Genomic DNA, 123,925 nt, shown 5'->3' with positions numbered 1-123,925 from the left:
AGTTCAATCGTTAATCGTAAGATTACGAATTAAAGATTGACTCAAATATTAGCGAAATATTTTAAAAATCAGTTGATATATCCACTTGATTTGATTGGCATAATATCTTTAGAATAAATATCCTCTTGCATGATATTTAAAATTCTAAAAGATATTGCATTGAATCAATTGTCATATTTAGATAAAATTGCATCCTTAAATTAAAATCATGTAGATATTTGCACATTTAATTTTTAGAATAAGCTAATTTAGATTTGCATTTTAGGATAGAATCTACGTATTTGAATTGATTTTCATATCTAAAATAATTTATCTTTAATATGTTAGGGATTAGGCAAACTTAAACCCTAAAATATGCAAGATAATTATCTTTAGGCATAGTTTTATTTACGGTCATTCATTAATCCGAAAATACAAAAAATAAAATAAAATGAACTTGCTATGGCATTTGCATGCTAGGTCTAGATCATATAAAATTTGCATGTTTAGGTCTTCAATTAATTCGTAAGCCATGTAGTCAATTTAATTAGACCGTAACATCGCTCGTACATTAATTCAATTTAATTTGCATGTCATCTAGCTTAGTTTTGCATTTGTATCACAACGTTGCATTGTTTAGTGTAGAATTCATATATCATATGCATTAGTAAAAAATAAAAAATAAATAAAAAGAAAGAAACACTAGATTCTGTGGCTCATTCTCCCCGAGTTTATTTGATTTCTGGATGTTCTTTGATTGATTGTGCACCCGCATGATAACCTTTGTTAGTGAATTAGGTTAAAATCAATTAACGTTGTTTGACAAAATTCATTTTCATAAAATAAAATGGTACCGAAAGGGCGTTAAAGTAATCTAGTGTAATCAAGTACCCGGACTTAGAATCTCTGGTTCGTAGAAGTAATTTAGTTCTCCCACTAATTTACTTAGGTTTCTAATCGACCTACCAAAAACGATTAGTGGCAACTCCAATTCAAATATATTTGCATGTTAAGTTGCGATTTCGTATGGACTGGGAAGAGTCCGAGTTAGGTTAGTTGAATAATTGACTTGATAATCCATTAGCCTAGACTTTTCAAATTTTAGGTCGCGACACTCTTGATGCATAACATATCAAAATTTCATAAAATTACATGCACATTTAATGTGCATGAAACATGCTTGAGATTCATGAAATGTGCTGAAATTTTGAGTTAAAAAAGCCCTTATGTTTTTCACTACTTTAAGTTGCAATTTTGATTTGATTCGAATCATTGACCTACATAATAGCTGGTAATTACACAAACATTTCTTTCTATAGTAAAGAGGATATTTACCTATAGACGCCGAGACTCGAAAGTACCTCCACTGAATGAGCCACTATTGTTGACTTATCACATGCGATCTCTTCAACAGTTTTTTCGTGGAAAAATATTTTAGCTGTCGACTTCCGACCTATTAGAAAAGCTTCAATGCCCTCACTTCCTAATATTTTATGCCTTGGGCCAGTCTTAACAAAACGTTTAAGAGCATAACCGTAGATGTCCATATTCACTAAATTGAATAAGAGCAAGAGACTAGAGTCATTAACAGAGAAAGAAAAAACCTACAGAGGAGAAGTCGCAAGGGAGAGAGCGAGTGAGGAGCGGTTGCCAAGGAGCGAGATTAGTTGAGCGGAGCGATCGCGAGAGAAAGCAGCTGAACGGAAGTGGAGCGGAGCGCAAGCAGGGCAACGAGAGATGCTTTCAGCTGAATGTAATCGAAAAAGAGGACTGATCTCTGTCAACGAAAGGAAGAAAGGAGAAAGTGTCCAAAAACCTTCTACGTTGGTGAAGGCAAAAGGGATTTTTGAAAGGAAAATACCTAGGCAACGGCACCGTTACTCAGTTACTCTAGGTAGAGTAACGGTGCTTTCTACACCCCACAATTTCCCAAGGAAATGGAGTGACTTTTTTGTCCAGTTTTCCTAGGAAATCAATTTCAATGAATAAATTTTTTTTGCTTAAAGTAAGTTTAAGGAGAAAAAGATCTAGAATTATTAATAACCAAAAAGTCGGATAATCAAAATATAAGAACATGCTAGCAGTGCATGAGGTTTTTTTCTTGTATTTAGATGATTCTACTCTTGTATTATATTTTAAGATGATTTTTCTTGTATTTTGTTACATCAATCTTTAATTACTTTTTTGTAACTTGCTACTCAATCTGCAATTGATATTTTATTGCGGACTTAAATAGAACATGCCAGTAGTGCATGAGGTTTGTTCTAACCCCATCCAAACACTTTTTCCGCAACAAAATTTAGTAATGGATCGGAGAAGTTGGTTTGAAATGGCTTTTGTTAATTTCGATTTGAGAGACTCAACTAGAAGAATTCGCACCCTTGTTGGATAAAAAAATTCACTTAACCGACTGTTGTTTGATGTTATGCCTTTAGCGAACGTGAACCACCCCAAGCTTTTCCTCTCTACTTTTCCTTTTCTATGTTTATGAAACTCTAATGCAAATCTATTTAGCGATTGGGGTAAATATTTATAGTGATATTTTCATCCTTCTATTTGTTTGGAAATTCAAAAACTAGTTTTTCTTTTTAGAAATTTGTGACACAATGGGAAAACCCACTAAACTCTGCAATTGTCTTTTTTTTTTTTTTGGTAAGGTGCAATTGTCTTATTTTGATCTTTCTTTTAATTCATTTTTTTTTTATCCATGATCGATATTACTTGTCTTGATTTTAGGTCACTACTGTAGAGTCATCCTAGAGCAATTTGATTTTAGCTAAAGGAATGATGAGACATTTCATTTCACAATAATTTTGTTATTGACTGCAAAGGCAACATTTCAAGAGTTTTTTCCTCTTTAGATCTTCACAATGACATTAACGATTTTCATAATGGTAGCTGCAAACCTGCTCTTACGCACATATCCGTGCTGCGTTACATCGAAGTCTTACGCACATATCTGTGCGGCGTTACATCGAAGTCAAACCCCGCCCCCACGCACTTTGTCGCTCATGCCATCCACGTTTCTCGCCTCATCCAGAATCGAATACCCACTTGCCTATTCTCAAAGAACCGATCACTAAATTACAAGTTGATGAGCGCTACAAAAGAGTTCGTCAAATATTCCGGCATACATATTTTGCGTAAAGTTCATGTATACAAGGTTTCCCACTCAAATTCTGGTTCGTTAAATGATTTCACATTGACGGGAAATTATTTATACGATGGAAAATTGTACGATCTGAAAGTTGATCAATTTATTATTTCTAAGGGCACTTTCGATGGTTCTCTAGTCATAACTCGTTGTAGCCATGTATATTTTATTTTTAAGGCCATACATAAACAGGTGATTATCGAGTGCACACACTCCATAGCACTCTTTTAGGTTTGGTATCGACTTAAATGCAGTTGTGTTAACTAGATTTTGTTTTGCTTCACGCAGAAGTCATTCGGAGGATTAATCATAAGAGGCATTCTAGTTCTTTTCTTTGGCTAGGAAATGAATATCATTCAATTCAATATTTGTTACAAACCTGTTTCTAGATAGCTCAAGTTTTGGGAAGAAATTATGCCTTAACATGGGAGCTCACCACCAAGATTCAAATCATAAAGCTTCTTTTCTTGTTATTCTACTTATTATTTCGTAATCGGTTCGATTTGGCGGGTGTTTGATGGGATTCTAGTCTTCTCTTATTGCATCCGATCGGGATACATTTGACAATCTTTGTTCAATCTAAAAGGCGTAGAACTTTGTGATTTAGTAGGCTAATAGTTGGCTCATTATGATGCTTTTAATTGTCGCTTCACTGTACACTCAAGTGAATTCAATAGAGTGGAATATAAAGTACAGACAAACAGGTTTCATAATTTATCGATAGCTGTTAATTTCTAAATGGGTGTATGACAAAAAAGAGCAAATTCTAGAAAACTAGTCACTTCAATTCGCATGATCGATTGAATAATCGAAGCAATTAGGATTCTCTTTTCACATCTCGAGTTTGATTCCGGACGGATGTAATTTCATGAAATCAATTCATGAGGAATGTAATGGTCTCCAACGAAGGGTCATCTTGGAGTCCATCTATCTTAGTGCGGTCTACCCATAAATCATGATTGAAAGGCCCTTGGTGCAAATAAATAAATAAATCAGCACTAAGGTTAAGGACTACAATCAATCATTCGGTTATATTCGCAGCGATATGTCGAATTACCATAGGTTATTGTTGGAATAACAATGTTATGCATCTTTTAGAATTTCAAATTTATAGCCTTAATGCTACTCAAGAATGGTGACGTTGTTAGACAGCAGTGGAGAAATTTAGTGATGATGACGAGGCGGAGATGTCGTTTGCGGCGTTCACGGAATTTGAGGAGCCCCGTAAGGAGACCAAGAGGGGTGAGGTGCACATATAACTCGATAAGAAAAAGATGCTCGTTGATGATTCTCTTCCAAGTTAGCCCCTCACTGTTCCAACCATCGGTGGTAAGAATGATCTTTTTCAGCTCACCGGGGATCCGAATAGTTACGTCATCATTCTTGACTTTATTTTTGCAATTCGATCATATTGTGCTTGCGTTCATATTTTTGTTCAAGCCGTAGTGTGGCTTAAAGGGGATTTTTCCTAAAAATCTAATAGATTCTCCAAGACCAGTGATGATCTTCTCAATTTTCAAGGGCTACAACGACTTCTTCAGCAAGTCCCGCTACCAATTTCAAGAAGATTTAGTTCACCTTCCTCCGTGATTTCTTCAAAAAGAATACTCGACCCTTTTTATTAATTGAAAAAAAAAACATGACGTGGCTACTGAGCATAATAATATATTTCGTCGAGAGCCATGCAACGGTAGCGATGTCTAGTTGAATAACAAATTGCCTGGCGAATGAAATAGGAATGAGGGAATTTTCATGAACACTTTTGCACATCTCGAAGCTATTGAACGGTTTCGTAACACACACCCCCCCTCCCGAGAAAATATTAGGTAGTCCGGCCACAACACGTCACCGTGCACCCCGGCCAATCACCAATGGACATCCGGATCCATATCAGCCGAGTGGAGCCCACCGACTTTCCGAGCATAATTTTTTTTTGTTTTTTTCATTTAAAGAGTTTCCATTCTTTAATAGACCTGCCCTCATTAATTACCTACTGATTTAGACCTACTTTTTCTGTCTCCTCGTTTTCTTGCTTCCGAAGAAAGAAAAAAGGCACTTCTCCTCCCCCTCCCTCTCTCTCGAGCGAGTTCAAAATTTTAGATCCCTCCTCTCTGCTCCGGCGCTCGCTCGGTTGCTCTGCTCTTACGCTCGGCTCTCTCTCTGCTCCGGCTTTCGCTTCCGCGCTCTGCTCCGTCGCTCTAGGGCTCTTTGCTTCGGCTCTCGGCTCGCTCTCTGCGCCGACCTTCGCTCCATTGCTCGAGGGCTCTCTACTCCGGCACTCATCTGCCCTCTGCTCCGTCGCTCGAGCACCTCCAAGAGCAGTCCGGTTCAAGCCCTCGAGCAACTTGTTCGTAGAAAAGAAAGGTCCGTGGACCCCCTGTGCATGGCTTCCTTTTTCTTGTTTATCTTTGGTGTGGTTATTCGCTCCGTCCCAATGAGTGTATTGGTTCGACTAAATTCTTTTCCTTTTAGCCACGAATTGGTTCGACTGAATTTATTTTGAGAAAATGACTGCATTTTAACGCATCCATGTCTAGATGCGTATATTATCTCCAATCCCTTGCCAACCGAACTGTTAATGGCTACGTAGTTAAGATTATTCTCTCGTTGGAGGTCTTCTAGAGAAAATATTCGTTTATTTGGTGTTATCTCTGTTAGCGAGTGCTTGGTTTTTGGTTTCTGCTTTTCAATGGTTTCTGATACCCGATTGTGCTGAATGAACTTCATTCTTTGCGGGAATTGTGTGCTCGGTTGAGTATTACTCGGATGGATTTCTCAAAGTCATGAGCTAGGTGGAGGGATATCGGGAAGGTAGAAGAGGAGAAAGTTTAACATGATAATTCACATGAGAATTCCCACAAGAAGCACTAGATATGATTCCGTAGTACCGAGTCTCGTAAAGATGTTGCTTCTGCCCTTCCTTTGCGGGTATGCTATTATGAAGTACTTAGCATTGCGATCGTGCTCGTAAACTGTTAATGTTGGATGTTGATCAAGATACCTAAGAGCTCTGTTTTTTTGGCACACTTCCCCTATTTTATTCAAACGCAACAGAAAGCCCTAATTCCCTCCTAATCACCTTTTCAAGCTTTAAACAGCTTTTGGGATGGCTTCTTGTGTTCGGTTTCTGAATTGGCTGGTTCGTTTTACGGGACTACTTATAGAGCCTTTGCATGTTAATCTCTTGTGTGAAAGGACAAGAAGAAGTACATGGAATTTTGCACCCTGAAGTGCTTAAGATGAAAGAATAACGGTTTCCCTTTACTTCTACTAGGATTAGAAACGATCAACACTCTCTCCACATTGATGATACAGTCACAGGATTTCAATCGCTTGATATTGACAAATTAAATCCCGAATTACCACTACTATCTAGTAACAGAGTATGTCACTCCGGGTGCTCCACTTTAATGATATCACTTCTAGTATTGTATCCTTCCGGAACAAGTCATTTCTGCGTGAAATGATGTGTGTACTATGTTGTGTAATGATGAACTTGACCTACTAGAATAGTTAATCTTCCATTTTTAACTTCTTTGGTGATATGTGATCTTGTTAGTCTTTTGTTGCCGGGATATCACTTATAATATGACTCATGAGCTCTTTAAATTTGAGTGAAGGTCGGGTTCCATGTATGATTTGATACTCTAATCCTATGGCTTATGTGTGAAAGATGTGGTTGTTGAGATAATGGCTGTAAATCCTTCCCTCGAATTATTCTCAAAAGGCAATATTTAGCAACATGTGTATTTTGATGTTGCTCATTCTCTGTTATTTAGCGTAAATCAAAGTACCACTTGCGATTCATGTGATTGCTGATTGTTTCGCAAAATTTCTCGTTCTTTCGTTCTCTAACTTTCAATGTTATTATATCATTGTAGTCGGAGGAGTACCCATACTCGGACCACAAATCGAAATGCAAGGAATATTGCCACCACCTGTATCGAGGTTTGGAATACTTAAAGGGAGAAGATGGGGAGCTCTCATGGTTCAATACAAGCGTGAGGGTGGTCATTGGAATCGGTTTAGCTTGTCTAATCACATAATTTTGTAGAAATAAGTCAATTAGTGTTGTAGAGATCCTCTCAATGTCTCGACCATTAAATTGGCACTGTGAAAATTGAATGTTATTCTATCGCGTATCGACAATAATCATTCCAGAATAATGTCTCTATGACTTTGTCCTATATACTGTCCTTGGTCCCGAGTATTTTTCCTTTTTTGGCCATATATTACCCTTCCAATCACAATCAGAATGTCCGCCACAAGCGATTATGGAGTCGAGCCTAATGATCAAGGCTATAAGCACCTAGAGAAAACTTGAAACTATAGTGGCCCAATAATGATCATGCGCAATCCGAACACCGCCTCATCAAAGTAAACTTGGGTGTGGCACTTTGCTCGGGTTCATCAACATAAAAAGAGATGAACAAATGAAGCATGAGAAACTGCATTTTATTCTAACTTCAGTCTTTTTTTTCCTGAACTTGTTTTATATTAATGAAAAAATAGAATACACTTGTTCAACAAAAGCAGATTTGAACACCAAATGGTGGCCAAGTCTAACGCGTCTCAACTAAGCAAATTTGAACACCGAATGTTGTTCGGTCGCTCACTTTGCAAGAAAAGAGAAACATACACAAACCCATAAGAGGTATAAAAAAACAAGAATAAAAAACAATCGTGCTATTGCGATTTACACTCCTTCAAATCTGATTTCTTTCATTACAGTGAACAAAGCAATGGTGCTAAAAAAAATAGACAATTTTCTTGAGAGCTACCCTTTCTCCCAATTGCTGATGCAACAATGCCATAGCTCCCCTGGTCAATTACTTCCCGAAGTTCATTTTGACTTGCCTCGCTGTATTCCGTGAAGAAGTCCTTTTCCCGCATTATGACTTTTTCGAATTCATTACCACTTCTTGAATTCTAAAACAATAAAATAAAACCCATCGGATGTGCCTTTAGCTAGAAACTCTATTCAACATTTAACATGCTTCCATGTTCCTTGTTGATAGAACAAGGTATGTTTTTATACAAGGACCAGAATCTAGCATGCTATTAGTTTTACAAACACTCGAAGAAGATGATCCCTTAATGTCCATAAACTATAATACATGAGCGTGGAGATAGAAGATGTCCATGTCATGTCCGTAAATAGCAATACACGAGTGAAAACATAAGACGCAGAAGCACTCCAAGGTCATTAGCTCGGGAAGCGCCCTTACGCGAAAGACAGCTTCTGATGTTTAATGGATTCGGGACAGCAAGGGAGCTCTTCGGCTATGTCAAGAGCAGCTTTGCCGATCGACTACAGAAGCATGCCGTCTTGTAGCCGCGGCCATAAGAGGGCTGCTATTTGAGGGGCCGGCAATCTTAATCAACTCGGGTTCATAATCTAAGAGCATTTGAACAATGTCCGCAATGAAAAGGTCCATATAAGCACAAAAGGATTATCGGACCATCATGAACTTCAGGAAATCCACTTCTCATCCGTGCAGTCCCAAATGATTCAATTCTAGGCAGCCAGGATGTATGCATTTCACCGTGAGTACGGATTCTACTAAGGTGCGCCTTTGGTTAATGCCGAGTGTATCTACCATTTTTAACTTCCGCATTACTAAAAGATCTGCAAAATGGGAATTGCTTTCTAGAACATTTTCATGGACTGTTCGAAGCTTGCCTCGGGCAGAGTAGTCCAAGGTCACTTCCATGCTTAGTGAGCACATTTTCTGTCTCAAAAGCTACACACCAGTAGTCGAGAAGGCTAATCAAGAATCGGCTTAAATGAGGCAACTTCACATTCAATGACTAAGTATGCAACATATAATCTAGACGCCAGTGCCAAATTGAAGAAATTAAGAAATGCAAACATTAGCAACTAATCACCAGCATGTCCATGACCAGAAGCAGTGTGCGGGGTGGTCAAACCATCGATGTTCTTCCTCATAACCTCTTCTCTAGTTGAATGTTTGAGCAGTTCCTTCACGATGCTCCCATTCCCTCTCTTTGCTGCCGCGAACAACGCATTCTCTCCCGATTTGTTCACTTCATCCACCTACTCCCGAGGAGTAACACTTCCTTCCACGCTCGCCCCATGGATCGGCGGTTGGCCGTCAATTTTGCGGTCTGTTGTTTGTCATCCCGCATTGCTGCTGAGTGCATCTACATGCTCTTGCGCGACGCAGCCCGTTGTTCGTCCAAGACCGATCAAACTATCCTGTGGTGGCCGGGCTCGGTGGCGGCAAAAGGCCACTCTTCATGTCCCGGTGAAATCCTGGACATAAATAAATCCCTTTTCATTTTGCTTTTGGAGGGGAGAGTTGAAGTTATTTCACCGGCCAACCCAATGTCATCTCTACCAGTTTTATACGTATGCCACCGCTAATAGGAAAATTGAAAATTAGCGCGAGAGAGTGTACCCGTGAAGGAATGGCGTGGCATTGCGCGAAGCAAGAACCGCGCGAGGCAATCGAGCGAGACCCAACAAGCGACAGAGTGAGCACCCGAGCAAAGACTAAACGAGCATCGGAGGAGTCCGGAGCACCGAACGAGAGCAAGCGTGCGCCGGAGCAGAGGGAGAGCGAGCGACGGAGAAAAGACCAAACGAGTACTGGAGCAGAGAGCATGGAGAAGCCGGAGTAGGGTGCGAAGACGAAGACCCAAAATTTCAAAAGCCAGAGAGGGAGAGATATCGAAGGGTCATGTCTTCTTTCTTGAGAAGGAGCGAGAAGAGAGAGGAAAAGAGGCTAGGGTAATTAATGTACACAGGTCTATTAAAGTAATATTTTTTTAAAAAATAAGAAAGAAAAAAGAAATTTTATGTGCAGGTAAGTCGATGGAGCCCACCCGACTGATATGGCCCCTCCTAATTGGCCGGGGCGCACGGTGACGTGTTGTGGCCGGCCTACCCAATATTTTCTCCCCCCCAAAAAAAAAAAAAAAAAAAAAAAAGCCTCTCGAGCGGTATGAAAAGAAATGTAAAATGTAAAGCACTCATCCGAGTCCATGTATCGAACAATCCCTTCGGAAACCCTCTGTATTCTCGACAATGCAATACGTGTTTCTGTACAATTACAATCTGCTGTAGCCAGCCAGAACAAAAATCTCTCGCGACATATTAAAAAATAAAAACAAAAATCCCTAACATCTCTCGTGCACAGACTACGGATCACCTGTGGAATGTACATGTATCTACTTCTCTGAATTTTTCATCTCTCTCTCCTTTCCTTCTTTCGCCGCTTCTATCGGCTTTTCCCAAAACTGCATCGAGACCCACGGGAGCAAAACCCCAGAGGCTTAAAGATCCAGTATAACAGCTACTCTCGGAAAATGAGTGAATATGGGAAGTAACGGAGCAGAAATGTGCGAGGACTGATGAGGATGGTGCAGATGTCTGAAATGTGGGTGAGGGAAATAATAAAAAATGAAATGAGCTTCTCATGGCATCCCTTAGTCCACTCAAGGCATAGGTCTGAGATGCTCGTGGCCGGCGAAGGATGCCGTAATCATGTCATAATCATACCTCGGCATTGGGAGAATGTAACGATACGCCAACTCAAGTAGTGAGCTAGAACAAGATCTTTCCGCTCTTACTGGAGCTCGAGATTATACCTTATTCTTTTGCTTTGGACCCTAAATCCACGAAGCCAGATGCATCAGGCAAGGGTCGGTTTATTAACTGTGAGCACGGCATTTTTATAGGTGAGAACACCACCGTAAGTCGAGCGTGATCGGAGAGAGAATAATCTTCAGGCCACCTTCCTTTCTCCACTTCAGGCGGGAACAGAACGGCATTTTTAACACTGAAACCAATTGTCTGCTCCCGACACCCTTTTCCATCCCGACGCTCATTTTTCTCTTCAGTCTTTGGCTCTGACCAGGAGGGGTTCCAGATTCGTTGCTGCATCACCAAATTTATCATAAACAATGCATTTGAAAAACAAGGCAGTAAAACATTCATTTAGATAGGATATAGCTTTTGATACATAATATTCACTGAGCTTAGTCATTAATAGACCTGCTAATTGGGTGGGCTCAGGCCCGAATCTCCTTAGCTCCTGCCCAGGCCCAAACTTTTGGGCTTGGGCAAGGCCCACCCAAGCGAAAAACATGGGCAGGCCAGGCCAGCCCATTGGGCCACAATTCTCGTTCTTATTTTAAATGTTGCAGTTAACAAAAATCATTAGAAATGGAAAAAAAAAAGTGAAAAATCATTTTAGGGCTTAAGTTTATCTGAGTTTTGAAATTTGTACTATTTATCTTTACAATATTAGTATTTTGTGTTTTTAAATATCAAAGTAAGTTATTAGTAAAACATAAACTTCTTTTAACCGATATAGGTGCGCCTCAAGGTACTTGTGCAAGCATAGTCCTCTGTCTATCTGTAAGTGACCTAAAAAGTCAGCCCAGCCAGCCCATGTTATGGGCAGTCCCACTGGACATCTGTTGATCAGGTCTCGTCATCAAGTAAACACTGTAAACTGGAAAGCATAAGCTGCAAATGCTCTTTCAATTATTCTCACAAGTGGGCAACAATTGTGTAAACTAGGGGGCTAAAAGCAAGTTCCATTAATTCTGTTTTGAGAGGGGAAAAATGAAGAACTAAGCACGGAAGAGAATATGACAGCACAAACAGTGGTTCATGCTTACACCAAATTGAAGAAGCAAGGTATATGTGGATGTTGGAGATGAGAACAAATCCAGAGGCTTGTTTCCCCAAGAAGGAATGCATGGATATTACTCATTCCGTCAAGTTGATAGGAATCTAAATTACCTGAAATTCTTCAAAATCGACAACACCATTGCCATCGATATCTACTTCGTCCCATAAGTCCTTTGTCTCTTCAGCACTAAGCCCATGGCTGTCGCCAGTCAAATTGAACTACCAGAAAGTAGACGGCTATTAGACTACTATTCTCAATACTATGGGTCTTATTGACATGCCTGTGTATCAGTCTAAAAGTACTAAACATCAGTTCTATTGGAAATAACATGCCCTACCTGTCTAAGTGCGTCACAGAAACCCGAGTAGGTTATATAATCACCATGATTATCGGCCTTGAGAAATGCAAAAGCATCCTTTTCTGTCGGTGAAGCTCTCCTCAGTAAACACTGAGACAAAAGGAAGATAGTGGTCAGTAACATAAAATTAAAGCGATTAGATTTAATGCATGATGTTTGATATCTAAAAAGGAAGAATCAATCTACATTAAAAACTAACAGCTACTCTGATAGTGAGGATTCTAATCTCGAGAAAACTTACTTTTACTCGATCAGTTGATAAATTAGAGTTGCCAAAAATAAACGCATGGGGTTCAGTTAGCTAAGAACTGTATACATAACAAGGCGCAACATGAAATAGTATTGAATATGAAAAATGCTTCAACCTCTAAATTTAAATCCCTCCGCAATCACAGGGCACTGCTTTAGTTTTTAGACCAATCAAAGGTGCACTAAGTTAACAAAAGAATATTCACGATAGCCAACGTGGTTAAACACTTCTGTCATAATTTCAGAAAAGCATCTGCAGGACCACAATTGGTTAAAAAAAAACCAGAAAAAGAAGTTAGGTCAAGTCAACAAAACACAAAATCAGAGTCATAAACCATTCTAAGATTGGAATCAGACAAGGACACGTACAGCATTAGTAACAAAGAAGATGCACAGATCCTCACTAAAACATAAATCTCCATAAGTGTATGAGGATCCGTCTCTTATGGTGGAAGTGACAGTAAAACATAATTGTCAATGCCAGACAATGAATATTAGCATGTTGAGGAAAGAACAGATGCTTAAACCCAAAATAATGGACGAGACACCTGGCTGTAAGGATAGTGGCAGTTCATTTGAGTTCAGTAAGCGATACCGCAGGATATGGATAAAATCAAAGATCTTTAGCTATTTATGATAACGTGCAATTGATGGAATATATGCAAGTAACTGTGAATGATTCATAGGAGTATATAGGGCAAAACTGGAAAACTTACCTTGAACATGCCAAACACCGTCTCAATCCAACTTGTCTTTAGTAATTTTCTGTAGCTGTTAGGATTGAGGAGCCATATAAAATCTACGCCACAGATATTTCCTCGATGATTCCTGTGGCTAATCCACTGAACAACAAAAAGGAAAAAATGGAATCAATAAGCAGAGAGAATGTGCTAACTGAATAAACAAAAGTTAAGAGCTGAATTTAGGTCAAAAGAACCTTTTGAGCATCTGCATCAGTGTACTGATGAGCAGTATCATACGAGGAAACAAACCCCTGAGACCTAAGGAACTTATAAACATGACCACGTTTACTTCCATTCCAGTCGCTGTGAGAATTGAGGCACAAGATAAAGGATACAAAGATCAACACAATTATAAAATATGTTTAACTCTCTGGAAATGAAGCCAAGAACTAGTTTACCCGCAGAGTATTATGGGCAAGGAATTCAGGTTGTTTTCTTTCTGATATGATTCCACGGATTGCAAGATTTTGTACACCTGTTACCCAAGATAGTAAAGGAATCTTGAGCTGAGGCATGACTGCTAATGGGACTGGTAAATAATCAATAAAGTTATAGCAGGTGACTAGATTAGCAGAAGAGAAAAACATTTACCTGATGAAGTCGTACTATACAGAGACTAGAGTCATGGGGAAATAATAAGTGGGTATTGACAATGAGGATTTCTTGCCCAACATCATTACTACGGCACTCTGGGAAGGGTGCAACTAGTTCAACGTGTAATAACTGAGCAACCCGATCTCCGCAATCAGGGAAAAGTAGCTCCCTATATTTGATGACTCTAAAATAGTCTCTCCGAACAGCAATCAGCAATCCTGGAGACTCCAGTAATTGCATCACAAGTCAATAGCAAATAAGAAAATGTTAGATGAACGAATAGCCACGACTGTATTTCCCAGCATTGTTCACCGAAAACAAACTACTGCAGAACAACTACTTTGCAGAATGTAACTATCCCATCTTTATAGCAAGTGAGAATAAACGAACTTTTTGGCCAACAAACTGCGCAAACAAATGAAAATCTCCCAGTTACTGTGCATGCAATCTTATGCAGATTTAGCCAACACAATGACTCCAAATTACATCCAAATCCTTTTCTTCCAGCAATTACCTTGAGAAATGTATCTGATTAGGTCTATAAAGCTAGTGATTCCTTAACAAAATCCTAATCTGTCCTTTCCTTCATATTCCACAAAAACCAGACGCAGACTACCCTTTTTTTCTCTTGATATTTAAGACTCAATCAATGATTTGGTTGATATAAGCTCGAAAAAGGCTGCTTTTCCAGCAACAAAGAATCTGAAGCTCGTTATTAACATCAGTAAAAGTAGGAAAGCAGTAATGTTCTCTATATGCTACCTTGAGATTCAAGTCCCCTTTATGAAACTACATAGTTTACGGACCCTTAAGAACTTCAATCAATGCATCGTAAAACCGCATCGAAAAAGTGCTTAAAGTTCCATCAATTGACGGGGTGACATACGAGAATCAAACAAAAGAACTCACATCAAAAGGAATGGATAAACTTCAACTTGTAAATTAGGCAACATACCATCTCCACGGTTGTTGGTCCGTGCAAGCTTGAAACTGATATAACCAGCATCACCCAGCCTCTTCTCGTACATGTTGACGAGCTCTTCATTACCGACCCAGAACTCCTGTAAACATTCCAAGTAAAGAACCAAACATAAAGTCATTTTAACTCGTTGTTGCCCGTATAAAATCTGCATGACCTTCCAATCCGGATTCAATCCAACAAACAACGGACTAATGGACGAGACATACAACCTGAAGGCAAATAATCGATGACCTTTCGTCTAACAACCAATCCAATATCCGATGATTCCTCTCAAGCCAATAAGCTCTGTAGTCACTTTCACGACAACTGCGATCCTGAGTCCACCGCATCGGAAAAAGGACAAAAACAAATCGTCACTCCAAAATTCAGCCAAAAGCAAGCAAGGAAAAATCAAATCCTATGCGTATTGACCCCGACTAACGTGACCACGCGTCGAGGAAAAGCGTGTACCAAATCGAACAGAGAAAGAAACAACGCGAGCGACATTTCTTTTTCCGGATTCTAACATCGAGCGCAAGAGATTCGGGCAAATAAGACAACCTTAAGGTTCAAGCGCTTGTAGATAGGGGCGAGAATGTTGAAGGTAGTGCAGGTAATGCAAGGATGCTGACGATCGCCGACCGACGACGCGATCGCGTAGCTCCCGATCCGCGACACCCTCCCCTTCATCGCGCGCCTCTTCTCCTTCCTCATGTTCCGAATCGGGCACAAATCCTCCAAATATATACCGCAAAAATCAAATCGCAAAAGGACAAACCAAGAGGTATCCCGCTTCCCTCCTTCCGATGCTAACGATTCGTCCGGAAGAAACGACGCGCAATGCAAAATACCGACGAGCCCCAAGTCCCGCTTCGAAGACGCTAAAGAGCGCTCGCCGTTGGTGCTTGCGAAGAAAGGAGCAGCGAGGTTCGATTTCGCTCCTATTTATAGAGACGACGACGGAGAGGGAGGAGGAGGTGGCGGAGGCGGTGGTGAGGTGGCGGCAATGGGGAACGGGGAACAGCCGGTAAAAGGTGGGTTTAAATTTCAATTTCGATCGGGGAATAAGGCGACGGGGGCTGAAAGGAGAATAACGGAATTAACCGGTACCGGCGGTCTCCCTCCTCCACCTCCTGGTGACCCGTGAAACGGCCAGGTTTTTTCTGTGGTTCCTCGCCCTTTTTTACGCTCTCTTTTCCTCAAGAATGATTTCTTCCTTTTTTTCTTTTTTTTAATTTCCTTTCGTTTTCGTTTTCTCGTGCGGAGTCCTCTATTAATAAAACAGCGCGGAGGGAGAGCGCGCATGCCGTGTGATGACGTCACTGTCGAACTGCACGGTGAATCTTCGGCCGTCGAACGGACGCGGAGTGCATGTGGATGATGTAGAGGAGCGAAGCCAGAAAATATTTGGGATTTTTTTAGGGAACAGATAATTGGAAATATCCAATTTATAGATGGGATAATTACGCGCGATTGGTCCATAAATTTTAATCTAAAGTGCAATGTCATCTCACTACTTTTAATTTGTTCAGCGCGATCCACAAATATCTTGTAAATGCTTAATTCTATCTCTGCATTATTATACACCCGGATTCAATCTTGTCCCCGTATTAACTAGTCCGAGGACTAAATTAAATATGTACCACAAGTTTATGGAACGCATTAAACAAATTTAAAGAAAAATTATGAATCGTATTACACATTAGGTTAAAGTTTAAGACCATATTGAACATATTAAAAGTTCAAGAAAATCAAAATTTATAAATCATTTATATCATTTTCCATTTATAGATTTATCAAATCTTTCTTTGGTCCATCTTCGGCTCGATAATCTGCCTTCATTAAGCGTCTTCTTTTATATTGTGGTGTTCAATTTTTTTCAAAAAAAAAAGGTATGACATGTTCGATTTGCCATTTTAAGAGATCGTATTAAGTAATTTATTTATTTTTCTCAAAGCGATCGTCCTATCATCTGCTCATTATTTGTTGAGTGATCTTTTTATAGCAAGGAGGCAGTTGAGTGGGATTAATCTCAGCCCAATGCATCGCTCGTGGTTTATGACAATTGTTAACCTGTATTTTCATATCCTAGGGGTCATCAACTAGTAATCACATCGAAATCAAATGTGTCAATTTTAAGAACATAAAAGTTCCGAAATGTTCTAAGTGTTATTTCGAATGAGCTGATCCTACTGGCTCCGGATTATGAATGAAGATTAGATATCGGGGGATTACCACATAAGAAACAAGATACTTGAATAGAAACACAGTAATTCATAGAAGGAAAGTTGATCTAGGATCAATTAATGACTAATGACGTATAAGAACATATACATTTCGTTTACTCGATCTTAATAGAACATGTCTAAGCAATTATCCAAGTGATATTTTTCAAAATGAAAATTCTTAATTTTTTAAAAGTGAAAAAACACAATTGATTCCAAGAAAAAAATCAAACAAGAGCTCAATATATTCTCACTTTTTAAAATAAGATATCGAAGAGAACCTTATTTTAAATAAGTATCTAAAGTACCATAATTTGTTTAAAAAAAGGGCCTAAAGTGGCCATGTAGTCTCAACACCATGTTTGTCATTTACTCTTTTTTTTTTTTTCCTTCTTGTTTTTTCCTTTTTCTATTTTTTGAAAATTAGAAATGATAAAGTTAAAAAAAATTAATAATACAAGTGGGAGGGCTGCCCGCCTGTAGTCGTCACCCCACCGTCGATGAGTGTCGATTCAAGGGCTAATAACCCTCACTCGGGTGCGGGAGAGTGTCACGGGCCTCTGGTCAGCATGGTCCTCGGCCCTCAACGAGGTGTTGGCCATCGTTGACTCCCCACTAGTGGTGGGGGTAGCGGCTATAGACGAGATGGCTGCCCCTCCCGCCCGTATAATTGGGTTAATACAATGAAAAACCCCAAACCGGTATATTTATGACAAATTTATCCAAAACTATTTTTTTGACCATAAAAAATCTAAAACTAGTACACTTGTAACAAATTTACCCTAAACCGGTACACATATAACAAATTTATCATCCGTTAGTTTTCGTTAAATCTAACCGTCAAATTACCGAGTTACGGCACGTAGCATTTCTGAGATGTACTGGTTTGGAGTTTTCATCCTCTGTTTGTCACATGTGTATCGGTTTGAGGTTTTTCGTGATATTAACCTAATTTAACGAAGGGTAAATTTGTCACAAGTATGCCATTTTTGAGTTTTTGATGGTAAAAAAATTAGTTTAGGGTAAATTTGTTATAGATGTACCAGTTGAGGGTTTTTCGTTGTCAAAAAAATTAATTTAGGATAAATTTATCACAAGTGCATCAGCTTGAGGCTTTTCATGATCAAACAAATAATTTGGGATACATTTATCATAAATGTATCAATTTGGACTTTTTCGTGGTATTAACCTTTGAAATTTTGCCTGGATTGTTTTAGCTCTATTATTAAAGGGGGGGAAAAAGAAGAGTTGCAAAAACAACACATCGGACGGTCAGGTGGCATCCAAAGAACGCACGGTCCTGGCTCGCCTATTCCGCAGCGATGTGACATGGTTCACATCCCACCCTCCTTACCCCATGCCATGGTTCACTATTGAGGACAGCATCGTTTGTCACTCGGATTACGCAGCCTGTTGTCGTGTCGCTTTGGCCAAATGGTCCCCCGTTTGTTGGGCCAAATAGGTTCCTAATCTAATCGGCCGTGCACACAGAGCTTAAGTCACGTCATGTCGAGATAAAAGAAAAAGTCTGCAGCCCTACCTAAAGAGGGCAAAAGATATCGTGCGTTACGGTAGTTCAACACGTCAAACGACAACGCCATATATTAAGCTACCCACGATCGAATCGGAAGGTTTTTCTCGAAACCTAGTTGAGGAATCGGTTTGAGTGTCTCTAGCGTCGTTTAAGCAGGAAATCTAGTATTCTTCAAGATTAACTAAGAGTCAAGAGGGTTCCCTTAATAAGGACGTGAAGAATTGACGGTGGTGCACGCACGAACGTGAATGAGCATAAAAACTCAAAAAGCAAGAGAGAAAATTGGGTAGTCCCCACAATCCACGTCAATAGTGATCGCTCCATTCTTTGTGCGCCACGTGTCCGATCCGTTCTTTGTGCGCCACGTGTCTGATGGGCTCTCTATTTGGGGATATGCCGCTTCGGCTTGTGGACGTGATTAGCAGGACGAAGCTTGGTTCCTTCGGCTTGGGACCAACGCCAACAGCGTTTCGACTTTCATGCAAAAAACTTGTGGGCCCGTCTTTTTTAATCTTTTTTTTTTTTTTGTTAATTTCTGTATAATATGAAGGATTCTGATTCTCGAGATATGACTTGGAAAAAGAGGGGAATAAAAGCCAAAGGTTCGCTTTCCAAACTCCCAAAGGAGAGCACCTCTCTTTCTAAGAGGATTCGTAGCAAGTCAAATTCCGATGCTTTGCGAACGAATTAAGCCACACCCTCCACTGCTCGTGCGGGCCCCCGTCAATTCCTTCGAATCTCCACTCTTGCTAACGCGAGAGGGTTCGAGTAAAGGAGAGAACCGGAGGCCATCCATTTGACAAAAGAATGAGAGGCGGTGGTAGGTTCTGGATTCGACCCTTTGCTTTTTTGACGGAACAAGTGCGAGAGCGAAAAAAGCATCGTGGCCAGATTTCTGGCCCACTGATTTCGATCGGGAAATAAAAAAGGCAAAGTAGTGCAAAAAATAAAAAAAAACAGAGAGAATGTTAAAATGCGAAACGTGGATTAAAGAGAAATGCGAGGGAGGAAAAAAGAGAGACGATTTGAGGCGGATATTTCGTCAGTCGACCCTTGAATTTTCGCAATGCCCGGCATGGCAATGTGCAATATATTTAAGTCAAAAATGAGGTTTGCCTCACTTTTTAAATTCTCGAATTTTACATTTACATCGCTCTCTATCTTTGAAAGGAGTTCGCTTGTTTTAATTCTTTCTAATCATATTTATCCTTCTCATTGAATAACCTTTTTTCAAAGTTTAATAAAAATTGTGAAAGCGTCGAAAATAGAAAACTGCCCACTAGCTAAAAAAGGACGAATTACTCAAATTTATACACAAAACTCTTGCAGCGCACATCAGTTCTAATATATAAACAAATCCACATTCAAAACGGTGAAACTTGAAACTATTTGGGAGGTGTTCGATCATAATAAATGTTTTAAATAACGGAAAAATTATCAAAAAAATCATAAACTTATTACAATTATGTCAATTCAGTCCTAATTTTTTTTTTTGCCGATTCAATCCTAAATCTTTTACAATTGTGTCCATTCAGTCCATCCGATAAGTTTTGGCCCATTGACCAGCGACCTAATATTTTAATAATTTTTTAGATAAACGGGTCGGAACCGCCCTCGCCCGACCATGGTGAGGCCGGCGAGAGCCTCCTCGAGGTCCAGCGAGCCGTGCGTGATGTGAATTGGTGCAGCGGCCCTCGACACGTAAAACCATGACGGGGGCTTCGTGGGGGCTGCGGCAAGGAGGTGCCGGGGTGGGGCGAAGGTAGAGATGATAGGTTGTGATTGTAGACGGTGGCATGGCGAGTGGCTTGTTGGTTCGATTCGTCTTCTTCGATGAACTGGTGTAGAAGCAGAAGAACAGGGAAGTTGAAGCCGAAGAACAGGGGAGGGGAAGGGAAGAAAAAAGAATAAAATAAGAAAAGAAAAGAACAAAGGAAAAAAAAAATATAAAAATATAATTAAAATATTAGTTCGCTAGCCGGCCGGCGTCTACATCGATGCTCGCGTCAAAATTCATCGGAATGACCGAATTAGCACAATTACAAAATGTTTAAGATTGAATCGGTAAAAAAAAAAATTAAGATCGAATTGACACAATTATAATAGATTTAGGATTTTTTTTGGTAACTTTTCCTTTAAATAACTAGAGCACGTTGTAGTGATAGGAATAAGCAGTCGTGAGATGCTATGGTTAAGAAATGCTCATCAAGACCTTAATTGAAAAAGTTTTTTCTTTTTTCCTCAATTTGCAAAAGTTGGAACACCTCGTTTTCACGGCATGCATTAATTGCGAGAAAGCGAGTGCATATTTTCTCATCACGTCGTCCATACTCCGATCGAGCCATCAGTCGTACCTCGCTTCTTCCATTGACTCGGCATGAGGACCAAGCAAGTTAAAAGGATTGGCGGATGAGGTCAAGGCGTGTTTTTTGACCATAAAAAGAAGAAAGGTCAAAGGCGTTCTAGCAACGCGTGCCTTCGACATTTATCTCAGAGATTTCCTATTGTATTTTTCTGAAAAACGGATCGGATATTCTTCTTCCTCTTGTTACAATTAAACCCTGGATTTCTACTCTCTTTTTTTCCCCGATAATACTGAGTCGAAGCGGTATTTAATTCACGCGCTTGAGAGATAGAGGCGACTTGGCATTTTCCATGATACATTGACATTGGAGGTGCGCGAGTTCTAGATCGCTTAAACGAGTGGATTGGATCGAATTTGGGTCGGATCAGAAATGACCCGACCCCAAATTGGCCCATTTATTGCAATACAATTTTTTTTATCCATATCCTACTCGACTTATATTACTAAAATGCTTTAACAAAAACTATAAATTATTAAAAAAAATTATATTGCTAAAATATTATGGACAATTTTTATTCTCCTTTAAAAAAAATAAAAAAATAGAATTTCTTTTATTTTTTCATTTTTTTTATTTTATTTTTATTTTCTTCATACCCGACCCGACCCAGATTTGGCGAGGGTTCATGGCTCCCAGCCACGGGCCCAAACCCGGTAAGGGTTGGCCGGCCCACGCTTGGGATCGACGAGGGTTTGCCGACGACTCTCGCCAAACTCGTCAGGAAAGAAAAAAAAATAGGGTAAAAAGTTGGAAAATAGTCTTATGACTCACTCAAGACAGTAAGATAACTCATTTAGGAACCATTTAAAATCTATTCAAGACCCATTTGTGACCCACTTAAGTTTGTTAAACAACTTATTTATAATCCACACTCCTAAATATGAATTCAGATATGGGTTCTTGACCCATTTTGTCACATCTACCAGGTTTCTCCTTTTCTTTGTGGCAGATCTGCATTTCAAGCCCACAATTCTGGAAATCTTTATCTGACCATGACCAAAAAAAAAAAAAAAAGTCCACAATTCAATCTAACAAAAAAAAAAAAATTAAAAAAAACCCACAATTCAAAGCACTTCAAAATCGGTGGACGTTCAACCCTGATGGTAACCATCTTCGTTTTTCGGATTTGGTTTTGTCCGTAGCATCCTGGGCTTTGTTCTGCTTCGATTTGCTTTGCTATGAAACATATGTAAGCCTCATACAAATTGTTTTTGAGCAATGAATACAATTCTCTTTCGAGAATTTAAAAAAAAAAAAAAAGAGAACCTCAATGCGAGCTCATCGGAAGATTCAATCCAAAACCCAAAGACAACCGCCGTGGATGTCGTTTCGCCAAAAACGCCATAACCGCACTCCGGAAACGCGTGTACTATTTTTGTGTCTCCATTCTACGGAGGCGTGTAAGCAAAAGTAAGTGATAAGAGCAGTTCCTCGGACCAAAAGGGTAACAGAAGAACAAATTCTCAGAAAGATCTCGCCAACAACGAAGTGAATAAGACAGAGAAACACTCGAGATTGCTCGGAAGCATCTTCCACTAGCGATAGAGCCGAGTATAAACTGGGGCCCGACCACGAATATGACAACGTAATTTCCCCTTAATTTCCTCGAAATGGAAAAAGGGGGGGTAATAGAATAATTAAATCATGAGAATTTGAAAAAATTGAAGTGAATGAGAAACCTACAAAGCAAAAAATTGGGAACCTTCGCCGTAGTTGCTCAGAAATATCTTCGCGTAGATTGGTGTACAAATAAAAAGTTACATACACGCACTTAAGCATAAAGAGGACTTTAAATTAACAGACGTATAATAGAAGTCTGACATCAATACAATACTCATCATTCTGAGCAACTTTCAAAATGGTATAGTTAACGCGATGTTTTGACATGTTGTGGTTCGTTTGTTCTTTGCTGTGCCTCGAGTCTACGGAACTTATGTATTTGTATTCACATAAATCTGCCCTTATGCTAATGTATAGTTATATTCCAATACAAAGAACGCATGTTTAATACAAAGGGGTTACAATGGGAATAAAGAAATAATGAACAGGGAGAAGAGGGAGAGGGACAAGGCTAACAAATAAGAAGTAAAACAGAAGGATGACCAATTTCTTGTAAATTAGAGTACCGAGTTCGAACTTCACAGGCAACTTTTAGAGAAGACATTGCTTGCTGCTGCATATTTGGAATTCTTTTAGGAAACAAATTAATGGAAATGTCGGATTTATAGACCGGATAATTATGCACAATTGGTTCATAAACTAGGGATGTCAAAAACCGAACTGTAAAATCAAATCACAAATTGAAACCGAACTGAATTGAAAATTTCTGCGTTTCAATTTGGTTTGATTTTGGGTTTGGATAATTGAAAAGTAACCATTCTTATTTTCCAGTTCGGTTCCGTTCGGCTAACCAAAACGCATTAAAAATTTTCAAAATAACTATTCTTTTTTATTTTTTATTGTTTTCTTTTCTTTTTAAGGGAAAAGGGCCGCGACACTCTTGCAGGCCATCAGCCAATGGCCGGTGGCTCCGCCAAATTTGAACAAAAAAAGAAAAAAGAAAGAAAAAGGAAAATTAAACATAAACATAAAAATCAAAAAAGACAAATCGAAAGCCTAACTAAATGAAACAGAACCGAACCGAACCGAATTGGATTTTTGATTTAGTTCATATTCGGTTCAGGTGAGATTCGGTTCAGTTCAAGTTTGCACCATAGTGGTTCAATTAGGTTTGATTTTCTTAAAAAATCAAACCGAATCGAATCATTGACACCTCCATCATAAAATTTAATTCAATGTACAATGTAATCCTTGAACTTTTGGTAAATATTTAATTTTGTCACTGCATTATTATATTACTAGGTTCGATCTCATCCTCGGATCATCTAGTCCGGTGATTGAATTAAATATATACCAAAAATTTAAGAAACACATTGAACAAATTAAAAATTCAAGAACCATATTGCTTATCGGCTCAAACTTTACCAGTTAAGGGATCATTTATATCATTTTCACTTTATAGATTTATCATATCTTTATTTCTTCTATCTTTCTAGATAATCTACCTTCTTCTTCTTCGTTTTTTGTCAAAAGATAATTAACCTACCCTCATTAAGCGTCTTCTTTTACATTGCGGTATTCAATTTGAAAGAAAAAAGGTACGATATGTTCGATTTCCCATTTTAAGAGATCGTGTTAGGCAATTTATTTTATCTAAAAGTGATCGTCCTGTTGTTTATTCATTATTTGTTGAGTGATCTTTTTATAGCAAGGAGGCGCCTGAGTGGATTAATCTCAACCGATTATATTGCTTGCGATTCATTACATTTGTTGACATGTATTTTCATATATGAGGTGTCATCAACTAGTAATCACACATAATAAAAGTTTCGGAACATTTTAAGTATCATATAGAACGAACTGGTCCTTTTGGCAGGCGGGAAAAAAAAATTCAGGTTACGAATGAGGATTAGATATTGACGAATTATTTCATAAGACTACCTTAATTTATTAAAAGCGAAAGAACATAATTGATTGTTTTAGCTCTATTATTAAAGGGAGAAAAAAAAATAAAGAGGAGTTGCAAAAACAACACATTTTGACCAAAAAAAGAAAAACACATCGGACGGTCAGGTGGCGTACAAAGAACGCACGGTCCTGGCTCGCCTGTTTCCCGGTGATGTGATACACTCGAGCACAACCATATCTATTTATCTTCAAGGGTCAGCAAAAGTTCAAGAAATATATAATTATATTAATTATAAAAATGAATAAATGAATTTCTTTTATTGTTTACACAAATATTTAAAAATAAATTATTATCGACAATGATTTTTTATTGATTATTTCAAGCGTTATGAGCAGTCGTATATAAAAAAATAAATTTTAAATCATTTTTTTTTTACCGTTGCGAGGCATATACCTTTAAAAAGTAGAAAATACGTGTGAAAGAGTGCATTCCCTGGAGTGGAGCCAAAGGGTGGGAATTATCTTGGGCATATACGGATCCACATCCCACCCTCGTTACCCCATCCAATGGTTCATCAGCATCGAGGACAACACCGTTTGTCACCGGACATACGCAGCCTGTTGTCGTGTCGCTTTCGCGAGATGGTCGCCCATTCTTCAGGCCGGACAGGTTCCTGATCTAATTGGTGGTGGGCACAGAGCTTAAGTCACGTCGTGTCGAGATAAAAGAAAAAGTTTGCGGCCCTATTTGGAGGGGGCGAAAGATATCATGCGTTACAGTAGTTCAACACGTCAAATTACAGCGCAATCTATTAAGCTACCCACGTTCGAATAGGAGGGTTTCTCTCGAAACCTAGTTGAGGAATCGATTTGAGTATCTCTAGCGTCGTTTAAGCAGGAAATCTAGTGTTCTTCAGGATTAACTAAGAGTCAAGGGGGTTCCCTTAATAAGGACGTGAAGAGGCGATGCATGCATGAACGTGAATGAGCACAAAAACTTTAAAAGCGGGAGAAAAAATTGGGTAGTCCTCACGATCCACGGGGAAAAGTATAAAAAAAGTCATAAACCTATTACATTAGTGCTAATTCAATCCTAAACCTTTTTTTGATGCCGATTCAGTCCTAAACCTTTTCATTTGTACCAATTTAATCCTAAACCTTTTATCGATGCCAATTAAGTCCTAAATCTTTTGCAGTGGTACCGATTCGGTTCTAAATCAGCCGATTGAATTAACACAAATATAAAAGATTTAGGATTGAATTGGTACCAATAAAAAGGTTTATGACTGAATTGGTACCAATACAAAAGATTCAAGACTAAATGGGTACTAAAAAATGATTTAGTACTGAATTAGCACTAATGCAATAGGTTTAAGATTTTTTTGATACTTTTCTCAAAGAAAATGGGTTGCTGAATGTCTTTTCTGATAGTACCTGTCGTTCTTGCATTTCAATGAAAATCAGAAAAGCTGTTGACATCTTCCCTGCTCCTTTCGTTCTGGGATGCTATATAGCTGCTCATTATGATCATTAGTCTCGACTAGCCACGCCAGAAGGAAGCATTCTGCCGCTTGCGTATTTTCTTTTGTTCCAACTATTTCTACCTAGTTTAGTTATCATGACTATGTAACTTTTGAAGTTTTTAACTTTAGATAGTCTAATGATCCCCAGTTTCCAATTGTTGTTTGCTTTCTTTTGGGGAAATAAGGGTTGGATTTCCTTATATGGCCAAAAGGGTCAAATAAAGATTTCAATTCAGATTTCTTCCAAGGGAAATCATGTAATTAATTGGAAACATCCAAGTGATTGAATAAAATGCCACTATCAATTCCAATGACATGTAGAAAGACTCATGAAGAGTTAAGTGGGATACAACTCAGATAGATCCCTATACAATCATGTCTAAAGGATAGGATAGAAAGGATCTCGAGAATGGAAGTCCTATACATGAAAACTAAATAAGAGAAAAGCAAATCAAATGAAGGTGATCACAAACACTTATAGAGATACCTTAAGTCTGATATTCAAGGAATGACTTCAGGACCGTCAAGTCATCTATTCCATATCGTTGTCTTCATCGGATGAAATCTCAATGACCTCCATAGGTGATGGAATAGCTCCGGAATCTTCCTTATCGGATGGTATGTCAATCACACTCGGAAGTGCCACAATGACATAGATGGGCGGTGTGACTGTATAAACTAAAGAAGACAAAATGGACCCATCAATCTCTGCTTTAGTCTTCTTCGAAGGAGGGTGATCTGGCACTGTCTTCATGTCAAGATACAAACTCTCCCGTATTCGAGCAACTAGCAATCCTGACAATGCTTTATATCAATCTTGTTTACACAATCAACGACATGGCCATCTTCTGCACGCACTACATTGCGTCCGATAAGTCCCTGACCATGCATGAAACGAGAGAACTGAAATCCATCAAAACCCTTGGATCGACTTGGCCTAGTAGCCTTGCGCTCGTGCCGAAATGATGCCAGCTTCGCCTTCGACGGATTTGGGGAAACCGTCTTAATCTATTCTAAGAATGGCATTCAACCCAGTCACTTCAATGATACGCAAATGATGAATGCCATATTCGAATCACAAGAATGATGAATGGCATGCTCAATATGAGAACATTAATGTTACAAGCAATTCAAATTTTAAGAGACATGTAGAAATGAATTACATTGAGTTTAGAGATAGAAGAATCTTGCCAACCGAACCCGTTCGTTTTTTATTGTTTGGATTTTATATGCCAATCACAAGGACATGCGCATGCACTGTGAGGTTACACTCTAAAAATAAGAGAATCGGTATGGAAGTTAGGGCAAAAGGCTCCCATGACTCGAATGATGATATATTCACACCAAGTGTAATCAGCAACAAGAGGGTTGAACTACCATCCTAAGAAGTGAGCGGGATTGGATATGATTGTCCCCAACGCAATCAACACCAGATCTTTTCATACCCAATTCCCTATCTATGGCTACCTAAATGGTGATTCGCGGCCTACATTTGGGCGCTTATGTGTGATAGGTGTAGTGAATGCCGCATATGCAAGATCATGCAGATCAATTGATATGCAAACCACCGCTTCAAATTCATACATACAAACTTACATTCCCAACTCCCCAACTTGCATAAAACAATATCAACACGGACTACTCCCCTTATTACTTCAACCTGCAAAAACATCTAATACGAATGTCAGCGAACTCACCTCACCTTCAAGAGCGCCTGTAGAAAGCATGTTATAATAACGCACGACATTTTAATCGCGGCCTAAGTTCAGTAGAGGTTTAGAATAAAGTCCCTAGTGAAGTTGCCGGTCTATCGCGACAAGACCTTTCGGAAGCGAGAACTTCCGAAAAGTGGCTAACAGATTGTTAAAAATTAAAATCGGGTCTAGAGTGGGTCCTCCCGCACTCTTATCGAATCGCTAGGGGTATTAAAATTTGAGCTTAGTGTGGTCCGGTAACATGTGCAAATGTGTACATGCAATGGAGTCGCATTCAATCTTTCATGGAGGGTCGATTAGGAGCCCTATCGAGTGGTTGGGAGAGTCCGTTCCATTATACCGAATCAGAATTTTGAGTTCGGGGACTTGGTTACGCTAGTTTTTCTACCGCGCCCTTTTTGGTACTTATGTTAAGTGTTTATCGTAACTTTTTTTCATGCAGGCTCAATTTTAGGTGAGGTAAGTCTAATCCTAAGTTTCATATAGGTGGGTGACTAATCCTTTCAAGCACAACCATCTAAGAATAGTGCGCAATCAAAGAACCAAAAGATGTGAATAAAACGTATCAAATCAATCATGGCATCCCTAATAAAGCCTTATAGGCTTAGAGAATGAATGATTAAAGTTTGGGATCAATTTGGGGACGATTCGCCTAAAGAGGCAAAATCGTCATTTTTTTCGTGGGTTTCTAAAAGTCAAAACTAGGAAAATTGGGTCAATCTTTGGAATTATTTACAATTTCGCCAATTTTTAAAATTTTGAATCATTTTTCCATTTTTTAATATTTTTTGATTTTTTTTTATTTTTATCTAAGAAGATGTTATTGGGATAGGGCTGACCCGACTTGCCCCTCATAGGCGCTCGACCTGGACCTTACGAGTCTAGGTCGGTCCTAAATGACACCGTATCGGACTCTTCCGATTTGAATTTTCAAAATCTTGGATTCTTAATTAATTTTCTGATTTTTACGTATTTTTTATTTTCTATGATCGAGATCGAGATGTGGCTACTCCACAATCGTCTGATTGAATTTATATTTTTTAATCAAGTTTCTATTTTCTGATTTTTTGTTCTGAATTTTTCTATTCTGGTTCATCCATATGGTGACACATGTCGGGGTTAGGGTCAATAGACCCGACCCCGACTCGGTCAACAAACCCGCTCGACTGACTTATTTTCCCTAGAGCATGACTCGAATTTGTGATCTTATGGAGACGATGTAGCGCATTTATTTTAGCAATAACTATACTTTGAGGTCGTGGGTCTCTTGCATCTCGATTAAAAAAAATGTGGATTGGTTTGGAAGAAAGGGGCCTTAATACGTACACTAGACCGACTCTCCGGAAAATTACGTGGATTCAACCTTTCATTTTACATAAGCCCGTTTTGATTCTGTGGCAGATTGTTAAGCCGTCTCCTATTCTTACCTCTTCACGCTTGTTTATCCTCAAAACAGATTTTTTCTTTTTTTTTCTCCTTTCTCTCTTCGTCTTTTCTTATTTTTAACATTTTTGGGCTTTGCTATATCTTTCTCTATAGAGTTGAAAGGAAAGTGGCAACGATTTTGGGCCGACTTGGTATTGGGCCATGAAGTGCAATTGATTGTTGAGACGGGCCCAAGCCCAACCATTGGTGAGTCAAAGTGACAGCTGTCAATGATTTGGGAAGTAGGCAGGCCCCACACTTACCCGAAGTTGCTTCGAGGATACTAATATCTAGAGTCACTCGACAGACTGGACTCTCTTCTTCTTTTTATTTTTTTTATTTTTTATTTTTTCTGTTTTGTTTTAATTGATTGGCCACAGATTGCACTCTTTCGTCGGTGGATTCATTTTTTCAATTTTGTCTTGCATTGGAAGAATTTCCACTCGTATGGTTTGACTGTTCAATAAATCAATTATCACCTCGAGAATGTTGACTAAAGTTTTAGAGATGATTAGTTTCCGGTTCGTTCCGATCTCACTCGAGAACCGGACTAGATGGTCTTGGGATTAGATCTATTGATCCGGTCCTGTTTCTATCAATTCAATGGAACCGATAAATTATTAATAGGGACGATCAACACAGATTTTAATTTTAATACGTTATTAAAATTAAGTTTGCATTCAGGATATAAACAAAACTAACTGGTAGATTATTACGTTTACATCTAAGAAATAAAAAAAAAAATAAGTAAAGAATAATCAGTCCAATCCGGACGATTCTCGGTTCAATTGTTCCGTCCTATTCATTCCTACTAAAGTTAGTTGACTGAACATTGCTAGAACGTTTACATAATGATTATTGGATGATAGAGCATTCAGTCTTTCTACTCATCTGATTGTAATTGCTGTTGTGTTGCTAACAAGGGGTGTTGGAGGCCATTCATCATATGATCTTCAATGGACATGATATGTCCCTTTTTCATGTGTAGACCCGTCAAACGAACGAGTCAAATGAAAAAAATGGTCTAACTCAAGTTGATCTATTTTTAATTAATTATCCACAATTTATAATGAGCCAACATTTTGCTAAGTACTGCTATTTTTCTTTTAACAGTAACGTGAATCCGGTTTGTTGCATACCCATTGTTGAACATCTCTCTGCCTATTCTTTATGTTAACTATAAGCCAAAAAGCCGAAAAAACTACTAAGTTTAGTTTGAACTGTTGTGTGGTCATGCCGAATTTTTCCTACATTCCTTTTTTTTTTAAATAAAAAATGTTTTAGTTAAATGTTTTTTCACGGGTTATTTCTCTTCAATATATATATTTTTTGGGTTTATTATGTTTTCTATATTTTTTTATATAGTTTTGCTTTATATTTTAATTTTTTTTTGCTTGAATGTTTTTTTTTTTTAATCTAAGCCAAGAGATTAGAATGTGTTGGGGCCATCCATCAAGCGGCGGTTAAACTCAGAATATTTTATTAAAAAATATGTCTATTATATTATCGCTTTGACTTCTTATAATTTAGATTTTTTTGGCTTAATTTTTGTTTTGTATTTTCCGTGAAATTAATGATCCTGGAGCACTAGCCACCTTAGTTAGGCTAAAACTAAGGTGGTTAAGAGTTAAATCCGGACTTCTAATTTCTCTAAACAAATTCCTCGAGTTTCTTTTGTGAAAAGAAATATTTTGGTCTTGAATTTTGGTTTAATTGGAGCCAGAGATCAGAAAGAGCCGCGACACTAGCCACAAGTGGTTAATGTGAATTGCGTACTTGGAATTAGTCCTAAATTTTCCGAAACTTGTTTTGAGTTAAATGTTGTTACTTGGGGTATTAATATTGGTCATTATAATTCAGCTGAATATTTTAAATTTTTTGTGGTCTTTCTTTGGTGTTCTGTTTCTTCTTCTTCTTCTTCTTCATGTTAATGGAATGTGGATGGAACAGAGCTTCCAAGTTTCTACTTCGATGCCGAGAAGAACTGGTACTTCCCCATCAAAGGCCACATTCCTGGCTCCATATCAAAACCCTCCAGCTCCAGCGCCACTCAGGTACTTCCATGCTTGCTTTCTTTACCTGAAATTTTCTCAAATCAGATAAAAAGTTTTGATTTTGAGGCCTGGTCTTCGGAGTATTGGAGTAATTAGTTTCTCTTGCATAATGTTTACGTGATTAGTTTTTTTTTTTTCCTCCTAATGGTCTCAGCATCGGCCCGTCACGAGCCGAACATCCATTCTCCTCGAGACCAGAGAATTGAATGGCAATGGTAATCCTTTATGGTTGAATCATACCAAGTGTAAATTCCAGGACGAGTTCCTCAATATTCACGCTTCCCGTCCTCAGGTACTATTATGTGCTTCTGTTCTCTCACCAATTGGCCTTCAGGTATGAATCGCACCTGTCATCAATGTCGCACACAGTCTCTTAAGTCGATGAGAGGGTATGCTCGATCAAAACAGTCTTTTTCGAACTGTGAAAAGTGCTTGATTATGAACCTGGGATGTGAAATTTGTTGTGTGAAGATGATATGACTTGCTCCAGTTGCTTCTTCGGCTATCTACACCCGACAGGATACCTGTGATCGACCGACCTGAGCGCATGTTTATCTTTATGCTTTCTATGCTTTGTTGGGTAGGTGCTGGCATGTCACGGAACAGATGTGTCTCCGTACAATGACACCAGTGGGCCTAAACATAAATGGGGGATCACTTGGTATTTTCTTCACCTTATTTGTTTCTTTTGGCGATCACCGATTAACTAAAAAGTAATTACATGCGATGCGAGATTTGTGGGATTACTGTCAATTATTCTAAAAGCTTAAATTATTAGATGAAAGTATGCCTTAATATGTAATTACTCTAGTACTCATTTTCACTCTTAGTCCGGTCTTTTTGACATATTTAAATGAAGAGGCAAATATGAGCTCTTTGAACTTAAGACAACCTACTTTGATATCATATTAGATTTTGTGGGACTACTATCAACTGTTCTAAAAGTTTAAGCTATTAAATGAATGCGTGATTTAATATTTAATTATTGTTCTAAAAAAATATATTATGGTATTATTAAAAAGTATTCATATTAGCGTTCACCGTGTCACATAGAATTGCTAGTATCCAAGCCAGGGATTTCTATGGCCGGATGGACTCAATTGTCATCATGTGAAAACAAATTTCGATTAACAAAATTAAAAATTTTAGGACTGGATTAGCAAAAATGTAATAGATTTAAGACTTTTTATTCAATTTTCCCGGTCCTTATGGTATGCTTTTTGTAACACCGATGCCTATCTTGAATATTTGGGTTATGGACCCTTTTTAGTTAGGGACAATACTACGAAAAATTTCAAATTAGTACAATTATGACAAATTTATCCCAAAGTGGTATATTTGTGACAAATTTCTCTTTTGTTAGTTTTCGTTAAATTAGGTTAACAAAATAAAAAACCTCAAACTAATACACATGTGACAAAAAGAGGGTAAACACCCAAACTGGTATATCCATTGACTGTCACGTGTCATCCAACTTATCAATTTGATGGTAAAATTTAACGAAAACTAACGGATGGTAAATTTGTCACATGTGTATTAATCCGGGGTAAACTTTTCATAAGTGTATCGGTTTGAGATTTTTAGTAGTCAAAAAAATAGTTTGGGGTAATGTTATTACATGTGTATCATCACCAGTTTGGAATTTTTCGTGATATTAACCATTTTTATTTATTTATCTATTTTAAAGATGAAAAGCTCCTCACCTCATTTTTCATCTTGAGGTTTGTTTCTATCTCACACGGGCTTCTCGATGTCAAATTTCGGGCCGGGAAGCCCAAGCCCAAAAAGAACAAGCCGCTGGAAATGTGCTCCCCAATCGGGCGGTGCGATTGCGGAGAAGATGAACCCTAGCAATGGCCTCTTCCTCTATAAAACACAAAATCGAGAATTTTGACTCTCCCCCTGCACCGGTTGCTCTTTGCCATCGCTTCCTTTGCTAAGCGCGGCGATGGGGGAAGCTCCCTCAATCCAGGCGGTACACGGTAAATTTCAGATGCTGTTTCAATTGCAGAATATTGCTTCATGGGTCGATTGAAGCCTTTGGATAAGTGTGGGGAGGTACTATAATCGAACCCTAAGGTCAGCCAGAACAAAAAATCCGAATTCGATTGTTCTCTCAGTGCACGGATCCTTCCACGATTGTGCGTCTAGTGGACGTTGAGGCTTCGTCCACGCCTGTAAAAGCTGCAGATGTGTCGATAAGATGGCGACTTAGTGTCGTTGATGTTTAGGGCATCGTTCAGGGCAAGAGAAGCCACACTTGATCGGTTCTTAACGTGTGAAGATGTGCTAGGAGCAGCTAAGTTGAACGAGGCATTTTGCTTCCATCTTATTGTAACTTGTATATTCGAAAGGAGGAGGGTGAAGACCAATACGAAACTGACTTTGGGACTACTGTTCTGGAGTTGAGCCGCTATCATGTTGCTATGGTGGAACAGGTTTCACGGCATGGAGCGTATGGTGCTACTGTGGATGTGAAAGCACAATGGCATTATCATGTTGTGGTGTTTCAGTATTCCCCTTCATTTTGCAAATTCACATTACTCGATGAGTTGAATTTTTGGTGGGTCTTGGCAAAGTCATGCATTTCTTTCGTGTCAAGCGGAGGCCAGTGATGATCTTCTTATAGTCTTGCCTACATTGCCTGACTATATGTGTGATTATGTCATTGACTTTTCTGAGGCCTCTTGGCTAAGGTATATATTTTGGTTTGATGGCTTAAGAAACAATGAGCCACAGCTTGGTTTAAATCCATTTCTTTTTTCTTTATAAAGTTGCTAAAATCTTTTTCTTTTGTAGCATGGAATTCTCTTTCTAGGTCGGCTTGGTTCGTGTTCTTTGGTGTCCTATCTTGATATGGAAAATCCAGTTTTGTTTGATTTCTTTTTCGTGTTACTGGAGGCCCGTGATGATCTTCTTGTGGTCTTGCCTACATTGCCTGACTATATGTATGATTATGTTATTGACTTTTCTGAGGCTCTCTATATTTTGTTTGATTGCTTGACAAATTAGGAGCAACAGCTTGGTTTAAATTATATTATTCCTAGACAACGACTTTGTTGCTTGTATTTTCAACCCCTTTTGTGACCATAGAGCAACAATGTCCTCCTTAAGTCCTTAAGTTAACCCCACTTTTCTCTTTTCTGTTTATTTGACTCTTCTGTCGTTCTTGCCCTTCGTAAAGCTTGATTTGGGATGGCTTAAGTATAGTTTTTGAAGTATAGTTACTCTAGAGATGGCCAGGCTGACTTCACAAATATAAATTTCATTAAATTGATATCAAAGTTCTTTCTTGGACTGTCACTCTGCTGTAGAATCTTGCATGACTCCTTAGTTGCTTTGAGCTTTCTCTGATTGTGGTTATATATTATCAAAATGGTTTTCGTCTCCAGTCTATTTATTTACTCTTTTGGAGCTTGTGGATTGCTTTGTGATGATGGCTTGGGCACTGCCTGTGATGCATTTGGATACAGTACGTGAATCCAGCAAAGATTGCATGGGTTCCGGAATTGTGAGTGCAGAATGCAGAAAAAGATACAAGAATGATGCAACTGGATGAGCCCTACAGAGATTGAATTCTGGGGTTGTGAGAAGCTTGGGAATCAAATGCATTGTTGGCTTCAACTGATACTTTTCCAATGGAATGCCTTATGGGCATGTGAGGTCTGGCCAGGGGGATGGACTTTGCATATTCTTGATTTCAGACATCTATAAGTTTGGGGGTTCAGCATACTTCTCTAAATTTGGTGTCACTCTTAACCATCTTTGCGTAGATTTCTTTGCAGACATCATGTGGTCCATCCACTGTTTTAACTTCTCAGATGTCCTCTCGGGGAAGTCTCTTGCTGTTGCAGAAATGGGTAGAAACTTTTACACATTATCACTTTGATTTTGTTCCATGTTAATAAGAACTAAGTGATGGGAATAAGCAATCAGCTGGTCACAGTTTTTGATCCTCAGTTATGACATTTTTTCTTTAAACTGGTATCCAGAAATTATGATGCTTGACTTGATTGGAACTCGCGCAAAAAATGAATGCCCTCAAGGAAACAAATTTTATCTTGAAACACGAGATGAGATAGACGTTAACGTTCGAACTCATTAGTTGTTGGCCCGGAGCAAATTAAGAAAAACGAGAAACCGAGGTCCTCAAAATCATTAGGCAAAGACGCTAACCGCCTTTATCCGCTTTATATGAACTCACTCCTATCCAAGACAAGCACAAACCTGGAATTGCATTTGCCCCCTCAACTATGTCCCAATGGCGCTCTTAGTATTAGCAATAGCCTTCTCATCGTCTGTGAGTTCTGCGAGGACGTTAGCCTCGCCTGATATGTCTGCGGGCCAGAGCGGCGGAACTGGGAGCCCAACAGGTGCCACTGGCTTAGGCCACGGCCGTGACTGTGACTACAAGCCTGGGGACTAGCCACTCGCCTACTGGATTAGGCAAGGGTTTCGGGTATGGTTTTGGCTTGTGCACGGGATCATGATCTGGGTTTGGGTATGGTTTGGAGGGGGGCGGTGGTGCTCGCTCGCAGCGGAGGCTATGGGTTTGGAAGCGGCTCTGGCAAATCTGGTTGTGCTGGAGCAGGCGGCGGCCTTCTACGGAAGATACCGAGTCGCTTGTGTTCGGGATCATGTTTTCAGCATGAGATACAGGCCACCGAGAGAAAAGAGGGAGGGAGCTGGGCCTGCATGCGCTGGCCGGCTCTCGCAGGAGAAGAAGGTGCTTGGAAGCAAAGTTGACCAAGTTGAGCAGTCAAGTATCAGAGAGTACTGCGAAGAAAGATTTACTCTTAGCAAATAATCAGGTATGGTGATAGCTTACTCTGGTTATTAATTGGGATCCTGCCGCTAGTTATTATTTATGAATTGTTGCTTTGAAAATGGTGGATATCACAACTAGGTATCACAAAAACTTCAAGAAGAGCTAAAAGCATATGCTGAGCTTGAAGTGGAAGAAAGCATGAAGGGAGCGGTAAATGAAAAGGCATTGTTGGAGCAGAGAACATCTAAACTACAGAGAGATTTTGCTGATGAGGTGACATCTGCTACGATCAATCTTAGCTCAACCACTCTGATTCTTTCTCCTTGGAAGATGTCTTGAATCGTTCTTGCAAATGTAGAGGGAAATTCTCCAGAGAAGCTTTGAACAAGAAAAGGGGATCCTTGAAGTCCGAACTCGAGGTAGCTCTTTCAGATAGAAACAGAGAGCTGGCTGCCTCACAGAATAATCTAAAGGAAGCCGAGGAATTGAGGGAGATGACAGAGGTAAGTAATATTCACCTGAGATTGCGTTTGGTCGTCGGGATTTCCGGTCAGAATATGATTGGATATAATAAGATAAGAAATTTAGGGATTTGGTTATATCCTATCCACTGTTTGGTGAGCTGAGGATTTAAAGTCGGATATTCTCTTATCCTATCCTATCCCGCATTTGGTAGAAACCGTATATCAATATAAATGACATATATACCCCTACGTGATGCTCATGAAATATTCCGATCTTATTACTATAAAAATAACGTTCTCATACACAAAAAAAACCTTGAAAATATACACATTTTATTAGATTTTCAATCCTCTTTGCAAAAAATAAAAAAAATAAAAAAATAAAATGAAAATAGAAACAAATGAGACAAGAAAATTGTTATCATTCTAAAAGTTAGCTTTTATATGACGGATAAGAGAAATCCTATCCGACCTTATCCTACCCTCTCCCCTCGAATTTTTTTATCCGGGTTATATCCCCTCTATATCCGACATTATACTATCCGGGACATCTACCAAACACGGGATATGATAAAACATATTTTATCTAGAATTTTATACGGACGACCAAACGCAGCCTGTTTACATTAAGTACTATTTTTGCCCAAGCCTTTTTCATGTCGTCTCTTTCTGGTGTAGCTTTATTAAAAATGATGCCATATCTTCCAGGGTATTAATATAAAGAATGAGCTGAAAAAAGAGATTTATCATTAACAACGATACCCTATCTTCTAGGATATTAATAAAAAGAATGAGTAGGCAGCTGCACACTTGAAAAATGATCTCATTCTTTGAAAAATGAATATCTGAATTTTTTTTTCGGAAATGTCATATTTTGGTGTGAAAATAAAAAACATATTATGCTGTTTCTTAAAAGTAAAGACAATGGAAAAGGGAATGAATGGGGTGAGAGAGGCTCGAACTCTCGACCTCAGGATAACTCTTGAGCTATGAGACCTACGCGCTAGCCAACTGCGCCACCACCCCGGACGTTGGTTTAGGACAGCGTTTTTATTTCTCCATTCTTATAGCTTGTGTCCCAGTCACACTCTCTCTCTCTCTCTCTCTCTGTCTTGCCTTCAAAGCAATGAGCTCGCGTCTGACTGTTCACTCTTTTCCCTCATCGAGTTGGCAATGACACGCAAACTGAGGAACGACGTTCTCCTCTCGCTTCTCTTCCTCACCACTTCCCTCCACGCCACCCGCTGCGCCACCACCCGCCACCGTTACGATCAAGCTTACGCCGACGAACTCCTCGGCTCCGCTAAGCGAGACCAGCCGTGGCTCACGTCCATCCGGCGGCGAATCCATGAGTACCCGGAGCTCCGGTTCGAGGAGCACAACACCAGCTCGCTCGTCCGAGCCGAGCTCGATCGGCTCGGCATCCCCTACTCTTACCCCTTCGCCGGCACCGGCGTCGTCGCCGTCGTGGGGTCCGGGTCATCACCTGTCGTCGCTCTCCGGGCCGACATGGACGCCTTGCCTTTGCAGGTAAAAAAAATGCAATGCCTCGCTGTTGACCTGACCAAATCGATCCATCGATCGTGGCTTTCGAAAATTGGATAGGTGGAAGGGCTGTACTTGGTTCTTCTGACCATCGAGAAATATGCTTTGATATACTACTGTCTTATTCACTACGGTATCAGAGCTCTGGTCAATTGCCTAAAAGCTAAAATCTCGATAGCTTGGTTTGTGCTCTGTCCCTTATTCTTGTTCTTGTGGTGGTCCCATGCTTGGTTGTCTATTTGAGGTACCTTTGTCTGTGGTCTGTGTATCCCGTGAATGAGACATTTGAAAGGATGTTAAGGAATACGTATGGTGAGAAACTATATGGGTGCCCGCATATTGAATATAGGCAAGTGTTGGTGAGTTCATGAGATTATGTTTGTGTTGGTTCTTTCTAATTTTTACGTTTTCGTTGTGCTGCTTTTGTGTATCTATGGATTTGCTTAAAGGGTTGGTCGATTGGGCGGGTGTAGGAACTTGTCGAGTGGGAGCATAAGAGCAGAATTGATGGCAAAATGCATGCTTGCGGACATGACGCCCATACGACCATGCTTCTTGGTGCTGCAAAATTACTGAATGAACGGAAAGATAAACTTAAGGTCAGTGTTTTCTTGCCATTAATCAAATGACAGTTTTTCACGACGTCTCGGTAGAGTTGGAGAGAGTCTGTGACGGTTGTGTGCTACTGAATTATGTGGCATATACTGGCATTACTTGTTGTCGTTTTTCCTACTTTGCCATTTAGATAATAGAAGTAAGAGAACTCATTTACTTCTTATTACTTTCTATGTGTCCCTTCCACTGTGTAACCAAACCTTAATTTTTATAATTTGAGGCCTAAATATTGGGTAAGATTTCTGTTCGGCGAGCCAGCAACAGGGTACTTGGCTATATGCTCAGAGCACTAGACTTCTTTAAATTGACAACTTACTTAAAGGCTGGAGGACCATCTTGAGATTGCCATCCTTCAAATTACTGTCAGCTAGTTTGCAGTTGAAATTATTGAAATTGTCGATTGGACCTACGAGACTCTCACGAGTTACAAGTGTTAGGCTAAGAGCTGGTATAGCACTGGCTTAGATCTGGTGAACCAATTGCCTCATACTCGAACAACTAGGCTAGCTAGGACTCCTTTTTCCAGATTCAGCTCATCTCCATCTGCTGTCTTGGTGGGTTTAGTCTTATGGACAGGAAGTAAAATTCTTAATTATGCAAAATTTTCATCACAATTACTTGATCTATAACTATAAGGATGTTCCCAGCAGCCAGATTTTGCTATGGACAGTGATTGCATTACAATTACTCTCTTTTTGATGATGATGCAAAGAAATTTGAATTCTCTACCTTGGTCAGGGGACCGTAAGACTTATTTTCCAGCCTGCTGAAGAGGCAGGAGCTGGTGCTTCCCACATGATCAAAGAAGGCGCACTGGGTGATGCCGAAGCAATATTTGCAATGCATAATGATTATACAACGCCTACAGGAAGCATAACTTCACTTGCTGGCCCGAACTTAGCTGCTGTTTGCACGTTCAAAGCTAAAATAGAAGGAAAAGGTGGCCATGCTGCAGCGCCTCATAATAGTGTGGATCCGGTACTCGCTGCTTCATTCGCCATCTTGGCACTTCAACAGCTTGTCTCAAGAGAAGCTGATCCGCTCCTCAGTGAAGTATGTATCTTTGGGACTCTGCGTAAGATTTTGGCTTACTCCATTGCACACTGCATCATGATACCGTAGAGACATGATGCAATGTGTACTAGCTAGTCCACTCATCATTCCACATCTATTTGGCCCCACAGGAAGCTTTACAGACATGAACTTTGTGTACTAGCTACATTTTCAATACATTTTCGTCCGTAAAAACACTCTGCAAATATGACTAGTAAGTTATAGCTCATGCATTAACTTCATTCGTAGAGCACCTTTCAGTCGGCAACTTTATTTTACATAGTCACCCATCCTGTAACTCTGGGTTCATGGACACATGGCATTTCATCTGAGGCAGCCATCGAGCTACTATTTCTGTGGCTCGGTATGCCATTCTTGGTCAAAGTATGTATCAGGGGACTTGATGCAATTATTCTTTTTTCTGAAGGTGCTCTCTGTAACCTATGTTAGAGGTGGGAGTGGATTGAATATAATTCCTCCAATTGTCGAATTCGGTGGCACACTCAGGAGTTTAACCACAGAAGGCCTGCAACGACTCCAGACAAGATTGATTGAGGTATTCCTCATAAATTTTTACCATCTCAACTTTCATTATTTCTAGATGCAAGGGCAGTTCTTTGTCCGAACACTCTTTACCCAAATTGCATCGCTCAGGAGATGCAACCAGAAACCTCTCAATTTCTCATCTCCTTCATTCTTTTTTTAAGTGCTTATGGTGAACGCATAACCTCACAACAAAACCTCCAACTCCAAGAATAGCATTGCTATGTAAATAAGTGCACAAAGCTAGCTGATTCATGCCGAAATTATTAGGCAGTCCCTCCTTTAAGAAAGAACTTTTGCAGGTCATTGAAGGTCAGGCGGCTGTACACAGATGTAAAGCCTATATTGACCTGAAAGAGGATGAATATCCCGCTTATCCAGCTGTTGTGAACGACGAAGCTCTAACACTGCACGTCGAGAGAGTTGGGAGGCTTCTGTTGGGTCCCGAAAATGTCAGGGTGGGCAAGAAGGTCATGGCAGGCGAAGATTTCGCCTTCTATCAAGAACAGATTCCTGGCTTCATGCTTGGCATCGGGATTGGAAACGAGGATGTGGGATCGGTTCATTCCCCGCATTCCCCTTATTTTTTCCTTGATGAGGATGTGCTCCCGATAGGAGCAGCAGTACATGCCGCTTTGGCAGAAGTATATTTGTCTGAGCACCAGCATTCATCTGTACAGTAAACAAATTTAGTGAATGACGTGAGTAGGCAAAGATGGGAGTTTCCCTTACTGTACTTGTAGCCCCCTAATCCTGTAATGTACTTAAAAATAATGTGTCAGACAGAATATCATGTGGTAATTTTTGTTCTGTTATCGATTCGGAAACTTGCCATTGATGTCGTCTTTCGATGGTATCGCCTGCATTCAATGAAAGGATCGATACGCTGTCGATCCTCTCGTAAGGTGCCTTGCCCACGATTGACAAGTTAGTCCTGCTGTAGACTATTACTCGGAAAGAAACATTCAACGCAGGAAATCCTCATTCCTCATGGGCTAGGCTGATGTCCTGAATTTGCGTGGTCCTGCATTTGGCACCTGAGCGTGTGTGCTCCCTTCCTAGTTGTAGTTTTTGGAACCTTAATTTTAGCAAACCGATCCTCAAACAAACTAACTACACCTACCAGCCACTTGCATATTTGCCCAATAACTTCAATGGCGATTTGGTACTTGGAGGAGGGTTGTCTAAAAGTAGTTCGACTCTAATTGCCTCCTGCTTCCACTTTTATGTCTTAAGTGGCTAAGCAACCATCTAGATTCCACTAACCGCCCATGCCAAGTCAAAGAGGTGAATATGCACCCTCCTTAATTAGAATGTCTTGAATTTAATTAAGAAAAAAGAGAGGTTGGAAAAGTTATAATTAAGTAAAAGGGAGGATTCATCAATGGAGGGTCGATCAACCTTTTTTCTGTGGTTGTTCTTTGAAGACTTTTGCATCAGATCAGCTGGAAGATTTCCAAAGGTTGCAGTGACTCAAGATCTGAAGATTGAGCAAAGCTAGGTTGGAGTGTTTGATTGGCGTCCCATGCTGAGTGATTTACACGTGCTTTTGTCTTTTGACATTGGTAAGTTGGCCTTCTCTTTCCTGAACTGGTTTCACATGTCCATTTCTTTGCTCCTGCAATTTTTTCTTTGTTTTTTTTCCTTATCTTCATGTGAGGGAAAGTATAAGAAAAATAAGATTGGATTACGTCACAGATTAGCAAAGTAAGTATGGCGAATTGTTATTGAATGCATAAATACGTCCACTTAATCAAACGCCCATTTTGAATCTACCATGTTATCTTATCAGTTGAATTTGTCGAATCGAGTTCGGTTCGATTTAACCGAAGGAGATGTGCACCCAAATCAAGATCAATCTATTTCGTGGGTTAATGCAGGTGGGTAAGGTGGTGAAAAAATCGATTCAGATAGAGAAAGTAGGTGAGACTAACAAAGCTATGGCTTTCGGATGACCTAAAAGCGCAGGCGAAGAAAGAACTGAAAAGGGAAAAGAAGGGGAAGAAAAATGTGTACTTAATGGACATAAGTTTGATTTGTTAAGGAACCACGTGGTATCAACTTTCAATGCCCAGTCATTTACACGCCAGACTTTCTTGGATTTTCCCAACCTCCACGTTTCAACGTACAATCCCAACTCAAGTAACCAAACGACAAAGCTTTATGCATTTGATGATGACATTTTAATTTCTTAATAATAATAATAATAATAATAATAATAACCACAAAATCATAGGCTAAGAAGTTGTAATTTCTCATTTTCCTCAAATCCACGTCTAATCAAATCCTGGGCCCTTTTAAAAACTCAAGGGGCAGACATCCACAAACGGTACGACATCTTTTGGCCATAAGACAAACCATACCATACATTGAAGTCACCCAAAGAGCAATCAAATTATTCATTTCTAATATTAGCTGGCTAATCACTTGGTCGACACTTGTTGTATAGAAAAAGAAAAAGAAGAGAGAAGAAAAGGGCTGATTTACTATATCATATAAACGATATGACCCGTCTAGTAACATCCTGTGAAACGAGAGTATTGTACCTAACCACTAGACCCTTTTGTATAGCTAGAATTCTAGTTTTGAAAGATGTAGTAGTGCTGAAAATTGGAATCATGCAGCATCCACCAAGCATGGATTAGACCCTTGCACCTTCCATATCCCATGTTATGTAACCCAAAACGTAAGCTCTTTTTGGCTAAAGGACAAACCACTTGTATTGCTCGGGACTTAAGAGTTAAGAGTAGTCTATATTCTTTTTGGCTTAAGGGAGATCGATTAGGTTTTAGCTTTTCTTGGTATGGTCCATACATGATCCCACACATGTGCGTGACCCTTCACCACCTTTTCATGAAAGATCTACCCGTCGGTGAAGATGAACTGAGAACTCTCTCTCTCTCTCTCTCTCTCTCTCTCTGCCTATAAATATGCAAACCCTACCTTCACTATCTCCTCCCTCCATTTCTACCTCCTTCAACCTTTGAGGAGATGAAGAGAATCCCAAAAGAATTCTTAAACTAAGGAGGAATTGATATACTTTTGCACATTCTTGCTAGTGGCACTGCATGTGCTTTGGAATCCAGATAAGCCTGTCTTTTTGCAAATTGCCCTTGCATCAACCGAAAGTCCAAACGATAGCTAGGTTACTCCCTCAAGATACTTGTACCTTCTGCATATATCTATCACTCACTTCAAGCAAGAAGGGGGTTCATCATTCAGAGAGAAGATATGGATGAAGAGGCCAAACAGGTGATGATGATGATGAGAATATTGGGTTTTGATTTTCTTCGCATGCTTTTGGTTTTGATGAAGCATAGTGTCATTATTTGTCTATATGATTCTTTTCAAGAACATTGCTTTATGTTGATCAACAAATCCAAATAACCAAAATGGTCAAAAGGTTAAGTTTTTTTCGCAGCATTAATGTGAATATAGCTGCGGTTCATTGCTTAGTCGTCTTAATTTTACCTCTCTTCAACTCACGTACGTCGAATTTTGGGCACGTCACTTGTTTACGGAGCTTAATTAATATTTTGTTCACGTCTGTGTTTTTCCCGCATGTAGTAGTCTCGAATTTTTAAGTCGGAAAAATCGTTGCGACAAGTTCATGTTGCAATGTGTTGAATTATTGGTGAAATACCTGAGCAGGAAGAGGCTAACGTCGAGGCTAAGCCAGAGGAGAAGGCAGAAGAAAAGAAGGAAGAGAAAGTGGAAGAGAAAAAGGAGGAGGAGCCAAAGCCACCTTCTCCCCTCATTTTGTACGTGGACTTGCACTGTGCTGGATGTGCCAAAAAGATCAAAAGGTCCATCATGAAAATTCGAGGTAAAAACAATATCCCGAAATTAGATTACCGTTGTCTCCAAAGTTTAAATTTCGAAATTCCCGAATTGGTGATTCGGCAATAAAACGAGTCTATTCGCGATATAACATTTCTTTTATGTTCTGCAGGTACATTTTTAATAATCTCATTGCATTCTTGATTGCATTTACTTTTGTAATTTCAGGAGTAGAGGGAGTTGAAATTGACATGGACAAAAACCAGGTGACTATAAAAGGAGTGGTGGAGCCTCAAGCGGTGTGCAATAGAATCACCAGAAAGACCAAGCGAAGAGTCGAAGTGATCTCTCCACAGCCTCCGGCTGAGGGCGAACCACTTCCCCAAGTCGTCACTTCACAGGTCTCGTGGATTAGATGGTTAATCACCAAAATCACCCCATGATTAATGCACACAGACAGTGAAAAGATAAAGTTAATTACCCTAATTAGATTATGCTAACCAAAGGGTAAAAAGGGTAGTGATTTCTCTTTGTAATTAACGTTTTTATCCTTTCATTTTGGGTTTTTCAGGTTAGTGAGTTAATGACCGTGGAGCTAAACGTCAACATGCACTGTGAAGCCTGTGCTGAGCAACTTAAGAAGAGGATACTCAAAATGAGAGGTATGATCTGGCAAATGCATGTGGATATGATTGCCATATGATCAGGCAGATAAAAAAAAAATTGAGACTTTGGTAGATCTTATGAACTTGTTCAAATTGTATTTTGACTTTTATTAATCAACAGGAGTTCAAACGGCGGCGACAGAGTTTAGCTCTGGAAAAGTCGTGGTCACAGGGACCATGGACCCGAACAAGCTAGTCGACTATGTCTACAGACGAACCAAAAAGCAAGCCAAAATAGTCCCGCAGCCGGAGCCGGAAAAGCAGGAGGAGAAAAAGGAAGGAAGCGAACCGCCGGGAGACGTGAAGCCGGAGGGGGAGAAGGAGGAGGAGAAGCCGCAAGAGGAAAAGAAAGAGGGAGATGACAAGCCCGATGGAGGGAAAGAAGAGAAAGCGGAAGAGGCCAAAATGGAAGGACAGGAAGTGGAAAACTTGGTCGTTTACAGCGAGGACAGTATGAATAGGATGGTGTACCATTATCAGCCGCTTTACATTGTCGAGAGACTCTCGCCAGACTCGCCTCCTCCTCAGCTCTTCAGCGACGAGAACCCGAATGCATGCTGCGTCTCTTGATGATGACATGGCCATGGTTACTATAAATAAGTCGCGATATATGTCGAGGTTGAGTTGAAAATACGTTTCATTTTCTTTACGGTTGGGTGTTTAGGAAGAGGAATAAGCAAGTCCGGAATTACGACTACGGCACACAATCCTTTTTTTGTATTTGTGTGCGCTTGATAGTTGCAAAGATGGTGGTGTTCAAACATGGTCCAAGTATTTTGCGCATAATTTTCTTATTATTTTCCTACGTGCCATCCAATTTCATGCAATACTTCCTTCATCCATATGGAGATAGGCTAAAATTAACAAACAAGTGCCAAAATTTCTGAGTAACATCTTGCTCAATCGTCATGTCAATGGGACATTTCATGGATTTCGAGTTCATTAATTTGTAGTGCGAATCCTAAAACAAGCCGACCACATGCATATCCCTCGAACAAAATTATCCGCTCATGATGAGAAGGATACCCATATCTTATGTAGCAATATTAAGTATGGAGACTGTTCTTTCATTAGGCAAATATTGCTCCTTTAGGTCAATTGTTAAAAACTCATGATAACAATATTTTTGAGAAAAGTACCAAAGACGTCCTAAATCTACTACATTGATTCCGAGTCAGTCATAGACCTTTCAAATTGGATCAATTTAGTTCTAAACATTTTCACATTGGTACCAATTTAGTCCATTCGACCAATTTTAACCGAAACTCGGCGACGTGAACTCCAACTGCTCTATATGACACGGTCGAAGGCGATATGGATATTTTCAATATATATTTTTAATTTACCTTTTCTATTTGCTGGTGGTTGGCAAGGGACGACCTCACCTGGTTGTGCCTAGGCAAGGGCAAGCGTCGGTGAGGCTCCCCTCAACCAAGCCAAGGGTGTTGCTTGCATGAGGGTTGGCCTTGCTGAGCTTAGCCTAGTCGAGGGCAAGGCCCGACGAGCCTCACATTGGCCTAGGCGAATTTCGCTAGACCTCGCCCTCACCTAGGCGGGGCTCACGGGACCTCGCGCTCGCCGAGATCCGGCGAGGAGACCTCATTGGCGCTTGCCCTTGTCCAAGCAAGGCTCGACAAGGTCGAATCTCGTCTACGCAATAGATTTAGGACTAAATTGATATAAATGCAATAGATTTAGGATTGTTTCGGTACATTTCTTCACTATTTTTAGACTTGACTGTGGTAATGACAATTGTCCTTAATGTGATTCGTGCATTCTAATATTAATATCTAATTTTTCCATTTTTCAGTAAGTAGGCAAACTTTCTTTATTGTCCGGGGCCTAATCGAGGACGTCACGTGGCGGGCACCCACTCTCTCTCTCTTTATATATAAAGGTCCGAGAGTCAGTTTCTTGATGGGGCCAAAAAGGACATAATTCCACGTCACGCCACCGGAAGAAAGCAGAGTGGGGCCCCTGATCCGACGTGGATGACGGTGGGCATGTTTTCGATTGGATTATGAAATGGAAGGGACACGCCACCGCTCGATCCCTCCGCCCATTTGTCTCCATTTGTCTCTTGCTCAAAAGAGGGAACAAGCCGTCGTGCCTCTAAAGGGCCCAAAAACTCTTTCGGTGGCCTCCTCGAATGAGTGGAAGACAACGTTTTCACGAGGTACTTAACCTTGAGTTATTCGAAGAATTCTTGGGGTAAAGATGGTTGTCTGAGTAGGCATTGATAGAATCACCCGAGATCGCATTAGAAAAAATTACCAAAACAGTCCTAAATCTATTTCGATTATGCCAATTCTGATCTAATTTTTTTTTTTTTTTGCCCAATTGAGTTTTAAACCTTTTGTATTCACGCCAATTCAAGCCACTATGCTTATTTTGACCGGAAATCGTCGACATGGAAGCCATTCGTCCAACGTGACGCTGGCAGCACTAACTTGAATAGTTTTTAATAATTTTTTAATAGTTATTTATTTATCTGTTTCTTTTCTTTTCTTGGTTCTTATCGTGGCCAGAGAGGGCTGCCATGCCCTTGCCCATCATTGGCGAGGACGCGAGGCCCTCGCTAGCGGTTGGCCAGGGCATGATGACCCTCGGCGGCCACTTTAAAGAAAAAATAAAAAATAAAATAAATAAATTTTTTAAGAATAATAAAATACTATTAAAAATTGGCCATGTCAAGGACGATTATACCACATAGGATCAACATCATTAATGCGAGCGATTTACGGGAAAACTAAAATAGCACAAATGTAAAATACTAAGGACTCAATTGGTTAAAAAAAAACACGTTAAGACCGAATTGACACAATTATAATAGGTTTAAGACCGAACCGACATGATTACAATAAGTTTAAGATTATTTTGGTAGTTTTCCCGATTAGCATGCCATTTGATATGACCCTACCTTAAAGGAAAATTACACGTATAAGGGACCATGAATCCAAATCAAGTTTTATGCCCACCACTTGTTAATTATGTTTTGCACCCACCTGATGTCGATGATACGAATTCAGGTCGACATCGCTTTGCGGAATAACGTGTATTTAGCTTTCTATGGATTGGTTCCGAACATCTAGTGCTCTCTTAATCTGGGTGACAACATCATCGCTAACCTCGAACTTCATCTCACCGACCGTAACTTTACTAAAGATTTGAAGCAAAGTGTTTAGGACAAGATAACGTGCAATCAGCCTCCTATTATTTGTCTCCACTGTCTATGCTTTTTCACGAATGAACACGAATCCTTCCACACTGGAGACAAATTCCTCAGACGGTTCTCCTTTTGTGGAATCTTTAGACAAAACCAACCGTTTGTTTTGCCGAAAATCTTGTGATCACTTAGAAAAATGAACTACGGACAATATCTCCATTATCAACGAAAAATTTATACCCAAATTCAGAAAAAAAAAATTAATTTTATCTTCTAAGAATCAGAATTTATTTTCCATATGTGCGACTAGACAACGGCGCTTGGACTAGCGCCCGGGCTCGCGTCCACCGAAGCCGTACATGAGACCCCGATGGACATACCCCGGTACCCGGCTCTCATGTCCAATTCAGCGGTGCTTGGGCTCAAGACCCTAATCCGACGCTCGGGGTCGAGTCCATAGGGGCCATGCTCGGGACCCCAATGCCCCCGCCTAGGTTCCCGACTGTCTTTCCCGGGTCACCGGCTCCTATGCCTAATTGACTAGGCGTCAGGCACAATTCCTTGGCGGCTAGGTTCGGCACAATCCTGACTCACCGGCACTCGAGCCCGAGTCCATCAAGGCTGGGCCCGACGCCCTTGCTTGGGTTCTCAATGGCGGGGCTCAAGAAACCCCAAGCCTTGCAATTGGAATCCCAGGCGACTGAGTGTCCCTTATACACACGAATAGTATATGTCCCTTTTAAGAAAAATGAAATTAAGTATTACTCTCGAAACAGCGGAATTATAGTTCATTTTCAGATTTTAGCGAATCATCGAAATTTTTTGCTGTTATTCTGGAAATGACTTCTTGAAAAATATTTTATGAAAATGTGAAATTTTTCATGTAACAAATAGAGCCTAGATAGATAGGCTTTGGATTTCCACAATAGCGCCTTAGTTTCGAGAATCACGTTCCACACATTTTCACCCGAAGATAATTAACCCAAGAGAGACAAATGATGTTTCCCGAACATTTGCTATTGAGTTGACGTCACGATTACACTTCCCAGACCGAGACAAATCTCCGCGCTTGTGATTGGGCCCATGATATTGGGCCGGGCCTACAGTTGTACGGCTTTGGTTGCAGCCTCGACTTGATCATTCATTGCTTGGGCTCATTGGGCCCGCAGAAGATCAAAGCTTTGGACGGACGATGACGTCACGTGTCCGTCCCTAGAACATCCAAGGGCGTCCACCACTCCTTTACTGCTTAGAGACATGATTGTACATCGTGTGGACTTGATCGCTCAAATGATCGAGCATTGATTCTAGCATCGACTCTCCCAAGAACATCTAAGTAAATCTCAGTTACTTTTATCTTATGGCTCCTCCTTTCCAAAATCGACGTTTCGGGCGAGTGGCAGTAAATGGATAAATTAGAATCGGCCGTGTATCAATTGACTGAAGCACTTTCCTAAGTTTCAAGATACGGAGATAAGCAAAGATTCCAAGTCAAATGAAAGAATAAGTTCAATTGACAGTTATTAATTCATCAATTATAATAGACGGGATTAGCAAAAAGATAAGAGTAAGAAAGGTAGAAAAAGAGATCAATTAGTGGAATGACATTCTATAGATATAAGGCTTTAGTCAAATTTATCCATTTTACATAGGACCCCATCATGGCCATTTAGGAAAATTGTCCAAAAAATCCTAAACCTATTGCATATATGCCAATTCAGTCCTAAATCTTTTAATTTTGCTAAAAGTTCTAAACTATTTCAAGTAGTTTCAATTGAGCCCATCTAACAAATTTTGACTGAGAATCGTCAACATGGACATCAATCTTCTTACGTGACATGGCCGCGCGTTGACGTGAAATTTTTTAATTAAATTTATTATTTTTTAATTTTTTTTTTTACATCTCTCGTCGGTGAGGTTGCTGGGCGACCATTAGCCCACGCCTGGATCTGAAGGAGGGGCTGGGGATGGTTGGCTAGCTACTTCACCGCCTAGAGATGTAAAAAAAAAAAAAAAAAAAAGAAAAAGAAAAAGAAAAAGAAAAAGAAAAAAAATATTATTAAAAATTATCCACATCGGCGTCACATAGGATGATCGGCGTCTACGTCGGCGTTTTCTAATCATAATTGGCCGGATGATATCGGTTGGCAAAACTTGAAAATGTTTAGGATTCTATTGGCGAAATTAAAGGATTTATGACTAAATTGACCAAAAAATATAATAGGTTTAGGACTTTTCGGACAATTGCATGCGATGATTTCCAGAACAAGAATAAGCATTGGATCCAATACATATCTAGATAAACTCACTGTGCTTGGTGTCCCGCATCAATCATAGATGTATGGCTTGCTCAATCAATTTGGCCCCAGCAGGTACTTCTAATTTTTTTCTTTTTATTTCTATTTTGTTGGAATAATATGGTCCTCATGCTGCCCAATTTTTTCCCAATTTATACAAATTTTTTCTTGGTTTGGCAAGATGGGCAAAAAGAAGTTCCTCTCCCCCATCACATTTGACCTCTCAAATGTGCGAGCAATGCCAAGGGCTAAACAAACAAATTGTAGCCATAGACTCATAGAAAAAAAAAAAAAAACAATGCCATGTTCAGATAATAATGGCTATAATGGGCCTACATTCATGCATAAATGTCTCTAGTAAACGTACGTTATAAAGCAAGATGCGTGATGGACGTTAGGTAGGCTCGAAGGCATGTGACCTGTGGCCCAATCCATAGTTCTCGTGCCTCTTAATAAATGAAGCTAGGTGAATAAAACCGCGCTCATATACATTTTTCCTTTTTCGGGGAAAATTAGAACGTTCGATAGTCGCGGTAAGTTCCGCATCACTATTTTACTATGCTCAACCTCGTTCGATGCATCTAATGTTCCTATTTGTTATGCGATGTACGTCATTAAGGACACACGATGCGGATACCGACTTTTATTTATTATTTGCATTAGTTTCGGAAAGAACGGTAAAAAAGACGGGATACAAAACTTGACTTTAAGTATGCTTTAACGTAGATAAATTACGAGACCAAGTAACTTAAATGAACTTGTGAAAATATGTAGGTGCCTTGCAATTGAAATTTCTTACTGTTTATTTAGTTTTCATAAGAGAGCGAAAGTATTTCGAAATAGATGAGTTTGAAGTGATATTATAAGCAATTTTTTCTTTTGGTTTTTGGTCAGAGATATTATAAGTATTTTACACAACGTGAAGATTGATATCTTAAGTGATGACTGAATAATTGACAGGAGAAATGATTACCAATCAAAGGTCTTTTCACTGAGCATGATAAGGTGGGAGAGTGTCTCAATAATAATTGATCCTTATTTCACAACCTAGCAAAAATTAAGGTAATGATTTTCTCTTGGAAAGACAATTTACGTTCATGTGATAACTCATAATTAGGGCCAACAGTTTATATCAGCGTGTCATAATGGTGTTTGTCAAGGGAGGTGTCAATGGGCGAATTCGGTTCATTTTCCACAAATTCTTGAACATAAATTAAGTTATTTGCTATATCGTGTCATATTCTGATTTTTCCCTCTATGATTTGGATTTTATAGGCCTCTCATTCATTTTATCGAGCATAACGATGCGAATCGAGCTTCAATGAGTTTGAATGTGCAACGCCAAGTAGTTCCACTCTCTCGGTTCGAGAACCGCTTTGTTGGAACTGGATTGGAATGCCAAGTGGCTCCAGATTCAGGAGTTACCGCTGTCCTTTATCTGATGTCCTTCCTTCTTCTGGCTATGGGGTTTCAAATATTTTGATTCTTGATATAGTGAAATTAGGGATCCGGCTTTTTCTCGATTCCAAATCGAATGTAGCCTTCGCACAAAAGCGAGGCATGATTAGATTACGATAGCAAGTGTTGATTTCGTTTGGACCGACAAAATTAATTAACGTTTCGTGTCATGCCGTATTATGATTTTCTCCCTATAACTCGTGTTTTACCTCGAGTCTTTTTCGTATCGTGTCAACGGGTCGTGTCGAGCATCGCAAGTCCCACTTGCAGCTGATAAGGGCCAACCTCGAACCTTGTCACTCCGAAATTAGATATAGACGGAAACACTTTCGAAAGTTCAACTAGCAGATCACATGCCTTTTCCTTCGACTTTATCTCTTCCCTTCTTCTTCGGGTCAATTGATGTATGGATTTCATATTTGACTCCCTGGTTTTTTTAATTTTATTACGTCACAGTATTATTCCGACAAAGCCAGAACATCCGCCAAAGAAAAATGCGCGTGCTACCTGAGCAGCTCCGGGACGTCGCTCCTTCCTCCCCCCCCCCACACACCCCGAACCAGCCAATCAGCAGATGCCACGTCACCAGGAGCGGCATCCTTCCTAGTCGGACCGAAGAGAAACTCGAACGTGAATCTATGGAGCTTTAATGATTATAGTTAGCGCGTAAGCTAAATATGAACGAACACTCCTTATAACAAAAGTTACACATCACATAATTCATAACCACATAACATGTAATCCGAACCGAAGTACCCCACACCTAAAGTCACAGAGCGAAGGAGATTTCTTCGTTTTCTTATAAAAATGGCTTCATCTATGTCATCCACATTGTATTCACGTTCGAACTCTTCCGACATAGGGCTGCCTCAGAGAGAGAGAGAGAGAGAGAGAGAGAGAGAGAGAGAGAGAGGATGATGACGGTGGTGATTGCGGCGGAGCTACTGGAGGAGTATGCCTTGGCGGTGGCGAGGCTAGCAGAGCAGCTGTTGCCGCGGGGGAGGGCCGGTCGTCTTGGAGGCGGCGGCGGTGCGGCCAGGAGATTCCTTTGGGACGCTTCAGAATCTTCTTTCCTTGTTTATTTTTGAGTGATGCTGTGCTCCTTTTAAGAAGATTTTCTGGGTGAGAGCATTCATTTGTTCTTTTGTTGCCATCACGGCGTGCGAGGAAGAAGTGGTGGGTAATAGGGTGAGCAGGTGAAAATCCAAATGCACAGTGAATCGATCAGTTCGCGACTTTTTTGATGCAGTTCGACAGATTCATTCGTTGGGGTTCATGTTTTATGTTCTGCACTTTCCATAACAAAATACAAGTCGTATTCATCTGTTCACTTCTGGGTTCGCCCTGATGTTTCTGCTGTTTCTGCTGCACAATCTGTGTATGTATACACAGGAATGATCTTGGAAGAAGATATCTCAGAAATGGTCAGTTCACGATGCTGCTGTCGTACTCTTAAGTGAGGCAGCAAAAGCCGTGGAAAGATTCATTTTTACTTTTTGTTGTTGGATCATGCCATACTTCTAGTTCAGACTAGCTTTCGCTTGCCTTATGTGTTTGACTTGCTGTCATGCTCTACGAGTCAATTCTTCTGGTGAAATTAGATGCTGACTCCGGACATTGGCATTGAGAGATTATTCCAGAAAAGCTGGTTTAGCGTGACCTAAACCTAGTTGCTGCAATAATCTTAGCACATTAAGATCAGTAGGTCGACTACCAAGCGATACTGCAAATGGAGCGAACGCGATTGCTGGGCTGGCCGAGCTGGTCCCGACTCTCGATTTGGCCTAACTTGTTGCTTAAATCTGCCATCATTTGAAAAACGGCCTGCGTCGGGCGAATCAAGCAGGACCAGACTTCATCATTAAATGCCACTGTCTAGGACCACCCGAACTTGACTTCAATCCCATTTGATGGGGACAAGTCTAAGGGCGTGCGGACCGTCAAGTACCGTCAGTTCGCCAAAACGATTGATCGTTCATGTGATATTGAGTACAACTCATATAACTTGAGATAAACTCAGTCTAATTCGCGTCATTACAGATTTTTCTGTACAATTCTATTACAACACGATGGATTGTGCGTTCATATGAATTTGCTTATATTTCCATGTTTATAAGGCATAGGATATTCCCGTAAATAGCTCATTATTAATTATTAACGATTTTTTTTTTCACGCTTTGTGTGATACTATTATCCCTTTTAAGAAAATGATGTCCAAATTTTTTACGGGAACAAGGTGTGTCGATATTTGAAAAATATTTTTGTATCGAGAAACAAATAATATGATTAATTATGGAAAAAAGAAAAAAAGACCTCGATGATTTGATTTTGCCAAATGCATCACAAAAGCATCTTACCGATAGATAGGTCAGAAGCATTACTACATCAATTCATGAGTGGTAAACAAGCTGTCCTTGTTGAAGGTAGGAGCTTATGTGATAATGCTAATCTCATCCTTGAGTTGGTAAGACCTTGTCTATGGCCAGTGGATCCAAAAGGGAAATTTATCAAAGCTGATCTCATGAAGGAAATTTGAGTCTGTCAGCTGGAAATTTTGTCTTTTGCAGTAATGGAAGTCTTTGCAGGTCCCAAATCCATTTGGGCAACTCAATGAAAGCTTGTATTCATAGGCCTTTTTTCTCCATCTCACTAAATGGAGATCTTGAAGGCTTCTTTGAAGGTGAGTACTGAGTAGGGTTTGTGATAGGGGGATCATTTATCACTGTACCACTTTGTTATTGTTGTGGAGGTACTTTCTCGATTGGTAGATGCTGCAGTTGAATAAAGCAAAAGGGGAAAATGACATAAATAGTCTTTGCACTATGACTCACCATGCAATGTGGTACTTGAACTTTTAATTTGTTCACGGTGGTACATGAACTTGAACTCAATGTACAATGTTGCCCCTGAGATTGTAATCTGTTCGATATGGTCCCCGAACTTATGGTACATGATCAAACTAACCTCCGAACTATATGAAGATGTTCAATGTTGTCCTTAAACTTAAATTAATGGAACAATAACATTGATTATTTTCACAAAGTTTAGGGATTAGTTTGGACAGTTATCAAAAGTTCGGGAACCATAATGAACAAATTAAAAGTTTAAGGACGATATTGCACATTAGGCTAAAGTGCGGGAGCCGCATTGAACAAATTCAAATTTTGGAGAACACATTGCATATCGAGTTAAATTTGAGAGACCATATGCTTCATTTTCTTCAAAGCAAAGTTAAGTTTCACCCTCTTTAGTCTTTACTCACGGGTCAAGCTCACTCTCATGGATTTTGGGGATGATTTGATGATCTCTTTAAAGGGTGGCAAGGATTCACTGAATGAGAAGCATTTGTTCTAGAGATTCAAGCAAACGTCTGGCCTTAGGATTGATCCATAAAACAGTGAGTGGTATTCGGCAGGCCATGAAGGTCAACATGTACAATATATGTCGGCCTTGAGTGGATTCCAAAAGGGCCATTTACCAGTGATTATCCTGGTCTTACCCTCATCTCTGAAAGAATTGATTATACAAACAATAAATCAATTTTTAAATGCTGGCGTATTTAAAACATCCAAGATCGCCTTGAATTGAGTGCTCCATGGTCCGATAAATCTTTCGAAGAACTGATTAATCGGACAATCACAAATCCTCTTAAAAAAGAGGCGTGTCTTTGGGAACGCGCTTTTCATTGTATGTCCATTCCCTTAAACATTAAGTATTAAATAAATAAAGATTGAAGAAAGATCCAATCTCTATCTATTGCAAACCGCCCGTGGGTAAGGTCACCTCTCGATTGAACTCGTTGACCGTCTTGCACATGATGTTGGATCGGAGTAGTGACTTATGGTAGGGATTGTTCACGAGATTAGTCCACCCATGATCTTGTTTTTTTGCGAAATAAATCAACTTAATTTGCCCAATTTTTTTATTTTATCAGTATGGATACAAGCAAGGAGTTTTGGTTCATTGTTATCTTTTTTTTTTTTCAGATGATCATTAAGAAAAGATTAGTTCATGCTAATGTAGACCGGAAGTGATAACAAGTTTGCGTTTATTAAGGCAGGAAGCATGCCATTTTCACGGCGTGACATGGCGCCAAGTGTTCGATCATCCGGAGGGTCATTTCCGTAATTTCGTCGCGGGACGAATAAAGAGTGCCAAAAAGAGGAGAAGAAATACAGAGAGCGACTTCAGTGACGGTGATCATACAGGGCGAGGGAGGAGGGGGGGGCGTTTCTTTTGCAGTGGAGAAGACGCAACTCTTGCTTCTCTTTCGCAGCTTCCGCTCGCGATCGGAGCTCTCATCTCTCTCGGTACGGGTCTTGGATCTTCCCGTTTGTCTTGCTTTGTTCTTTTCTTCGGTCCGTTCCATGGTTTTTAGCGAGTAATTTAGCTGGAGAATCGGAACCACTTCGCCCTCGCCCTCTACGATGTCGATGCAACATCGTGCTGTGTTCGTCTCTTGATCGTTGTCTTTCGCTTCGACCATCGTAAAAATCGTTCCTTTGATGCAGATTTCTTGTGGGTTTTGATCGGTTGGCCCCTGATCATCTGTCCAGTTTGGAAAAATCCGAAGGATAACAAAAAGAATGAGTAATTGGCCTACAAATGGAGGCTCGTGCTCGTCGTCGAACTTATCGGCGTTTGCGCCTCCTTTTACGATCCCCCAGTTGGACCCATATCCCAATTCGATACCATTTTATGTGGATTCTGTACAGCCGCCGTTTGATCAAGGACCCGTGAATTCTTCGCACAACACTTGGGTGAATCCATGCCCTCCTAATGCAAGAACTGATTGGTTTCCCGCATCGAACCTGGAGCTTGATATAGGGACTTATTTAAATGCCTACGGTTACTCGGGTGTGGAGACTGTTAACGGAGAAAATGTGCCTTTACCTTCATGGAACTCTGTTGATGTTGGATTGAATGATAAGTTTGGTCGTCGTTGCGATGCCTTGAGGAGGACCGTCATGGAAAGCGATACGTGTTACCCCTTCTATGGGTCGTCTGGGGGGGTTCAGGGTGCTCCCTCTGGGCTGGCTAGTCAGTGTGATTATGGCAGAATATCTTCTCCCTTTGATGCAAATTTTGATAAGTTGCCTCATGATGATCAAAGCAAAAGTGTGAGTTCGGGAGATGCAGCTGAATCAAGTGGCCTTTGGAATGAGCATCCACTGAGACATCATGGTAAAAGTGAGGAAATAGGTGGGAGTTACTGCTTGAAGGAGCCAATTGCAGCTCCATTAATAACTGAAACTTGTCCGAACGGAGGTATGCTCATCCTGATTCTTTTCTTCTTTTTCTGATAATAATGTAATAATGTTGCTGTACACGGTTCTTCACGCACAAATGGTCAATAGTGTTTTTCCTGTGTTCTGGTTTGAATCGAATTAGTTATGTAAACAAACTAGCACAAATGAAGTTAAGAAAGCAGAGAGATCAGGTTATATGTTCTTTCCTCCTTGTGTTCTTGAGGACTTCATCATACGTCTAATGGTTTGAGTACATGTGCAGGAGGTTCTCATAGTGATGGTCTTTTGAGTTGGGAAAAGCATGGAGGATTTTTAAGCGGAAAACATGTGGATGGTAAGTGATTTCTTGCTTGCAAAAGATTATGCTTACTCAGTCTCTGACATCATCCTTATATGTTTTGGTCATCCAGCATCAAATTCAAGCTTGGATTTGCCTAGGGTGTTTCATGAAACTCATCCTCGGGCAGCAATACCAGAGTTATCTTCGAATCTTGGGAAGAAACAGTGGCCATACGCTCATATAGATGAAAATGTTGCGGTAAATCATGTTTCAAGTGCATATGGTGGGAATATGATTTTGGAATCTTTTGCTGCACCCCAGATGGGACCTCCAGCTGATGGATTTGTCTCGGGAACTGGTGAAGTTTTATTAGGAGGTCAAACGAAGGGTAGACACAGTGCTAATGAGTATTATGCTGGTGTTATTCTATCCAGCGTCAATGAGCCTCAGTCCCTGCAAGGTAGTGAATTACCACTTGATGGCACCAATCTTGGGAAAGGTGGGCTAAAGCGTGGTTCATTCATGAATGATGGTAACTCTGTAGTGAAATCTATGCCTGCACCCACAATGGGATTTCCAATTGATGGTTTTAGGCCTCGAACTGGTGAAGTTTCTATTGGAGATCACGAGAATGGTAGAGATCGTGCTAATGAGCTCTATGCTGGCGTTATGCTGTCTAATGTGAATGAGCCTTGGTCTGTGCAAGCTTTTGGAAGCAAGTCACAGCTTGATAGTACCAGTCTTGGGAAAGGTGTGCTACAGCATGGTTCTAGTGTGAATGATGGGGACTCTGTTGCCAAATTATTGCCTGCAACCACAATAGGATTCCCAATTGATGGTTTTAGCCCTCAAACTGGTGAAGTTACTGTCGGAGATCGCAAGAATAGTGCTAATGAGCTCTATGCTCACCTTATTTTGTCTAATGCAAATGAGCCTCTGTCCGTGCAAGCTTTTGGAAGCAGGTCACGGTTTGATGGTACAAGTCTTGGGAAAAGTGTGTCACAGCATGATTCTAGCGTGAATGATGGGAACTGTGATGTGAAACCTTTGCTTGCGCACACCGTTGGATCCTCATTTGATGGCTTTAGCTCTCGAGCTGGTGAATTTTCTACAGGAGATCATAAAGATGGTAGAGACTTCGCTAATGAGTGCTATGCTAGCATTCTGCTATCTAGTGTAAACAAGCCTCCACTCGTGCGAGCTTGTGGAAGTGAATCACTCTTTGATACTGCAGATCTTGGGATCCACCTAGGAAGCAGTGATTTTACCTTTGAGGAACCACGCCATCCCGAAGATGATGACTGGTCAAATGGAAAACGTGATTCTAAAGATGCATTTCGTCATTTAGCTGGGGCAAATTTTGGATTTGAAGATTCCTTGACATTGGATCAATTTAAGTTAGCACTTGAGCATAATCGCACTATGCAATTTGCTGAAAAGCACATTGTTGCTAAATCTGGATCTGGAAATCCTTATGTAACATTAGACAGATTTAGTTTGCCATCGAAGGTTAATAATGCCTTGAATTCTGCTGGGAGTCCCTCTGTGGGTTTATGTCAGTTTGAACATGCTGTGGACTCTCCTTGCTGGAAAGAAGCAATTGCACACCCAAAGCACGGGGAGGAACCAGAACTAAGCGGTATTGATCTGCTACAGGACCTTCGAATTGTTGGCAATACCTTATATCCTACTAAGGTCTCCTCTGATAAACCAAGGGCAGGAAAAGTACTATATAAAGGTGGGTGTAGTAACAGAACTTCAATGTCACCCTCAGTGCTTCATGCCTTTGTTAATCCGTCGGGCAGAGAGGGAAGATCCAATGATACTGAGGATATTTGCTTGAGTGATTTAGAACATGTACCATTTTCTAATGATGATGGGGAATCTACTGGACATTGCATTATGTGCCAAGAATCAATCGGTGATTCTAGTGCTAAACCTTCTCATCCCACACAGCAGAGTTCAGGAGAAGGTGATGTGACTTCTGACAAAGGGCACATGCCCACCCATCATGTCTCTGATGTGAGTACAAATGAGAATGATTCTTTGAAAATGGATCCACCTGCAGGGTTGCTCCTTTCTATGAAGCATGTGTTGGAATCAACCACTGCAGTAGACAATTCTCCTGGGCTTGCCAATTGGGATAGGGGATCAGTAATCCCAAAGATGGATGGGCAGATGCTTGTTTCAACTTTGCATAATCTGTCGGAGTTACTTCTCTATTCATGTTTAAGTGGTGCCTACGACTTGAAGGAAAGAGAAACTGATGTGATTCAAAAGGTGATTGATAATCTTTGTGCATGTTCATCAAAGAATGTTGAGCAGATGACTACACAGCCCAAAATACATAATTCTGAGGAACACACGTACAGGTGTTTTGGAGCATCACCTGATCTTGACATGGTAATCTTGTTTATCCCACTACTGCTTTTTCAATTTCCTACGTAACACTAGTTGATGCTAAAATTGCTAGAGCATGAAAAGCCACTCTTTAACATCAAAATGTGGATGGTGATAATCTCAAGTTGTTGTGATTCTAGAAATAATATCTTGAAGCAATAGATATCCCTTTGCTAGTTCCTTTTCATGTTTTGAAGGTGATGATCTTTTGGCTTTCAATTTCCTACCTAACACTAGTTGATGCTAAAATTGCTAGGGCATGAAAAGCCACTCTTTAACAGCAAAATGTGGATGGTGATAATCTCAAATTGTAATATAGTAACGTTAGATGATAATCTTCTTGTGATTCTAGAAATTATATCTTGAAGCAATTGATATCCCTTTGCTAGTTCCTTTTCATGTTTTCGTGAAATGGAGTTTATGATCTTTTGGCTTTCAGACACCGAAGTAATAGTTGTTGAGACAATTGAAAGCACTATGAAGAGATTTTTGGCACAGTCCTATTTACTACCTTTGCAGCCTTTTCTGAATAATTAAGCATATTGTCAAGGTAGATCTATCATGACAAAGACACTCCAAGTTTTACAAGAATCAGATAATGGAACAGGAAGATGATGACCCGGTAAAGAGATGGCTTTACCTGTAATGTACGAGTACCATCTCCTTTTTGCACCTGCTAGATAAGACAACACTTTAATAACTAAAACGTTGTGGGGGTTAAATATGCATGTTGTGATGTTAAAAGTGAACTACACCTACATGTTGATTCTTAATACGAATTGAAGATACCTTTGACAGAATATCATCTGCAATTGCTAGTCCATTTTGAACACGTTTCTTTGATCTGGTTTATTGATTTTTTTTGCTTCTGCCTCTTAAGTATCTAGTTTTGAGTTATAGCATTCTAGGTTAATTGTTTTCTGCAGAAAAAAGGATAACTGTTTTCTTTTTCCCCCAGAGTGCTAGTACAAATATTCCTCCTGTTGCCAGTGCATTTTCTGTTAATATTCCAAGTCAGATTGACAATCACTGTGCCATTGACAAGAAGAGGCAACATACTGGGTTTGATAATGAGGATGGAAGTTCGTCTGAACTTTCTTCCTCTAGGGATAATGCCCTGATATACAAAGACGATGCCATGACTCAGGTGCTTTTAATACTCTGTCTCTAACCCCTGCCATGGACAGGTTGGAACTATAAGCTAATGGATCAATATAAACTGAGTTAATTTGTTGTGGATAACTTTGCAGGCTATCAAGAAGATTCTCAGTGAGAATTTTGAGGTTAAGGATGATTCACAGCCACAAATAGGCTTATTTAAGAATTTGTGGCTTGAGGCAGAGGCTACTCTATGTTCCATGAATTACAAGGCTCGCTTCAACCGCATGAAGATCGAGATGGATAAGTCCAGGTCCAAAGAACTGAAAGGTTGGGAATTAAATCGGATTCTTTTATCTGAGAAGAAGCTCCAACATTCTCATAATCAACGGTCTTTTATTGCAGATTCACTTGGAAATACTTTGGATGTGGAGAACTCATCAGATATTGGAGTCTCTATTCAATCAAATGAAGATGATAAATTGTTGGTTGGGACAAGGAGCTGTGAAAAGCCTGAGAAGCTGAATGCCTTAGTTCAGAGTCCGACTGTGGTCAGCACAATTGGCAGCACAATTGATCCTACCAACAACCTTTTAGCTCTAAGTTGCCGGCCTCATAACTCAAGCACTGAAAGTACTCCAGATGTGGAGGAACAAGGGCCTCTGAAAGTTTCTCCTGGTCTCAGCAGGACTGCAGAATTGACAGCTGGAACATCCAAAGAGAATGGTAGCCTCGCACCAGAAATCTCTCTGAGTTCTCCTGTAACAGGTGCGATCTTCTGCACTGACGATGTAGAGGCTTCTGTTATGGCCAGATTGAAAATCCTGAAACGATGGGACGAGAGCTTAAGTTCTGAAAATCAGACACAGATTCCTCCAGATTCAGTTGATCTCGGGCTCGCACTTAAAGAAGATCGCTTTCCAGTTGCAAGAGAAAACTTGACCGAGGAAAGCACGAACCTTTCTGGTGGCAAGCTGAAAATGGAGTCTCGAGGTGGTGTTGGAGATAGTCAAATACTCCATTCTCGAACAAAAGATGAGCTCAAAAACCCACTCTCTGCAGGTTGGCACGACTGCTCATCGGACTGGGAGCATGTGCTGAAAGAGGAGATTCTCGGCAGAGATATTGAACCTTGACTTCAGGAAATGAGTTCCTCAGAAGTGACTGATGACCTCTTGATTTACTGGATCTATATCTCTTCTATCTATGTTATGTAGAACACTCTGTGTTGACCCCGTGAATTGCTCTTATGGAGCTGTTTGGTCTCCGAACTTGTAGATAGCTTTCAAACGCTGGGTCTGTCTTAAAGCTAAATAAGTCAAGTTGCGCTTGCATGTGTTTTGCTTCTTCTAAGGCTAAGTAAGACAAGTGGCATTTGCATGCATAATCCATATCAAAATAAGCTCAGCTTTCAGCTGAGATTCATTAGCCATGCTCAAGCGTCATGTCCATTCAACAGCGTGAACGGCCAAAGACGTTTTAAGGCTATTATTTGTTATTTTTCCACATTTTTTTTGCTAGTTTGACAAGCACGTTTTTCATCCATTAATTGATTGAATAGGCAGGAGAAAACCATTAATTGTTCTTTATTATCGCCTTATGTGAACTTGGAGAATGACAAGAAAGAGCTCTGTAACAGCCTAGCGACGCGAGGAGTTATTCCACGATCAGTAACTCATGGCCATTCTTCAGTGAGTTCAGTCCATAGTGAAGAAGCAAACCATAGTGCAAACAAAACACCAAGCCGTTCATCGTGATCGTTAGACCAATTAAAATATGATAGCTTTCATCCTTAGAAGTTAGAACCACAAGATTTATTCAGTTTCTCTATCGGTTTCAGTTTTGAGTTCGGTTTGAATAGCCGAAAGCGATAAGTATTCACCCGTAAGGCTACTTGTGACTGGGAAGTGAGACGCATGTGATCAATGGTCACTCGAATATCGTAAACTGGTGGCAGTCACCTTATAACTTTCAGAGAACTTAAGGTACGGCCATCTTCACAATATACGAGGGCATTGTTGACAAAACGCCCTTGCTTTAATTTCTCTTCTACAAGTTCAACAATAAAGGGGCCGATATAGAAACCGAATAAATGCTGCCGATAGTCCAACTCAAGTAACCCCCAAACACTTCTCAAAGCTCATCACCAGGAAAAAGCCAGACAACAAACCCTGCTGGAGCATGTTTAGGTAGTAAGCTCCATGATAGCACCAACAATGTCCCCATTGTGTGTCTTGAGAGCCTTCACGGCCTTGTTCTTCGAAACTCCAGCCTGGGTCATCACCAAGTCAATGTCGCGAGGCTCAACACCAGTCTCATCGATCTCTTCCTCTTCTTCATCAGCCTGTGCTGCTGAGGCTGCAGCTGAAGTGTCTGTCCTGCCCATGACAGATCCCATGTCGGGCATCCTGAACTGCTGGGCAGCTTGTGTCTGCAGTTGTGAGCTCAAGTCTTCAATCTTCGCCTCCCCGAATATGACATAAGTCTCAGAGTGAGGGCTCTTGAAGACATCGGGCTTTGAGATGAAGAAAAGGATCTGAAACACCAGCAGTTTCTTAACGACATGCCGTTGGTTATGTATGCAAATCAATTTCAACTATAACGAACTTAGAAACTCCACCTTTTCAGGTCAGCTAAAAAAATCTTCCAAAGCCAATAGACACCATTTAGTGCCAAATCCTCAATGTGAACCACAAAATAAAGATTCGCTAAATTACATAAATGATGAAGTATCGAATGCATGACAGAGAATCTAAAGGAAAAGTACTCACATTCTTAGTTCTTTTGATGGTGACCCTGCTTACACCGGTTACAGGTTTCATGCCTAGCTTCAACATTGCCTTACGGCTCTTCTTCTCGCTTCTGCTCTGCTTTGAACTCCCATTTGCACCTGCACATTCATGTTGTTTGAATTCTTAATTCCAGAAGCAGCAGCTGACACAATCAAATAGAAATTTGCATTTGTGGGAAATTTTCAAGAAGCTTCAGTAAAAAAGCCTGCAAGGCTCAAGCAGACTGCGAGTATATGCATCGCAGAGACCAAAAACTGCACCAATAAGATTGACCGAAAACATAAAAACCAACGATACTCCACACAAACAACTTCCTCATTCACATATTATATCACCCAAAGGAACCATCCTGCAGCCAACCAAGAAGGAATTTAATACTTGTCTTTGTATGTTTGCATCCAGTCAACTAACCAAACCGATCTAAAAGCGAAAGTTTCAAACCATGAATTGTCTATGTATGTGATTTATTGAGTTTATTTCAAACTAAAACAGAAACTAAAGGAACTGTCTTTCCAGGTTTCTCTATCAACATGATCACACACTAAACGTACAAATTATCAAATCTAAAAGACCTTCGCCACACCCACACTCTTCCTCACAAATTAAAGTAGCACACATCTGCATCTTCAGTTAAACAGACAAACATAGCATTACAATCATTGCAATCTGTTCAAAATTCAAAAACTGAAACAATATATTCCACAGCGACACCCCTTTTAGAAATGAAAAAGAATGAATGGGATTATCCTACACCTAAAATGATTTACGTGGACAGAGTACTTGCCTTACCCCCGCCTAAACTTGAGTAGGCCATTAGGATTCAAGAACTTCATCTCAAGATTTAACTTCCGCGATATGACTTCAACAAACACTGAACACACTCCAAAAATTACACCTCAGAATTCTCTTAAACCATCCCATTCGCCCAAAAACAATCCCTCCGGTTTCAAAACAATCCACCCCAAACCTATGGACAAACTCAATTCCCTCCGAAAAATACCGAACGCCCATATACGAATCAGTAAATCTTCTAACAACTACAAGACCAAAACCGAGCAAAATCACACAATCAGCTTCAAAAAGCAAAGTGAAATGAATAACAAAAGACCACCTTGAGCCCCATCTTCCCTATCATCATCGTCGTCGTCGTCATCGTCGTCGTCGTCTTCCTCGTCCTTATCGTCGTCCTTCACGTCCTCGACAATGGGTTCATCGTTCTGCAACAAAAAGAACGAACTTGAACGACAGGAACCACCCCCCGGCCCCCCGAACTTTTACATACCCCGTAGACGGATAAAGCTTATAAATTGGAAGTACCTGAGGCTGCTTCTCGGGCTCGGAGACCTGCTCGGTCTCGGGTTCGGCGGGTTCGACGATCGGAGCGGGCGACATTTTCTCTGTGCGGGAGGACCGTGAGTGGTTGAGAGAGAGACCAGAGAGCTGAAAGTGAAGCGATAGGGTTACTGTTACGAGATTACTTGTTTGAGAGTCCTGTTCCTGTTCGAGTGTTCGCGGTCCCGGATAAGGGTTTTCTTTAACCGGGTCGGGTTGGCCCTTCTCCAGACATTTCGGCCCACTCAATTTTGCAAATTCCGATCTACATACGTCCACTAAAATTACGTGATTCTAACTTTCATTTGTTCCCTCCTTCCGTGACGACGTAGAATTTTATCATAGATATATAAACTGCGATTTTACGAGCTATCCCATTGATCTTATATAACATTTCGCCCATGATCGATGGGCCGTCCAAAAATAAGATTGCCCAATTAGAAGTCTGCGAAATGAAACATGTATCGATTGATTTTACGACGTTTGATTTGATCCCATAAACACGTGTTAATTGATATTTTATATGACGCCAGGTGAACAAATGTGTTCATCGCACACACAACATGATTCTTTTAGGTTAAATCTTAGTCTCGAATTGTACCATACTTGTTAAGTACCCAATGTGGAGGGTTATAGGTTTGATTTGGTTTTACTTTTTTACTTTTTCAAACCGTATTTACACGGTTTGATTTGGGTCAGTTCGAGTACTAAGCCACACCGAACCAAACCGAACCAAACCATAACGTGTTGATCCGAATTCGAGAGTACTATTGAGCATACAATTTAACAGGCTAAAAAAGGAACAAGGAAGCAAAAAATACCCTAAAGACGCGGCAGGATTTGCCAGGCTGAGAGCACAAAATCCCCATACGCCATCCTGACAGCATCATGACATGAAATTTTCTAAGCATTCAACGTCTCAGCTCTCCGCATGGATCTTTGCACTCTAGTTAACATTTTACCTAAGCATCGCAAATAGACTGGGCCAGCGGCCAGGCAAAGCATAGGCCCGTGGGCTGGGCACCAGACCTCTGCATTGACTTCTACGGTGGCCCAAACATAACAGCATATGCCTCCCTGATCTCCATTTAGCTTAACCTGAAGCGACTCGCAAACTCATGAGTCAAGCTCATTGATGTTCTCTTTCAAATGTGCAGTCTGACTAATTTCATTACGAAAAAGGGCAGACACATTTTCGAATATCAAGCAATAATCCACAAGCAAACAATAAGTTTCGCTAATATCACGATTTTGATCCCACAAAATTACGAAATTGGATCTTCCGCCTCGTAACGGATCGAATGACTGTACAATCCAGTTCTCTAGTTCCAAAAACTGTCCTATACAATCTATCCTATCATGAACTCGAGTCAATTGCTGAAACAAAGCGCAAAAGTAGGGACGTGATCAGCTGATCAACGACAAGTGCAAGAGCATGAATTGAGCATAAGAAAAGGAAAGAGCACAATGCTGCTCACTGTATGCCTGCGAGATGCTATAAACTAGTTTCACCACGTACTAGCAAGAAAACAGATGATGTGAAGAGTCCTTCAATTGCCATTCATTGTTGTCTCAGTTTCCTTCGATCTCTTCCCCCTCATTGACTTCCACTTTTTGTCGTGCTCCGTGGCATCACAGTGGCCTTTACTGGACCAGTTCTTACAGGGGGCAGCTGAATCGCATACATAGCAGTAGCACTGCATGAAAGAGAGGAAAAAACGAACTCAGTTAGGGTTGGCTCCATAGTTCAATTTGAGGTACAAATTTTGAGAGTTAATCTTGAGAACAATCATCTGGTAGGGACATTCATGTGTTATCAGTACCAGCTCACAGTGTCTTTCGTGAGGTGTAGTCGCAAAGGGAAATTTCTGACAAAGATGCCTCGCGTGCGGGAAGTCTCGACAGGCCACCTGTTCATACTCATCAGTAGCAACTAGCAATCAAGAGCATTTAATCATCATGACTTGAGAAAAGAATTGGTAATAAGAAACCTGCTTCGAAAGATACTTGCAAGAATCCTGGAAAACAGATAATAAGACATGCAATGTACAACTAAGCTAGTTGATGTGAGGCACTGGGGATGATCTTAATACCTATAAAGCCCCCGGCACCGCAAACTTTAAGTTCAGTCAACATGACCGATTAAATATGTTCTCCACTTCCGTTAATAGGGTCGAGGATATCACTGCATTTCTTTAGTGTAAGAAAGATGAGCATCACAACACTCACCACCGATGAGTTGAACTTTTGAAATTGTCAATTATGAACTCAACTCAACATGGTATCGGTTTCAACGAGTCATCCACTAATCCCCAATTCCGACGGGCTCTTACAATACCAAGTACACCAGACAAAGCTAATAATCACCTCCGGTTAAACTATACACTGAATTAATGAACCATATCCATTACTAGATTGGTATTCCCAACGATTCTTCAACATAAATTATTGTTCTCAGTTCTCACCCACAAGCGAAACAGAACAAACATGGAGACCATCTCCGTCAAAACGTCAAACCCACAGCAAGAAGACAAGTCTTATAACGAAGGCATAAGCAACCCACTGATTTAATAGGCAACCCAACAGAGCACGTAGAGAAAAAAAAAAAAATCACAATGTGGTTTGAAAACGACGGGGACAATCAAAATAGGAGAGCTTCGCGACAAAAGAACGAACTTGCCTGCCCTTTCTCAGCAACGACGACGAGGTCCTCGGCATCAGTCCCACCAGCCTCCGTCGTCGACACGTAGAGCCTGCAGAAACGCTGGAACGGGTCGAAACCCAGGATGAAGCAATCCTCGGTCTCTTCGAACCGCTTGATGTCTTCGTCCCGCGTCACGCAGAGGACGTGCCTGATCGGGCTCGGGTCTTCAGAGCTCAAAGTCGCCGAGCAGTTCCGGGAAGTGGGAGGGGAAGACGGACGTCTCGATTCCTCGTACGTCGACAACCGCGCACAGTCGTCCATCGCGGGTTCCTGCAATGCGAGTAGGGTTTAGAGGGCAAAATGCAAAATCGCTGATTGATCGAGATCGAGTGCAGAGAGTCGATTTCGAACATGGGAAGTAGAACTCAGCAGAAGGCAAGAAGATGAGCAACGGGGTTTAGGTCATCCTATGGATTAAGCCAGAGAGTTCTTCCGTCATAAGAAGACTGGGATTTTCAAAATCAATTGAGAGGGAGACAGAAAGACGTAATTAGGAATGGGGCAACGGGTCGTGCCCGCCCGTATCGGGCCGGATTCATTACCCTTTTGCTTTCGGGCTACTGCCCGGCCCAAGCCTGGGAATTTCTTTTATCGGACTCGGCCTTTCACGCCGTCCAGGCTCCGCCCAAGAGTTATAGTTTTCATATTCATCCTTCTCTTACGAATTCTCTCACTGCCTCACAAAACCTAAAATATATTTCGGATTTTCCGACAAGCTCTCAATGTATACATAATTCCCTTGCCATTTCGATCTTACGATGGACCTCAACCGCTGTCTAATCCGTTTCCGAGACGGCGAGTCGATACCTCTAGGCTCTAGGCTAGTAGCGGCACCTTGGTTCTTTCGTTATCTGCGGATGCCGCACGGACTTCGTGGCATTGAACGGTAATTGTTTGGAAGATGCTCAAAATCGAAGGTCCTTCCGAACGGCAAGAAAGAGGCGGTGCGTGTGATGCATGGAAACTCCTATCCGCCGAATTCGGGTTTGGGACGGGCCACCGGAGGAGGGACCAAGAGCAACATAAACACAAAAATGTCTGGGCCCAGGTAAGTTCGGCTAGTACGATGGGCTGTTCTGGCGGCCTATTCAAAATATGACGAGGCGAACGGCAACTCGAACGTTATACGCTAGTCGCCAAGCAATCCTTTGGCTTCGATGGGTGGCTTTCAAGTCTCATTGACTACCGAACCGTCATTGAGATTGTCATATCCGCATAATTTTGATAACTTGTGTGGGAAAACCATCGAAGCAGCGAGCGATTTTAAGTGTATCGGATGAAGTTTTTCTGTTACTAGATAATGTGATTGTGGACAATCGCGGACCATGTCCGCATTACAATTTAAGATGTTATAACTCGGGGATGAGATGAATCTAAATTGCTTTATAAATTTCGAAAGATGTTTGTTCAGCCCAAGCTAGACATTTTTCCCCATGGCCATGAGGCTGCATTTCGATCTCCTATGTGCGAAATCTAAGAGACTAGTTCATATGAAGTGAAGATTCCCCTTGGTATGCTTCCACGCCTTATGACGATTGGACTCGACCTTTCCACTAACTGGGCCCATGAAGCTAGGGCCTTTGATGCCTCAACAGTCGTTCGGCAACCGACAGTCCGGGCTTTGACCAAGTCTTAAAAACAAATCTTATAAATTAGCGGTCTCTCCCCTCTCGTTTTCATCTACATTTTTCTCTTAAAAATTCTCACTCTTTTGAAGAAGTTGAAAAATTTCGCCCTCTCCGACTAACTCCCACTATGCATTCATGATTACCTCGCCGTTTTGATCTTATAACAGACCTCAGCTGCTATCCAACTTTTTTCCCAGATTGCGAGTCCAAACCTTAAACTGTCATCGGCGCTTTGATTATTTCTCTATCCCGAGACGCAGAAAACTCCCTACGTGCCCCCTCCACTAGAGAAAACCCAAGAATTTTACGACTACAACCCCGAGACTCAATAATCAGATGATTATTCAAAAGTGTAGGTTACTAGTAGGTTGTCACCCGCCCTGAGGCAACATTGACACCCCTCCCCTTGGCAAAACCCCTGCACCTAACGCGAGATCAATGCACTGCGAACGATGTCTTGCGGATTTCACGGCAGTAAACGTCCACTGTTTGAAAAACATTCGAAATCGAGGTCCTCCCCGATCGCAAGGAGGCCGTGCGCGTGATACATGGAAGCACTCATCGAACCAATTTTGATGTGGGGTGGCCACCTGAGAAGGCACCAAGAGAAACATCAACACTAAATTACTTGAGCCTGGGGAAGCTCAACTAGTGCAATGGGTTAGTACGCTCGCCCCCGCGCAAGCCTTAGGCTTTGAGGAAGACCCGAGGTTCTTTCGGAACGTGTAAGGTGGGCTGCAATTGGACCGTCGGCCCATTCCGCGATCGAAGAACACGAGGAACGGCAATGCCATTTCCAAAGAAGAACGAGCGGAGTTGGTGCATCTACTTTCAGCAGGCAATCTTGAAGTCTCATTGACTTCAAATTTGTGGACAAGTGAAACCAATTTCGCATATTGTTTTTCATGGGCCACTAGATCGTGCCAAATTGAAAGTTGCACTGCCGAACTTTGTCGTTGCCGTTGTCATATCCACACAAACTAGAAAATGTCTTTCTGGAAAGTTGTCGGTGATGCTGGCATATCGGACAGTCTTTTCCGTTTCCTTAACGACGTGACATTGAACAATCACATCCCTTGGACCTTGTCTGCATTGTGCGATTACGTTCTACAATGAGATGAATCTGAATTGCTTTTAGAATATCAGAAAAGGTGTGTTTGATAATTAATTAAATTTCAAACAAATTTGTATGTTGGACTCAAAAGTTGACTAAATCATAGATGATGACTTTTTCAGTGGCGGCTCCAAAGTAACCATAGTTGACTAAAAAGTTAATCATAATTAGTTAGCAGCGGTTCCAACGAAAGATGCATTGTATGATTGAATTGAGGATCCAAATTGTGGTCGGAAGTACTTGGGAGAGTCTGTTCTAGACTTGAGTATTAGGAACAATATTTTCAAAGGGAAGGCCAAAAAAAAAAAAAAAAAAAAAAAAGACAAGCGAATTTTTACGTGGAAAAACCCTTCTAAATCAGAAAGGGAAAAAATCATGGTGTTGCGCTAGGCAATCTCTTCACTATGAGTATGAGTATTAGAGTTACAAGCTTCAGCATCACAAATATATAAGATATTGGCCTAATATATAGCAAGAGTTTAGGGCATACATAGTTATGGTAAAAATTATAAGTATGTTAAATAAAAGCTATGCGCTTAATATTTACAAGTATGCCATGTAAAAGCTCTGCGTTTAATATTACTTTTATTCTATTAGACTCCACAAATCCATCAATCTCCTACTTGGAAGCTGATCTTGAAAACAACAATAATCTTTCACAGCCTTCACTCATCTTTGTAATCCAAATTGTCCTAGTGCGGTGGCCCCCTCCAGCACTAATCATGGAGACCAACTTAGGCAATGAACATCCTCAGTTTCTCAATGGTGACAACGCTTGTTAATAAATATGCTGGATTTTCTGCACAAGAATCTTCTTCAATGATAATGTCCCATCATCTATTAGCTAACAATTACAATGATACTTCAACTCAATGTGCTTTGTCATTGAATAAAATACCGGATTCTTTGCAAGACAAATAGCACTCTGGCTGTCATTGAAAAGAACACTGCTATCTTGTTCATTGCCTAAATCCTTCGTATTTTTTTTTTTTTTGACAAAATCATCTCCTTACCAGCTTCAAATATAGCAACATACTTTGCTTCAGTGGTTGAGAGAGATATACACGTATGAAGTCTAGACATCCAATTGATTGTAGTGCAACCTAAAGTAAAAACATAACCTGAGGTGTTTTTCTTGTTATCCAAGTTACCACCAAGATCTGCATCAACAAAGCCTTGTAAAGATACATAGTTTTTCATAAAACATAATGACACGATACATATGCCACACTAGCCGGATAATAGTCAATTTCACAACTGGAGAGAAAATCTCTCAATACCTTCCTTTTGTTGAAAACCTTTCTCTCTCATTTTAAAATTTAGCTCAGAGGATAAGACTTTTCTTTCCACTTATAAACCGACGCTCGCTCTCTTCTACAACCGATATGGGATAACTCCAACAATCTCCTCTTACACACCGGGCCTCGAGTCGGAGCCGCAACAGCCCGTATCTTTCTAGTGTGACTGTTGGGTCTAGATTTGTTGGTAACCTACGCTCTAATACTAGTTATTAGGAATGCGAATCTTTGAAGAGAAGAAAAATAGAATAGAAACACAAGCAAATTTTTACGTGGAAAAACCCTTCTAAATCAGAAAGGCAAAAAACTATGGTGCCATAGGCAATCTCTTCACTATGAGTATGAGTACCGGCATTACAAGCTTCAGAGTTACAAAGACATAAGATATTGCCTCAATATATAGCGGAAATAAACCAAGTAAAAACTATGCGCTTAATTTTTACGAATATGCCATGTAAAAAATCATCGCTTAATAGTATTTTTTTCTATCAGACTCCACAAATCCATAAGTGAGTGCTGCCTCATGAGAGGAACCTATGTTCCTGCTTAGTAATCCGTTTTGATAGACCAAGTTGGTTAAATTTAGTAAAGACCAAGTCAAAAGTATATTAACCTCATTACCCACTACAACTTTCACGAAAGAATTATAACTCTTTCCCCGAAGAACATCTCATTTGAATATTATGAATGTACACCACGACACCACACATACAGATTTTGGTCTGCCTTCCAGTCGGAAGGACTAGTAAATAAGTCCTCGGTGGGTGCTCGATTGATGCCTATTGTCGCAAATCTATGACGAACCCATTTGAGCCTCCAAAAATTTATATTTGGTTTTCAAAAAAGATGTGGGTATGAGTTGTAATTGCCATTGCCAGATTCTCGCGACCCTCTGATCTACAGAGACCAAAATTTAGACCGTGAAAAGCTGCATAGAAATTTATGAGAAGGCAACGAGATCCTGTGACCTTGTGCTAAGTCACTAATATAGACAACGTACATGCATATTAGGACGAGCCCGGTGGTATTATGGGTCATTAATCACGATTAGTGACAGTAAGTACTTTCCTAAACTTCGAATTAATGTACTTTTCCTTATTGAAAAAATTACCAAAAAATTTCTTAATTTATTGTAATTATGTCAATTCAGTCATATACATTTTTTTTTGCCCATTGAGTTCTAAATCTTTTGTTTTTGTACTAATTCGGTTTATCCGCTCAATTTTTATTCGAAGTCGCTGATGTGGATGCCGGTTGTCCTACGTGGTACAGACGATGTTGACGTGAACAATATTAGTATTGTTTAATTTTTGTAATTTATTATTATTATTATTATTATCATCATTATTAATTTTCTTTTACTTCCTTATAGTCTTTTTTGTTTTTCATCGTGGCTAGCAAAGGTCACAGGAGCTCGTCAGCCACGCTATTGGCAAGGGTCATAGTCCTCGCCCAGCTACGGGCGAAGGCTGCCATGGCCTTCCCAGCCACGGACGAGGCTGTCTTTGCCCATGGCCAACAAGTCATATGAGGGCCACAACCCTCACTGGCCATAGTAAGAAACAAAAAAGAAAAGAAGGAAGGAAAAGACAAAAGCAAAAAAACGAAAAAGATTGAAAAAAATATTAGAAATGTCAATGTCAAAGTCCGACATCCATGTCTGCAATTTCTGTTCAAATTGGCTGAATGGATTGAATTGACACAAATGCAAAATGTTCATGATTAAATTGATTAAAAAAAAGTTCATGACTGAGATGACACAATTACAATAAATTTATGATTTTTTTGGTATTTTTCCTCGGCACATCCTAATCCATAAATGAACAATGGTTGCCGTATGCATAATCTGAGAACCATGTCACAGGGTTATTAACTGGAATTGATAAACTAACAATGTACTTTCTTATCATTGAAAGGAACACTGTGACTAACCATCAATTGCCTTTATACAAGTTGACTCCTTTTGAGAAAGCGAGAGAGATTGGAGATTGATTAAATCAAACATCTATAATTGGCTAAGGCTTAGGATATTTAAATGAATCTCGAGTTTAGTGTCACGTTTAGGGCACAAGCCAAAATCAAGTGTGTTGGAACTTTGGAATATGAATAACCTGGTTTCCTACTTCTATGGCTTGGTACATGGCCGGTCACTGTTTCTGACCCGATCTGTATTAGGGATAATGCGTAAGAGGAGCTTGACTTTGCAATGTGACTTTGAATGTGGTTGCTAGGATGAGATTAGGGGCGATTGGTTCTTGGTCTAGTTTAGTTTGGTAGTCCCGGTTCCCACTTTTCAAAACCATGGCCCGGACCAACCGGTCCGGTTTGGTTCCCAAGCGGTTCAATGGACTGGAAACCTATCCAATAATCAAGGAAAAAGAATGCCAAATGAGTGAAACAAGATGAGAAATGGCGTGAAAGAACACAATATTCAACTCTGCCGTTGAGCATAGTAACCAACTATAGCAATCCCTTGAAAAGCAAATAAGAAGGCCATGGATGAAAGAACAGAAGACATGTAACCGGGAAAGAAAGAAGGGAAAATTAGATTTAGGGTTATGAAAAATAAAATCGAACGGTCCGATCCTGGACTCCTGGAATCGGGAATCGGACCACCCGGTCATGGGTTCCAATTTAAAGGATCGAGAACTGGACCGCCGCCCTTTGGAACTGAAAATTGGACCACCGGTCCGGTCCGGTCTGGGCGGTTCCCTGTCCGATCGGTCCGATTTGCTTACCCCTATATGAGATGGTATGAAGGGTGTTGACTTATTCATCATTTTATCAAATACATTTTTCTATACACTTTAATTTTGGCAAAATTGTCTAAAATTTCTTAAACCTATTGGCAAGTTTAAAAGGTTTGGGATTCGATTGGCAAAATTAAAATGTTTAGGATCAATTTGACTAATATGTAATAAATTTAGGGTTTTTTTTTTTTTTACAATTTTCCCAAATTAAGTAGGTGAGGGCGTTATGTCAACAGCTACTCCTTGCCTTTCAGAAAATTTGAAGTCAAATATAGGACAGAGATCTATAAATCTAACTCTATATTTGGCTGATTTGGTGAGGCCAAGAATTCGGGCCATCTTCATTAAGATACCCGGTTGGCGGGGAACGGACCGTTACATTGTTCTGAGTTTCCTAAAATGTTTAGTTACATTTTTGAAGCATTTGTGTTTTAGTCTATACATTTATTGAGGGGACCATAGGAAGAAAAAAGCCACTCGGCCGCCCATGATTTGTGGAATTGCCAATATAGAATGAAATGGTTTCGACCTTCCAAAAAAACTTTATTTTATTAAGGTTCAGCTAATGTGTTGGACATAACATGAGAATGAGTTTCTCCACCACTCACGTCTCTTCCCACGTTTGGCGGTGAAAGTCTCGATACCAAAATGCACACGACGGCCATTTCAAAGATAAACTTTTCAATCATGTCGATTAATTCTAAATTTTTTGATAATTTATTAATTTAATCCTAAATCTTTCAATTGTGTCAATTCATTCCTAAATCTTTTGAAATTTTGCCGGTTAAGTCCTAAAACTATTATCTGGATAATTGTATGGAATGATCGTATTGACAAATTGTCAAAAGGTTTTTGACTAGATTGACAAATCGTCAAAAGGTTTATGGTTAAATTGGTACAATTGAAAAGTTTATGGCTAAATTGACAAATCGTCAAAACATTTAGGACTAAATTTGTATGATTGAAAGGTTTAGGTCTTAATTGATCATCGTACAATAGGTTTAAGACTTTTTTAACAAATTTTCCTACTATAAATGACCACATTTATTAAACTCTTCAGCCCAGCCAAATCCCCCAAGTCTACCATCTACTAGAAAAGATCGAATTCTCCTCCTTCCTCTATCTCTATACGCCTTTCCTCAACCCTCCCCCAAAAATTTCAAAACAACTCCGTTCTGTCAAGACATCGTCTCCAAAAAGGGCAAAAAGAGGTCAGAGATCGAGATGGGTTCGATATCGAGCGAGACCCGGGAGGGTTCGACCCAAGTCCCCAACGACGACGAAACCCTTTTATTCGCCATGCAACTTGCTGGCGCGGCCGAGCTGCCCATGGTCCTCAAGACGGCTCTCGAGCTCGACCTCCTCGAGATCATGGCCAAGGCTGGGCCCGGTGCACGCATCTCTCCCAGTGAGATAGCGTCTCAACTCCCAACCGAGAACCCGGACGCGCCCGCAATTCTCGATCGGATCCTGCGCCTCCTCGCGACCAACTCCATCGTCTCGTGCACTGTGCAGGAACTCCCCGATGGGCGGGCCGAGAGGCTCTACGGGGTCGCTCCGGTATGCAAGTTCTTGACGAAGAACGAGGATGGCGTTTCGGTCGCCCCTTTGTGTCTCATGAACCACGATAAAGTCCTCATGGAAAGCTGGTCAGCGATTTGATTTTCCACCATCTCACACATTTTGGAACGTACATCGACTGATTGACATCAACCTGCATCATATTCTTCCTTATTTTTGCACTACTAATCATTTGGCACGCACACCAAATAGTTATAATCTTTGTTCTATGACCTGTTAGACTCAATCAATCACCATTTTGAAAGCACACACAAAACATACTCTTTACATTTGATAGGTGGACGAGTACTTAGGCTCCGTTTTTTTTTTTACTATAAAAAATGAATGATTAGGAAAATATTTTCTTGAAAATGATTGCTTTTAAAATATTTTTGTCGTCGGAAGTATTTAAAATAAATTTTTATTGACTAATTATTTTCAGCGATACAAGCGATCGTTTTTAAGAAAATATTTTCTAAATCATTCCTTTTGATATTTTTTTGTTTGTTTGTCATTTTGTTACATTGGGGGTGACAACAAATGGAACGGCAAAGCCACAGAATTCTTCACATTAGACGTTATTAGCATTATGACCCTAAATTAATTCCCTATAATCTGTTAATAGCGTTGACTTCCTTTTTTGGGTAGAACTAATTTCGAGATAATAATGTATCTACATCACCTAAGAGATGCATGTTCACGATCAATCCAAAAAGAAAGGGGGGTTTTTAGTGAGCCAATAGATTATAGTTCCGATGGGCTTTAGCCACCCAATCCACCGCCTGAGATGTCAAAATGTATAAGCCCATGATTTGGCCCATGCTACGAGTATTGAATATGTTTCGGCTTCATATTATCAATCTATGACGCAATTATTTAGCGACTACTTGCTATTAAAAGTTCAATGCGACTTTGATCGATTATCATCTCTAGATAGATTCGTAGGTCGAAGAATTTTGACCTATGAAGAGGAAAAATGCTGAATCGTTGTAGAATTTGAGTATTGCTAGCATAATAATCGTTAAGTGAATGTAAGAATAACAATATATTATGAGTCACGAATTCTTAAAAAAGTAGATCTCATAATAATTTTTAATTAATTTTTTTTGTGACCCAAAATAGGCTGTTAATCTCACAGTACCGAAACACTGTTACATAATCAATTATCGTAGAATTTTGGCCCAAATGATGCAGGTACCACTTGAAAGATGCAATTCTTGAAGGAGGAGTCCCGTTCAACAAGGCCTATGGAATGACTGCATTCGAGTACCCCCGTACCGATCCAAGGTTCAACCAACTATTCAACAAAGCCATGTCTGATGTTTCGAACATCACCATGAAGAAGGTCCTTGAGACGTACAAAGGCTTCGAGGGCCTCGAGTCGGTGGTCGACGTCGGTGGCGGAACTGGCGCCGTCCTCAACATGATCGTCTCCAAGTACCCCACCATTAAGGGCATCAACTTTGATTTGCCTCACGTAATCGCGAATGCTCCGTCCTATCCTGGTACTTGTATGTCATCCCTCATATTGAGTGCATGCACCGTTAAAACTAGAATTGCCTTAGAGACATTACATTAGCGTCGATGCATGCATGGTAATATATAATTGAAAAATCTCATTTCCTATGCTAATCGATTTTGACTTCCTCGAATTAATGACCACAATCTTCGAGTTAGGTGTCGAGCACGTCGGAGGAGATATGTTCGTTAGTGTTCCTACAGGAGATGCAATTTTCATGAAGGTTACTTCAACTTATATTACGTTGAAATTTAGATGACAATAACTTCTTGTTTCTAATTCGCCTCGTTAATTGATGCATTTGCGACGTGTAGTGGATATGTCACGATTGGAGCGACGATCATTGCTTGAAGTTCTTGAAGAATTGCTACAACGCTCTCCCGGAACAAGGGAAGGTCGTAGTGGCCGAGTGCATCCTTCCCGAGCTCCCGGACACGAGCTTCGCGGCCAAGGTAGCCTCTCAGGCCGACCTGATAATGATGGCGCACAACCCCGGTGGGAAGGAGCGGACAGAGAAGGAGTTCGAGGCGTTGGCCGAGGCCGCGGGGTTCAAGGGTTTCCGCGTCGCGTGCATCGCCTTCGATCACGTCATGGAATTCCTCAAGAATTAAGGATTGATTGAGCTTAATGGGACGGAACATGTAGACGCATTGGACAATGGAGAGAGTTATATCTAGCTTCTTGTGATTAGCAAGAGCATAATAAAATGGTAGACCCAATGTTGAGGCGGTAATTTAGTTGCGTGTGCTGAGCAAATCGGAAAAATGGTGCGAAAAATTGTTTAAGGCATTTAGCATAGCCGTCGTGTATGACGGATCAATTATATTGTTTGAGTCACCTACAACTCATCCTATGTGACGCTTAGATTTCGAAATCGAGCAGATCATGAAATAAGTTGTAATACGTAACATCACGCATCGTTTCATTTATCACGTGTAGCTAATCGTGATTAGTCATTGAATTCTTAGATTCAGAAATAAATTGAAGCGCATAATGGTTATTGTATTGAAACTTAGAATTAGCGTACGTCTCCATGTCCGGATGCACAAAACGAAGGTGAGTGCGTATGCATATGATTGAAAGGAGAAGTATGACTAAATATTTGTATTATCGCCACTGTACATGTTTTTTTTTTGTCGTGCCTTTGCACACGTTGACTTCACACTTTCCAGGAGAATTTATATCAATATTTTATACAATCACTGCAAGATTCTTCTTTGCATTTGCATTTTATATGCACATTCATCAATCTGAATAGAAACAGAGAGATAAGAAATATGTGGACCAGAGAATTGTGGAATTTCTATCGTTCTATGCATGTGATGAATCTAATGAAAGTACATAATCATATTTATAGGCTATATTAGATAACTTTCTAAGGGAATCAAATCAAGTATGATCAACCAAAATATGCACAAATGAGGGTACGGAGAATCACCCAATATACGCACAATCACAGGAGATATGAGAAATATCCTAAACAGCTATAGAAAATATTATGAAATTTCACATCTCCTCAAGCTCAAGGTGTATAGAAGTCAGCTTGAGTTTGGATACTAAAATCCAAAAAAAAAAAAAAAAAAAAAAAAAAATTCCGGTGCATTGCCAAAGAGGTTTGATGCGTTGAAGGGAGAATAGGTTCACGTTGACGTCGCTACTTACGTTGAGAGAGGGATACTAGTAATTACTGAAAGAGAAGATGACACGAAATGCTATAATTGCACTAGGATGTGCGCATAGGTGTGCACCGGTCCAATCTCAGGATTTTCTAGCTCAAATGTCAATGTAAGTAACATGCGGATTAGAGAAGTGTGGATTTTATGTATAGACTTTTATTAGATGAATATTTAAGATAATCAATCAAGTAAGATCAATCCAAATATGCACAATTGTGATGTGAAAAATCTCCTAAATGTCTCTATATGTGTCTCTGTGCGTGCGTGCGTGTGTTTGGGGGGGGGACAAAATCTTCTTTTAAGTTAGGCATAATGACACAAGTAGTCCATGATCTTTGACTCAATATGCAATGTGGTTCTTGAATTTTTAAATTATTTAATGTGATCCATGAACTTTAGTCTAATGTATAATATAATCATTGAACTTTTAATTTTTTTCAATGTAGTCCCAAAAATTTTAATAAATATTCAAACTAGTCCTTGGACCGTAGGAAAAGTTTCAATTATATCATTCCATTGGATTATTTTCCTATAGTCCAGAGGCTAATTTGAACACGTAGCAAAAGTGTCACATTGGACAAATTAAAAGTTTAGGGACCATATCGCACGTCGGGGTAAAATTTAGGAACTATATTGATCAAATTATAAGTTCACGGATCACATTATACTTTGAATCAAAATTCAAAAACCGTTCGTGTCATTTTCAGTTTAAGTTAAATGACCTAAATGGACCACTTTCATTTGTTACTTGAAGAGGTGGATTCAGTCCCGTTGTGAAACATCGTCTGGCACATATACAACGGCTTTGCAAGCATAACAGTTTTTGGGTGATTGTGAGAATAACAGTTTTTTGCGAGACATAAATTCTTAAAAGAATAGATCTCACGATAATTTTTAATTATTATTATTATTTATTTTTATGTGGCCCAAAATAGGCCGTTGGTTTTCAGTCACTCAAAGACTCACATAATAATTCTCCGTATAAAAATGCAGAACCGGAACAGACTGAAAAGGATTCGTACGACTTCGCTGTGTCCACATACCCTATCGGTGCATGTGGATCCACGGATCTGGAAAATGATAGACAGGCACGCGAATAGTTTTTAGTTTGCCACGTTATCAGACCCTCTTGCCTAATCAAATCCCCTCAGTCAACCACATTCAACAAAAGCTTAGGCTCTCCTCCTTCCTCCATCTCTGTATACCCTTCTTAGACCCTCTGCGGATTTCCGAAACACCTCCATTCCATCAAGAGATCTGCTCGGGAGAGGAAAAGAAAGAGGCGAGAGATCGAGACGGGTACGATGTCGAGCGAGACCCCGATGGCTCCCGCCCAAGTCCCCAACGACGAAGATGACGAAACTGTTTCCTTCGCGATGCAACTCGCCAGCGCCGCCGAGCTGCCCATGGTCCTCAAGGCGGCTCTTGAGCTCGACCTCCTCGAGATCATGGCCAAGGCTGGACCCGGCGCGTGCCTCTCTGCCCCCGAGATTGCATCTCAGCTCCCGACCGAGAACCCAGACGCGCCGGCGATGCTCGATCGGATCTTGCGCTTCCTCGCATGCTACTCCATCGTCACTTGCGCCGCGCACGAACTCCCGGATGGGCGGGCCGAGAGGCTCTACGGGCTGGCTCCGGTTTGCAAGTTCTTGACCAAGAACGAGGATGGTGTTTCGATGGCCCCTTTGTGCCTCATGAACCACGACAAAGTCTTCATGGAAAGCTGGTTAGTGATTTTAACTTTTCCACCATCTCATCAAATTCTGGAATGTACATATAGATAACTACCTGCATTACATTCGTCCCAGTTTTGGCAGTACTAATCACCACTTGCACTCACGAAACTGATATGGACTGTTGGAACAAAAAACAACAATAATAAACTTGGAAATTTGGAAGGAGTGCACGAATAAAGGTCAGAGGGAAAACTTTTATTGGAATGCAAGTGCTCGTGCTACAACTCGAAGCTCACTTTGCTTCTGTGTCAACGCTTCAGAAGTGTTCTAGTTATTGTTGAAGTTGTACCATTCGAGAAACTATTCACCTATGACTGTTTTCTCCAAGACAAACGTAAAATTTAAGGTAGAAGAAGAAAATTTTCTAGCTGTCCACACAACAAGAGCCATCGCACACATCTTCTGACAAATATAAAGCAACAAAAGTCCACAGATAAAATCCAATAAAGACATACAATAAATACACTTGAATCATTCGTAGCATTCATGGAAAAATCTCCATGCTTCAATAGTTCAATAGTTACTCATCATTAAGTGCTTGTGAATTTTTGTCTTCATTCTTCTCCCGGTGCCTATCATGAATTTAGACTTTTTTCGAGAACCACCAACAATAATTCATAACAGCAATTAACTTTTTCAAATCAAATAATTAATTCTACAGTATTCAAACAGTCTTCCTTAAAATTGACTTTGTGTTTCAACAACACCAAGTATCATCTCTAATTTTTCGACCAAATCCGTCTTCAACGGTTTTTTCGAAATATCAGCAATCTGATCTTCTGATTTGCAGAAATTAAGTTCAATCTCACCATCTTTGACTTGGTCACAAACATAGTGATACTTGATGTTGAGATGTTTGCTTCTGCCATGAAAAATTGAATTCTTGGCTAATGCAATAGCCGACTTATTGTCATGTATCATTTTAGTAGGACCTATTTGTTCATGCATCAATTCATACAGCATCCTACAAAGCCATATTGCTTGACAAGCCATCGAAGCTAACGCCATATATTCTGCTTCAGCCGTCGAGAGTGCAACAACTTGTTTTTTTTAGGACCAAGAAATTACTCCTAATCTCCAAAGGACTTTTGCGATTCTCGTTATCACCTGTCCAATCACTATTTGTATACCCACTAGACTGGAATTGTAGGTATAAGAATATAGAATTTCATGGTCATGTGTTTCACTGACATACCGTAAAATTCTTTTTACACCATGCAAATGTGATTGGTATGGTTTTTCCATGAACCTGCTAATAATTCCCACTTCATATGTGATATCTGGCCTAGTAGAAGCCAAATATCTCAAACTACCAACAATGCTTTTGAAATAAGTGGGATTACTAGTTCATAGATTCATTCTTTCTTCAAATCCAACCGTTTTATTACAAGAGTCCAAAATGATTTGAGCAATTCCATTTTCAATCGCTTCAAAATGTTATTAGCATATTTTTGTTGTGAAATAAATATGCTATCATATGTCTGCTTCACTTCAAGGTCAAGAAAATAGGACATCAATCCTAAATCTGTCATCTCGAATTGGCTAGTCGTAGCCTCCCTAAATTCTGCAAACATATTTTCGCAGTTTCCTGTAAATATCAAGTCATTAACATAAAGTCACACAATTATTATGTCACGGTTAGACGATTAGTAATTGACTTGATATACATTGTATGCTCGTACGACACTTTCATGCTCTCATGGGTACGGGTTGATCCATATGTACCAAGCACGAGGTGCCTATTTTAGCCCATACAATGCCTTTTTCAGCTTGTAAACTTGATTTTCATGCTCTGTGGTTGCTCTATGTAGACTTCTTCTTCAAGGACATCATTTAGAAATGCTGATTTCATATCCATTTGATGGATCCCCCAACGGTTTTGAGATGCAAGTGCTAAGATCATCTGAATGATATCCATTAAGGCCACTGGTGCAACTACTTTAAAATAATCAATACTTGACTTTTGCTTATGGCCCTTTACAACCAGTCTGGCTTTGTAATGGTCCACCCGACCATCGAGTTTGTACTTCATCAAGTACACCCACTTGACACCAATGGGTTTCTTACCATGTGGTAAAGAAGTCAGAACCCATGTGTCATTCTTTTCAATGGAGTGAACTTTTTCATCCATTGCTTGGATCCACTTCTCATCTACACTGCTTCGTCATAGGATACAAGGTCACATTAAGCAAATAAACAAAAATTTACTGTATTTTCATCGGTGATTCCGTCACTATCATTGTCATCGTCTCTTGTGACCACATAATCCATGAATTTTGCTGGCGTCTCCCTCAATTGCTGTGATCGACGTGGTGGTGGTTCTAAAGGTGCTATGGGTGAAGATGTACCACCAGTCGAAGATAATGGAGTTTTTTTTGTGCCTCTCCCTCAAATGGTTCATCTTCAATGGTGATGCTTTTCTAGTCACCCTTTTGGTTCTAGTCCCACGCTTCATATTCAAAAAATTAGACATCCCTATTGATGATTATCTTTTCAGTGACTGGGTTATATAGCTTACAACCTTTAGTTGCCTCACTGTAGCCAATGACGATGCACTTCTCGCTTTTGTCATTCAACTTCTTCTTCCGTTCATCTTGTATAAGGGGATATGCCATGCACCCAAGTACAGTAGGAACGAATTATCTGGCTTATTGCAGCTTCAAGCCTCTTCCATAGTTCTTCCAAAAACACTCATTGTTGGACGCTTGTTTAGTACAAGAACAACACAAACAACGGCTTTTGCCCAAATAAAGTCCAATGTAGACACACGATAAATGCTTGTAAACTTCTGTCTTCATTCTTCTCTCGGCGCCTATCATGAATCAAGACTTTCTTCGAAGACCACCAATAATAATCCAAAATAGTAACTAATGTGCTTAAATCCAATAATCAATTTTACTTTATGTAAACATGGACAAAAACCAAGTCGGGTTTATTTTTTCGTAAAGAGTGCTTACTGCGACCAGACAGGAAATAGAGACACGGAACCCAACACAAGCTTCATCCTCTTATCATGCTCCTAGATCCCTATGGACGAAGATATGGCAGTCCAATTCAACTCCTAAAATTAAGTTTTTTCTGTGGAGTGCTGCGACAACGCTCTTGGCCCTAGAGATAATCTATATAGAAGACAGATCTTCTCCGACCCAGTTTGCAGTCTCTGCAAGTACTGGCTAGATACGGTAGAACATACCCTTCTATGATGATGTTTTCTTTTGCTAGTCGTTTTGTTAGATTGGGGTTGACAACAAATAGAACTGATAAACCTCCGACAATTGTTCATCAATTAATGCGACTGGTCGCTGACATTACTCATCATTAGGAGAAACAAAAAGCCGAATCGACTGAGCATTTTGACCTATATAATGCAGGTACCACTTGAAAGATGCTGTTCTTGAAGGAGGAATCCCCTTCAACAAGGCCTATGGAATGACGGCATTCGAATACCCTCGTACTGATCCAAGATTCAACCAACTATTCAACAAAGGGATGTCCGATGTTTCAACGATGATGATGAAGAAGGTCCTCGAGACATACAAAGGCTTCGAGGACCTCGAGTCGGTAGTCGATGTCGGCGGCGGAACCGGTGCTGTCCTCGACATGATCATCTCCAAGTACCCCTCCATTAAGGGCATCAACTTTGATTTGCCTCACGTCATCGCCAATGCTCCTTCCTATCCCGGTTCTTATATGCTATCCTCCAATCTCTCTGTATCACTCCATGTTATTTGTATCGCATGCGTGATTAGAGCTAGAATTGCCTTAGAGACAACAGATTATCCTTGATGCGTGCATGGTAATATATGATTGCAAAAGCTCATTTTCTATGTTATTCAATGTTGACTTCATTGAAATAATGACTGCAATCTTCGAGTTAGGTGTCGAGCACGTCGGAGGAGATATGTTCGTTAGTGTTCCTACAGGAGATGCGATTTTCATGAAGGTTTGCTCAACTTATGTTACCTCACTCTCATTTGCCAATTTCTTTCGAGTGTAAACGATAATAGCTCTTTTCTTCTGATTCGTCGTGTCAATTGATGCGGTCGTGACGTGCAGTGGATATGTCACGACTGGAGCGATGAGGATTGCTTGAAGTTCTTGAAGAATTGCTGCAATGTGCTCCCGGAAGATGGGAAGGTCATAGTGGCCGAGTACATCCTTCCTGAATTCCCGGACACGAGCTTCACGTCCAAGTTAGTCGCTAATGTTGACCTGCTCATGATGGCTTACAACCCAGGCGGGAAAGAGCGGACGGAGAAGGAGTTCAAGGCGTTGGCCGAGGCCGCGGGGTTCAAGCGCTTCCGCGTCGCATGCATTGCCTTCAAGACTTGCGTGATGGAATTCCTCAAGAACTAAGGTTTGGTTGATCAAATATAATCAGCTCTCGACATATAATGAAATGATTGACCAAATGTCATATGTATTTTTCGTGGTGATGTAATTCGATCGAGAATGTAAAAGATGTTATTAATAATGAAATGAATAAAGAGATAAATAATAATGCATGCAGAAGGAACAAAGATGAGCTGAGCCATTAGCTTCATGGACTTAACCAAGACGTGTGCTTGAGTCTCTTGAGCCTATATCTTCTTCTTTTTCCCTTGAAAGCGGCCCATTTGTAATTTGTTACAGTTGTTTCTGATTCTACATTGCAGCCGGGCGATCACCGGTCACCACCACCCACGGCGCATGCCTCTGCCAGCCACCACCAGCTGCCTCCTTCAACTATCGCCATTTGCCGGTGCCCATTCAGCACTTTATAACTAGATTGATTAAAATGCAATTTATGTGGGCCTAGTATTATTAAATGATCCTAACATATAAATTACATTAGATATAAGAACACATCAAGTGTTAATATTTGTGTACGGCTCTTAGATGTGTCAAATGGGTGGATCGGATCGGGTTTGGATTGGATTGAATATGGTCCGACCCATATTAACCCGTCTAACCCGTTTTGACCCATATTTAATGACCCATACGCGACCCGACTCACAATTGACCTATACCCGACCCAACCCGTTTTGACCCATATTACAAAAATACACTAATATTCTAGAAAATATATACAACTCATTTAACCTATTTTTAGCGCTTCACATGTATATGTTATTTGGATTAAAACTTCACATCAAATAAAAAAAGAAATTTAAACAATAAAAAAAATTAGTAAATGAAATAAAAAATATATTACTAAAGTACTTTTATGCAATAAAAATTCTAGTGAATTTTTTTTTTCATTTTTCAATTTAAATTTGTTTTTTGAATTTTTAGAAGATTCTAAGGACGGCGTTTGGATTCTCCTAGGAGAGGCCGACTAAGTTATAAATCCCACTGCTTCCTCAACTCTTCAGTCGATCCGACGCGTCGCTTCTTATTTTCTCTCCAGACCATAAAAACAAAAAGAAAAATTTCATACGCCTTCGATATATATATCTATGCCTCTGCATAACGCCTTCGGAAAGCGAGTATGTCTGCGGAAAATCACCAAACTCGTCCATGCGCCTTCGAAGATCCACCACCGGATCGACGAGGAGCTCGCGTCGGCATTCAAGCGGAGGCTGCCCTCCTCCCGCAGAGGTATCAGCAAGTGCCCCGTGTACCTCTTCGCCTTGGTCATCGCCCTCTCGCAATCGCCCCGGTTTTTTCTCTGATGGTGCTGTGTCCCGCCAACCTTGAGTTCGCCCTGCCCGACTTGTCCGTCAAGCTCCTCAACTACACGAATAGTGACCCCTTGCCATAGCTGAATGCGACGTTCACCGCCTGGGCGACACTCAAGAACGATAACTTTGGCCAATTCAAGTTCGAGAACAACATCTTGACCGTGAGCTATAAGGAGACAGTCATCGAGTAGAAGGTATTGGGCGATCGGATGGTGGGGTCAAGGGAGATGAAGCATGTGGACGTCACAGTTGCGGCGGGCAGCGGTGACCGACAGTGGTGATGGGTGGTGGTGGCGGGCGGCGGCGGGCAACCGTGTCGGTGTGCGGTGAGCGGTGGCAGTGACGGCGGGGGGATTGGAAAGCTATAACTCATGGGTTAAAAATGGGTCGAAAATGGTTGAGCTAAAATTTATATTTGAATAAACTTTATAAGCTTAGACCCATACTTGACCTATTTTTTAAATTTAATGTACCCATATATAACCCAAGTGTATAGAAATGAGTTAAATAATAGGTCAATAACCCATATTGACACCTCTAACGGAGCTCACTTTGATGTTAATATTTTTTTTAATCACTTAAGTGTCAAATCGGAGAAAAAATAATCACTTTAGTGTCGACGGCGAGAAATTCTGGCTACCTCACCAAGTTTGGCACTCAAATAATCATTTAAAAAAAGGGTATTTATCCGATCTAAAAAACGATCATTTTAGTGTCAAATTGAAGAAAAACGATTATTTTAGTGCCAACAATAAAAAATTCTGGCAACTTCACTGAAGTTGGCACTTAAATAATCGCTTTTTTAAAAAATTGGCATTTAAGTGATTCAAAAAAATATTAGCACTAAAGTGAGTGCCGTACACAAATATTGACACTTGAAGTGTCTTTTTATCAATTATATTAATGATGTTTTCGTTAAGGGTTGAGGGTCTACTCCTAATTTTCTTAGCAATATATGATGAAATGAGGTAGTCAAAATTTAAGTGTCAATTATAATGAAAAACACAAAAATATACGTAATTTTACTAATGAAACAACGGTAACAATAATTTATTGTCGTAAATCAAGTCCACATTTATAAGAACTCCTTTAATCACAAAGTAGTAATCTATACTTCGTGTCGCATTAAAAACAAGGGATAACTGCTCTAGAAGTCTTAAAACTTGTCATGAAAGTGCAATTGAATCCTAAAACTTTTTAAAAATACAATCAAGTTTTTAAACTTGTTAAATTGGTAAAATCAGAACCTTTCATTAACATTGTCAATTTGATTAAAGGAAAATGCTGGCATAGTATTTTTAAATTAATTTTCTATCATATGCGGCATTTATTTGTTTATTCGGATCTAATCTAGATTATATATAAAAATAAAAAAAATATGAAAGTTTATATAAAAAACAAAACTAGAAAAAAGAGAGAAAGGCGGGGTCATCAACCGTTGCTGCCGTTGCTAGGGGTGAGCGGTTCCAGGTTCCTTACGGGTTCCACCTGGAACCCGGAACCTACCCGTCCAAACAGGTTCCTCATTTTTTGGAACCTGGAACCTACCCGTCACACTTTGGAACCTGGAACCTACCCTGTCACAGGTTCTAGGATCGGTTCCAGGGTACCCGAGAACCTATCAATTTTTTTTATTTTCTTTTATTTTTTCATTTTTAGTTAAGCAAAATGAGAGTGAACACTACAACATCTATGATAAAGTAGATGTGAGTGATTTTAGGCTCTGTACTGATTACATTTAAAACCCGAAACCAATCCATTGCAACACATTTATCATTTTTTGGAACCCGAAACATAAAAAATTGTTTGACTTCAAATTATACACTCATCATCGAATGCCATATAATGTTGTATGATTGTGCAAAAATATATACCAAGAAAAATATAAAAATTTATTTCAGAATCCAGGGTCCAGGTTCCAGGTTCCAGGTTCTATGTAGTGGAACCTGGAACCTACCCGTTGGAACAGGTTCCTCAATTTTTGGAATCCGGAACCTACCCTGCATACCTTGGAACCCGGAACCGGAGCGGATCCTACAGGTTCCGGTTCCAGGTTCTCGGTTCTACCCTGGAACCATGCTCACCCCTAGCCGTTGCTGCCGCCAAGCCAAAATAGGTAGGCCTCCCATCACCCCCGTTTTTGCTCGCCTTGCTGTGAATTTCTGGCTCGGTTCATTTCCAATTGAACCAAGCCAAACTAGATAGTTTGCGATGTTACCGAAGGGCTGAATAACGTAAATCTAGCATTTATTCGGATCGATTTAGCTCGTAGACTAACTTTAACTTCACATTTAGTCCTTTTTCAAAGCTACGCACCACACGTTCAATCGAATGCCATAAAGAACACCGACCTGAGTCAAAATCGAGCATCCTAGATACCCTTGATTGTTCATGATTTACTTTGAGTTTCATCTAGGGCAATTGATTTTGACTTAGGCTCGGTGCTCTTCGTAGCATTCTATCGAACTTGTGGTGCGCAGCTTTGAAAAATGACTAAATGTGAAATTAAAGTTGGTGTGTGGGCTAAATCGATCCAAACCGATGCTAGATTTATGTTATTAAGACCTTCAGCAACATCGCAAACTATTTGGTTTGGCTTGGTTCGATCGGAATCGAACAGAACAAAAACAGGGGCGACAAGGGGCATACTTGCTTTGGCTTGGCGGTGGCAACAACAACAATGATGAAGGCTCGGCGGCAATTCGTGAGCTTCCTGATATTCAAGTATAACTGGATCGGGACTTAGCTTAGCTCGATTTCTTCATGAAGATGCTGCGGTGACCAACTGGAATTCTTGTTGAACGGAGCTCGGCGCGGCGCAAAAGTGGTCTAATCAATCAACAACCTCTCTCTCTAGCTTCTCTCTAACTCTAGGAGCTTTTCCAGATAAAAAATGAACTCCCTTTGCTTGTGGATGATTTCAAGATACTTAAACTAGCTGAAAATCACTTGCTCAAAATTAGTTATGGCCAGCTGGCTTGGCACGTGTTGAGGCCAGCTTGCCGATGTCAGAAGGTTCTGGGAAACTTACCGGTGGCTGGAATTATTTTTGGATGTCTCCAATTGGCCTTCAATTGTGGCCTTCTGTTTCTAGCATTTTGGTATCGTCTGAGGGAAGAACCAATTTAGGGTTCAATGAATTTTTGGTCAACTTGGTTGACTGGGTCGGTCTGACCTGATTTGCAAAAATGCTTAAATTCGAACCCAAATTAACCTCTTTTCATGAATTCGAAGTTAAAATTGAGATCTAGGGCTTATTTAGGACTTGGGTATGGGGGAGTTTTGATCAATTGGTGCGATTAAGTACAAAAACCCCAAAATTTTATACAATTTAAGTGTAAATTGGCAAATTGAAACCCTTACTGACCATTTCATGCAAATCTGACCCTGTAATGAGTTAGCCAAGGTCAATTATGCTTTGGCAAAGTTTCCTTTTTTTTGTTGAAAACGGCCAATTGAATGACAGTTCCCAATTAGGTCCAAAACGCCCTAAGATTAGGTCAAAAATTGATTATTCCCTAAATGAAAAATTGGTTCATAAAAAATGCAATTAAAGGTTCGTAATTCAAATGTCATAACTAACTCAAGGCAAGAAAATGACAAGAAGGGGCTCAATCAAGGCATGAATTCCCATAAATTGGGGAAAACTATAATCTCAATCTAATTTTGCCAAAATAATGTGGCCAAAGTGAAATTGGACTTAAAAGAAGATAAAGTATTATTTTTCCAAATTTTTCTGACCCTATTTGGTATTTTTCTCAATTTTAGGCTATTTTAAATGTAAAGAAATTTCAAAAATTTTGAAAAATTTAAAAAAAAAAAAATTCTGGTCAAAATTGGTTCCTTAGGTGTGGCCAAAACTTGATTTTCAAATTTTACGAATTTTTCATACTTTTCTAATATTTAAAATGATCAAAAATTAAATGTCAACAAGTGATCACTAAACTTCTTTCTATAATATCGAATTCCATGATATGGAGAAATAATTGTTGGATGCTATATCCAGCATAGGCAAGGTTGTCATGGGTCAATCAATCTAGCGTTCCCTTAGCTGTTCCAAGTCGGTCTTGCCAACACTCCCCACATGCTTTGTGAGATGATCCAAATGAGAGAAGGGATATCTTATATATATAAAAAAAACCCCTCAATTACAACAGTCGATCTATACTTGATCTAATGGAAGAGATTGCTCCTCCCCATCTATCAATGAGAGTGCACCTCCCTGTTGACCAATGAGATTACATGGAACTCTCTAGAATAGTGTATATTTATGATATTACTCGCCCTACGAATATTCTAGAAAACTCAATAGAGGCGTCCGTTCTTTTTGCATGGTTCATGACCCTTCGAGCCTGAAAGCCTCTGGACGTGGCACAAGGTTGTATATACCTACCGATTTTAGGTAAAGTTTCAACAACATATCCCAGGAAAGTAGGGTAAAAATTTCATATAAAATAGGGAATGGTCTGTGCCTATAGGAAGTTTCATTCATCGATGCCTCGGAAAGTGCGTTTGCAAGTTCAAAGCAGAAAACTTCCACGGAGCTATTACATATGCTTCAGAACAGATCGCCGAAATTGAATTCTAGGGCACTGCGACGCTAATTGTAAACCTAAACTAAACAACAGAAAGGTTCCGATTGAGTTACAAATGGATTCAAGCCATTTAGGCTTGTTTCTTGAAGATCTCAAGACAGTGTTCTTGATCCAAGTTTCTGCTCCAGAACTTCTTGTAGTACTCTGCATATGTGAAGTCCCGATAATTGGGCCCACGCCCATCGTCTAGGAGCGATGCGGGTGAGCTAATCATCGCGTCGTTGCTTGGGCAAAGGAACGACGCAATCGACATTCTTGGCTTGTCAATGTTCACTACGGCCCGGTGCCACACACTTTTGTACCTCCCATTACTCGGTGCCTACGATAAATCATGCACATCAACAATATCGCATTCAGCAATGAACGATATTTTAGGATATTCAAGAAATTATAACTATATTATCAGAAATCATAAGGTACTTTTTAAAAAAATTGAACCTAGGGAGGCGTGTTCCCCACACCGTCTTCCCCACCTAGATACGTCTCTAACCGCATTCATTTCTAAAGTTTTCTTCTTCAATATAAGCAAGACATGTTATCTTGCCGGAAATTACAGTCGAGTGATCGACACATTTCAGAAGATACTGAAAGTGTTAGAAATAAATCAAAATCGACTGGATACACCATGTTAGAAGTACCTGTAACTGGTCACCGATGTTGATGACAAAGGCATTAGGGTGAGGGTTGATGGCGACCCACTTGCCATCCTGGAGGACCTGAAGGCCTGCGACATGTAGATCTTGGAGTAGGATGGTGAGTGCATTTGGGTCGGTGTGGCCTGGGAGACCGTAAGTGAGCTCTGGCTCTGGGCATGGTGGGTAGAAATTGACGGCCATGTGTTGCCCTTGTTCTCCGAGGATGTTCCTTATGGTGTCCTTCTCCAACCCGAGGCTCTCCGAGATCAGCTCCTCGAGTCTGTACCCGAGGCCTCGCACTTGTCGACAGTAGTTGCTCACGAATTCCCTGTCGACTAGGCTTTTCAGATACCGTCATTTACACATTATTACAAAACTTTGTGAGGTTCGGATATGACAGGTTAGGTCCCGATCATTTGAGCCTGAACTTGTCCAAACTTGTCGATCGATCACCTCTTGTTCGTATCGTGAGGAGTGACGATGCAACGGATATTGGAAAAACAAGACAATCGCAATGAAAGGAAGATAATTTTACCACCCAACTGATCCATGGACGACTCAGTTAAGATGAAGTGGACTCAGCTCTTCCGGCCATTTTGGCTAACGCTGGTCCGAATTTTGAAGGCTTTGGATGGCTTTTGTACCAAAAATAAAGAAACGAAAGTCCGAAAACAAATATAAAAAGATAATTTATGCGGATCAATGTGGATCATTACTTTTTTAGGTTGTAACAAGGTGATCGGTTCTAAGGTGGGTAGGTTTCAGACCTAAAACTTAGAATCTAATCTGTCGGGGTCGCTTCCTAATATTTGGAATCGAGAACCATGTTGATTAGGAAACCAGCTAATTCCAGAGTCAATTCATGAACATGCCCGAGGCTTATTTATTTATTTTATATTTATGATTTGTACAATATGCATGTGTCACACATGAATACAATTTTTTTTCTCATGAGAATAATATGTCGAACATATTTAATTTCAACAGATATTTTCCATTTTAAAAAATAGTAAAAGATTTACTTAGGTTTAGGGATAAACCGGTTCAAAATCGATTGGGTTCTACCTTCTACTCTAGATCCGACTTCTAGGTTCGACCTTGGAATCGGCCTTATAGGTTTCATCAGGTTCTTGAATAGAACCAACCAGTTCAGGCTACCAAATCTAGAACCGAACATCTCGAAGCCGGCTCCTAGTTTTTGAGGCCGAAAGCCGGACCAGTATTCTTGCGAACCGGCTCAGTTGCTCACCCCTAGGTTGTGACAAAGTCTATTACGTCGACCAATTAAACAACCACCCACAACGACACTTCTAGATGGGTACCCAATTTTCTCCATCTTGGATTCCACCTAACCCCAGCGACCGCTTTCACTCTTGCAAAATCAAGACCGACAACTTCTGGAAAATTCAAAAGTCTCATGTCCGGAAGAATCTTACAGAGCATCCAACTGTATGTACAGTCATGATCATAAATATAAAGTGCGCCAATTCAAGTGGCTTGCAATGACCGCAGCTCATGACTTGAGCTTGTTATGGTCATCAACCTACAATCTACCGCATGTCCTTAATTAACGAAAAAGAAGAATGCTTAAGTCGGATGACAGCAACAAGTGCAGCATGCCTAAATTTAAAGGGGTCAGAAACAACATTTGGGTGACTTGTGTAAAGGATAGACATAATTGATATTTTTGGTGAATTTATTTCTTATTTTGTGGTACTAGTTTAGTAAGATGAGATGCCTTGGGGATAATGTTGCTAGACTCAGCTTCGTCTGTTTCCTGGTCTGCATGAGCACCAAAGTCAAGTACGACTAGGCGAATGACCTACATTGAAACTTTATCAAAGTCACCTTTGTCGGGATCTATATTGTTCAAATGCTTGAATTCTTGATCGCGGATTGAATTTCTGAGTAACCCATTGTGTGAATGAGAATATATAGAGCTCAGTGTGTCGGTTTCAAAAGCACTAATCGACCTTCCCTACCATACTTTGATCTCCATGTGAATCCTCTCGCTTTGAAGCGTAACATCATTGAACTTGGGGAGAAAAAACAAAATTCAAAATTGAGTTCACATTGTGACAAATTTAGGCCGACATCATATAGACCAAGAAGCTACGTTTCTTTATCAACTTTGAAAAATTGACATTTGCTCCTTTTTTTTAATCTAAAACTAAAGTGTGTGTATATATAAACATATGTATTTGGGTCGAGAATTAAAGTATACTTGAAGGACGGCATTTTGCATGCGATAGAAAATTGTCACTTGAATGTGGGGAAGATGAATTACGACATCATCATCAGGACGTAGGAGGCCGACGTCATTGGGTAATCCAGACTAGTGCGGCACATTTGTGTTTTCTTTTGTTTTTAGCTTTCCTCAACTTGCGTCGCCCGTGATCGAGGCATAGTACAAAAATACAGAGGTGGTCCGTGAACATTACACTCCGTGATTGACAATATTTCAATAACAATACTTCTGTTTCTTTCTTCTTTTTTATTTTTTTTTTCAAGCAGAACAATACTCTTAAATAATCGACGTCTTAGAATAATTTGTTTAATTACTTCTGTTTATACATCCTAGCAAATGGTATGAATAATCAAGACCCACTAATAAAGAGACAGAACACTCGATCTTACATTGTCGTGACTCGTTACATAAGTCTCATATGACGACTATTCGTATGTAAGGATCAACAACCGATTCAATTGTTCTGACCATCTATTTCTCTTCCTTACTAGGTGGTTGTTCCGGTCACTACATCTAAGCAGTACATACCATTTCCACGGTAGAATCTTCCATTTGACAACAACTCTTCACTCATTTTTGTGGCCAAGGCCAAAGGTGGTCTTAGTGAAAAGAGAAAATGGCGAAAACCATTAAGAACGACAATGCTTTGTGACGGTCCATTCATGTGGGTGTAGAATTGTCGAACTCCGTGACGTATGTTGAATTTAACTAGAGACATCGGCTTCAATAATTATTGATGTTTTTAATATTTTTTAAAAAAAAAATAAAGATTGTGCGCTCAAACATTAAACAAATTGTCCAAATCTTTCTCGAGAATTACAAAAAAGTGACCTCATGTTTCACGAGTGTCTCCTTGTCCTTTTCTCTAGTGGAACACTGTCTTTTCCCTTTTTTCTTTGCAATGCATATAGCATTGTATGTTCATTAATCGTGCACTCTACTTTTAGGAAAGTCAAGTCATTTAAAAATTAAAAACATTCATGAACCACGTTGTTTTTATCTATTCCAATATCGAATTATTCTTTCGATTAATGGGTTTTAAATTTCGACAATAGTAGATATTTAGTTATGCTTGCATGTAGACAAACGTCACAGATCATTATGCTCGGGATCAAGTGAGAGAGAGAAAGGGCAAGAGAGATACTTGAAAGTGGGAGGATTGGAGGGCCAGTCTTCCATATATTTGTCAAGGGGGTGACAATGGAGCCGGAGATAGTCTCTCCAGTTGTGGACCTTCTCTTTCGTCACGTTGAAACTGGTGGACAGTCTCATCGTCTTCGTGGGATCCTCCGAATAAAGCTTCATCTTCTCTTCCACGGGCAGGCGGAAGAACTCTGCCGCCACCTCTTGCATCCTCTCCACCGCTTCCGTCGATACTCCATGGTTAATCACCTGGTTAAAACCCCGACACCTCAAGTCTCAAATCAAAAATTTCAAGTATCTATCTCTTTAAAGCTTGCTTATGTCATATCATTACGTCGCATGAGACACTTGACACTAATATTTTCAAGTATATATTGCTTTGAAGCTTGTTAGGACATTGCGGGTTTGGATGAACAAAGGCGAGACAAGGCCGTGCCGAGACACGTGCAATACAAACATAGGAGAGTAACGTCGAGAATAAGGTCCGTGTGCAAAATGATCTAATGAGAAGGGCCACGGTCCAACTAATCGAGATACCATGCTCACAAGGGCTTTCCTAAAAAAAAAAAGCTTAAGCCAATAGATGAATTAGAACCCGAGGGCTGTGTACACGTGGTTAAATTGGAATTACGTATTCACGAGACAACTCTTCGACTGACTTTTTACCAAAGCAAATGAAAGATCACAAATGAGCTTCACCTGGAAGAAACCGTAAAGTCTGCAAGCATCGCCGATTTGGCGAATGACTCGGGATCTGTCATGGCAACCTAAGTCGATGATCGGGACATGCTCGAAGGCGGACACATCGGAGAGGCGAGGACGCTCGGATTCCGGCCTCACGTAGCTTCTCGGCAACGTCGTGAACCGAGTCCCGCCGGATATAAGTTTAGCTTCCATGCGCAAGTCAATGATTCCACAGAAAACAGAAAAAAATGAATGGAGGAGGGCTTATTTTTCTGCCCTTTTACTGAGTTTGTGGGTATGGCTGGCTCTGGTGAGCTTCCGAGAAAGTGAGCATCCTGAGGTGCTACATGCGTGCGTATATTTATGAAGCAGTGGCCGGTGTGCTGCTGTCGAAATTACAGAAATGCCCTATAGACCAGATCAACATTATGAGGTCAAACTCACAGTGCCATTTGGTAGTGGAAATTCGCGTCATGCCTTGCGAAACTTGAAGGGCTGTATCGTAAATCGATTCAGAATGATCACACAGATAATAAAAGAAAAATAAATGACGCGCGGTTTACCTAGGTTCACCCCAGAATGGGGTTACGTCCTGCAAAGAGATTTCATTATGATTTTGGTTCATAGCCACACAACTCATTATAATGATCAGCTAAAAAATGAGTAAAATATATATTCACTAAATGGGCCCAAAACCTAAACTTATCCGAAACCCCTTTAATCCCTCAACAAGCGGAAACCCCACTCGCTGACTAAGCAACGAGACACCCGTGTCGGGGATGCTGCCCCAGGACCCTCACATGTCGTCGGATTATACTTCAATTTTCCTAAGCTCACGTGGGCGTGTCCGGTGTGAGAAATAAGAGTCTCCGAAGTATTCACCAACTCCAACAAAACTTGCTGATATATTTCATCATTCAATGTTTGATCCTTGGCATATTTGGTTTCTAATGTAGATGCGCACACGGTTTGAGCTGCTTCCAATTCTAGATGGTAGTTTAAGTATTCTCTAGACAAAATCAGATGCATGTACATAGAAAAATCACGACAGTTTTGAACTTTCTTGATCTGGATCGTACTGATTTGACTTTATTTTAAAGCAAACATGATTGAGCTTGATGCGATGACCGTAGTATGCATATCGCGTTTCCGCCATTTGTAACCTTCAAAACTACTTCCTACATCAGTCAATTTCATGTCGTGCCTTCGTTTCCCAACCTAGTGTTAGCGATCTGCCCTAAGAACTAATCAATGATGATGCTCTATCATTAGTTGTGGATTAGGTTGTGTCGAAAAACGACATTCATTATACTTAGATAGTCATAATGTGTTATTAGAGACCGCTTATGACTTATGGACCAAAAAGAGTTTTGAGCACACTGCTAATGTTTAGTGAACCTACGGGGTTACACGCAAAAGCGAACTGAATTCATATTTTTTTCTGCGCCTTGATCTACTTAAAAAGTAGATTTTAATTTATTCTCCTATTCTAAATATCTACGCAATCGTGCGTGCTATAAGATAACGATTGAACGGACGATTGGAGGTAGGCGGTTTAGTGGACCAAAATCGCCCGTCCTCACTTCTTTATTACGCGTAAATATTGAGGCTATATATATAGACAAGGGAAAAACCCTAGGCATGCCCGTTGGAATAAAAGAGTCTTATTCCGGAAGAGAACATAAAGGGAAAATATAGAGAATCGTTCTCGATTCTCGGATCTCCGAGAGAGACTCAAAGATCAAAGGCAATCTAGCGAGAGAAACTCCAAGATCCGTAAGCTAGCACTTGGATCGTTGGAGATTTCGGTTCATGTGTGTGGATATCGGTAGAGGCGCAACACTTGGGTTGCTAATTCAGATACAACCGATCGTCAATTTAACTTCGATCTACAAAAGGTACGCCTTGAACTTCGATTGATTTCAATATACGCATGGATCCTATCTAGGGTTTCGGTTTAGATTTATATTCCGCTGCATTTTGACAATCCCAAAACCCAGGTTTCCCCTCCTTCCAAAAAAGCACCGACCTACCCGCCCTCCTTCGTAGGGGATTTGTGTGAGGTTCTCTCCTCTCCCTCCCCTCCCCCTCTCCCTTTTTGTTTCGCAATCTCTCTATATCCTTAGCTTTTTTAAGACTCCTTTGTTGTTTCTGCGAACGATCCCGTTGACTTCCTTCATGTGGATGATTTTGTCCAGTGAGCTCGGAAGTATTGAAAGCGCACAACAGAAATTCGATATTTTTACATGAGGAGATCGCCAAGAGAAAACCCTAATTCGAGCTCGTTAATATATTTAGTTAAGCCAATTTGGATATATTAACTGCTCAACATCACATCAATTCCCCGATGGAGACTTGTCTAACACAATTTACACGTATATATCAACAAATTGATTATTGAAGCATGGTCCATACTCATCATCAATAGGAAAGCATGGGGTCCTGCTTTATTTTACTTGTAATTGAGGGATGTAATAGAGTGGTGTGAGGTACTAATTATAATGAAATTTTCTGCTAAATGTAGCCCTAGTTTAAGAGTAAATCGGGATAAACCTTTTATCACGATTTCTCTTTCTCGCTTTTATGCTCTATTTCGTTGTGGATGTACATTTAGCTTTAACAAAAAAATCCAAAACGAGAGTGTCTAGGAGGAATCTACTATTCCAAATTTGCTCACTCATTTCGGCTTCGATAATTGCTCCTTGTAGTTGAGCGCGACTCCTCTACTACTTAAGCAATCGACTTACCTAAAAATGATTTTGTGATCCATTAGTATATTTTTTGCATGTCTTCTCTCCAGATCTAGAGTTAGATTTAGATTTAGATTTGAGTGTCATTCTATTCCAATCTATAAATAGATATGGGATTTATAAGGCATTTTCTGTGCTTTTTAACTTGTTGGTGTTATTATTGTCTCTGTATGGTAATGGTAATGGGGACGTCGAACTTAGGCGTGCACGCCTTTTGGCAAAACCATATCTACTAGAAAGTAAAATCTTGACATATGCTCATCATTAATGTTGATGCGAGATTTGGTGATTGGCCGCTAGTTGTGCTTTGATGCTATGACATATATGTCGTTATGGAATAAACGAGTTTCTAAAGGTTGTACGAACTATCAAGTTAATGTATATTTTATATTTACTTGCTTTGTTTAATTTGTATCTTTATCTTGAAGTTATGTACTTCTCCTTGAAGTGAAGTGAAAATTTTCTTTCCGATAAGAAAAAAATGCTTTTTATATGTTTGGTAAATCAGGCTCTGTTTATTTTGTAGAAAATAAGAGATTCGGAAAACATTTTCTTAAATAAATGAATGAACGAGAAATCTACTCAAATGTTTAGACATAATTTGTTATCGATAATGAAAATATTTTTCGCTGCCTAATTATTTCAAACGCTTAGTGACCGGGGCTTTGATACGCTTTTATGACCGAAAATAGTAACGAAGATGAGATAGGGCACAATTAAGGTATGATTAAGTGGACAAATTAAAGTGCAAGCTTTTAATTACTTTGCCTAATGAATAGATAGGGTAGGAATTCAGGTACACGATCTAACCTGCTTTGTAGAGAACGAGATTTATAAGCTATTACTCTATAGCCCATGCGATAAGCCACGTTTTCCTTCATGCGATCGAAACATAGGGCAAGCAACTTCATTTTCTTCCTTCTCTTTGTCCCAGTAACTGAATACACACAATGAATGATTAGTTAGGCGTGAGGCACGTGTTGAAAAAGCTTTTATTCTCTTTGCCCTATAGTTCAAAGCAAAAAGAGCAAGAAAGGGACATTCCGACGTTCTAGCAATTTTAATGGGAACAAAGGTGTTAATCATCCAAAAAATGACAGCAAAACATTGGTTTTTCGTGGGACATTGAATGAAATAGAAACCGTTTCAAACGTGATGTAATTGTGATCCTCACGTTAACGGGATCCTTGGACATATTGGTGGAAAGGACGAAATTCGCCCCGTTAAAGAACGGTGAGGTAAATGCCGACATCGCACACCCACCGTCCATGGGCAATAGAATAAGTCTAAACCTATCACCATTGCATCAGCCGACCATTCTATAGTGATTCTCGAGATCTTAGGGAGAAAGGGATTTGCCACCGTCGTGTGGCCGACCATTCTATAGTGATTCGCGAGATCTTAGGGAGGAAGGGATTTGCTACTGTAGTGCGGCAATGTTAATGTTGTATGTTAGGACATGGGGATAAGTGCTTCAAAAGTCATAAATCTACTGTATTAGTACTAATTCAGTTCTAAAACTTTTATATTTGTACCAATTAAGTCCATTCGAGATATTATGGAAGGACAATGTTGACATGGACACCGATCGTCCTACATGGCATGGATGGCGCTGACTTGGTTTTTTTATTTATTTATAAATTTAAATAATATTTTATTCTATAATTTTTTTTTTTGGTTTTTTCTTCTTCTTTTTTCTTATCACTACTCTTTTTTTTCCTCATTGAAGGCTGGCCGACCCTTGCCAGACCCGGGCAAGGGCCGTGAGCCCTTGCACAGATCTTGCGAAGGCCACGACACCCTCGTCCGCCCTCGCCCGGGGCCGGCGGGGGTCGGCCGGCAATCGTTGCCAACCCTCAATCAGAAAAAGAGTATAGAAAAGAAAAAAAGGAAAAAAGAACAAACCAAAATTACTTTTATAAAATAAAAAAATACTAATAAATTATAAAAAAAATGTCTAGGTCACCGTTGTTCATGCCATGTAGGATGATCGACGTTTACATCGGCGATTTCTCTCCAAAATTGATTGGATGTAATTAATTGGTATAAATGCAAAAAAATTTAGGACCGAATTGGCACAATTAAGAAGTTCGGATCTGAATTGGTACTAATGCAATATGTTTAGTAGTTTTTTTTAACACCTTTCTCTAAGACATGTAACATGCATTCATCGATCTTTCGAACATGGTCAGTCTTAATTCATCGAAGAAACTCATCTAAGACGAGATAAATTTTAGAAAATACTTGGGCGATGGCACCGTTACTCTACCTAGAGTAACGGTGCTTTCTACACCCCACAATTTCCCAAGGAAATCGAGTGACTTTTTTGTCCGGTTTCCTTGGGAAATCAATTTCAATAAATAACAAAGTTTTGCTTAAAGTAAGTTTAAGGAGAAAAAGATCTAGAATTATTTATAACCAAAAGTCAGATAATCAAAATATAAGAACATGCTAGCAGTGCATGAGGTTTTTTCTTGTATTTAGTTAATTCTACTCTTGTATTATATTTTAAGATGATTTTTCTTGTATTTTGTTTACCTCAATCTTTAATCACTTTTTTGTGACTTGCTACCAAATCCGCAATTGGTATTTTATTGCGGACTTAAGTAGAACATGCCAGCAGTGCACGAGGTTACCCCGTCCAAACATTTTTTTCCGCAACAAAATTTAGTAATGTATCGGGAAAGTTGGTTTGAAAGGGCTTTTTGTTAATTTTGATTTCTAAGACTCTGCTAGAAGAATTTGCACCATTGTTGGATAACCGAATTGACTTAACAGACTGTTGTTTGATCCTACGCCTTTAACGAATGTGACAAAAAAACCACCCCAAGCTTTTCCTCTCTACTTTTCTTGTTCTATGTTTATGAAACTCTAAGACAAATCTATTTAGCGATTGGCGTAAATATTTTATAGTGATATTTTCATCTTTTTATTTGCTTAGAATTTCAAAAACTAGTTTTTCCTTTTAGAAATTTGTGACACAATGCGATAACTCACTAAATTCTGCAATCGTCTTATTATTATTATTATTATTATTATTATTTGGTAAGGTGCAATCATCTTATTTTGATCTTTTCTTTACTTCATTTTTTTTTATCCATGATCGATATTACTTGTCTTGATTTTAGGTCACTGTAGAGTCATCCTAGAGCAATTTGATTTTAGTGAAAGGAATGATAAGCCATTTCATTACACAATAATTTTGTCATTGATTGCAAAGGCAACATTTCAAGTGTTTTTTCCTCTTTAGATCTTTATAATGATTTTCATAGTTGGTGATAAATTTTCCACTTGCGATTCTCTATATTTGGTATTTAACTTATTTTGTATTTCTTCATATTCAAGAATAATCACTTGACGGGATTTAGGATTAGAGAATTTAATTCAGGATTAGAGGATTTTATTGAGTCTTGCTTGCACTTTTGTCTCTAATTTTTAGCTTGAAAAGAAAACATAGAAATCAGAACATTGAAACCGGTTCAAGAAGTCTTCCAGTTTTCTAAAAAATTTTTGGCTGGCTGGCGTGGGACCGTTTGACTGTCATTCTTCCGTTCATCACGCTAGCCGTGTCCATAAATTTCTGCGTGGATCCCGTCTCTCCAAACGCAATTGGCGGAGAGCGGCGTAAATGGGCGAACGTCGCAAGTTTTCAGCTCAATTTAGCTAAAGGTTTATGTCACTATGCTTTCATGTGACGAACGTGGACCCAACAATATGAACTAGGAACATAAGTCGACTCGATTCAATGTGCCATCTTCTCTCCTTTTGCCGACGAATCGTGTCTGGCAGGTGACGTCGTAGTCCTGACGACGACTGGGATGTCAATAAGGTTTTTCGTACATGCAATATCAAGTGCCTTTTTTTTTATTTATAACTTTCAACAATTTTAGGGAAAATTTCTTACCCTACCAATCCCTTCCGGATGGCGAATCTCATATCTACTACCATCGAGAAAATTATTCAAAAAGTCCCAACTCTATTGTATTTTGGCCAATTTGAGTTCTAAACTTTTTAATTTTATTTATTGAGTCCATTCGGCCAATTTTGATCGAAAATTACTAATTTTAGACGCTAGTGGTGCCATATAAGATGGCCAATAACCGAAGATGGTGAAAATTAGTTAAAATTGACCAGATGAAATCAATTGAATCCTAAATCTTTGAACACTTTGTCAATAGAGTCTATTCGACCACTCGATGCCTAGCGTTCATGTCGGGGATTTTTGGTTAAAATTGACCGGATGGACACAATTGACAAAGTTCGAAAAGATTTATGATTAAATTGATAAAACTGAAAGGTTTTAGGAATGAATTGGCCAAAGTGCAGTAGGTTTATGACTTTTTGGACAATTTTCCCCAATTGCAATCTAAGGTGGAAAAAAGATCGCACGGGGCGTCACTCTCCACCCATCGCATTGTCATAATCCTATATCCACACTAATTAACTGGGGCCTCCCCCCAAAATTTAAACTCTCTTTAGTGCAAGCTAGTCATCACTTTCATTAGTAGATTCCCATTATAGTCTCATATCATCTCTTTTGGCAAAAGATTCGGATCATCAAAAATTAAGATATATAATTATATCGTAAGTTTACATCTTGAAAATAGGGCAAATCAGCATATTATATTTCAACTAAAGAAAAGTACTGTCTCTCTCTCTCTCTCTCTCTCTCTCGTTTAACCTTTCCTCGCCCTTTCGTTCTACTACTTCCACCTCTTCATCGAGCACCTTCTTCACTTCTGTTCGTGGCTAACATTGTGGCACACCAATTGTCGCCGCCGCTGTCCCATCGTCGCGTCTCGGCCTAGCGCCACAGTCATCGCTAGTGATGGAGTGGGGAGAGAGAGTTTAGTGTTTGTGGATAAATTTCGCATGTGACATCATTTTGAGTTAGTCGAGCCTCTAATTGTGGAGGATCCAAGTCCTTTGACAAATTCCATTCTCATCCACTCAAGAATGGGAAAAACGAAATACAAGAGACTGAAAGAGTGGTAAAAGTGATCGAGACGCATGTCAAGAAACGCGAGATCTCAAAATTCGACCTTTAGCTCTTTCGCACGATCTCTCGCAACTAGACAATTGCCCAAATATAGTTGAAAGGTTTAGGAATGAAAGTTTGGGAAGAAATTGACATAATTGAAAGGTTTGCGACTGAATTTTGCAAATCATCAAAAGGTTTAGGACTCCAATGGCACGATGGAAAAGTTTAGGATTGAAGTGGTCGCCATACAATAAGTTTAAGACTTTTTGGACAATTTCTCCTCTCGCGGCCAAGGCACAAGTTAAATTTGTTTGCACCATGAAATCAATGTCTTTACGAACCCCCAGCCGTGTCATGGACGGCCACTCGACACACCTTTGATCGAAAGAGGTGGATTTAGTGTGGTCGCGAAAGCTCGTCCGGAATGTATGAAAACATGACCGGGATATCAAAGAAGTATTTTCAGCAAGAGACAAAAGGGAACAAGGAAAACAAAAAGAAAGGAACAGATTTGCGTGACTTTGCCGTCTCTACATGCTTCTCTTGTCTAAGTCACTCTGGGTCCAGGACTTGACCTGGTAGAGCTAGAGAGGAGGGTCGCTCAATAAAAGTTAAACAAAAGAGATAAGCCGGTGCCTGTGGATCAATGGATCGGCAATGATTGGCTCGTATTGTCTAGACGGCAGATGAGTAGTTTGTGTCTGAAACTTTTGTTTTCGGCTTGTCGATGGTCTGGTAAGAACCTAGATTAGCGTGTCGAGCGATAGATCCATCCAAATTTTCACGAGCGTCATGAGAGATGGCACGATCATATCTCGGGCGGCCACATCTCTAGGTGAGTACTTTCAAAGTTGGCATGTGAGGGACAAATTGTTAAAAAAAGTTAGGCTGTTAGAGACTATTATGGGGACTATACTTTGCTCCGAAGTACATACTGAGCACGATGACGTCTTCATCCTCTGGGCTTCAGCGATCATAGTGATGTGCCGATGGGCGAAGTTGTAGATCAACAGTGTAATAGCTTGGCTTTTGTACATGGATGTTTTTGGTGCAAAAAGTGGTGTGATCGTGGTTGGTAACCACGATCTTTACCGGGACTATGTTATGTATCCTCTCTTGGTTGTCATTCACTGGTGTAAGGATGTTCAAGATGTAGTGTAAATAAATTCTTATGGAATTTAAATCAAAAGATGCTACCCTTGAATGCAACTATGTAATGATATTCTATTGTGCTTCCCACATGCTAATGTTAGTGAGAAAATATAAGAATAATGACAGGTGTCGCGTGTGACGTTTTGGAGCGTCACAATATGAGAATAGGAGAGAGCCATATCACGATTTCCTAAGATGAGAGGGTTAATGTCTCTTTGGTCTCAAATAGGAAAGTGACAAATTCACTGTTAGCTTGAGAAATCTCTGAAGGGTCGGGGTATTAGGTTAATCAAGTGTAACTCGTTGGCAGAAGTAAAGTATACTCTCAAATTTCGCTTGGGTTTCTAATCAAGCTCAAACTGATTAGTGGCGGTTCCTAAATAAATCGAATTGCATGTGGAAAAATGATGAGTTAAAATCACAAGTTCCGATTGGAATGGGCTTGGGAGAGTCCGTGCTAGGCGACGGTACCATCTCTTTAATGAGTAACCGCTTGTGTTCCCCCGGCAATACGTTAGCTTTTCCTTGACGGTTCACCTTGAGAAAAGTCGCGACAATATGTACCGTAATCTCGTGAAGGAAATCCGGGATGTGCTCACAATAAGGAACAACAGATCCGCGTCTGCATGGGCGATGATAGCATGTGATGACACATGATCGCACATGAACGCACATGCGCTTGTTGCGATTGATTTGGTCGAGGGATTGGAGCTTCAGTCGTACTGACTTCGCGTCTTCAAAAGCATAAAATCCGAGATATGGATCGACGTTGACTTGACTCGCTGTTCATAAATGGTGCCGCTGTAGGGTTACGGCTCGGCGATGACAAGGAACAAGACAGCCATCGTGGTGCTTTCGACCCCATCTCCTTTCGTAACGTTTACTTGGAGACGTTTACTTGGAACTTGGAAGTGGAATCCACGTCCATGAGATCGTTTTGAAGATGTGATCAATACTGAAGGAATAAGAGAGGATGAGAATGAAATCGAATTAAACAGCCGAAGGGCGATGGCGAATTTGTTGTACCTCCGTTAAAATTGCACTTTTCAAACACCTTATCTTAACGCTAGAAGTGAAGAGAGCTCGATAAACTCGCTTCGCTTCATTAATAAATAAAAAAAAATTATATAACGTTGGCGCTGGACGTCCTACGCGGCAGTCTCGACTTCCACGTCAGCGATTTATGGCTAAAATTATCCGGATAGACTCAACCGACAAAGTGTGAAAAGATTTAAGACTCAATTGGTAAAATTGAAGGATTTAAGACTGGATTGGCTAAATTGCAATAGATTTATGACTTTTTAGCTAATTTTCTCAATATATTACAATGAATGGTGTATCAATCTGACTCGTGTGGCTTCATCCCTTAAAATTACGTGACAATCTTATCTATCTCTTTTTTTCTTCCTCTTGGTTGGAAATCTTATCATCTCGAGGATCCTCACTCATCTCACTTTCATAGTCTGCTTGCATGCGTGGAGGCTAAAAGTTTCCGGCGCCCATTGCCGACTTCTAGATAGTTTATCTTTTTAATATTTCATCCTTTTTATTTTATTTTTCCCAATAATCCCGGGAGCGTAGCGTGAAGATCCGGCCACCTGGAGACCCGGGGAACTCCCTACAGTCCCTTGAACAGGCTAAGCCCGGGCTCTTTTGCCTGTGCATAGATCGTTTATCTCGATCAGATCGCACGGGAAAATAATCCTTTACGATCAGCCCAATTCATCATTTGTTTGCATCTATCAGGAAGACGGACTTTATTTAGTATAGAAATGGTGATTAGGACATCACTAAGATTATATTAATCGAAGGTCTTAGGGCATCGAACACAATCATTTTGAGAATTAACTTATAAAATTGATGCGATAAACTCCAAGTGGATGATCTTTTAACTAAGTGGGACATATTTCAAGCATTTGCATCACCTAGCAACGTACATTATGCCGTTTCTATGCACATCAATAAGGACGTCCATCTAACCCCTCTATCGCAAATTTCAACCTTATCTCGGTTGATTTTGCTGACCAACGTGAAGTGCATTTCTTTGGGGGGAGACGTGATGTTTTAGAGATATCGATCCCTATCAAAAACCTATTGAAATGAACGGATGCTTTCATCACTTACATACCTAAGAAGTGACTTCATCCGAAGAATACATTATATCTAAGGTATAATTGCGTTGGAAATCCTAAAATTATCCCTTTCGTTCCACTCGGGTCCTAAAAATTTCAAAAAGTGCTGTTAAGTCCTAAAACTTGTCAAAAAGTGCAATCGAGTCCTATAACTTTCAAAAAGCGCAGATAAATCTTGAAACTTGTCAAATTGATGAAATCAAGTCATTTCATTAATTGGACATTTTGGAATTTTTATGATTCGATTGCACTTTCGTGACAAATTTTAGGACTTGATTGCACTTTTTAAAAATTTTGAAATTCGATTGTACTTTTGTGACACGTTTTAGAACTTACAAACACACTTATTCCTGGATTTAATATGGTCAAGAAAGAAACTGGACGGTCTAATTATTACCTAACAATTTTAGGCCTTCAATCATTTTGCTTTGATTGATCAAAACTCTTTTCTCTCGTTTCTTTCCTAAACTATTGTCCCGATGGAGAATTTCATGCAGGCTACGCCCACGGGCATTATGTCAATTTAGAGCATGCAATGTAAGACAAGACACTGAATCGCACCCTGTAGCTAAAACCGTTCAAAGCAATGGGTCATTGCACGTATTACACGACTATCTGTCGCACGTAATGACAGGCATAAAGAAAGGTCGTATCCCTCCAATTTTAGATGGCATAGTTTAGTCAATTCGGTTACCGAACCTCGCATCATATTCTGGTGTTCACTTAATAATATTCGTAAACTAACCAATCGATGCAAAAATCAATTAGGATATGACTTACGAGATGGACATTTCATTCACCGGGTCCATATCATCGGGGTTTTAAATACATTCAATCTTCCTTCATTCTATAATTCGATATTCTTTTAGTTGAATATTCTAACACGTTGAACACCATGAGTGCTTTATCAGGTTTAGCTGTCCAAGATCATGGGATTTGTTAGGGAGGAGATTTTTCATATCTCCCTTGATCATGCTATCCGATCAATCAAATATATGTACGATCAATGAGGTATGAAATACATGATCAATCAATGATGTGAGCAATCGAGAAAGATTTCGAATTCCTAATTAGCTCTGACACAACTGACATGGCGGATATGCAAAATCAAGGGAGATTCCGAAGATCTTCTAATCGTCTCTAACATGATCAATGTGAAGTGCATGCAACTTAATAAAGAAGAGACCAGTCAATTGCAGTCATCGACATTCCACAAGAAAAATGACACAACAAAGAGGAGATGACCAAGTCTTGTGGAAAAATTACATAACCAAACAAAAAAGGGAAAGGAACAAAAGCTTTGTGGAAAAAAATTGTGCGTACCACGAATGTGGCGATAAAACTGTGCCTCAGAGAAACGTACTACACATCAGTTCATCGCACGCGGGATTCGTAGTGGATCCACACACGATATCGATTCGTTCCACTTTTCTAGACGCGTCCACAATTCAAAAATCATTTCAGATAACTAGAGAAAGTGCATTTAAAAGAATTTTGCGAAATTTCGCCTAATTATAAAGCACTCCAATTATCAATTACAGGACTTAATTTGATAACTTTGATTTTAAGACGAAGAATTATCAAGTTTTGAAAGCGAAAAACCTGAGAGATAAGATATAATTGTCGATTTACACATTTTGTGTCCATTGATAGGACAAGTTATAAAATAACTAATCGAGGATGTGTGTAAATTCTGAGGAGGCGAAGAGCAAAAGGAATTGCGATATGTCAAAATTAGGAGTTTCTCTTTATTTTACATATAACAGTGGAGATGAGAATTCATCCCCACTCCTACATTTAATTTCTAGTTGGTTGATGCTGATACAGCTTTAAATCCTGTTCCTGACATCTTAGACTGTTCATGGCGCCATCTTTTAAACCAAGAAACAAAACTAAAATCATCTTTAAGACAGACCAAATAAAAAAGGAAGAAAAGAAATCAATCAATATTGATCATTATTAAGTTTGAAAACGTGATAACATCGTCGGATGTTTGAGCAAGTTTGTCGAATTTATCTGGTCCATCTGCATCGTCGAATCCTAGCAGTGATCGAACAAGGCCCGCATTACGAACGAGCAACCCACGAATTTAAGAGCAAGGCCTCTCTTTTCAAGAGTCCCAACCCATGAATATATATTGTCAGAAGGCCACAAAAAGACTGGCCCAAGAACAGAGTGTCCACTTTGTGAATCGATGCGTCTTCAATCCTTTCATGTTTAGTACATATTGAGAACCCCCAATTCCTTTAATGAATAGTAGTTCGATCTCCAAGCTCATGCTTGAATTTTCCTCCGCCACTTTACAGAGCACGAGAATCAAACCCCGCATTTATGGTACTAGTATCCGCACCCCCAATCTCTTTACTAGCAGGACCGTATACCTGCCTATTGGCCCAAGAAAAATTTAGAGGACGAAATTTCCACAATCATAGATCCCACTTCCCACTTGCTCTATCTCTCATCAACTCCTTGCATCTCTCTCCTTGCTGCTCGTGTGTGCCTCCACCATCACCTGTCAAACCTCGCCGCCTCGAGCTCGGAGTCCGCATTGCTTAGGTCGAGGTTGTTCAACCGGAATCCTTCTGGCTGTTTGCTTCGCGTTCCAAGGTCCAAGAGGATGTAATGTGACTGGCGATGCTTTATGATTGGCCATTCTCCAATTATGATTCCATTGTCGACTTCCATGCTGAGAGTTAAATTCAAGTTGTTTAGGACTTTGCTAGCATAATAACCTTTGGGTGATTGTGACAAATAAAAGCATGTTGTGGGCCATAAATTCTTGAAGAAGAGGACCTCATAATAACTTTTAATTACTTGTTATTTAATTTTTGTAGCTCAGAACATGTTGTCAATCTCACAGTAGATAAAAAAATTATCACATAAGCATGTTCTAGTAGTTCATAAGCATGCCCGTCTTGCTTTCACAAAGCACTTCATGTACCTCTTTTTCACTCCTCAACGATACACCATTTCATCTCTCTCTCTCTCCCTCTCTCTCTCCTCCTCCTGAGTAACGTCGTCCAGAAAATCATCATTTTCCTCGTCCAAATTTTTCTTGTTCTACTCTCTTTTGTGGGTTTTCATTGAAATTTTTCCAAGCTGCGTAGCGTCGACCATCAACGACGGGCATTTCACAATGTTCGAGCTCGTCGTTGGATTTCATTGAAGGGCTCCGACTTTGGCCCACAGACGATTTTGTTGATCACATACTTTGCTTCAGTGTAGCAAGAGCAACTTTAGAAAAAAAGAAAAAAAGAAAAAGAGGTTAGCTGGTGAAGCGCGAAGACTTAGTGGAGACCAAAAAGGTGAGGAACGAGACTCGCAAGTTGCATAATTTCCTCTTTTCCATCCTTTAGGTGGGGGATGAAAGCCATTTTGAGAGTGAATTCAGTGCCACCCTTTAGCTTTTATTCAAGTTGCCCGAGCAGAGATTATGGCTTCTCAAAAGTAAAATCGACTTGATGTTTTCCCTTTAGTTTTTCAGGTATCTTTCTCTTTTCTTTGGTGGGGGTTGACGTGGGACTAGGGTTTGCGACTTTTCTTGGAATCATTGGAAAGCGTTTTAGCTTTAGACAAAAAGTAATTGGGCAACCCAAATTAATTTTACTCTTACTCTTTTTTTTTTTTTTGCCTTCTCGGTTGCCCTTTTTGAGGAAAATCACTGTTTTTGTCTTTACCATGTGCATGCGTTAGCTTTTTGGTTATTCTTTAAAATTTTATTCGGGATTCATATGGCTGCACAAAAGTTGCAGGCCCAATTTAAGATTCAATGATTGAAACTTGGGTGCCTAAGAACTCATTTAATCGCACGCTAATCAACCCCCCTCCTTTGACCATCGCATATACCAGAGACTTTACGCATGATACGCAGCTATCCAGCTACATTAAAGCTAGCGTCCGGATCGAGTTTTGATACCACCTTTCATAATTACACTTGTTAAAAAAGTTCAAAATCAACTAGAATCAAGAATATTTCGGTAAAAGAAACAAAAACTAGGATCGAGAATATTCAATTTCTGGTATATATACATATATACACTTAAATGTGTTTAATTTGTCATAATATAATATGAAAATCGTTCCTCTACCCTCCACTTTCATGTGTCGACACCACCCACAAAAGCGACGGCACATACACCTCCTTTTCAGCCCCATGCATGGCAACATAGCGACTTGACTCAGCATTATCGAGAAAGGGAGGCATGACCAAGATAACATCAACAAATCAATAGAAGCTCTTCACATCTCATTATAACTTTCAACCTTTATCATATTCTCAACCATCATTAACATCACATGTACTTGCGAAAAAAAAAAAGTTAGAAATACATCAACCAAAGGCCAACCGTATCAAACAAAAGAGACGAAACCACGAACTTGAAAATGCATTGAATCCCAGAAGTAGCGGTGATCATAAGTTCCCTTCTTTCACAGAGAAGTAGAACATTGGCTTCCTTGCTTGGTACTCAACGGGCCGGTTGGGATCGCCGGCCCGAAATCCATAACCGCGGCGCAGTTGACATTGATCTGATAATTCCACGAGACCCAAGTCCCCACCTTCCACCTGATCCTCCCATCCACTTTGACACTGATCGACAATTCGCCCGCGCTCTGGTCGCGGCCCACTTCATAACTGAACGAAGGAGCGACGGGAATCGAGGTCCCCACCAGGGAGGCGGTCAAGAGATTAGTGTCCTGGTGCCCTTGATAGAAGGGCGGAAGCGGAGTGTCGGGGGTTATCTGCTGGCCCTTGTAGGCGACATAAACCCGGAGGCCATCGTAGTAGATGCCGACCTTGGTGTTGGGGTTCGTGGCGATGAGGGTGACTTGGACGGAGGAGTTGATGAGCTGCGGATTGGTGGAGAGGTTGAGCTGGTAGATTTGGGCTTGTTGGAGGGAGAAGCGGGGTTTGGTGGGGTGGAGGAGGAGGTAGATGAGGAGGATGAGGGTGAGGAGGGTGGTGAAGAGAGTGGACAAGGCGAAGAAGAGCCTCTTGTAGAGCTTGGGATTGTCGAGGTTGTCGTAGAACCTTGCTTCCTTGAGGGCGCAGTGTTTGGGTGATGTTATGTCGATTTTTGTCATTTGCAATTGCAGAGAGAGAGAGAGAGAGAGAGAGAGAGAGAGAGATGGGAATGGAGGATAAGGAAGGAAGGGGGAAACTTAGCATGCTAAGGAAAGAGAGGTGATAGATTGGGGGTATAATAAAGGGAGAGACTAGCCGACAAGGTGAAAAGCAACTGTTGGTTTTAACTTTTATTTTTTTGGCTATATTGAGTTTGACTGGCAGCTACTCTCTCTCCAGATGGGGAAAGATGTTTGATTGGAAAATTACCATCATCATCTCATGCATGACCAACATGGAATGGCTATTAGGTGACCATGGTAGCTTTGCTTCTGTAGTTCCACTCAAACTGAAGAAGATATGCATGACGATACTCTTGAAGTTTTCAAAAGGAACCTTTGACAATGACTGCACCAGCTCCCGATCGATGAAGAGATACCGATTTCGCTCGTAAGTTTCCTTTCTCAAGAGTTGGCTTTGACGAAAAGCTCGTCAGTATACTGTTGTTCTCCAAACAAATGGCTCATTGACTGTTTGGATTTCGACTCTATCTTTTAAGGATAAATGCACTGAAAGTCCTAAAACTTATTGAAAAGTGTAATTAAATCTTAAAATTTTCAGAAAGCACAATCAAATCGTAAAATTTGTCGCCAAAGTTCGAGTTCTAAAATTTTTAAAAAGTGCAATCAAACCCTAATATTTGTCATGAAAGTGCGGTCAAGTCCTAAAACTTTAAAAAACTGCAATCAACGTAAAGACTTGATTTCATCAATTTGACAAATTTTAGGATTTGATTGTACTTTTTGATGGTTTTATGATAAGTTTTAGGACTCAACTGCATTTTCGGGATAAGTTTTAAGTCTTTTAATGCACTTATCCCCTATTTTTATCAGGTTTTGTTCACAATTGACTCGTGAATACTCATTACATAAAATACCCTCTCACCAATACTCTGCTTAAGTACACATTGATATATAAATTGTATTCTTGCCATGCACGTGAGAAGAATGACTGGTTGCTCGAGTATAAATTTTAGCCGTGTAGTCGAGCTATATAAAGATGGTATACATGTAGGGACGCTTTGAAACAAAAGTGGGTCCTGACGACTTTCTGAGTAATACAGAGAACATTTTCTAACCCTAATGATTGACGGGGCACGATACGGGGGATATCTTTCTTAGCTAGAATCAGAAGGGACACATACTTTAATAATTGTTGAAGGCAAAAGCAAAGCCTTTTGAAAGAGTCACGACATTATAATGGAGTGGCGTGTGGCCTTGGTGCAATCACTTCCAACCTTTTCATCTCCAATTCTTATTAACTCTCGTCAAATTCATGCAGTGAACTGTTTTATATGCATATGGGGAAGAAAACTTTGGTTTTGGCTATTAAAATAAGACGTGATTAGTGGGGCGAGGTTGGTTAAGGTACTAAGTAAGGAGACTTACTGTCGTGTGGTCTCTTTAATTATTGAACTTTGCGCAAAAGAGAGTGCAAAAGTAAGAAAACACGAAGAATCTAGGGACTTGCTTTTGGAGCCCACGAGAAACATCCTATCTTGCGTTTAATTTTGTTTAGTTACAAGACCTTTGTTGTGTCCTCCTATGTAGCCATTACTTTTAGGCTAAGAAAAAGGGCATACCATTTGATACAATTACATTAGCGCGTTCTCCGTGAGTCGTGACTCTCGTTAATAATGCTGAAAACAACTATTAGATTGTGCATACAAAATACCTTTTGTGAAATTGAATAGAAAATAGGACTTACATATATTGCTATCAGCATGTAAAAGAAATATTAACTTGACCAAATGAGCTATTTTTCTCATTCTCCAAAGATATCTGATAAATTCTAATCCATACATTATGGGAAATTTTTTAAAATTTGCCATGTGAAACCGTACTAATATGCCGACTATTTGCCTAAATAATAGTTAGAGCGAGGCTATATTACCCTTTTGAGTCTCAAGCATCTCTTTGATGCTCTGACGCATCGCGACTCTGAGTGGTAAATCCGTGTTCATTCTTGTTGGCTTTACCATGATGGAATGGGTGTTTAGCAATAGGAGCATCAAGCTCGGCCATTCGATCCGAATGATGAGTAAACAATCAATGCGGTTCGACGGGTCAATTCCCAGTCAACCATTCCAGTGCTTACAATCAAGCAAGCTCAGCTTTTTTTTTTTTTTTTTTTTTGGTCTAAAGCAATCTCTGCTTGACAAAGCCAAGTTGGACCCAACCAATCTTCAGGTTGAGGATCTTGGAAATAATATTAGAGACTCAGTTTGAAATCCGGGGGGCTTCCCTCCTTTTGATCAAGCTTTTGAGATTTTTTGTGTTTATTGAGCCTCTTAAAAAAAATCAACAAAAAGCTGGTTGACCCAATTTACTTTATTAATGATCTCTCACCTTCCTCTCTCTCTCTCTCTCTCTCTCTCTCTCTCTCTCTCATTTTGTATATTTGCTCTCCCTTTCATCCATTAGATTTTGCTTAGGCACCAAATAAAGGGTCTCCTATGTTTCATTGCAACAGGGGAAGAAGGGCAATAAGTTCTGTAGGTTTTGTTTGTTTCGCATAAAATATTTTTCTTATTTTTTAGCATTTGAATCGCTTAAGAAAATGAGTCAATGGAGAATGTTTTCCTTATCAATGGAAAATGTTTTCCTACCAAACTTCAAATTCAGGAAAATAATTTCCTCTTTGAAAAATTGAAAATCAATTTTCAAAATACGACTAGATATCGGTGTTTGGACCCGAAATGTGCTTAACAACGAAAACCCCATCATTTGTTCTTGGGCTCTTGGCAATGGTGTTGGGACTAGAAGTCAAGGCCGGTTTCCCAACGCCCTATCCCGGGTCCATCGAGGTCGGGCCCAATGCCTTGACCCGAGTCCATCTAGGCCGTGCCCTATACCCGGCCGCCACTCTTGGGACCATTGAGGCTAAGCCCTAGACATCGATGCTTATGCTCGAGAAGATGGGCCCGGTAACATTGAGACCGGGCCTCAAACCACAACGCCTATGCTCGGGTCCCCAACTCTTAAGCCCGGGTTCATCAAGGTCGGGTTGAGGACTCCTATGCCCGTGCTTGGGTCCCCAGTGCTTGTTCCCCAATCCATTGATGTTGGGGCCCGGGTCCATGATGCTTGAGCCCATTGAGGTTGTGCTTGGGACCTCGACGTCCTTGCTCGTGTCCTCGAAGCACATGCCCTTGTTTGAGACCTTGGCTGCGCATTACCAAGTTAACCAAAGCCAGACCTCGGACCCTAGTGTGGGCATTGGTATTGGAGTCCCATGCCTATTAACTTAGGCACGGGCACTAGGGCCCGAGCTTGGCCTTGATGGACCTAGGCCCGGGCACTAGGACCTAGGCCCGACCTCTGCGGATCCGGGCCAATGTACTTGGGAGCTGGGCAAGGGTACCAAGTTCACGGGCTCGATTTCGGTGGACCCAAGACTAGTGCCCATGCTTGGGCCCGGGAGTTGGGGATCCGGGCTTGAGACCTCGGCGTCCCTGTGAAGTTTTTTGGCTACTTATGGGTAAGTAATTATCCGCCCAAATAGTATATGTCTATTTAGGAAAATCTACCTTACAAAATAACATAAAAAAATTTTCAGCTCATTTTCAAGTCTTAGCCAAATACCTAAAAATATTGTCATTTTCCTGGAAAATGACTTCCTGAAAAATATGTTTCAAAAATTTCATATTTTTCGTGAAACAAACGGAGCCTTAATTTGATTGGGTTTTTAGGCAATAACTTTGTGGCGGGTTGGTGGAGAGGATATTGACAACATGTCGATTTGACTCTTAATCATAGGCCAAATGGAGAAGCTAATAATTCCAATAGTCGATAATTATATTTCTGCAATACTATTGTATCGTAATTTTAAACTATTTGAGTGTTGAAAATATATAAGAAATCACTACAAACAAGGATAATTATTTCCTATAAAAATGGGAAATACCCTATCTTTGAGTGCTATTTGAACTATTAATTTACGTATTTGGAAATAACCAATTAGATTTTACTTCTACCCAAAATATAAAAAAAAATATCATTGGATGGATTCAACAAGTAGTGAAATTATTGCTCCATTCTACTTTTCACCTTCAAGAACTTAAAAGCAAGCAAAAAACATGGGGATAAGTACATTGCGAGTGTTATAACTTTTGTACGGCGCTCACTTGAGTGCCATAGTTTTTTTTTCACTTACTTAAGTACCAAATCGGAGCAAAACCGATCACTTGAGTGCCACTTTCGGTAAATCGTCCTACATGGCTTTTTTTATTTTTGTATTAATTTTTACGTCACACGCGAATTTTTTTATCATTATTTTCTATTTTTTCATTTTTATTTTGTTTTTTATTTTTTTATTTTTTTACATTGGCCGACGAGGGTCATCGGCGGCCACGAATCCTTCATCGAGGGGCATGGGCCGCCTTGCCCTCGACTAGCGGGGTTGCAACGGCCATGGGCGAGGGCCGTCGCGGCCACCGACAAGGGCGGAAGACCCTCGCCGGATCCGGGCGAGGGCCCTTGCGGCTTTGCCGACCATGACCGCGAAGGCACGAAGGCCCTCGCCCGGACATGGCATGGGCCGTTGGGACCGTGAGGGACCTCGCCCAGATCTAGCGGGGGCCTTTGCACCCTCACTCGCGGCCGTTGAGGCCGCGATGGCCCTCGCCCATGGCCGCTGCAGCCCCGCCGGCCGAGGACGAGGTGGCCCTCGCCCCTTGGCGACGAATTTGTGGCCGGTGAGGGTCGCCGGTGACCTTTCTCGGCCAATGTCATAAATGAGAAAAATAATTATAGGGGAAATAAAAAAAATTTCAAAATAAATAATAAAATAATAAATATATTCTAGAAAATATTAAAAAATTCAAAAAAATCAAGCCAGCGATGCCATGTCAGACTTTCCGCTGGCCACATAGGATTTCCGGCGAGCCAAATAGCCGATGGCACTCAAGTGATCGGTTTTTAAAAGTTGTGGCACTTAAGTGAGCAAAAAAAAAAAAAAATAACGGCTTTCAAGTGAACACCGTATATAAATTGAGGCACTCGTAGTGTATTTACCTCAAGAACATGTAATTCCGTGAAAGCAGAGGATGACGTGGATAGTTGCAGGCATCCTTTGTTTTGACAATACCACACTACAGAGAAGAGCGAGCATCACCTATACGCGAATTGTTTTGTAGCCTCTGGACATTTGTTGTGTTTACGATCTCATGTCCTATTGCCTTAAAATGGTCATTGTTCTTTTCCAGAGCCAATGCGGGACTAACAAGGTGCAATTGATGTCGAAATCTGCATGACAAGGAGTTACCATCACGACTCACACCCTCTTAAGTGGACACTGAAAATGAAATTAATCACCTAATCACTAGAATTGTAATAAACCAGAGGTACTGCATATAGATATCACGCACAAATAGCACCGCTCTCTTTTCCTTCCTAATTCTAATGACATTTTAAACAGGCAAAGTCCCAAATTTATTGAGAGATCTCTATCTCTAGAAAAGATGAAACGTAATTTCTAGGGACTAAGTGTGTTGGAAATCCTAAAATTTGTCGAGGAAAGTGCAATTGATTCATAAAACTTTCAAATAATGCAATTGAGTCTTAAAACTTGTTAAAAAGTGCAATTAAGTCTTAAAGTTTTGAAAATATGCTGTCAAGTCTTAAAACTTGTCCAATTGATGAAATCAAGCCATTTCGTTTATTGCATTTTTTGAAAGCTTTAAGACTTGATTGTACTTTCGTGAAAAATTTTAGCACTTAATTGCACCTTTTGAAAGTTTTAAGCCTCAATTGTACTTTCATGACAAGTTTTAGACTTGATTGCACTTTTTTCCAAGTTTTAGGACTCAATTACACTTTCACGATATGTCTTAGTACTTCCAGTGAACTTATTCCCAAGATCTACTATGAACTTGTGATTTTATGATTTGTGTCCAAGGACATAGCATTCCCCCCTTCTTCAAAAAATAAAAATAAAAAATTGGACGTCACTTTGGGCTAATATTTAGGACTGATTAAAAAATGGAGACCTCAAGCCTGTCAATTTGCTAACAATAGACATATTTTAGTTAACGGTTGTATAGTAGATACACCAAGTTATCGATGCAATTGTCGATTCTCTCTTGCACAATTGTTGTTTGAGTCTCCTATTCCTTTTAATTGTACCTCTTTTCTTTGTTATTATACAAAAATAGGGTCAGAGCTTAGCTAGGACCAAACTACTCGTCATATTTGGTTTGGTCGTTTCTCTAATTTCTTCCCTAGCAGAATGCGAGAGATTACCTTTTGATTTATAAAAATATATATATATATATATATATATATATATATATTGTTCCTTCTTCGAAATTCATTTGTCCGGGAAATAGAAAAATGAAACAACACTACCGAACGGATTTCTGTTCCAAACCTGTTCCCCAAAATAGAAAAAAGAAAAACAAGGAAATAGAACTGCTGTCACGCGCCTCCTGTATGACCAGGAAAATCCAGGGAGAGCATGTTTTTGTCCACAGAGCAGATGCGAAAATGTTGCCGAATTAAAGAATAAGCAGAGTTACTTCGTATCTAGCATGGCAGCTGTATGGAGCAAAACAAAGAGATCTTGCATAGAATCTGTATCTGGGAGAAAGTTCACGATGACGGGGATCGTACCGTGCCATATGAACTCAAATCAAGTACATCCTTAGGTCAATAATCAGGTCCTCCGCAAGAGGAATTTATACGCAATTTACGCCCAAATTTGTTCCTTTACTCACGTTTTACCTGACGATGTCTTTCCATGAATGTCTTCCAGTTCCTCGAGCCTCTGTCGAGTGCTCTCCTAAGTGACGCCATCTGTTTAGGATTGTTTGCTGCGGGAAGTCGGTTTATGCAGACCTCGAAGTTCAGCCAATGAATTTTTCCTGTCCATTAGACGGGTGTGGTTGTCATACTTTGAACACTTTGTCATGTGAGGTTTCAATTGTTCTTGCCCCCTGTGACGGTGCGGCGGAGCAACAAATTGCGATGGAACTGGCAGAGACAGCCCCACAGGCTCCTGTGACGATGAATGGTCCTTCTCATCAAGATGATTCTCCAATGAGCCATGAGGAATGAGCAAAAAACTCAATTCATCTGCAAGCTACTTACCTACTTTAGGGGAATGTTAATTGAAATTACCTCCTCCAGCACAATACAACCTTGCGAATTCGGTTATTGTTGACACCTAAATTTTAATTTTAGAAAAATCATTCATAAAAATGAGAGTTATTCATAATTCTCACAAAAAATAAATTTTCATGCATTGCATATTTAATTTTCGTCATGTCAACTAGGGCCAGAGATGAGTCAATTGAGCACGTTCCCAATGGACGACCGAGTTAAAATCGACTCGAAAGTTACTAGAGAGGCTGCGGAATTTTTACTATAATTTTGGACTCAAAATAGCCCGTTTGAGCTCTTTAAATTGCAAAAAGGCCTTAATTAATTACCCATTTTATTAGTTAAGGTCCAAGTGAGTCCGGGATCACAAAACGAGCCCATAAAACATTGAAAAGTAGCCCATTTCGCCCCCTCATTCATTTGGCCGAAAATTTGAAGGAATGCAAACCAAGTGAGACTCCTCAAAGTGCAGATTTTTAATCCAATGGTTAAAAAACTCAATCGAAGTCCTACTAGGACTCCCAATCTAACGGTCAACGTTCAATCCTATCTCCACTAGGTTTAGAATATTTGAGCTCTCTATAAATAGAACCCTATGCCTAGGGTTAAGGGGGGTCAGAATTTTTGAGAAAAAAAATTGAGAAAGACGTGAGAGAGAGTTGGGCGTTGCTTTGTTGGTCTTCGATCCATCGACCAATCCCCAAGTCTACGACGTTGTCTCGTTGCCGCCGCTACACCTTCTGTTACCAATTTGTCGTCGTGTCCACCGAGCTGAAGACACTAAAGTGCAATCAGTGAATTCGTCGGCAAAATTCTTTATTCACGGTCACACGTAACAAGGTCCACTTGTGAAGTTGCAGTCAAAAGGAATTGAGAAGCGGCAGTCCATCCCCTGAAGTTGTAATATTTTTTGGCTGCTAGTGGAGACACTTGCTTTTGACTCATCAATTTGTTGTCTCTGCTAGATTTCATAAAAGGCTACTATACCGAGGAGCAAGAGTTGCTCGTTCGCGAAGGTTTATTAAGAGCAAATCCAGGAAGCAATCAACAGTGAGTTCCCCTCTTGATTGTTGAATAATATTGCTTGCTTTAGTTTATTGGCAAAGATGTAGACCTTGTATTTCGAAAGATTGCATATGTTTATCTTTGTTGAATTCACACGTGTTTGCAATCGAGTCAAAAGAAAAATGTGAACTTTTGATCAACGAGCTTCTGTTTCTCGGAATTTTGTTTAAAATTTGAGTGGAGAAAGTGTTTTTGCTAGATCAAAGAAAAGTCGTGATTTTCATCATAGTTTTCAGAAATTGTTGCTTGGAATGGGTTTTTTGTTACTTTATGCACAATTTTCTGAATATAAAAAAAAACCTAAATCTAAATTAGGGAATTTTATTCCCTAATAGGCAACATCTATGTTAAGTTGGATAAACTTATCCGTCGCCTTTCGGATACGACCCTCCAACCTAGTAAAGATGGGAATTTAGTTAATCCGATCTATCGCCGTTTAGATCCGATTCGCTATCTTCAAAAAGCCGAATTTAGATTTATAAATATCCTTTTTTTTTCGAAAAAATTGCAAAAGGATAGGGTTTTGATTTGATGTGGATCGCTATCTTGGATTATTTGATTGGATTGATATTCCATACCCGATTGATATATGGTTTGATTTAAATTTCTTGATAAACTTTTAAAAGAAAATCCTAAAAAATTTAGTGAGATATGGTTTCTTAGAAACCATGTTTGATTAAATCTTTAGGAAGATGAGGTTTCTTTAAAACTTTATCTCATTAAGTTTATCTTGAAGATTTAAATCAAGAGAATTGGATCAAGGATATTTCTAATCTGGTCGAAAATTGCATCTAAAAGAGGATAAAAAAATCTCAAAAAAAATTCAGCAAATCCTTACGTGTGATTCGAATTATCACGTCTGCATATCTTGCGTGTTCATTACATATTTTCGAGTATCACATTTGCATTCCAAATTTTCAAAATGCCTCGCATATTTTTGATTTCGTTGCATATCTCGTATTCTTCCACGCATATTTTTTTGCATATTTTGTACTATCTTATATTCGCTCGTCATATTATACTGTGTCGCATGTCATCATATTATAGCATATCCACGTTTGCATGTCATCTTCATATATCATGTTTTCGCACATGGCATATTTGTTTGCTATATAGCATGATTCGGTTTCACGTGTCGCTACGTCATATCCTTTTATGCAATTATGCTCTCATTGCACGTCATGTAGAAATCATGCTTTAGGATCACGCATAATAGGATAGTCAATTTAGATTACATGTTTAGGTTAATTACATTTGAATTTGCATGTTCGGCATAATTTCTACACGTTACGTGATCATCGTACGTTTAGGCAATTCATTGCATATTTTAACTACGTTATATGGTTCTTTGCATGCATTTTATTATATCATCGTCCATCGTATGCTATGCTACTTGTCATGTCGTGATTTGCGCCTACATATAGTTGTTTGTATATCATGTCTTGCCATGTCACGTATTTGCACGTCACACTTTTGCATTGCATTTTCGCATGAGCATATCATTACATCATTTCGGTAAAATCCTTGCGTTCCATGTTATTGCACTCATTCATATTGTCCATGCATCTAAATAAGCGAACCCCAAAAAGAACTCCATCTTCTAAACTTTGAAGTGAACTCAATCGAGTTGTCAAATCTAGGATTTTCATGGATTTAAGGTACCGAAAGGGCATTAGCTTTAATTAGGTAATGTAACCAAGTCCCCGAATCCTTAGTCTCCGGTTCGTAGAAATAAGAATAGTCCTCCCGCTATTTTTATTTAGGTTTCTAATCAACCTACCCAAAATGGTTAGTGGCGACTCCGAATTTAAGATCATCTGAATTAACCAAAGTTGCGAGTTGGTAGGGCTTGGGAGAGTCCGTATCAGGTTAGTCATTAAATTAGCCCGATAATCCGTTAGCCTGAAAAATATTATTTTTTAGGTCGTGACAGTTATATGTACCAGTTTAAACACATGAATCGTTTGAGAGCGCAAGTGGCTTTGTCGGCTTATCGCATGTGGGGTGGCATAAATTAATTAGCCTCCTGAACTCTTGCTTCAGGAGATATGGATGTTCTTTTGATAGGAATTGTATGTTTAGATGATCATAATTGCTACCACTGATAAAACAAATTGCCCGTAACAACATGACAGTTACAGTGCGCATTCTAGTTGAACACCTTTGGATTTTATGCAGTCGTTTGCTGAGTGAAAACTAGCATCGATACCTGGTGCTTTGCCAGCTCTGACTAGTGCAATGCTGTACAGGAGAAGCCGCGCAGAGGAACAATGTGGAGCTCAAATGTACATCAGGAAGGATACGCCTGAGTGACGGAAAACATTTTCCTCACTAACAAGCAGATGCAACACTTGCGAATGCTTGTTCACTGCACGAAACCCGCAAGATCATGCCTCTCTGTTTCAAACCGTTGCTCGCTTACGAAAGTTACTCTTGTTTCTTCTCAATCGCCTATTTCCTAAAGGCATCAGGACTGCATACTGGGAACGCTCTGGAATGGAACAGAACATCTATAGCTAGTACTAATAAACCGTACGCCCCAGGGAAATCCCAATTGTAAAAGCGTGACTGTTTTAGTTTCCATGAATCATATTGCTGAAAGTTTGCAAAATCCATTTGAGGTCTTTTGCTTGGTATTTTGACAGTGGGTGTACCAAATCCCTTTACGTTTCAGTACATTGTTGGGCTTGCTAGGGGCATATTAGAATCCCTGTTGAAGGATCATCAGAATAAGGGGGAAAAATAAAATATGGGGATTTGATTTACTCGATGAATGAGACAATTTAAGAAGCATCGTCACCGGTAGTCATTGCATGAGCATGTTCTGTCCATAAAATGGTGGAACCGGTTTGCATCCCTTACGACTATAGATCTTCCGGTTCCCATGGAGATATACTTGATCGCAGAATGACAATCTCCGCAAATGCGAAGATTCCTAAACACCCTGATAGATTTCGGACTGGAGGTGCTTATAAGGCAAAGTGAAAAAAACAACTTGTTCACTTTGCTGGAGCAAATACTGTTCCTTTCGTCCCTCCTCCACATCATGAAGAACAAATCCAGTATTCGGAACATAAGCCATTTTCTTTGTTTAACTAGCCAATCGATCCAGTTCGTCATAGATTTCCCGTCCCGTGCTTTTGGGTGTGAAGTGTCACCGACATAGAACTCGTTTTTCACTTGAATCCAGCTACAACCGGCTTCTTTTGTATGATTTTTCAGTTTGAACTTCTTTCCGATTGCTGCTGCATCTTCCCACAGACCAGATGAGGCATACTTATTAGATAGCAAAACATAAGCAGCAGGGTTATCCGGTTCCTGCTCAAAAGTCATTGCTGCAGCTTGTTTTGCAAGTTCAACATTGCCGTGAAGTCGGCAAGCGCCAAGAAATGTACGCCAGGCCAGTGCATCAGCCTGAAAAGTATTGCATTTATAAACCGACGATCATCGACAAGATTCCATTTTCCGTGTACATTGACCTAAAGTGTTTTTGTCCATCAGAAATCAAACCCTACAAGAGGATAAAAGAGCAAAAGCAGCTTCTATGTTTCCACACATTGAATACGTAGTATTGGAAATGCAGTGATTTGAGTCCAGCCCTGATTTTACCATCCTCGCATGGATTTGCTCCAATTAAAAGGCTGGCAAATGTAAAAGCACTCGTTCCGATTCCTCTCTCAATTTGTCATAGGCATCCACAAGGGTATTATAAGAAATCAAATTCTTTTCAAATAGTGCATCGAAATCTCTCCGAGCGTCTTCCATGTGGCCCGACTGCGACCGAGAATACATGCTAATAAGAGAATAACGCAAGCATCACTGGCAAACCCCAATTATATAGCTATCTGAGTATATTTGTATCCCTATATCTACATCGCAAGTACTTCCACATGCCTTGAGAACATTAGCAAATGCGAAATGGTTTGGCCTCCCCGGACCTTTTATCACTTCAAAAAAGAGTTTGATACTCCTCATTCTCTTCAGTTTGTGTATATCCCAATATTATCGTTGTCTAAGACATCACGTTTTGATCTTGCATCCGGTCAAACATCTTTCTTGAATCATGAAGTGATTCGCTAACTACGCACTTCACGTGCATGTACACCAACATCGCATAATGAGGGAGGAAAATTTCACAAATGTCCGTCCACTTG

The 123,925-nt window shown here is 40.1% G+C and overlaps 10 protein-coding genes, 1 long non-coding RNA gene and 2 other non-coding genes across 23 annotated transcripts; 7 read left to right on the top strand and 6 right to left on the bottom strand.

Annotated features, from left to right (window-relative positions):
- Positions 1 to 10,129: 10,129 nt before the first annotated feature.
- LOC115726825 (uncharacterized calcium-binding protein At1g02270) lies at positions 10,130 to 15,920 on the bottom strand. 4 transcript variants are annotated; one of them, XM_048282574.1, is made up of 11 exons: positions 15,266 to 15,920; positions 14,935 to 15,039; positions 14,699 to 14,804; positions 13,741 to 13,961; positions 13,548 to 13,624; positions 13,344 to 13,452; positions 13,123 to 13,248; positions 12,137 to 12,247; positions 11,910 to 12,017; positions 10,851 to 11,036; positions 10,130 to 10,768 (listed from the first exon to the last, which is right to left on the bottom strand). In XM_048282574.1, exons 1-11 carry the CDS (start codon positions 15,416 to 15,418, stop codon positions 10,742 to 10,744), a joined length of 1,329 nt encoding a protein of 442 aa, XP_048138531.1. In that variant the 5' UTR covers positions 15,419 to 15,920; the 3' UTR covers positions 10,130 to 10,741. The 4 variants fall into 4 exon arrangements, with proteins under 4 accessions (XP_048138531.1, XP_048138530.1, XP_030512749.1 ...); XM_048282573.1 differs by having other exon boundaries at positions 10,130 to 11,036; positions 15,266 to 15,489; positions 15,676 to 15,920; XM_030656889.2 differs by having other exon boundaries at positions 10,130 to 11,036.
- Positions 15,921 to 33,614: 17,694 nt separating this feature from the next.
- Positions 33,615 to 33,699, top strand: LOC115726835. The gene has a single exon (XR_004013609.1). It is a non-coding gene; the product is annotated as a small nucleolar RNA SNORD34 (small nucleolar RNA).
- A 3,485-nt stretch (positions 33,700 to 37,184) lies between these two features.
- TRNAM-CAU lies at positions 37,185 to 37,269 on the bottom strand. The gene is given in 2 exon segments: positions 37,185 to 37,220; positions 37,232 to 37,269. It is a non-coding gene; the product is annotated as a tRNA-Met (tRNA).
- A 56-nt stretch (positions 37,270 to 37,325) lies between these two features.
- Positions 37,326 to 40,728, top strand: LOC115726823 (IAA-amino acid hydrolase ILR1-like 5). Its single transcript, XM_030656886.2, has 5 exons — positions 37,326 to 37,773; positions 38,262 to 38,387; positions 39,142 to 39,456; positions 39,884 to 40,012; positions 40,302 to 40,728. The coding sequence occupies exons 1-5, from the start codon at positions 37,417 to 37,419 to the stop codon at positions 40,680 to 40,682; spliced, it is 1,308 nt and encodes a 435-aa protein (XP_030512746.1). The 5' UTR covers positions 37,326 to 37,416; the 3' UTR covers positions 40,683 to 40,728.
- A 2,211-nt stretch (positions 40,729 to 42,939) lies between these two features.
- LOC115726824 (heavy metal-associated isoprenylated plant protein 9) lies at positions 42,940 to 45,077 on the top strand. 2 transcript variants are annotated; one of them, XM_048282259.1, is made up of 6 exons: positions 42,953 to 43,077; positions 43,141 to 43,251; positions 43,651 to 43,825; positions 44,008 to 44,180; positions 44,351 to 44,441; positions 44,566 to 45,077. In XM_048282259.1, exons 2-6 carry the CDS (start codon positions 43,231 to 43,233, stop codon positions 45,012 to 45,014), a joined length of 909 nt encoding a protein of 302 aa, XP_048138216.1. In that variant the 5' UTR covers positions 42,953 to 43,077; positions 43,141 to 43,230; the 3' UTR covers positions 45,015 to 45,077. The 2 variants fall into 2 exon arrangements, with proteins under 2 accessions (XP_030512748.1, XP_048138216.1); XM_030656888.2 differs by having other exon boundaries at positions 42,940 to 43,251.
- A 10,439-nt stretch (positions 45,078 to 55,516) lies between these two features.
- On the top strand, positions 55,517 to 61,737 carry LOC115726819. Of its 4 annotated transcripts, XM_048281692.1 has the most exons (8): positions 55,517 to 55,675; positions 55,877 to 56,633; positions 56,877 to 56,948; positions 57,025 to 58,866; positions 58,963 to 59,297; positions 60,253 to 60,441; positions 60,545 to 60,722; positions 60,798 to 61,737. In XM_048281692.1, exons 2-8 carry the CDS (start codon positions 55,952 to 55,954, stop codon positions 61,526 to 61,528), a joined length of 4,029 nt encoding a protein of 1,342 aa, XP_048137649.1. In that variant the 5' UTR covers positions 55,517 to 55,675; positions 55,877 to 55,951; the 3' UTR covers positions 61,529 to 61,737. The 4 variants fall into 4 exon arrangements, with proteins under 4 accessions (XP_048137649.1, XP_030512740.1, XP_030512739.1 ...); XM_030656880.2 differs by having other exon boundaries at positions 56,880 to 56,948; positions 57,025 to 59,297; XM_030656879.2 differs by having other exon boundaries at positions 57,025 to 59,297.
- Positions 61,738 to 62,371: 634 nt separating this feature from the next.
- Positions 62,372 to 64,679, bottom strand: LOC115726828 (nascent polypeptide-associated complex subunit alpha-like protein 2). The gene is made up of 4 exons (XM_030656893.2): positions 64,502 to 64,679; positions 64,296 to 64,401; positions 63,164 to 63,282; positions 62,372 to 62,928 (listed from the first exon to the last, which is right to left on the bottom strand). The coding sequence occupies exons 1-4, from the start codon at positions 64,574 to 64,576 to the stop codon at positions 62,578 to 62,580; spliced, it is 651 nt and encodes a 216-aa protein (XP_030512753.1). The 5' UTR covers positions 64,577 to 64,679; the 3' UTR covers positions 62,372 to 62,577.
- Positions 64,680 to 65,734: 1,055 nt separating this feature from the next.
- LOC115726822 lies at positions 65,735 to 67,642 on the bottom strand. Of its 3 annotated transcripts, XM_048282438.1 has the most exons (5): positions 67,572 to 67,642; positions 67,197 to 67,490; positions 66,340 to 66,426; positions 66,036 to 66,213; positions 65,735 to 65,893 (listed from the first exon to the last, which is right to left on the bottom strand). In XM_048282438.1, the coding sequence occupies exons 2-4, from the start codon at positions 67,479 to 67,481 to the stop codon at positions 66,067 to 66,069; spliced, it is 519 nt and encodes a 172-aa protein (XP_048138395.1). In that variant the 5' UTR covers positions 67,482 to 67,490; positions 67,572 to 67,642; the 3' UTR covers positions 65,735 to 65,893; positions 66,036 to 66,066. The 3 variants fall into 3 exon arrangements, with proteins under 3 accessions (XP_048138395.1, XP_030512745.1, XP_030512743.1); XM_030656885.1 differs by having other exon boundaries at positions 65,735 to 66,213; positions 66,340 to 66,449; XM_030656883.1 differs by having other exon boundaries at positions 65,735 to 66,213.
- Positions 67,643 to 75,167: 7,525 nt separating this feature from the next.
- On the top strand, positions 75,168 to 78,018 carry LOC115726834 (caffeic acid 3-O-methyltransferase 1-like). Its single transcript, XM_030656900.2, has 4 exons — positions 75,168 to 75,659; positions 76,765 to 77,075; positions 77,248 to 77,312; positions 77,404 to 78,018. Exons 1-4 carry the CDS (start codon positions 75,235 to 75,237, stop codon positions 77,698 to 77,700), a joined length of 1,098 nt encoding a protein of 365 aa, XP_030512760.1. The 5' UTR covers positions 75,168 to 75,234; the 3' UTR covers positions 77,701 to 78,018.
- Positions 78,019 to 80,069: 2,051 nt separating this feature from the next.
- Positions 80,070 to 84,857, top strand: LOC115726821 (caffeic acid 3-O-methyltransferase 1-like). Its single transcript, XM_030656882.1, has 4 exons — positions 80,070 to 80,491; positions 83,873 to 84,183; positions 84,380 to 84,444; positions 84,558 to 84,857. The coding sequence occupies exons 1-4, from the start codon at positions 80,070 to 80,072 to the stop codon at positions 84,855 to 84,857; spliced, it is 1,098 nt and encodes a 365-aa protein (XP_030512742.1).
- Positions 84,858 to 90,596: 5,739 nt separating this feature from the next.
- On the bottom strand, positions 90,597 to 95,878 carry LOC115726831 (protein DOWNY MILDEW RESISTANCE 6-like). 2 transcript variants are annotated; one of them, XM_030656898.2, is made up of 5 exons: positions 95,485 to 95,878; positions 94,787 to 95,034; positions 91,398 to 91,722; positions 90,793 to 91,078; positions 90,597 to 90,642 (listed from the first exon to the last, which is right to left on the bottom strand). In XM_030656898.2, the coding sequence occupies exons 1-4, from the start codon at positions 95,680 to 95,682 to the stop codon at positions 90,830 to 90,832; spliced, it is 1,020 nt and encodes a 339-aa protein (XP_030512758.2). In that variant the 5' UTR covers positions 95,683 to 95,878; the 3' UTR covers positions 90,597 to 90,642; positions 90,793 to 90,829. The 2 variants fall into 2 exon arrangements, with proteins under 2 accessions (XP_030512758.2, XP_030512757.2); XM_030656897.2 differs by having other exon boundaries at positions 90,597 to 91,078.
- Positions 95,879 to 110,703: 14,825 nt separating this feature from the next.
- On the bottom strand, positions 110,704 to 111,668 carry LOC115726833 (NDR1/HIN1-like protein 26). Its single transcript, XM_030656899.2, has one exon. It carries the CDS (start codon positions 111,564 to 111,566, stop codon positions 110,913 to 110,915), a length of 654 nt encoding a protein of 217 aa, XP_030512759.1. The 5' UTR covers positions 111,567 to 111,668; the 3' UTR covers positions 110,704 to 110,912.
- A 6,994-nt stretch (positions 111,669 to 118,662) lies between these two features.
- On the top strand, positions 118,663 to 122,234 carry LOC125315889. The gene is made up of 2 exons (XR_007199161.1): positions 118,663 to 118,756; positions 121,705 to 122,234. It is a non-coding gene; the product is annotated as an uncharacterized LOC125315889 (long non-coding RNA).
- The last annotated feature ends 1,691 nt before the right edge of the window (positions 122,235 to 123,925 follow it).

Source organism: Rhodamnia argentea, chromosome 7, assembly GCF_020921035.1.
Source record: "Rhodamnia argentea isolate NSW1041297 chromosome 7, ASM2092103v1, whole genome shotgun sequence".
In the NCBI taxonomy this organism is placed as follows: domain Eukaryota; kingdom Viridiplantae; phylum Streptophyta; class Magnoliopsida; order Myrtales; family Myrtaceae; genus Rhodamnia; species Rhodamnia argentea.
The sequence above is the reverse complement of the archived record's forward strand: the minus strand, read 5'-3'. Positions and strand labels throughout refer to the sequence as shown.

Coding starts and splice junctions, on each gene's coding strand:
- LOC115726824 (XM_030656888.2), top strand. CDS start 43,231: ATGGATGAAGAGGCCAAACAG. Junction 43,252..43,650: donor TGGATGAAGAGGCCAAACAG/GTGATGATGATG, acceptor ATACCTGAGCAG/GAAGAGGCTAACGTCGAGGC. Junction 43,826..44,007: donor GTCCATCATGAAAATTCGAG/GTAAAAACAATA, acceptor TTGTAATTTCAG/GAGTAGAGGGAGTTGAAATT.
- LOC115726833 (XM_030656899.2), bottom strand. CDS start 111,566: ATGACAAAAATCGACATAACATCACCCAAACACTGCGCCCTCAAGGAA.
- LOC115726825 (XM_030656889.2), bottom strand. CDS start 15,418: ATGAGGAAGGAGAAGAGGCGCGCGATGAAGGGGAGGGTGTCGCGGATC. Junction 13,962..14,698: donor GACCAACAACCGTGGAGATG/GTATGTTGCCTA, acceptor TGGAGTCTCCAG/GATTGCTGATTGCTGTTCGG. Junction 12,018..12,136: donor TCTGTGACGCACTTAGACAG/GTAGGGCATGTT, acceptor ACTTTCTGGTAG/TTCAATTTGACTGGCGACAG.
- LOC115726822 (XM_030656883.1), bottom strand. CDS start 67,481: ATGGACGACTGTGCGCGGTTGTCGACGTACGAGGAATCGAGACGTCCG. Junction 66,427..67,196: donor TCGTTGCTGAGAAAGGGCAG/GCAAGTTCGTTC, acceptor GAGTATGAACAG/GTGGCCTGTCGAGACTTCCC. Junction 66,214..66,339: donor ACGAAAGACACTGTGAGCTG/GTACTGATAACA, acceptor TCTTTCATGCAG/TGCTACTGCTATGTATGCGA.
- LOC115726834 (XM_030656900.2), top strand. CDS start 75,235: ATGGGTTCGATATCGAGCGAGACCCGGGAGGGTTCGACCCAAGTCCCC. Junction 77,076..77,247: donor GAATGCTCCGTCCTATCCTG/GTACTTGTATGT, acceptor TCTTCGAGTTAG/GTGTCGAGCACGTCGGAGGA. Junction 77,313..77,403: donor GAGATGCAATTTTCATGAAG/GTTACTTCAACT, acceptor TGCGACGTGTAG/TGGATATGTCACGATTGGAG.
- LOC115726831 (XM_030656897.2), bottom strand. CDS start 95,682: ATGGAAGCTAAACTTATATCCGGCGGGACTCGGTTCACGACGTTGCCG. Junction 95,035..95,484: donor GACTTTACGGTTTCTTCCAG/GTGAAGCTCATT, acceptor GGTTTTAACCAG/GTGATTAACCATGGAGTATC. Junction 91,079..91,397: donor ACATCGGTGACCAGTTACAG/GTACTTCTAACA, acceptor GATTTATCGTAG/GCACCGAGTAATGGGAGGTA.
- LOC115726823 (XM_030656886.2), top strand. CDS start 37,417: ATGACACGCAAACTGAGGAACGACGTTCTCCTCTCGCTTCTCTTCCTC. Junction 37,774..38,261: donor TGGACGCCTTGCCTTTGCAG/GTAAAAAAAATG, acceptor GGGCGGGTGTAG/GAACTTGTCGAGTGGGAGCA. Junction 39,457..39,883: donor CTGATCCGCTCCTCAGTGAA/GTATGTATCTTT, acceptor TTTTTTCTGAAG/GTGCTCTCTGTAACCTATGT.
- LOC115726828 (XM_030656893.2), bottom strand. CDS start 64,576: ATGTCGCCCGCTCCGATCGTCGAACCCGCCGAACCCGAGACCGAGCAG. Junction 63,283..64,295: donor TAGGGAAGATGGGGCTCAAG/GTGGTCTTTTGT, acceptor ATGAATGTGCAG/GTGCAAATGGGAGTTCAAAG. Junction 62,929..63,163: donor CCATCAAAAGAACTAAGAAT/GTGAGTACTTTT, acceptor CTGGTGTTTCAG/ATCCTTTTCTTCATCTCAAA.
- LOC115726821 (XM_030656882.1), top strand. CDS start 80,070: ATGTCGAGCGAGACCCCGATGGCTCCCGCCCAAGTCCCCAACGACGAA. Junction 84,184..84,379: donor CAATGCTCCTTCCTATCCCG/GTTCTTATATGC, acceptor TCTTCGAGTTAG/GTGTCGAGCACGTCGGAGGA. Junction 84,445..84,557: donor GAGATGCGATTTTCATGAAG/GTTTGCTCAACT, acceptor CGTGACGTGCAG/TGGATATGTCACGACTGGAG.
- LOC115726819 (XM_030656879.2), top strand. CDS start 55,952: ATGAGTAATTGGCCTACAAATGGAGGCTCGTGCTCGTCGTCGAACTTA. Junction 59,298..60,252: donor CATCACCTGATCTTGACATG/GTAATCTTGTTT, acceptor TTTTTCCCCCAG/AGTGCTAGTACAAATATTCC. Junction 60,442..60,544: donor AAGACGATGCCATGACTCAG/GTGCTTTTAATA, acceptor ATAACTTTGCAG/GCTATCAAGAAGATTCTCAG.